This window comes from Protomyctophum bolini (genome assembly GCF_963924005.1).
Source record: "Protomyctophum bolini genome assembly, chromosome: 22".
Lineage (NCBI taxonomy): Eukaryota > Metazoa > Chordata > Actinopteri > Myctophiformes > Myctophidae > Protomyctophum > Protomyctophum bolini.
Window position 1 is genome coordinate 21,076,909 of NC_137883.1, and position 144,179 is coordinate 21,221,087.

A 144,179-nucleotide genomic window follows, 5' to 3' on the forward strand; every position below is an offset into this window, starting at 1 on the left:
TATTATGTTATTATAACAGCTACTCATGTTATGTGCAATAATTTGTGCAGTTATGGAAACAGCTCTTTGTGTTTATGCAAGAAAATGTAACACATTTATTTATTTACATATTGTGTGCATGCACATTGTACTTTGATACATTTTGCGAAAATAAAGCAATTGAAAGAGAGAAGTTATCAAGTATCATTAATGTCGTAATTTTATCTACTGGCCCCTGGCCCCTAGCCATTTTTGTAATGTGGCCCACAGGTAAATCTATTTGAGTATCCCTGCTGTACAGTATATGTCACTCTGGTGTACTAAGGTTATAATGAAAATGTTACTTGCGTAAAACAAGCTACCTCTATGCACTCAACTTAACTTATCTTGGCATAGTTGTCTTATATGCACCACTTCTTACAATAGGTATGTGCACGATTAAATATGTACTCAAGGCAGACTGTTTGGCAATAATAAACATTTGATATTGAGTATCAACAGTTATCGCGGCATCAGTGGAATGCAGTGCATGTCAAATGAAATAGTAAACCAGTAAGACGCACAAACGCGGGAAGCGAACGCAGCTCGTACATATTTGGGTTTTGGACGTATAGCTGCTTTGGGGACTCCTTATATGGTTATGGCTGAGTCATGGTGACGTGATCACTCAGCTCCATATATGGGCACAAAAGCGGGACAGACAGACAGACACACACACAGACAGACATGATCTGCTAGGTCTCATAGTAAGTGCTCACTGCATTCGCAATAATTGCCAAAATCTGCTGCCTTTTATCATTTCAATTTGTTTGTACTGTATGTTACTGTGTGTTGGCTAGATAACACTTTTTCGGTTCCAAAAGACAGCAATGATGATTTTTTCTTTCTTTTCTTTTTCTCCCTTTTTTTTGGTCATATAGGCCTACAGTACAGCTGTCTGTGAGATTCTAGAACAGCAACAGCCTCTAGGCTGTTATACTCCTCTACAGTGTAAGATCTTTAAATATCAAGAGAGCTACCTGCCAGATTGTGTGTATAACTCCTTGCAACTTGTAACATAAAGTGTGGGTATATTCTTGTCTGCTGCCTGGAGAAAGGAACAAAGCTAACAATAACTTCACCTGTTGGTTGCTGCTTATGGGCTTAGCATGTATTTGACTGGAAGATCGACCATTGTATCCCTAACATAGTCATTTTGGTACAGGATTTAGTTTTCATTGTGTTGGCCATTTCTTCGCTTTTCTCTTTTGTCTCTGTATGGCTTCCTGTTGTCTGGGTAGCTCTGGGCTTTGTGAACTTTGAAAGATCCGTCTCTTTTCTGTGCTTCCAAGCGTAAATGTTTGCAGTGCTGGGCTGCGTGGGGAATCATTTCTGCTTGCATGATACGAACAAGTGAGACTGAGTGAAATGGAGGTTGTAAGAAATGGGAATATAAATCTGCTTTTTACATTGGCTCAGGGAATGGCTCCTCATTTTATTTCAAATGTTCTGCCATTGCCCACTTACAGTAAAAAACAGCATTAGTTCATATTTTCAACATCTCTTGAAATGATTAGTTGGTTTACAAGAATACATGTTCTTTGTGAAGCCCCTTTTGGGTACACTATCACACAGAGAAACAATGCACATGGGCCTCTCAGTGATTACCTTTTCCTGAGGTAAACAGGATTTTAAATAGATTATGGTCCGTGTCGAGTAGTTTCACCACTAGAACCCTATAGCATCCCTATTCTGCGGGGAACATTCACCTCAAAATAGCCAATCTGCAAGCTCATGCAAATGCTTGAGCTTGTAGATTGGCAGGGGAGGAGTGGCCCAAAGCAGGTTACACGGTTAAAGACAGCATTTACCTCCTTGAGCAGAGCACTTCCCACTCTCAAAGCATTTTGGCCAAGGCAATTTCCCACTAAAGAGGGTGAAATCCTCCCTATCAATTGCTTCCACCATCTTAGCAATTACCTCATGAAACATTAAACCCAAATGAGTATGATTTATTAGAACGCTGTACCATAATTCTGATAATTAAGGCCCAAAGTTTTATCCCTCACCTGGAGTTTGCCCTACTATTGCTACAATGTATTTGGTGTGGGCTGCATTACATTTACTTGAGTACTGCACAAGTACATTTTGCGAGTATATATCTGCACAAAAATGCACTCCTTGAATTTTTGTATACTTTTGACTTTCACTCATTTGAATATATTATGAATTAACCACTTAAGCCCTTTTTAAAATGTAGTGAGGAGTGGGAGGATTTACAGGGGAGGGTGGAAAGTGTGTTAGAGAAGTGCCCTGTAGCAGGCCAAATTATGTGAGCCAATTTATTTGTTTTCAATTGATGACTTCCTAAATGTATTCTGTAATATGTAGCTCAGAAATGTTGCTGGCTGTCTTTAAAGCTATGTGCTCAGTCAGTACATCCATAGAAATGACTTTCGCTGCATAACATTTATAATTTAACATGACTTATTTTGGCACATGCATTGTTCTGCATTGTAATGTGGCACTCATGTGAATCCTGTATGCCCATGTGTCTTGCAGCATCCTTCAGCACTCTTGTTTTATTTGATTGAGCTGTGAAAATGCTTCATGCGAAAGAAAATACCTTCCTAGTATGAGGTTCTAAAATGTATGGTAACAACCATACATTTTTATTGCAATACTCACTCATTTCCCAATACAAAGGGAAATCAACTTAAAGGGACACTTCACCCTTTTGCAAAAAGAAAAAGAAAAAATATTAATCACGTTTAGAAGATTTAGAACACTTTCCTGGGGTCTTAATATGTGGTTTAAGATATTTTAGAGAATAGCAGTAAGCCCAGTGTCTCTGATGTCATTGTACTGGGCTCACTTCCTTCCTGGATTCCCATAATGCTTTGGTGCACTGCTCCTCCTTGTGGAAAGGGGGAGGACTGTCTTACAGAGACAACATGTAGTCCGGAAAGTAAGTGAGCACAGTGTCCATGACAACAGAGACACTGGGCTCACTGTTAAAATCTAAAATATCTAAAACCACAAATTACACACATAAAGACCCCCAGGAAAGTGTTCTAAATCGTCATTAACATTATATTTTTTTGCAAAGGGTAAAGTTTCCCTTTAAGATGGCTCAGGGTCCATTCAGCAAAATAAAGTCCAATTAAGGGCTGCACGCTTAAAAATGTCAGTATAATTATGAAACGTTTACAAATTTATTTTGTAACAGAAAACACGACTAGTCTAAAAATCAAGGAAACACACAGTAAAAAGCCACATTTCCATCTATAAGGCCAAACCTCAATGAACACAAAACATTGTGATTATGATGAAGTTACAAAATGAGTCTTCATTTACAAAATGGGAAAAGAACATAATGAACAGATTATCACAGGTGTATAAATAAGTAAGTGGTTAATACTCATGGGGCCAGCCATATATCACTTTCTCTTGGAACAAACAATACTAGACCTACAATCTTGTTCAAAACAATGAAAATAACTAATTATATTTTCATTGGTATGACCATGACGGGCCACAGATAAATTAAGCAGGGGCCGCATGCTGCACACAGGCCGCGGGGTGACTGTTATGACTTTAACTTTATAGAGTAGGTGAAGAAATTGTTAAATGTGCCACTATGCGACACCGACATCTTGTGTGAGCTTGTAAATCTTCTGTTTCAGGTGTGTCTTGACTCTTAGTCTTGATATTTTAACTTGCCCATTGGTGTGCCTTAATTGCCATGGACACAAAAGCACTGGCCTAGTGTGAAACAATAAGTCTTGTGTGTCATGTTGTGCTGCAGTTGCTTCCTGTGAGGTAGGCGTTGACTAGCTGGACTTTGTAATCATGTATCATGAATGTATTCGTGTACATGTGTTACAGGATGGGTATTGGTTCGGGATTAAAATGTCAGTGATAAGTGGAGGTCAATAAATGCATGCATGATGCAGCCAAAATGACAACTCACTCAATGGTCATCAAGCAAATTAAAGAGAACACAATGAGTTACCTTATTTGCAGAGCATGAGACAAAAACTGAGCAGTACAATTACGCTTCTGCACTGTTCATGGATTTATAGATGAGACTTTTGTTGTTCAAGCTTCCAATGATATAATTAAGCAAAGTATCTTAAAAGCTTTAACATTCTCTAAAACTATAGTTCCACACCCCACTTTCGTTTTACAAAACCAAAGCATATTAAAATGGCCGCTTTAGATGGCACAACCATTTTCACTAATCACTACTATACAAAGAAGCTCTAGCAACAAGCAGCAATCATCTCCATCAAGAAAATGTATCCTCGAGAAGAACTTTCTTTTCTTTTTTATTTCATTCCACCAGTAATGTATTCTAAAGTTATACACTTACCAGTGCCAGAACCATTTTAGTAAAGATTCAAAGGAAGATCAGGCTAATCTTTGCACAAAGAGAAATAAAATGCAAGAGAGAAACGTTGCAATAAAAATGCCCACATTTTCCACTGTACAACAGTTGAATGCACTGAGTGGTCCCTAAGTAGGACAATTCTTCACCAGAGCATCCTTAAATTTAACATTCAGCCAGAGTTTACAGCAAGTGACTAATCCTTTGCTTAGCATTATGGTCACATGCAGAGCGAGGACAGCTCTGCTTTGATGCAGTGGAACCACAGATTTGGCACTGGAATCGGAGCAAAAGGTGTTTGAGTAAGGAATGGACATTGATATTTCACATGGTTAATCAATCGATGAATGATGGACAGTTGGACACGGTCTGCTTGCCTGGTGCAATGACAAATAAATGAATGTGATTTTGATAAATGCGTCAAGCTTACTAGATTTGCTACCTAAGCACAAGCATTTCAATCAGCCAGCCATGAAATGTCCACAGACAATGTCATGATTATCAGCAAATCTACCCACAGGAGATGGCTTTCTGCTGAACGTGTTGTACAGAAGTGACTCATAATCTTCTGAGCTTAAACAATCAAACCAACAAACAAACTAAAAACAAACAACTAAGCCACCTCCATGTAAGCCAAATCATGATTTCTCTTTCCGTTTTACGGGATTAGGCAACAGGTGGTACTGTACTTCCCCAATCTTCCACCACTGAGACTAGCGTTTCGAATTCAAGCCATACGAAAACAATTGGCCAATGCATTTTCACAGGAGAGAAGGACTGCATGGGACCGTTTGTGTCACTGGACTCACATGCACCAGCAACTCCTACAGACTGGACCAGTGGTGGGTGTAGAACGGTGAGAAGTAAGGTGTTCCTCCACGTGTACTCAACGGCAGGTGAGCCTGTACCCATCAACAGTCACATACAGTGTATGTATGGGAGAAAAAGGGGAAAATAACAACATAAATGGGGCTAGTGTACAGTAGAGGTTGCAAATATTACAATCAAATTGGAATAATTATAAAGCTTTAACAATCATGGCTTCTGGGGCTCCCAAGCCCCAGATGAAGAACCACAGTTTCACTGCCAGTCTTAAAAACATAATAATTGCGTCTAAGTGGAATTGGGATGCATATTGTTCTTATAGATTTGGGAAAGTGGTACAAAGAAACATTGCTCTTCATATTAAATATAGCCTTTTAATGAGAAATAGATTATTATATGAAACATTCATTTGAAATAAGCTGATATAATGATTTCAACAGAACAGCAAAAAAGTACATAGGCAAGGTATTAGGAGCGGTATCTTCAACCAAACGTTTCCATGGGTATACACACAGTATGCGACACTGCAATGATGTGATGTCAGTAGAATAAATGTGTGCTTGTTTTATGTACTTTATGTAGTGGTTCAGATCTAAATCATAATGTACATTATATTTTGATAATCAAAACAGTCAAAAATGTTTGTACTCTTGAGTCATAATCATATCATTCATATGAGAAATGGGTGCCCTGTACTTTGTGCTAACATACTCAAACAATGGGCTATTTCTTTTGTCTTTTCTTTTTTTTCTTCTTTTTTGGCAATAGTAATTTTGTTTTCCTTTTGATTACTATCACTTATGTCTTTTGATGTCCTGACTGTAATAGAACAGTTAATATTTACAAATATAATGCACATAGGGGACAAGAAATATCCACCATCCCAGGCTTCTGTCTCCTGCTGGTGGTTGACTTCCCCACATGCACAAACTGAACCTACGCTCTTCTCTCAGGTTGAGATGAAAGGGCAAATTCCCATACAAATTCAAGGTCTGAAATTCCGACATATACATATATATATATATATATATATATATATATATATATATATATATACATATATATATATATATATATATATATATATAGTTAATTGTTCTGTATAATTCTTTTAAGAGTAAATTTCCTCCACCTCTGAACATGTTAAAGGGATACGTAACAGGCACTTAATAATAATAATAATAATAATAATAATAATACATAGGTAGTGTCATTTAATAATTGTGTATGTTAAAACACTTTGATGGAAGATGGAAGTTCCAGCAGCATGAAAACAGAAAAGGTCAACCTGAATCTCTGGAAAAGAAACTCCAAGATGACATTGTAGTGGAGTAGAGACAATGGGAATTGCGTACGGTAAAGAGGAGCTTTATGGTTTAGCATCGCCAAAATGGTAATCCAAGCTTTAATATATCAATTTATCATCCCATTTTCTTTCTCTCTAGACCATATAAACCCAGCAGCTTCATGACACCAATCATGCTGAATGTAATTTTCCCTGTCCACTGTGCTATCTTCTATTTTAAATCAACTCAGTAGATAAGCTTCAAGGGAAGCAGAAAAATAAATAAAATAACAAAACTTAAACAATAGACCATTTTGATATCTCTGGAAAAAACTGTATTAAATGGGAATGGGAGGTGGGCCTTTATGTATTATGTTTACCTCGGGTAAGGGTATGGCTTTAAGTTGTCCTTTTGCAGATGTGAGTGTGGATGAAGAATGTTTTAAACTTTTGCTCTCGGTGCTGAAAATCTCCACAAGCCAGCAGTCACAAACATGTACATTTTGCAAAGCTGTACAAAATAGCATTTGATTGTTCATCTTCAGACCACGATATTGCACTCACGCACCAGGAGGCACCGCCTTGTGAGAAACACAGCTCGAATTTCAAACACAGGAAGAAGCGCTCCGAATGCAGGGAATCGGCTTAGACTGGAGTCACTTACTCTCAAATGACACATTCAATTAACGAACAGCGATAAGCGTCAAGCGAAGAAAAGATACACACATATATATATATTTATATATATTTATATATAAACAGCTGGCTTTTGTTATTAGACATGACGATCCACTGCTGTCCTGCTGTGTGCCTTCAGGCCTGATTTATATACCTAGCCTTGCGACAGTGTTGCGGGCCGGAAATTGCCGATCTGCAAGCGCGCAATGTCATGCAATGCAGCGTGTTTGTGAGCTTGTAGATCTGCTATGTCCATCGTGGGGAACACTGTCGTACGACGGAATATAAACCAGGCGTTGTGTGTCGGTACAATGACAAAGTGCCTCATATGTCACAAAGAGCAATGCAGATTCATTGTGGATTTGAAATGTAATTAAGAGTCTATAGCTGATGCGAAGAGTACTTGCTCACTAGGCTATTTACCTCTTAAAATGTATAAACATTTTTTTATATTAAACTGTCCATTATTTCTTGAAATATTAGCTGAAATAAAAGGATGATATCTGGTCTGCCCTTATGTCACGTATTATCTTTAAAAATGTTTTTACTCAGTAAAGAATGGCAGTTTCAGATATAACCTTTGTTCCCTCGGAGTAAAATCAAGGCCTCTTTTTCAGAAGATGGATTTAAACTTTTTTTTGTTCTTCTTATTTTTCTTCTCTCTCTCTCTATTAAATTCTTTTAGGGAATGACAGACATGCTGGGACAAATATGGTACAGTCTTCATAGTGGAAACCATGGATCTCCTTTATCTGCCTAACAGGCGTTTCATCTCGGCCTTTCTCCTTTTTCTCTTTAACATTACACTTACAAAGTTGTTAATATTACATCAAAAAAGCAGAACAAAAAATGGTCAAAAAAACAAAAACAAAAAAAGGGAAAACAAAACTAAGATTAATATCCCTCTCAGTTCTCGTTGTGGGGTGTCTCTGTTCACTTTTAACTCAATTTGTTAATGTGACTATCTCAGCAGAGTTTGGTAGTCAGGTGATCTGACTGTTTCAGTATCTCTGTGTTGTACATGTCCAAGGCATGGTTCACCCGAATCATCTCACTGTTGTTGAGCTTGAGCCGGTGCTTCAGCATACAAGAAAACAAGTCCAGCTGGGGCTTTCCGGGTGCGACTGGAGGCGCAAGGCGATTAATCCTATCCCTAATGTCCAGCAGCAGAAGCATGACAGAGGATGACGAGTAGAACTGAGTTCCTTGGGTGTACGACTGGTTGACCTGCTGCACGGCGCTGCGCAGCAGGTCAGCGTTAAAGCGCAGGCTGTAGCCAAACACTTGAATGTCAGAGATCTTGATGTAGATCTGCCGTTTATTCGGGTCTCCAAGGTCCACAGGACCCTGACCAGTGTCGTTACGCAGGCCGGTTGGGATCTTAGCGCGGCTACGCAGGTAGATGTGCACCGTTTCGAAGAAGGTCTTCCACCGGTTGCCTAGAAGCAAAGTCCAGTTGAAGCACTGAGTATTCTGCAGGCGCACCTTTTCCCAGCGTGGATAGCCATGCTCACCAAAGGGCATGCTCCAGCCCTCCGAGTGGCTGCCACTGAAAGGGTTGACATAAACAAAGAACATGGGATCAATGCTGCTGTTACGCATCTGGCAGATTTTCATGGATAGGCCAATTATCATATGGAGGTAGTCCATCCGGTTCTTGTTACTCTTCAGGGTCAGGGACATGCGCTTACGCCACCGTGGGTCAAAAAATGTCTCCAGGCGTATCTCGTTGCTGATGAATGTGGTGTGAATGTAGAGTCGTGAATCCATCTTCTGCAGCAAGTACTTGAGCTCCAGGTCTTGGAAATCTAGGTCCGTTTCAAAACTGATGAACTGTTCGCTGCGTTCCGAATCCACATTCTGGGGCTCGCAGCGCCCACGGTACAACTTATAGCCCTTGTTGCAGGAGCCACATTGTGAGATGTTGGCCAGGCTGCACATGGCACAGCTGTTGTTGCCACCAATGACGCATGGTATGGGGCGTTGGCACAGTGTGACGCCTGTGTGGCACACACATGTCCTCTGGCTCTCCAGGAAAGTTCCCCAGAATCCATTCTCGTTGCAGTAGAGGAAGGACTGAACCCTGTTAAGCCACTGCATCACAGACCTGTGGAATAGACAGAGAAAGAAAGATATGGGGATAGCAAGGGACACAGAAGATAAGAGATAATAAAACAGAGGGAAAATGGGATAAAGCCAAGGGATACAATTTGTAATGATTAGTTAATAGTTGGAAATACTGAAGTCAATTTTTAATTCTGTCACCACTAAAGCCTGGTGCTGTTTGTTATAGCCTAGTCAGTGCACAGGAGGATAATGTATTCCTTTCAAGGGGACTGAGTCCCTTTATTTCCCTCAAGTGGGAAGCATTACTTGCTATGCTAATCTTGTCTCCTCTTTACCCCTCAGGCATCTTTCCCTGTCATCTTGACAGTCCTAGAACTTCCTTCCTTTGTGAATGTAGGAGGTGAATTCTGAATCCCGATTTCTCAGAGAGGGATGGGCTCAAGGTTAGCTTGACATGCTAATGAACCTGAGTGATAACTATGATGGATGACCTTGTTGGCAGGCCAGAAATCCCCCAAGCTATGCTCAAAATGATCTTAGAACAGATCGCTTATAAGGAGAGAGGAAACACTTCTTTTGACCCTATAGCAACTTCCAAAGTGTAAGACCAATTGTTTAATGTTAAAGGTATGCATATGGTGCTGGCATTATTTAAGATTCACATGTGGGACATTTTACAAAATGAAAGTAACAATAACTACTAATTTAATTTGTCAGTTGTGATGTTGATCGCAGTTTTATGTAAACAAAGCTGTGGAAAAAAGTATTGCTTTTCCCGCCATTTTATCCATTTGCACTTTAGTTAATAATAATCTTCCTCTAAAGACATAATAATAATATAATAATATTAATAAGGGTAATAATAATAATAATAATAAACATTGTGTAATTGAAAATAGATATGACATTACATGTAACTCAAATATAGATATGACATCTGTTCCTTTATCTGTTCAATGGCAAACCTTACTCACCAAATATTAAACTATTCCCGTTCATTTTGATTGTCTATTTATTACCGTTTTAGACACAGTCGTAACAATTTACTCGCTTGAATTTATTCGCAATAACTGGTGGGCTGTGCTATGTGAAATTCTGAGGTAAAATATGTACTATCCTATAACTGCCTCCCTCGATAAGCCATTACTAGATGCTGCTAGTTTTATTTTTTGCCTTATTTGCCTCTCTGCAAAGCTTGGCGTGTTGTTTTGCCACAGGGAATAAAATGGAAATGAGGGGGAATGAATGCTGTTTGTTTTCACGAATCAGAGCACAATCTGTGGGTTTGTAATGGGGCATCAGACAGTTCTGGTACACTGGTGACACACATCACAGCCCCCTCTACCGCATGTGATAGAGCAGGGCAAGAAACAGAGGAAGCTACATATAGAACAACCAAGATGGTAGAACGAAATATGTTGTTGTGGCTCAGGAGGCCAGAGCACTCATCTTGGAATCAGAAGGTTCCCGGTTCAATGCCCGGCTCAACCTGGCTGCATGTCGTAAGTGTCCTTGAAAAGACATTGAACCCCCCACTTCTGCTGGTTGGTGCCTTAATTGCACGGTTGCCTCTGCTGTGTGTGTGTGAGTGGGTGCATATACTGAACATTGTGAAGCACTGGGGAAAGGTGCTTTAAAAATGCAACATTTACCATTTTTATTTGCCACGAGGGAGGGAGATGGGGTAGACAAAAAAGTACAGTAGGAAGGAATGTGAGTGGATATCATTGTGTGAGAGAGTAATGTCTGTGAACACTTACTATGAGACCTAGCAGTTCTTTTAAGTTGTGTTCGCGAAATACTTCGCTTATGGGAGGTTTCGATCTGAGAAAGCGAGGTGCAGATATTCATTTATGAACTCACACAGGCATTTTATATGCACTGTGGGTTTAAGGCTCGTGACGCAGGCACCCAGCGCCTTAGGCGTATATAAGGCCTAGCTGCTGCGTCACAGGCCACTCGTTTTCCTTCTGCCACAGAGGTTGCATGATAACGCTAGCCAGTTATACTTTGGGCGATTCAACACTTCATAAACCGGGCGAGAGACAGGACTCAAGCTCCGTGAGGTTCCCTAGTAGTGTACTGGTTAGATTCATATCTATTTTTTAAAAGCAGAGAGAACTCTAAAGCTTTTCCTCGACGTTTAAAACTCAGGAAACTGCTAATTTTACTACAAGCTAATTCGCGCGAGCGAAGCTACCTAGCATAGCTACTCTCACGGGCCTAACACCCGTCCCAGCTAGCTTAAACACACAGCTTTTTTCTCGACGTTAAACTAGTTTTTAATTCAGGAAAACTAGCTAATTCCAACAAGCTATCTTCCCGTTGGGAAGCTAGTTAGCCTTAGCTGCGCGGAATCACGGGCCTATTACCCGCGGCTCCGCTAGCTTATAGCTAACTTGAGAACAAAGGAACGGGTGAACCCGCTCTTTTTAAGATAGCCGTTCACTAACTGTGACGATAGCGAACAGAGGAACGGGTGAACCCGCTCTTTTAAGCTAGCCGTTCACTAAACTGTGACGATAGCGAAAAAGAAAACAAATGTCTAAGTTTGCTTCTACGAGAAGTTCGAGGGCGACAGACCCGACCCAGACCTGCCTCCTCAAAGGGAGAAGCAGGTCTGCGAAGGGCCTCCGCGCTCCATGCCTAGACAGCGGGTCGACTGGCCACCGTTAGCACGTAGCACACCAGTGCCGCGTGCTAGCGCGGCTAACAAAGACAACACTGCATCCTCCCGGGTCCCGATAGCCAGGGCCGAAACCCATGACTACGGGGCCTGGGGAGCGAAGCAGAAAATGACGACCCAGCCAAAGCAGCCAACTGAGCGGGGGAAGTTACACGCTATACGGCATATTACCGTAGAAGAGTTTCCCCCCGCTCCATTGACTAGACCGCGCCAGCTGCTAGTCAAGGCTGCCGTGGAGCCTCCCCCGAAGCGCGCAGCACACACTGTCGTGCCTAGGAGGATGGCTGACCGCAGAAAATATTTTTCTATTGTCCCGGGCTCGCGCATGCTCGCATTGTTCGACCAGGGAAGCCCTGCTATATCCCGTGCGACAACATGGAGACCGTGCCCCGCATCACTGTGTCAACACAGCACCAGCCCGACGGCCGCGCTACGCGAGCCCCAGGCTTTGCGGCCTTCCCTCTTCCCACTACTACATCCAGCAGAGAGTATAGTGGTCTCGAACCACAAACCAAACGTTTCAGTGGGAATGTACACGCAGTTCTGCCCCTGTGCAAACCCCTCAAACATGGTGAATGTGCATGATTATGTCACAAATGTGTATGTTTTTTAATTCAATAAAAAAGTAACACAAACATCTCACTCAACGCCGTTCCCCAGACCCACTGCTTCCCTCAACATTACAAGGTATGTACATTGTGAAGCTAGGTTTGTTTAGCTGTTTAGCTAACATTTAAAAGAGGTCGGGTTTAACAACCTCGTTGGATGGTCGCTGCCATCCTAGCATGCTTAGCATTACTAGTCAGGCTGCTTTCAGGGTGGACGACGGACACAGAGGACGCCCCGGGACCGCTGGCCGCTGCTCTCCTCCGCCCTACAAACGTTTCAGAGGGAATGTACATGCAGTGGCTGCCACTGTACAGAACCCCTCAAATGTTGTTAAATGTGCATAATTATGTCACAATGTGTATGTTTTTTACTTCAAAGAGTAACACAAAAACACAAGAACAACTTGAAACCTGACACAAGGGCATAAGCCCATACGTGGGGATTATAACCCGCTTCTGGGACAGTTTTAAAACTGTCCCAGGCCCGGGAGGTCACGCCCAATTATTTTTTCAATTAATTGAGAAATTAACGGCCTGTCTACTGATGCCATGCCTCTACACGCCTAGGCCACTAGAGTGCACCAGAGCCTCACAGACAGAACCTTCCCCTAGAACGGGGGCTTCTCCTCTCACGGGCACAGGCCCATACGTGGGAAATATACGAGAGCAGGGGTCAGGACGTACCCCTGAATCTCTCCTCCCTTCAGGGGTCCGAGTTAGAGGGTAGTGGTCACGGACCTCACCCTCAAAACCGCAGACTCTAAAGACATTTCAAAGCCGAAAATTGTGCATGCTACTAGCCTCTGTACCATTTTCTGCATTTGTTGTTAATGTGTATTCTCTGTATTTTTTTTATAAAATAAAAATATACATGAAACAAAAACACGAATACGACCTGTAGGCCATAGGCCCATACGTGGGGAATAACCACGCTCTGTGACAGTATTATACTGTCACAGGCCGGGTAAACTACGCCCAATTATTTTCTCACCTCAATGAAAGAATAATGGCGTTTAATGGTAATGCCTCTACGCGCCTAGGCCACTAGAGTGCACCAGAACCTCACAGACAGAACCTTCCCAGGAGGACGGAAGGCTCCCTATCACCCGTTAAAACAGGTGTGCAAGACCCCATTTGCCACACACACCGCGGGTGCGGGACAATACAGAGGGGACGTGCACGCAGAAATGCCTCAGCACAGGCCCCTCAAAAGAGCACGATCATGTGCTTCACATTCAGCATGTGTTAATGAGATAATCGCCACAGACAGTACTGTTTAAAGCAGCTCTCATTCTCTCATCTAAAAAAAGAGAAACATTTGTCCCCATGCGCTCAAATCGCTAGAGGGCACCAAAGCCTCACGGACAGGATCCCCTGAAACAGAAGGGGCTCCCTGTTAGGTCATCAAGCTCAGTGCTGGATACTGGGAACTCCCCATGATCATGCGCACTATAGCAGAGGGCTAAAGGTTAAATAAAACCGCACACTCTCGAAGGAATCATCTTCTCGAGAGCAGACGGAGAGGATAGGGGCACATTCTAAAGGAGGAAATCGATTCCGTCCTGCAGAAAGACGCCATCTCAGAGGTCCCTGTCAACCAGTCTCTTAACGGGTTCCCCGCTATTTTCTGGTGAAAAGACAGGGGGCGGGCTTCGCCCATTCAAACCTCAGAGCCCCGACTCGATTTTGATGACTTTGGCTTCAAAATGCTGACACCGCCAGTCCTACTAAGCTTACTCCGCGAAGGGGACTGGCGCACGTTAAATGGACCTACAGAACACATACTTTCAAGGTCCAAACTACCCCCCCGCACAGGAAAAAATTCTGCGCTTCGGGTTCAAAGGGAGAGTACGAATACAACGTCCTCCCGTTCGGACTGTCCCTGAGTCCGAGAGTCTCTGTGAAGGTTACAGCCACGGCTATAAGCTCCACTATGACAACAGGACATTCGTCTAGCAGCGTGCATAGACGACTGGCTCCTGTCAACAGACTTGCCACAGGAGGCGCTGTTGCACACTCAACGAGTGCTCAACCACCTCCACTCTCTAGGGTTCCGAGTGAACCAGGAGAAGAGCGTGTTAACGCCGACACAGTCTATAGACTTCATCGGTATAACGCTGGACTCGATTTCTTTCACGGCTCGTCCGAGCCAAGAAAGAATAGAGGCGATAATACAGTTTACGGCATCATTCAAAAGGGATCGCTCGATTCCTTTTCATGCATGCCTGCGGATGGCGGGGCTTATGGCCTCGGTGGTTTACATAATACGCCTAGCCAGGCTAAAATATGAGACCTTTTCAACAGTGGATGAATGCGTTACGCATACCCATGCACCGTCGCCGCCAGAGGGTAACAGTGACGTCACAATGCGTGCTAGCACTGAAATGGTGGGCGGACAGACGAGCCCTCTCAGAAGGCGTCCCTATGGGCAGACCTCTGACCAGGAAAGTCGTCACCACAGACGCCAGCATGTCTGGCTGGGGAGCCACATTGGAGGGCACTACAGCCAGAGGACTGTGGACAGGACAACTACTGTGCTTTATAAATAAAGTTGAGTTGAGTCCTGCCACATCAATTATCTGGAGTTGATGGCGGTGTTCCTCGCACTGAGGTGCTTCGAACCGCGCATCCAAGGTTGCCACGTCCTGGTCAGGACAGACAACACGACAACGATGTGCTACATCAACAAGCAAGGGGGACTCAGGTCCCCCCGCTTGCACCAACTGGCTCAGAAACTCACGTTGCGGTGCAACGCTCGTCTCTTGTCCATTACAGCGTGCCACGTCCCGGGTGTTCTAAACACAGGAGCGGACCTGCTGTCCAGGGGAGACCTCCGATACGCAGACTGGTCACTACACCCCGAGGTAGCAAACCAGATCTGGGGCAGGTTCGGAGCGCCCGAGGTAGACTTGTTCGCCTCAGAGCAGGACACGGAATGTCCTCTCTTCTTCGCCATAAGAGGACCATCGACATTGGGACTAGACGCTCTAGCTCACCAATGGCCCAGGTCCCTTCTCTACGCCTTCCCTTCACTGAGTCTCATTCTCCATACTCTGAACAGAGTGAGGACTCAGGGTCTGACGCTACTTCTAGTAGCACCACTGCACCAGCCTGGGGCGTGTGGAGGACGGAGATAGCTCCCCTCCTCTACAGCCGACCATGGAAGCTCCCTCTACGAGCGGATCTCCTCACGCAGGCGAAAGGAGAGATCTTCCACCCTTGCCCCAGGGACCTAGACCTATGGGTCTGGCCCGTGAGAGGGTGATGCTGACAGAAACCGGCCTCCCTCCGAATGTTATTGCAACAATTCAGAGAGCCAGAGCCCAGTCAACAGCAATACGCTGCGAAACAGCCTGGAGCGTGTTCGGGCGGTGGTGCTTCGAACGACCTAACCAGGTTATCCCCTTCCAAGCTTCAATAGTCGACATCCTGACATTCTTGCAGGAGTTCCTGGATAGAGGTCTAGGCCTCTCTTCAGTGAAAACCCACCTGGCAGCCATCTCGGCTTGCCACGTGGGCATTGACAACCAGACGGTATGGAAACATCTGCTGGTAAAACAGTTTGTGAAGGGCGTACGCAGGGACTGTAAGGTCAACAGGCCCCTGGCCCCCTCCTGGGATCTGTCACTAGTACTCAGGGCTCTAACCAATGAGCCCTTCGAGCCACTGCAGACGGCTGACTTAAAGTTTCTTACTCTTAAGACAGCCCTCCTAGTCGCTCTGACGACCGCTAAGAGGGTCAGCGATCTACATGCACTTTCGACCACTCCAGAGTGCATGAGATTTGACGACAGGTCAACCAAGGTCACCATCAAAGCAAACCCAGCCTTCTTACCAAAGAATGCTTTCTCGGTCTGCGTACCGGTGGACCTACAGGCTTTCCACCCTCCCCCCCTTCGCCACGGAAGAGGACAGGAGGCTGAACCGCCTTTGTCCAGTAAGAGCGCTCCGCGCCTACATGGACAGGACAGGCCCCTACAGGATAGGCCATCAATTGTTCGTATCCTGGGGTGAAAGAACCAGGGGAAAACCTGTCACCAAGGTCACTATCTCCAACTGGATAGTGCAGGCCATTCATCTGGCCTATACCACTCAAGGAATAGAGCCTCCGCTTACGCTAAGGGCTCATTCCACAAGAGGCATGGCAGCATCCTGGGCGCTCCACAGGGGCATCTCGATCCAGGACGTCTGCACAGCAGCGAGCTGGTCCTCCTCCTCGACCTTCGCCACATACTATAACCTAGATGTGGCGGTGCCTTCTATAGCGCACGCGGTCTTGGGAGCAGCCGCACCATAGGTGGACTATAATAAAGTCCACCTTACAGAGCCCCGAAGGGAAGGGGACAAAGTCCCCTCCTCCCTCTATAAACCCAGGCTACCTGGGGTAGTCTCCGCCCTACCCCAATTAGCCACTAAGTGGGACCGGGCCACAAACCTGAGGTTTGTCCCCAGCCCTTAAATTATCCCAAAGTCCTAGGACTCACTGGCTAGTTCTGGATACGGGAGTTCATAAGGTCCCATAAGCGAAGTATTTCGCGAACACAACTTAAAAGAACATGAAGGTTACTTTAGTAACCATGGTTCTTTAAGTAAGTGAGCGAAATACTTCGCTGAACACCCTTCTGTCATGCTCTGTGGCAGAAGGAAATTGTTCGAGTGGCCTGTGACGCAGCAGCTAGGCCTTATATACGCCTAAGGCGCTGGGTGCCTGCGTCACGAGCCTTAAACCCACAGTGCATATAAAATGCCTGTGTGAGTTCATAAATGAATATCTGCACCTCGCTTTCTCAGATCGAAACCTCCCATAAGCGAAGTATTTCGCTCACTTACTTAAAGAACCATGGTTACTAAAGTAACCTTCATGATCATGTCTGTCTGTGTGTCTGTGTGTCTGTCCCGCTATCCAAATATGGAGTGTGTTGCATCAGCAATCACTCAGCTCCATATATGGGCACAAAAGGGGCCAGGTCCACTCAGCTCCATATATGGGCACAAAAGGGGCCAGGTCCACATATACAGTAACAGCGGGACAGACACACAGACAGACATGATCTGCAGGGTCTCAGCTGCGTTCGCTTCCCGCGTTTGCGCGTCTTACTGGTAATGACAACATGACAAAAACACCTCGGTCAGGATACTTTTCTAATATGCTTATATAGGAGAGTGCTTTAGCCCACCACCCTGTCAAATCGATTGTAAATGCAGCTAAACATTATTCATTATACATTATTTGGAAAGGTACATTCATATCTGTAAACATGCTCAATTCCAAGCATGAATAATTAAGGCTGATGCATAGCCTAGATGCAAATGGTCTGGGCTGGGAGTGATGCTACTTCATATCTGTCACTATTAATCATTTTATATGAGATGAGTTGTGTGTTCACCATATATGAGGTAACCTATTATATTATTACAGTATACATATACTCACTGTTTATTCATGCTAGTTCAGCAAAGCACTACCCACACAGTTTCTGCATTCACTGTCCACATGGACGTGCAAGTGAAACAGTGTGAGCCACCAGCTGGCAAATGCCAATGATTTACCTTGGATTTCATGTTTTTCTGGTGCCAGATTAGCTGGTTCCATGGCTGGGTTTATCAGACATGGGGCGGTGATGACAAATTATTCTAATTAGGGCTAGCTCTCATTTAGGAATGGAGAGGGTTATTAGGTGCCTTTCTAACTTTATTGAGCTAATGTAATTAATTTTGACTAGTTTGATTGAACGTTACATTTAGATAATTGATGAAGCACTCATGTTGCTGAAATCGGAACTGGACGTAGAAATCATATCATTCATGAGGGAAGTAAGCTTCCTTCACCTGGTAAGGACCAATGTAAGTCCTTGTAGCTCCAAGGTTGTACAGTTGTACTGCTTTCATATGACGTAGCCTACTGAAAACCATGTTGCCAGGAGCCAACTGAAGGAAACCTGTTCAATGTACAGTGAATGCTAATATTGTAGGCTACCCTTTCAATGCTTCCTGTATATGCAACTTTTCTAGGTATGCATGTGTAACCTGCAGAGCACCTAGTTTACAGATGTACCCCCGCGGGTATCTATCTAGTTGGTACTGTACAAGTTGCATGCCTACAGTGTACAGTATATTCTTGTGTGTGTGTGTACTCTATGGGTATTTTGTGTGTGTACTGCACATTAGTTGTGTTTGAGGACCAATGCCGTCAAAGAGCCAATGGCCCTATACTGACTGGCAAGGCCAATAAGCTATTAGACTGGTGTTATATTGCATTACTGTATATTGGAATGGGTTCCAGGAAAAGCACTCTTATTTATGCTTGTCAATTTGGTTATGGGCTTCATTTCAACAGAATTTAGTTCTTTGACCTCATCTATAAATACAGTACATGTTCCTGTGCATTCTCTAAGCTATGTAATTTCATTGTTATGTGAAATCACACACGCGCATGTGTGTCTGTCTGCCTGCCTTTCCACACATACGGACACACTCACACACCACACCCACTCACACTAGTCAATGTTAGTAAGCCCTACTACTAGCGTTGCTTATATATATATTTTTTTTTTTCCCCCTTTTTTTGTACTTTAATATTTCTATGGGTAGTCTGTTGAGTTAGTAGTGTTGGATGACAATGTCTAAGGACTAGTTCTAAGCCTGTTTTAAGCCAAAATGATGCTCCTTCTTAACCCATTTAGGCCTGAGGCCGATTCTAAAAGCGCCTCTAAATCCTGACCTAAGTTTTATGAAAAACTTCAAATATGTATATAGCAGTATCAAAATGTTCACATTTTTTAATACTGTACAGAACCCCAAAATGGGTTCCCGGCCTGAGGGGGTATAAAACACAAAGGGGTTTCCGCCCAGAATGGGTTTGTGTTGTGTTCGGAAAATGGCTGATCTACAAGCTCACACGGCGATACATTGTGACCTTGTGTGACAGAGCTTAAATTAATTATTGATCGTTGCGGAGAAAAACAGTGGTCTGAATATCCTCTAAGGAGTGAGTACGAGGAGTGTATTTAGAAATCATGCAAATTTCTAACAATAAAGTCCACATTTACAGCTTTGTTCCGCTGCTGCCACCTTGACAATTTGACAAATGATCCAATATATTAAGGTCTATAAATAGCTTAAATAGCACCTGTTTTGTTGGCGTCGTTGTCAGCTTCATCAGCAATTATTAATTGCGAAATTGGTGAAGTTGTGATTATTTAGCATGAACAATTATAAGTATATGGTGTAATTCAAACTCATTTGTCACTCATTTGTGACGGGAGAAGGACATTAACCAATTAAGTCCCCACATTTCCACAAATGCTGTGAGCTTGTAGATCTGCTATTTTCAACAAAACATTTTTGAATGTCTACCTATTAGACATGCCCAAAATAGGGACACCAGGGTTAAGGTAAGGTGATTAATCTTGTCCACATGCCATGTGCAGTTTGTGCACACATCTACAGCAGGTTTTGATCAGTAATCAGTGTACTGTATAAACACAACATTAAGTGAGCTAGTGTAGATGTTAAATAGGAAAATCCATAGAATAGACGACATGATAAATTAACTGTGGAAATGCAGCAGTGTGCTCTTGTAATCTAAAATTCACATCAAATGGAGATAATACAAAATATATTTACTGTATGTATGCATTACTGTACATACTACAGCCTAATAACTAGAAGGTATATTAAAAGGTGTGTGCTTGCTGCATTGTTCGTTCTTAGTCAAACATTATGAACATTGAAACACTCTGCTATACTTTCTCTTCAGGGTTGCAAGTAAAATGAGGAAATTAAACAAACCGGAACCGAGCAGGTTCAAGAAAAATACCGTACTAAACCAAAGTCTAAACGAAAGCCACCTATAGGCCATACAGGGACACGTACTAGCTCGCACGCACGCACGCACGCACGCACGCACGCACGCACGCACGCACGCACGCACGCACAGCTTGCTTGCTTTAATAGTGATGGCAATGACTCCCTCCATCTGATGCAAAGCGCAGTCACACACAAGCAAGTAAACAAACACCCTGCCTTTCTCCACTGTGCTGTCAGGGGCTCTTGATGCACGCTCCAGCGAGCACAGAGTGCACTGCAGCTCTTTGATAACGCTTCAGAACAAACCTTTGCCAACTCGCATACGAGTGTGCATGTGCTCTTTTTTACCTTATAGTGACAGTTGACACGGGCTCATTTTCAGACCACTTAAATGAATATTTTACATATTATTTTTCTGTTTCCATTTGTCTGTTGACATCCCTGACACAGTTTGAATTATTTGGGGTGTGGTGTGGATGAGGGGTATTCTATTTAGCATGCAGTATAGGCTACTTAGCATACCATTTCAGAAGTGTTTTCACAATTCTCTTAGAAAGGATGTGGAAATTCCTAGGTATTTCATGTATTTCAGGTAGTGTTGGTGCCAGGGCCGGCCCGAGTCAAGTGGAACAGTTCCTCGCTTAGGGCACCAGGTCGCTAAGGGCGCTGTGTAGCCCTCAAAATAATATAATAAAATAAAATAAATGTAATATGTATGTGTGGGGGCGACCCTGAACCGGCCCTGGTTGGTGCCACTGCACTGTAGCCGAGCACTGCTCTAAGTTGTGACAGATGTGTGCAATGACCTATAGCCAGAAAACTCCCACTGTAAAAGCAAGATTGAGCTGGGATTCTTTGGGCATATGCAAGCCTCAGTACTAAATAGACTTGATGGACGGAAACAACAGCGTTGAAGTTGAAATATATAATGGATATCATTGTTCCAGTGCATGATTCGAGAGGCAGCACTGAAAACAAAACTTCTGCAGCATCTCTTTCTAGTATTAAATCATCTGCGGTATCTCTGCTTCTCTATCCATGCTTACTAACTATAGACGCGCTAATACCAAAAACTTCAACACCAAAATTATCGACCCCGAAAATCAACAACCCTTTGTTTACGTTGCTCAATAAAGTCACATCCGATCTGCTTGGCGCCAGTGGAAATGTGACCGTCGATGCCATATTTCTACCCACCTCTCCCTAGGCATCTGGTGGTTGGGATTGTGGTGACAGCGGATGCTGAGGCCAAAGAGCTTGCGGGCAGTGCGCTGGATCTTGAGCCGCTGCGTCTCCAGGGAGCTCTGGAGGAGCCTGTAGCGAGCCTGCAGGTCCCAGTCACTGCCCCACAGGAGATGCACGCTGCTCACCGGCAGGAAGTGAGTGGAGGGCAGTCTCTTCAGGAAGGACTTGAACTCATCTGGGCGACAGGGAGAGGATGCAGTGACAGTGAGTGATGCGAAGTAAGGACAGAAGGGTGTAGAGAGAGAGAGAGAGAGAGAGAGAGAGAGAGAGAGAGAGAGAGAGAGAGAGAGAGAGAGAGAGAGAAGAGGGCGGGGGTGTGAAAGAGAAAAGGGGGTGACGGTAGGGGCAAAGTGAAAAGTAAAGAATTGAATGTGGACAGGGAAAAAGAAGATGGATGAGAAATACATGTGTGGATTGGTTTGCAGGGTTAAAGCGTGGTATTGAGTGAGAGAGAGAGAAGGGGAGAAATTGGATGGAACATTTGTTGTATGTTATTGTGAAGTTGTGGCTTCTCCCATTTCAGCATGTCCGCCTGAGTAATCAGTAATTGTTTAGTTTTTTTTTACAGTTCTGATAGAAAAAAGCCAAAACTCAATTTACAGTTTTGTACTGTATACAATCTACTTTTGTTTAAAGAATTTCAAGGCAAACAAGCTAAATAAATAATTATAAACAATTAATGACATTCTCTTAGCATACATGGTCAGTGAAAATTAACCATGAGAAGGTCAGAAGCAGAAGCACTTAAATCTTTAGGCAATTTAAAATGTTTCACTGGTTTCTATTATGAATCAAATTGATGATTGAATAGTTTAAGTAAACAAATTAGCCAACTAATTAAATTGCTCACAATTGCAATTTCTTCTGATTTCAATAGCAATTACCTCATTGCTTTGTTCGTGTGTATGATTAGTTATAAGCACCCCAGTATTTTAAGCTCAACCATCTACGGTAAATAAGTAGGCTGTATATGTATGTGTGTATATATATATATATATGTGTGTCTGTGCAATTTAATCATACTATTTTATGCGATAGAGAACACAAAAAAATCAACCTCTGTCGAATAAGCCTATAGTTAATTAGCACTATTAATAGAACATATGGCTTTATAAAACATTCTGTCGTGAAATCCTATAAGCATAATTGAATTGTCAGTATTACTGAGAAGACTGTCGCCTGTAATGTTGTAAAGCAGGACACAGCAGAGGGTTCAAGCCCATCCTCTCCCAAGGTGAGCTCTTTAATGTTCTCTGCAGCCAATCATAGTCTGCCTCTAACAAGCTTTCAATCTTTCTGCAACCCAGAGAGCTTCAGTCGGAAGCGGAGACCATCAGCATATGAAACGGATACACTAAAAGGCGCTACAAACTGGCTATCTTCTTCTGAGTATCTCCCTCCTACACACACACTGAAGAACTCTAGTTCCCTCCAATCCAATTCCCGTCAACATCAATGTCTGTCCTTCCTATAGACCTGCCCCTGACCCTGCCAGAGCCCAGCTCTCTCATGCCCGTCTCAAACAGCAGCCCATTTAACATTTTATCAATGGCTGTGAACTTGTGCCTTTGTGGAAATTGAGACATTTTTAGCTAAGAAATTGAGACTATTAAAGTGACAAATTGAGACACAATGCCAAAAATAACTATCTTAGAGTATGTTAATTAAGAAACAAGACACGAGGGGGAGTGCTATATCGGGGTTACTGTATTGGCACAGCTGTGCCAATAACCATCGCCATGCACAGCTGTGCCAATAAATCATAACCTCAAGTGTTTTATTGCTTTTATACAACAATTACCAACAAAATATAACAATTAAAAATGTATTCATATTGTGGGGCAATTCACTCTCAAAATAAACTTTGTGTCATATTTTCCTTGGAAATACATGGGGTCTGACTGAGACAATAAGAATCAACCTGCCAACTTGAGGAATATATGAGATAAATAGAGCTTGTGATTGTGAAACTGAATACACACCACACATAAAACAGCGAAAATAACTAGTGGCTCCCCCGGAAATGAAAGATTTTTACGTCCGGTTCGCGGAATCAGTTTTTGGGCTCTTCAAAATACTGTATTGTACCGAATATAAGACCACTCTGATTATAAGATGACCCCAATTTTTCAAGACTCATTTGTGGAAAAAGAACTAGGGATGTATTGATGAGACAATTTGGCCGATATAGATATCCGATATAATTGCTATTGCTATTATGGCCGATATAAGTGCTGTCGATATGATCTCATTCATAGGGATGCACCGTTATTGAAATGTTGGCTCATATCCCAACATAAACAGCTAGAATGTAGTAGTTTATTTTTAAATTACTCTTTCGAAGGCTTCCCTAGAAAACACTGATATAATTTGCAGCCTTCATCATCACAAAAGGCTTTTTCAGGCTTTATATATGAAGATCCCTGATGTCCTCAGTATTTGCACATTATATTAAAATGCTGGTCGGTCCCATATATGGACAGACCATATATGGGCGTAGCGGTCGGTCTGTGGCTTTCATGGTAGTGCCTATTGTGGTTTTAGCTAAGACCTGGTAACTGTTAATAGGTTGATCACTCTAACCTTGACCTTAAACTTGGCAAGGAAGGAGTTAATTAATGAGTTGATCCTTGGGCCAGATCACTCTAACCTTTCCAAACGCTACTGATGGTGATTGATTCTTTGCTATTAGTGCCCCTAATGACAAATCCCCTTGGGGTAACCCCCCCCCCCCTTGAGGAGCATAAGCTAACACAAGCCACCCTTTTTTAAATCATACCTGAAAACAACTTAAATGATGACTTTTAATCGTCTCCATCAAATTTTCTAATTAAAGTTATTGTTGCTGTTGAACTAATGGTATTATTAATCAAACACAATGCCTTAAGTACCTAATCCATTATATCAAAGTATTATCCCAATGCCTTCAATTCAGTAGTCGTAGGAACTTATAGGAATTTAAGTTTTGATATTTTGATATCACCTCCAGTGACTCATCCTCACCCTGTCTGTCCTTTGTGAACCATAAATATATTTATATGTTTCTGCCGGGTTTTATTTGCACACTTTTATAACGTATCAATAATATATAAGCATTGTGCCTTGCCAGGTGGATATTGGGCACACTCCTCAGGGAATATCTCTACCTTTTTACTTCTGTATTCTGACTTAATCAGTGGGGTTGAACTTGAGAGCTCTCTTTTTCCCGTGCGGGTGCGCACGTATTTGGGGAGTCTGGGAGACATGTGGGTCATCAACTGGAGTATAGTATGGAGTGTTACTTGAAGACGCCTTAAGATCAGAGGAAATATTGCTATACACATTTCACACGAGCACAGTATTAAAACATAACCTAGTACGCACATTTTTCATGAGAGGCATGTAAAACTGCCTATTGCAGTGTAGTGATTGCACACATTTTCACCTCTAATACAGTGTTCTCTGCCAAACATGGATTAAGAAGTCACTGTTTTGATTAATAGCTCTGGCTTTGTCTCTTCTAAAACAGAAGGTGTCCAAATGGGTCCTTGAATAATGCAATAGACCACTTTATTGCTGATTGGCTGTTAACATGCGAAGCGTTATGCAGTGTGTGTTCTACCAAAGGTGACTTGTTAAATAGTGACACCCCCACACACGCATAAAAAAACAATTGAGGGTGTGAATTAAAGCTTGGTACACTGTAGGCCTGCACGATGTGGACAACATTTACCTCCATATTTAGGCATAATATCTCAATACAATACAATGTGACACTTATTATTCACACTTATTTGTTATTTTAAGTGTAACAGTCCCCAACTTTGTCATATCACATTTACAGCTAAGAGTGTCTCCCTACATTCAGTTAAAAGAAAAGTATAATAGGGAAAATGAGGATAAAAAAAGAAGAGGAAACATAGTGTACAGTAGAAAGTACAGCATAATAATTCTACATTTAATGCAGGGTCTGATATTAATATCTTGCATCTATCTAATGATACTGTTATATTATTCAGCCTTCTTACACTGTTACTGTATATGATTGTTTACACACTTACAATGTCAGCACAGGTACCCATTGACAATGGCTACAATGGGCCATTGTACAATTCGAGAATTAATGTGTTAGTTTACCTCAAGGGCTCTATTGGGTCTACTGTAGGCTATTCATATTATGATAATAAGTAGTGGAAAGAAACCCACTGAGTAACGATGTTATTAGACTGGGAAGCTTTGTTATATAATATTGACTGACTCTAGCTGTATTGGTTTATAAAAACTAGGTAGAAAGTAGGCCACATACAGTATGGGTCTTTGCTGCATCAAAATTTAGACAGACAAGATGTCTAACTAATGAAAATGTCAACTACTATACAGTGCAGTTATGCGTTGACAGATATTCCCAGCAAACTATTGCTATAAAAATGGCTTGCTTACCAGAGTTCTCAAAGTCCTTGTAAGAGGTGGCCCAGGACTCAGCCATCCCTAGCAGGGTGTTCTCCATGATCTGGATGTCAGTGATGGGACAGTTGCATTGTGGGTACTCCTCGGCGCACTGACAGATGCACTGGCTGTTGCGGCATACGTACTCACCCTCACCATTACACATGATATAGCTCAGAGCTGACTGGACAAACTTCTCCTGCAGATATTCTGGGAAGATGACCTGAAGACCTGGAATACATATAAATAAATCAGAGGTTTCAGTACCTTGACAAGTGCTAGATGACAATGTATTCTAAAGGTTTTAAAGGCAACCTAAATCCCATTGTTCTGTTGTGAGGAAATCAATAACTTCCCTTCTTCTCTGCGAAATGCTAGCCGTTTTTTATTGAATTCTGTTGATAATGTGTATATTAACAAAAGTCACACCTGTGTGAAGTGAGGGGCGCTCTTATCATCGTACATCATGAATCATCATCTCATACTGGCCAATCGGAAAGCCTGTTGCCACAAATTTACGTCACATTTGACATAATTTCTCCTTTCATTGTCGATGTCAAATATGAGACGTGTGGGGACAAGTTGACGTACATTTTCCCTTCATTGTCAATGGCATTTAATGTTTGTGTGGTGGATATTTGACCAAATTTCTCCTTTCATTGTCGATGGCAAATATGAGACGTGTGGGGACAAGATTACGTACATTTTCCCTTCATTGTTAATGGCATTTAATGTTTGTGTTGCGGACATTTTGTGGCGACAAAAGCTGTATAGGAGGGGCTAGCGCCCCTCAAAAATAAATAAATAAAGAAATATAGATATAGGGCGCTGGTCCTTTAAGAAACGGTAGGCCTTACACCGTATCATATCATCCATGAACAAATAAATTAGTTCTAGTGTAAGGCCTGCATGTATTGTAGGGTAAATCCGCGAATTCGGTATGGAACGCTCAGCGTGTTTTTTTGTGACAAATGGATACGTTTCTTCATCTTACGGTAAGAAAAACAGCTTGTGCGAAATTCTCTCCTTTAAAAGCCTGGCATCCTATTGGGCATGTCACTATAGGCAAACATGTTTCACAATTTGATTTGTTCTAGCTTATAAAACAGGGTTAGTTCATCTTAATTATCTACTTTATATCAACTATAAATCAGACCCAGAATTATAGTTTCTTTTTGAATAAGACAGTACTTGAGCATACTTTTATGTTCACAATGGCGTGATGCATGCTAACAGTTAAGGGAATATAATAAGGTTTTTCCTCACGCATATAACCCACGGGACAAAAACAATTACTTGGATGAGAAAAGTGGTGTTGTATGGTTGATTCCCTTTCCTGGATTGTTATGACAGATCTTTCATGCATGTTATAATGGTGTGTGCTTAAAAGTTTGTCTGGGGTTGACTTTGAGCTGTCTTCCTGCAGAGGACCATCTCATATGTGACAAAATGCAACAGTGATTGATGCCTGCTGTCTTCCTGTGTCTTGGCTTATTGAAGACTATACGATCATGTGTTCCCTTGTGGCAACGTGTGTGTGTGTGTGTGTGCGTGTGCGTGTGCGTGTGCGTGTGCGTGTGTGTGTGTGTGTGTCGCAAAATTACTTCTGTATCACTAGGCAATCACTACACGCACTACAGGTAAAAGCCACACTATAGTGTTGCAATCTAGATTGCAGTTCAACCATTGCACTTACAAATGACAAGGTATTTAATACTTTTCAGATTTCTAGTCCATCCATATCTCACCCACAGGATCTCATAGAATTGAAGCCCTGACAGCTAAGTGCAAAGCCCTTTTCTCCACAGTCCTGGACAGAAAAAATAAATCCCTGGCACTACAAGCTATATTGGATTGGAAAAGAACTTAATAGATTTAGCCTTCTATTCTGAAACAGCATCGTGTGTGTGTGTGTGTGTGTGTGTGTGTGTGTGTGTGTGTGTGTGTATCCAGAACAGTAATGAAAACATGATTGTATTATTGCATACATGCATTGGTAATGGCACTCAAATATATGAAAATAGGCAGACATTTCAGTTAAATTATCATAATATTGTTGAAATGAAGGAAATAATCCTTATTTTTAGCACAGCGAATAGGGTCCAGTATTTCTGTGATGCTCAACAGTGTGATAAGTGCACTCCTAGGGGTTGGTGTAGGCACTACATGTATGGGGTATGTGAAAGAAAGTGCATATAGAAAATGGAAGAATATATTTTCCCATTACGTTAATGATAAAGCATTTACTCAAAACTGGATATTGAAATAAATTAATCTGCTCAGGTGGCAATAAATGCAACTCTTTTAAAGGAGAATTCCATGCTAGAATGCTTTGTTATCTTTCTTACCTTTCTTTGTAGTTGTTACGTCCCCACCAAAGAGGTCCGGGTGTTTTTTTGTGCAAAAACTCCTTATTGGCTATTTTCCCTACCATAAGCCCTCAATGAATTGCATTGCATTGCATGGGAATTGAATGGGGCTATGGGGTGTTATGCTAATTCGCTTATTTCCATCGAAAGAAGTAGTAAAGTGTGCCACTTGGGATATTATTTACATTATGAAGAGAGGATATATACAAAGAAATTATAATTTTGAGCGATGGAAATAAGCAAATTAGCACAACACCCCATAGCCCCATTCAATTCCCATTCAATTCAATGCAATTCATTTAGGGCTTATGGTAGGGGAAATAGCCAATAAGGAGCTTTTGCACAAAATAACACCTGGACCTCTTTGGTGGGGACGTAACAACTATACAAAGAAAGGTAAGAAAGCCTTTTAGTATGGAATTCTCCTTTAAAGCGTGGGATATTATTAAATCATATAGGCCGACTATAGCGTTCTCCAGAAGCTGAAATACTTCAGAAATCAGGGAAACGCCAAAACATCAGGGGTACTGAACCAAATAGGGAAATAAATAAAAAATAAATTGAGAACGCCTGCTTGATACCACTCTATATGTTGTCAAATGACAAATAGCGGTCATCAATCTACAGTACACGCATCACATAGGGAGCTTGTGCATCTACTATTTATTTTATCTTTATTTATTTTTTGTGCCTAAAATGGGGGAAATGAAAACAGAAAACTGGTTGGGCGATTAAAAAAAAAAAGATATATATGAAAGATGATTCTTTGTGGTTATAATAAATGAAACCTTGTCTCAAAAAGGAGAAAATGGCAGCAGTTCATCGTCCAGATGAAGAGAATAACCCAACATTTTGGGTAGTTCCGCCAGAAAGATCAGCAGCTCACTCACTAAATACCAGTACGTGTATTGAATCTCAGTGTTGCCACGGTGTGGGTTGTTACTACAGAGCAGAGAATGTATCACTGTGGGTTTTTTTCCGCCGCTTCATTGCACTTTAATTATGTTGGTATGCTGACTTTTCTACTGCTTAAGTGTGTAACCTTGCCTTGTATCGCCCTTCCTATAGATATCAGTCTTCTCTTGTCTTGTCCACCTCATCAGAGCCATACTGCCCATCAGCGATAGAGCGGACTGAGGCAAGTGGGAGGGAGTAGAAGGGATGGATGGCTCATATCTGACCACAAAAGAGTTAGGTTGCGTGTGTGGGGCTTTTTCTCCATCAGGCCTGTCTGCGGCCCCCGGAGCCAATATTCATTTAGCTTGATGTATTCCTGGGCCTGAAACTTTAATGTGATTTGTGGGAGAATCCAGATGGCGAGTTCACGGATCGACGCCGCTCACTGACAGTGCCGGTGCCAGCGGCCCGGTGCACAATAACACCGAGTGCCTCCTCGCCGCCACCCCCCCCCCCCTCTCAGCAGACCCACCCTCCCACGCACACACACACACTTATCTGATATTACAGGACTCGTGCCAGGAGACTGCAGGAGGAGCCATTGGATACAGTGACTGACACACTGCTCAGCACTATCAGTCTCTCTCTCTCTCTCTTGATTTCATTCTCTCCCTGCCTTCTCTATCTGCATGTCTCTGCCTCTCTGTGTGCGTGCATGGCTCCCTGATTCTCTCTCTCGTCTCACTTCACCACCCTCAGTCCTGCTCTCGTTCCCTCACTCATCCTCATGGTCCCTCATTCATGCCACTCATCCTTTTTTGCTCTCATTCCCATCTTCAATCACAGTTTTCATCCCTGTTCCTTCATGTCTCCTATTCACCCCAATTACCTGCGGTGTATCCTTACTCAAACATTTCATTGCTGTCGCGGTAGAAACCTTGCATGTCCAGAACTATTGATATTCAGGAAATGGACAAAAAGGGCCTGTGTTCCAATTGACCCAATGCAGTTATTTATAGGGTAAATTGGTTAAATATTAATACAGTACAAGCTCACATGTTGCATTGAGACTCAATGTGAGCTTATAGATCGGCTATATTTGGGTGACATTGTCATATGACAAAGTATGAAATAAGCCATGCCGTAATCAAATATTTGACATTTTATATCATTCCACTCGACTCATGTAACAAGATGAAGTAAAAAACTGCATCCAGACTATCAATAAAATGTTGGTGCATTGATAAAAAGCACTGATATGTGTGAGAGAGCTGGAGTCCTCGGGCTAAAAATGCACTGACAAATTCCGTTTCTGGCTTTGAGCGTTTCAATTTGGTAAAATTGAGAATGATTGGGCCATATGGCTGTGAAACAGAGATATTTTTCCAGTGGAGAAACATTCGATGTTGGAGCATGCAGCAACCTAGCACACTGGGGAGTTACAGTAAACTGAGTATCTCTAAAGAGCCGCTGATGAAATGGAAGGTGAATATTGCAGTTCCTACGCAGCCATTTGATAACCTCCAACTTCATGCTCTGCCAGTGCACATAATTCCCTGCAACCCATCTGCCTGGCTTGCTCTAAATAAATAGCACCTCAAAATGGCAGTTAATCTGATTGCATACATCAGAGGCCGAGATATTTCCTGCACGTCCACTGCATATAGGCCCTCACACACTTCCATGAATGCTAAAAATGTTGGCCCCGCATCTGTGACTTTGTCGTTTCGCTTCGTTTCTTTTCCTGAGAGCGTTCTATTTTTACAGTGTGATAGATGGGGAGTGGAGGCCGCAACCGAGGCTTGTAACTGCCTTGGCAAGCAGTCGCCCTCATTGTGATGTCACACTCCGCCTCATAAGCTACAGTTTCATTAAAGATTAATTGACCATTGTGGTGGTCGCAAATTCACAAAATAATCATTACTTAATCCACTGGTGCAGTAAAGTGCATTACTTCAATGGGGGCATTAAATTACCATCAGAGGTTACTGTTGCAGCCAGGATAAAACACCACAGACCTCTAAAAATGTAAATCTGCCTGTTTCTCCTCAATGCAAAAGTCCATATCCCTTGTTATCAAAGGGGCACATGGTGTTAAGACTTGAAGTGTTGCCTCAGTTCACATGAGGGCACATCGTGCGAATGAACGCTATAGTAAAAGTGCAGCTAATGTAGCTAGTCATTCCCTTTCCATCTCTTCTGGTCCGTGAGGGTGTGTGTTCAAGCCAAAAGCTCTGTCAGAGAAATAACACATTGCACCATATAGCCTTCCTCAGCTCCTAAAATGTGACAAATCTTTTTAATATATAGTTCTGGGTGTGCATTTAAATGGCTCGAGCATTCCTACGTTGTTCTGAGTAGATTATCCTCAGTGTTGTCAGCGTGGCACAAGCCAGCAGCCTTCCTGCGCCGTGAAACAGGACTGCCAAGCTTAGATTATTTTGTTTGATCTACAGCCTCATTTAAGTAGTAATGAACAGGTATAACTGTACGGCATACTGACTTAATATAGCTATTATTCCCTGGCAAATACCCTAAATTAAATCACTGATTTCATTTCGCAAGGGAAGCACAAAATGGAACTCTTTCTCCACTTGTGTGTTGAGCACCCAGTTGGAGCTCATTGGACTTTTATGAATGCGGAAAGATGCTTATGCAACAGAAAAACAACAGTGTCAAATCCCATTTCCTGGAACACACCTACATACTGACTGCATTATACGTGTATGTAATGTACCCTTCTTATCAATCTGTACCTGGGTGACTCTGGTATAGGAGGAACTTGGTGATGAGATTGTGTACAATATCACCGTACAGGCGGTGAGGTTGGAAATAACCCACACTGCATAGCAAAAATAACAAGAAGCAAGGCGGTAATCACTATAAAAGCAGAAAATTACATATATACTGTATATAAATTGCCCTGGCATTCATGGCTTGCTGTGCCTGCCTCCTGAAAAAGGGTATGGCCGAAATTGCATGTTGCAGCAATTGGTGGATTGGGGTAGGCAGGCAGTATGGAGAGCTAGATGAGCTGTCCGTGGTGCTGCGTTAGATGAGCTGTCCGTGGTGCTGAGCTATTGCCAATTGTGCTGAACACTGGACACAGACACACAGGGTGAGTCAGGGCAATACTGAGGCACTGATTACTTTTTGCTCTGCGTCTCTTTCCTGTGCCAGCACAAAGATCACCGCAGGGACAATGGCATTATCGATTAATCAGCGATAAAGCTTTGCCAATATTTCATTTTAAGTATTTCTAATTGCTATTATAGTATTGGCAGTATACAATGAGTATACAGATGTCAGGGGTTCCGAGAGAGAGAGAGAGAGAGAGAGAGAAAACCCCATTTATGATTTCACCCCCCATGGTGTCCCCTGCCACATCCCCTGGGGGCTACGACCCCCATATTGAAAACCTGTCGTGTAAGAATAGCGCTTCATAGTGCAATTGGAGACATGCATGTTGTTGGGTGTTTGTGTGGTTCAGTCGCAATGCTCAAGCTGTTCAGCTATGTGGCATATTGCTGTTGGAGGCGCTCTGCCATGTGTCCCTGCACAGCAGTAGTACCAGGGCATTGGCTGGTGAGATGTTCCGTTTGTATTCGCACGCATGCACGCACGCACGCACGCAAACACACGCACGCAAACACACGCCACACACACACCTGGTTCTGGCAAAATATCACATGTTTCACAAGTAGCAGATAGGGTGACGAGAGGTGTGATGACAGGCTTTGATATTTCCATTTCTGCTACAAACAGATACCAATGCCCTGAAAGTGTCAAGATTCTGAATTTCCACATTTCATGAATAACTGAAAAAGTGAGCTGTTTTATAGCATCAGAATAACATTCAACTCATTCAGTTTCCCTCTTGTATTTTTTCGCCTTTATTTTTTTATTTTTGTATAGAGGGACAGCGACAGTAGGCTGACAGGAAATGGGGAGAGAGGTGGGGGGGGTGACATGCAGTAAAGGCCATCGGGATTGGGAGTCGAACCCGCGGCACACTGCCAGATTAGTAAACTGGATTACCAGCCAAGGTACCTGGACCACTGAGCCACTGCACAGGCCACCCCTCTTGTATTTAATGCTGTACAGCAGTTATGCACTTTACAAAACAACAACAACAAATAATCTGTTGAGAAATAAAGTAATGTCTAAGGCATTTAAGAGCAGGTGAGCACACAAACGGGAGATGTGATTTGAAGCAACCTGCGCAGACATAAATACTTCTGATGCCTAGGACGTCCACGCACATCCACAAACGCGGGGTGCCTGGGACTTGTGGGGACATCTTAAGGTCTTTATCGATATAAATTGCTGAAATAATTACCCATTACTTCCTTGTTTATGTCCCGACAAAACCCCTTATTGTCTCCACCAGGCCGAAGGCATGGCGAGAGAGTATGTTTTGCCTCGGTCCGTGTGTGTCCGTCCGTGTGTGTGTCCGTCCGTCCGTCTGTGTACAGCTAATCTCCGGCACCGTTAAAGACCTTTTAAGTGTCGTACGAAGGCAACTCGAGTCGAGGCAAATCATGACAACAAACAATATTTTGGACCAAACAAATAATTACAAAGAAGAAAAACACTAAAAAAGTGTTGTAACCTGCCGTTTTTTTCTTCTTTCTAATTATTTGTTCGGCCCAAAACATTGTTTATTGTCATGATTTGTCACGACAAGAGTTGACTTTGTCCACGGCGTAAACGTCTTTAAATAAATACTTTTTGAAAAGTCTATGACGAAAATGAACAGGGAATTATTTTCCGGGTCTCTGAGGGGGCGGGACTGCGACGCTCTATAGAGGGTATGCGAGTAATCATCATCATCATACCGGAAGTTATACATGAACACCTACTGAGTGGCAAAAAACTACTTTCTGGCCTTGACAGCCCATACAACAAAAAAGTCCTATCTGACTGCATTAATTTTAAGTGACTTTAAACAACCTTAAATTCACTTTGTCACTCGATCTGCCATTCATTTATGCATGCGCATACCCTCTATTATATCGCCACCGCTATAGGCCACAGCCTGACCTGCCGTGGTGGAGACCTGTGCCCCGAGGGGCACTTTATCTAGTTTTCTCTGAATCTATGCTGCTATCCTATGGGTGACACAACACTTGTAAAAAGGTAGTTCCATTATTCTAATAAGTCTAAACAGAAAAAAAGATGAAGATGAAGAAAACAAGGAGAAGCTTCCAATTAATTGCATCTCTTCCAGAAGGGGACGAGGGGGCATCTTTGGCTGCGTGTGGAAAACTGTGCTTGAAGAGACAGCCTCCTGAAGCTGCTGAGAGGAGGCGGATGAAAAAGTAGATTTATGGTTCTGCTGGCCCAAGTGGAAACTCACTCTTGATTGACCACTTCCAATTGAAAGCTGACCTCTGGGTCAACAGCGAGAGATTTAATCAGGTACCGGGGGCTCAGGATGCTATGGAGAGGTGAAGAAATGTGCTCAGCCATCCATCTTGACAATTTTTTTTAGTATTGTCGGTTATGGGCCTCTGGAAGTATGCTTTCATGAGTGAAAAGGTTGCCATTGTCTAATGCATGGACAAAAGGCAGTGCAATTTCTACAGTATGTCATCCGCCAGTGAGATGGCAGCAGCCTGTCCCAGTGATATTTGGTTGAATGGTACAACCCAGTAAAACCATGAGTGTTCATTTAGATCTGAGAGAGTTATAAATGTTTGTGTGGTGGTGTGTTGGGCTGTCCGGTTTAAAAAAAATGCGACAAGGATATTAGGTCAGCCATTGAATTTCTGTGTACAGAGGAAATTAAATTGACAGAGCAAGAGAGATGAATAAATTGCGAGTGTTTGTAATTGTGCTCATCATCTTTGCTCTTCATGTTTTTCATTAAAGTTTTTCCGAAGGAAAATTATGTAACCAAGGACATGCATGTTTACTGATAGACTTTGGTCAACAAATCCATTTCCATCCAACATGTCTGTCATCAAAAGCAACTTAATTGATTTGAATGTCTGTTTGTTTTCCCTATAATGTTTACAGCATTTTCAGCTGAAAAGAGGGACAGGCATCGAGCAACAGAGCAATGAGTATCTAATTCATCACTCTCCGCACGACTTGCCTACAGGGCCAGTTTAATTTATTTTCACTTCACCACTTTGAAAACTGTTGGCTCAGGCTATTCTAACATATTCATAAATCTTCCCAGATAGGCTCATGGAGAGCTCCAGGAAGGTGGAGAGAGAGAGGAGAGAGAAAGGATGAGGTGGGGGTAGAGGAGAAGAAAAAAAAGCAAATTACTTTGCTTTTGTTTTCGAGCTAATTTATGACAGCCATATAGGAGGTGATTCGGGTCCATGCAGTATAATGGTTTGTCGAGTTGTGCAGGCAAGGCCTAGTCTAGCTCTGTCCTTCCTTTTAGCCCTGGTCGGGTGCTCTTAAAATGCAGCCTCCCTTGCTCTCTGCCTTGGTAATATCAGATCTAACAGAATTGGACAGGTGAAATGTGTGTTGTGTCACCCATCTGAAGAAGGAAAACCAAAATCAATATCAAGGCAGTGGATGGTAGCAAGTAAAGATGCATCATACGAGTGTTGAATGGAGAGCATTGTTTCTCCGGCTCCTGTAAGCAGATGAGAGCTTTCACATGACTAGATGATGAAAGACCTGGCTATTTAACACTCACTCGTTAATTCCCTCCTTCATTTAATTCTCACTCTCCTCAATAGGCTGCTGGTTTTATTTATAGGTCCCAGTGGAGACACAAAGTGAGCATCAGGCCAAACCAATATCCTTGGGTTTCTAAGCTTCGGCTTGGAGAGAAGACAAATAGATAAATAAACAACAAATTAATGAGGGAGAAAAGAAAGTCGCTTAAATACCAATTATAGAAAATCTTTCCTAAAAGCAGTTAGTCAATTGGACTTATTGTTGTTCAACTGTATTTTGGTCAGCCTTAGGAAAATCTAGTTTTGTTGCGCAGATACAGACGTACAGTACAGACAGACAGACAGACAGACACAGTTGAATTGATCCCATGGATAAATGCAGGTGTTATAGGGTGCCAGGTGTTATGTCACAGTATGTTCCTATTCCCAACCCATTGTATATTATTCCGGTAAAGCTTGTACTAAAAATATATATATTATTTTTTTGGCTGGACCGTGTGGCCGTGTGACCGTGTGGCCGTGTGACCGTGTGGCCGTGTGACCGTGTGACCAGCCCTATGAACGTGATGTGACTGGCTGAATAAGTCACTGACTGGCTGTTTCACTGACTGATGGATGTACACCATTGGTCGGCCAACAGAGCAGAGCGTTGGAATTTGTATCATTTGCTACTTGCAATGTATGCTATTAAATTAGGCTGGTGCATTAGACTAAGTGATTTCTGGCAAATGCTAGTTTGAATTTACTGATATATTAATACTGATATTTTAATGGCAGATAGAAATATTTAGGTTATTTTGACCAAGATCACGAAGACAAAGACCACATACAGTATGACCGTAGGATGATAGCCAGTAAGCTACAAGCTGCTGACAACACATCTCCAATATAAACAATTGGAGAGGGGTGGGGCAGAGAAAGGCTATTATTGCACCACGATAAATGGTCTTCCGCAGTAACTAAGCTTTTGTAATCTACCTACAGTACACATTTAAAAACCAATTGTTATGTAATTCTATGTCCTCTGAACATGTAAAATGTTGACGTTGCAAAATGCATTCTGTACACAAGCTATAATAGGATTTAGGTCGAAAATTGCCAACATTTCCCTTTAACAATATAATTTTAAATACCTAGAGAATGCCCAAAGAAGCGAGCCAGGAGGCTGGTTTACTTAATATTTTACCTATCAATTTTGACTGTGGGAGAGAAGAGAAGTGAGTTTAGGAGTAGCTTTGATACGTAGGTAACTCCCTTCATGTCAGATTTTCCGCAGTATTCCACTCAAGTGAAAGGAAGAAAAGGGAATATCTGAGGCCGATTGTTATATTCACACTGTGTTATCTGTGACTCACAGCCACACCAGCTCACAAAAAGCAGACCAGACAGAAAAGAAATCCCTCGACTGCCTAAAATGTTCAAGGAAGGAATGTACCCATAGTCCCATACTATATTCTTTTTTTGTACATCTGCGGCATAGCCGGGGCATCAGACAGCTAATTCAGGTCAGTCAGGGTGGCAGGCAGTCATCCAACATATATTTAACAGTGCTTGTGAATCACACTGTCACACAGTGCCTTGCTGCTCAACCAGGACCATGCTGTTCATATTAATACGCTACACATGCTGGTCATGTTTTATACTGCATAGGCCTACAGGTATACGCATCGTATCCCCACAGTTCGTCCCTGATGCTTAACAACTGTTAAAGATCCCCTCCACTCAAAACCTTGTTATGGATAACTCATCTTGGAAGCATGACTCTCTCTGACTATAGGCCTACTGTACAGACTGCTTTTCGTGCATCCATTTTTTACAATGGACAACTTTTCTACATTGTTCTGCGAGAGAGGGAGAACGTCTCCATACTGTACTCCCTGAATATCTGAGTTGGTGATGTAACCGTAAGAACAGTATTTGTGACAAAGAGTGACCTATTATGGTGGTCTATATGTAAATTACAGTTGAGCAATGTGGTAACTTGAAACTTTTAGCATACGCATGCACAGACGGCTGATTAGTTGCCAACATTCACAGCTAGCTTATGTGTCAACTAAAGAAACTTAGCAAACCATGGCAGATTTTAGGATGGTGTGCAGAGCTAGGAACTTCCTTCCACTATACCTAAGGACTGCATGCTAAATAGTAATGGTTATAATTCCTAATATTGCATTTATATGCCTATAGCAGCATAGAGAATATCCTTGTTTGTAGTGCACATTTATGCCATGATAGCTCAGATGATAAAAAAGAACTATCAAAAAAAGGTCTAAAAGGTTTCTTTTTATCTATACAGTAGCTTTACAATATATGCAAATAATTGGAAATATGCATGTTGCAGCCTGCCATCTCACTATTGTGAATCGTAGCTAAGTTCTGTCTTGGCAATACCCAGCAATGCAAACAATTTATTTACTTCATTGATGCTCAGCCATAGACCAAAAAAGGGTTCAATGTACTGTATGAAGTGGCTCGGAAAAGGCCAGCCATATAGAAGAGGTATTGTCTGTTTCTCTGTCCCCACAAACGTAGCCGATCCATGTCGTGTGAAACATCATATACGACATACAGTGACAGCATGGCTGCTTCAACACCAACCACCACCACACTTTGTAACTCTGCCGCACTACAGTAACACTGAATGAATATTTTCAAATAAAGAAGCTATTAATATTTCACTGACTATGTCAAACTACCCTAGATATTATGTATACAATGGTAGCTTTACTTTCCACTGTCATTCGAAGGAGAGTCTGAATCACAACATCCCATCTTTGATGTGTTGGGGGTGGGGGGCTGGCCCCTTAACCTTTTTAATAGTTGTGCCCCAGACCTTACAGTACATCTGTATTCAGCTTCTACTGTGAGATTATAGTGTGTAGGGGAATCAAGCCACTTAGCCAGATGGCAATCATTCATTTTGCTGCTGTATTGTCTGAAAGCCTTTTCAATTGCACAGGGAAGTCATGCCATTATTAGACTGTGGATTGTTCCATACAGGCAGAACAAAGAGCTAGTCACAAGTTTCATCTCAATTTTGTTTCACTAACATCTTGACTTTCAGGTCAAGTATGCACTGCAGATCTGGCAGTTAATTGACTTCATGATTGCGTGTTTGTGGTCGAGTTAAAACAGTATTTCAGGGAGCAGCTGTATTTTAGGGAGAGGAGTGTGCAACCTTTATTAGTGAACATTTTGAAACCTAGATTTTCAGGCCACTATACAGCCTTCACATCTAGTCCTATTTGCACGGATAAGAGCAATGGTAACTGAGTTATTGTCATTTGAAGTGTTAAACACAGCTCTAACACTGCGGTAGTAGTGACTCATGTGTGCAATTTGGGGTTTTTTGTGTGAGTATTCTGTGTCAAGTTTGGTTCGGATCGGAGCAACGATGCGCCTTGACAACGTGTGGCCCCCCCGAGTACGCCGGGTTACTACAATATGGCCCTTGGTGTGACTATTCTCATGCCAGACCCCTGAACTGTGTGTCAGGAGTCACCGAGGGGCTACATGAGCGTCAGGGGTCCCGAGGGGCTACATGTGTTTGAGAAGCACCATTGCTCCTCGACCACATGTAGCCCCTCGGGACGCTGGTTGTACAATGTGGCCAGCACAATTAATATCACAAAATATGTTCAGTGGTGGAAAATGTACTCAATTGTCTTACTTAAGTAAAAGTATCAATACTCCAATGTAGAACTATTATTATTAAGTTAAAGTCCAGAATTCAAAATGTACTTGAGTAAAAGTACAAAAGGTATTGGTACGAAAAGTAGAAAGTACTCATTATGCAGAATGTCTCATTTTACCAGTTTTCAACTGCATAAAAATCGGCAGAATCGGCAGCAGGAGCAACAGAAATGTATATAGGGCTGAAGTGCCTAATGTATGTTTGGTAATAATAATTAAAATCTACAAGTAACTAGTAACTAAAGTTTTCAAATAATAGTGGAGAAAAAGTACAATATTTTCCTCTGAAATGTGGGGAAGTAGAAGTAAAAGTATTGAAAAGTCAAAATACTCAAAGTAAAAGTACCTCAAAATTGTACTTAAGTACATTTTTCAGTTACTTTCCACCACTGCAAATGTTATTGTTTGTTGCAGAACTATTCATTTGTGCACTCAATCGTTCATTTATTCGTTCATTTACCAATCTTCACCAAATTGCGTACTGTAGGTCCACATGATCTCGGGAGTCATGTAACAATCAGCCGCAAACAGCTTTTTGATATTCCACACTGTTTGCCTGTAATTGGCTTACACATTATGTGGGAGAGGACTATTTTGTGGAAAAACTCCTATTATGAATGCTGCATCCAGTCAACCCAAAATTATAATCGCATGATCACAAATATGAAGGGACTGCATGGATGTCATAGAAACGCTATTGGAAGGTTTGCATTTACTAGATGCATGCTTGAAGGTACCTAGAGCATTGTCACTCAAAGGCGAATAAGGAGGATAATAATAAGTGCAAATAAAAGTTTAATTAAAAGAAAGAAATGGAGTGGGCTCGCTATTACTGCATCCTTGAACTAGCCTGTGTGGTGCTGCATACTAATACAAACAAATCCATTTCCTTATTTAATTCATGAGCAATTAAATGTGTCTGCACTAGATTAAGGTTTTAGAAACTTGGTGTTTCAAAACATTGCGGTGGCCTTCTCTCCAAAACTCACTCAGTGATGCACAAACATGCATTGCTTATTTTTGGTTGGCATGGCCAGCTATTGTTAACAGGTTCCATCCATCCACCAGGTTCCGTCCACCCTAGAGCTCCTATTTTGAAGGAATCCCGGGACTGATTGTGTTAACCATCTCGGCCAGCTATTGTTAATAATAATAACTAGGGCTGTCAAACGATTAAAATATTTAATCAGGTTAATCACAGCTTAAAAATTAATGAATCATGATTAATCACCATTCAAACTATGTCCAAAATATGGCATGTTTTTCCAGTATATTGTTGTGGGAATGGTGAGATAAGTGTCAGAAGGTGGACACACACACACACACACACACACACACACACACACACACACACACGTAACTATGTATGCATATTTTTATTCTATAACAAATCCAGTGTGGTAGGATGGTGTATCTCTGTCTCTCACACCGTTGTCGTGCTATGTGTTTTGAGCCTGTGTAAATTGTGCAGCTTTTTATGGCAATAACCAACTGGTTATGCCATCCAGATAGGGCTAGATAGTGCAGAGTGGATGGGATTATGGGATGTATGGGTGGGTCATCCAAGCATGGATTAATTGCGTAAATTAAAAAAATAAAAATAATAATAATAATCAAATTAATTTCACAAATTAATTCAGCCCTATTCTGGGCATGTTATAATAAACATCCAGAGAAAATAGACAAACATTTGTTGAGCTTGCGATTGGTGTAGAGGGAAAAATGAGGGGATCAAGTATAGACTACTAGCTGGGACCGCGTCAATAAAATATGTAGGGTTTACCTCTACCATGGAAGTTAGATCATGATGTATGACCTGCAAATGTTACATGCCCTCCTGAAATTTCTCAGGAGGGAAGCTAGTACAGTATCTATCTGTCCAATTCTGCTGCGAGGTGGCCAATTCTCTAACGTTATGGTACAGTTGACTGCATCCTGCAGCAACCTATGGTACGGCTCAGTGGAGGGTAGATAAAGAAATGAGAGTGAGAGTATGAAGAGCAAGAAAGAACCACAGAGAAATAGGCCGCAAAGACTAATGGGGTGAGTGAAAGATGGATAAAGGTAGTGGTGAGAGGAGAGTTTCCAGGAGAAAGACTTCAGAAAGAAAGAACTGCGATAGAGGAAAAAAGATAGCGGTGGATAGGAAATGCGAGTACAGAGATCTGAGTGCACTTGGCACAGTCCATCTTCTCCATCCCAACCCCTTCTCAGCGACATGCTGTGTCTGAACAATGATCTATCTCTGGACCCTAACTCATGGTCAGCCCCCCCCCCCCCCCCCCCTCTGTGGCCAGGACAGTGTTTTGCAGGACATTCACCAGAGCTAGCATAACATTGCAACGTGATGACAGGCCCAGCCCCAACCCTGACCCCTGCTTTATAGTGGCAATGATGGCCCCCGTCGCTCTAAGCTGACCTTTGAAATCTCAGGGGTCCCGTCCGCTGTGAGCTTCAACTGAAAGCTGGTGGTTTGGCGTGGCTGGCCCGCAGGGTAGTGTGCTTTATCTCAACTGCAACCCACAGTGACAGCTCGGGGGGATTTAACATTTGGAGCTTTAGCTTGACACGGACAAATAATAACAAACTGTACTGTGCTCAGACGTGCAGTACTGCACATGATCATCCATTTGTGTTGAGGTTTTGAATTGGCACGGTCGGACGGACAGACAATAAGCTATATGATTATTATGGCTGACCGTTTGCACACCGGTGCTTTATGTGGGTGCTGTTTAGAGTAGACCACACATTTAAACTTAATGCACAATGACAGGTTTGAGCTGTCTTTCATTGCTTTCATATCTTCAAATCAACAACAGCAACATCAGAGCAGCCAACTTTTGCCTACAGTCTTCACATTATGTTCACTCGTAATAAAAACACAAGTGCATCCAATGGCCACTGTATCGCAAGATAGTCATATTTCAAATAAAGGAAAGTGTCATGTGCATACTGTACTCATAGATAATGCTGTCAGTGATCCATGGTCTTCCACTTTGTCTCCTCCCCATCGTTTAAATGCCAGCACTTTTGCACTCTTGCTAATTGTCTGGTAAAAGGTCAATGGGCATTTGAAAATGAGACACATGGTGGGTGTTCATTAAATGTGATGAGAGCTGCTTGTGAACAATAGACTGGCCATAGGCCCACTCAACTCCTCTCTCCTCAGGTAATAGTTTTAAAAGTACATTAAAAGCCCTATATATAGTCTTTGTCAAAATGTATGATGAATAGCTAAAAGGAATGGATCGACCTACTGTACAGTGACAATCTCACAATGCATTGCAGTTCTGAGCTTTTAGATTGGCTATTTTCTTCATGTTTGACATTTTCCAGATTTTTATTTTCTGTTTTAGGAGAATGCATGGTACTGTCAGAACATTTTTTAATAGTTTTACTCACAATATAGCAAGCCCAAAATACACCAGGTTTGTGGTTTAATGGTATGTTGTCGCAGGAGAATCATGACTAAATGCTACAGCTGTTGTTGCTATTGTTATTTCAGGCATTGTGTCCGAGAACATTATAAAGATCAATGTGGTCTCTTTGTGGGGCTGAAGGACAACCGTCTTCTTTTACCCCCCCAGAGACAACCGTGCCTATTGTCCAGGCTGCTTTTCATGAACCACCACAAGAAGAGAGAAGAAAAGACTGTCCCAAATGAATGAACCAAGTTGCCAATTGACTGCTAATTACCACAATATGCTCTAATCTAATTTGATACTATACTACAAAAATCTATTTTCCTAAGTGGCCCTGGATGAAGGAAACACATTAGAACGAGTATCCCCATGGCCAAGAGTCTACATCCCGTATGCATTTACTTATAATCATACAAATGTTGCTCTTTGTTTTTGTCTTTCTTCTGTTCTGTATTACTTCAACTCACAAGAGAGAGTGATTGCAATTCAATCTTACTAATGGCAACCACAATTCCCTCAATGTGACCTTTCTTAATTCACTTGTAGATACTGATGACGTTCATTGGCACACGATTAAGGGACAATTGGGGTGGTCACCTTGTGAGTGAAACTATTGCATATCAATTTGTATTTAGTTTGTCATTAATGACAAACTAATGACAAACTAATGACAAACTAACTAACTATATAAACTTTATTACCGGCTCGTGGCCCAGCAGGTAAGGTATCACATATACGAGAATAAAAAATAAATAAAAATACAGTACATTTACCCAGCCCCACAGGTTACTACTCTAGACGAGGCACTCATGCCAGTGTCCTCTGATGGTAGAAGTGTACCTTACAGAACTACAGCCTAGGTCTGTCATCTGTCCAATGAGTCTATTCAGTGAGCGATCCAGCCTGCTCATGAAATTGAATGTCAGGTTCCTCAACAGAGCCATGAATGTAGTGAGACCCAATGAACAGAAAAGCCCACTGGCTCTAGTGCTCCTGGGTTTTTATACTATGTGTATACATGTACAGTATATGAATACAAACACCGAAACACGCAATCTGCAAATGAATAAAACATAAATAAAAAGCAGCAATAACTCAGCACAAGCATATAGCCCTTATTTGCATATCTTTTTTTTCAGGAAATGAAGAAAACATAAAAAAATAATACTGCCACATCAAAGTTGGTTTTATATATTGTCAGATACTTGCATGATGGCGTTAGCAGGCAGTTTGATAGTCCAATGGAGTTAGCTGGTTTTGTCAGAACCACTTTTTAATACTTGGTTCATTGGTTCAATATTGTTTTAACCAACACAAAAGTAAAGGGTGTTCAATAGCATTGATTTAGGTCAGTGAAAAATCACACCCGTGTGAAGTGAGGGGCACGCTTATCAGCATATATCATCGTACATCATCTCACGCTGGCCAATCACAATTTGTGTCCTCAATTTTCCGTCTTCACTTTTCTGTCCTCACTTTTTATCCTCAATGTGTACTTTGCTCAGCCAATCAAATCATTGCTATGTGGTGATTAGCCAATCAAGTCTGATTCACAGTTTTCACACATAGGAGGGGCTAGTCCCTGCCGGACAGGGACAATATGCAGAAGTATAGAGACACACATGTATGCGCTCACACACCCACACAAGCAAGCATTCAGTCTTTCCTGACTGTTGAGGGTTTGTGATTGAATATCGCAGGGGTCAGCTGTTGTGGTTTGATGCTGACTGCAGAGTGTAGTAACAAACTCATCAGTTTGTCAACCACCATGTCACGTGCATGCCATCTTGTACTGTGCTTCTTGATATTAATGGGTAGCTATTTTTCAAAATATAACCCTGGTATTATTCAAAAAATAAGAACTAAGACACACCATCTGGCATACTTGCGTCACTACAAATAATTCCCTGGAGATAGATTGAACTGCATATGGTTAAACGAAAATAAGTGAATTGATCTGAAATGCTACAGCACATCCCACCCATCCAATACACAGTAAAAACACTCAAAGTGATTGAAAAGGTTTGGCCCACAGCTATGTTATAGATACTGAATGTCAAGCTCAACTAATACACATAGTTGCCTTGAGGTGAAAGGGATAATATCTTAATATGCATGTTGTTTTCATGAGAGGATGATGTTGTACTGTGAATCAAGGGAGAGTATCATTATGAGTGTATTGGAGAGGCATAGCCCTAAAAGCACTCTAAGGATGCCGGTGTGAAGTGCCATCTCTTTGAAGAGTGCCATGATTGTCAAATGCATCAGTCTGGTGACAAACACCCCTAATTGAAAGCAAACATTATGGCCGCTTTAAAGAGAATGGATTGTCAACAGCAGAACACTATATAAAGCTACACTTTGGCATAATATGAAAGGAAACACCTTTCAAGTCAAAAGCTGATCTGAAAACCAGTTCCATTCACTCAAGAGTTTGTATCAAGCCAAAAGATAAATGATTCTTCTTGGGCCTGTCATATATCAATTTGATAGCAACACATTAGACTTCAAAGTAACTGAGTTAAATACACTGGATCCATGACAATAAAGCCTTTATAAAACCTATAGACTCCTTTTACTAAGTGGCAGGGGGAACTTGAAAGTATGTCTTTGACAGACCACGTAATTCTCTGAATCCAGAAGAGCAATAACGATGCCTTTGGGGAGGGCTGGGAAGACAGAGTTGAAAATAGTCTGAGCTGCTTAAAGAGTTTTTTTTAATATTGTCGGTAAACTCCAATAAATCAAAGAAATTATCACTGGGGGGGGGGGGGGGGGGGGATTTACAAGGGACTAACCCCCCAATTTACAATTGTGGATTTATGAAAAAACTTCCCCCGCTGCAGGATTCAAGTTTAAATAGTGAAAGGCACTGCATTACATATGTAGCATACATTCTGTATTAATAGTCTCTCCTCCATTTGAACATATACATTATGCATACAGTAAAATCACACCCGTGTGAACTGAGTGGTGCAACTCCCCTCTCTCTCTCTCTAATTAGCAGGCAACAGTGCATCTCTCTCTCTCTCTCTCTCTCTGGCACAACAGCGCCACTTTTGCCCCTACTGGTACTCTAAACATTGGGACATAGTCCCATAGGGACATTGCTGTTCCTTGGTGTGGTTGCACCACTCAAAAACCTACATGATAACTGCTATAGCTTCTGCTCATCACAAGCACTTTGAAGAGTTTGCACAGCTAGTGCACGCTATTGTTCTACTTTATTCAAAGACAGGACTTGTCGAGAGTTACTGTAGAGACCATGTAGTGCTGAAATAAGAGCAGACGTGGCAGGCTGCGAATCTTACCCAAAGCCCCAGAGGAGAATCAGAAGCGAATTTCATCCCAACCATCACACTTAATTCAAAAAACGAATTGATATTCAATTCACGCGGATGGTGAAAACCATACCCAAACTCCCCTTAACAGGATTCCTTGATGTATGAACAGAATGTTCTTTTCATTTTAGGATTGGACTGGGGCTAAAATAAAGTATTGACCCTGATGCTGACCTCCTGCAACCCTCGTTAGATATAGATGGCCCTGTGGTGCAGGGCTGTCGGTGTGCTGCGTTTGTTTACCTTGCAGATGAAGCTTGCTCTCAGGGCTCTGCAGGAGGATGGAACTAACAGAGTCCAGATTGTCATAGCTACTGCATCCCAGCGGCCCCGTCCGTGTTTCTGTCACCTGCAAAAGAATTACCACGCAAATGAGATAAGCAGTTGAAGAGAATGTGTGCGTGTGCATGATATGGGATTATGTGTGCATCAGTTTCTGCATTCCTGTATGCCACTGTGGTTATTGTGGCTATATTGGGAAGTATGTGAAACATGTAAAACATGTTGTTTTCTTCATATCAACAACATTCCACGGGAATCACTCCACTAATCAAGCACGAGAAACATTAGTTCATAATAAGATGGTGAATTATACATGATATAGCGCTGGCTATGCATAATTGGACAGTTATTAGGCTGTCTGCCTGTCTGATCGACTCAAGACTTTCATAATTATGCACTATGCACACAAAAGTTAGCACACACGTTTAGCACCATAGAGAGCCCAAGAGTCATGTGTTAAACTATCAGATTCTTGCAAAAGAACAAAGTCCAATATTCACAGCAACAGAGCACTACGGGGATGACAGCTTTCTGTAGGCCAACCTGGAAGTTACTCACACCATGAGGTCCCACCACAGATTTCCCTATTGATTCTTTGCATTGAGTTTTGGATTTGGAATTTAGAAAATAATAAGCTCTGTGGCAAACTGTCAAACAAAGGCTTATGATATTAACATGTTTGCTTCAACAAGGTAATTATCCCGAATCAACACGCTTTGTTGAACCACAAAGGCATTTCATATAATTAGTTTTAAAAAGCACATAATGCCTTCACCATTCATGGTTGGGATATTGATGAGTTATATATTGCAGAACAAAATATGAAACTCTCATAACGCCTTATTTTCTGCATGAAGCAAAAACCCTATATGGTGAAAATTATATTGAAAAGAAATCCCATTACGAACTCACTTCTGGGCGTTAGGACTACGCTCTATTGCAAATGAGAGGTGAAACTGAGTCAATGATTCACACAGCCTTTCTATATTGGACTTACCAAGTCTCCTCTTATATTTAACCAACAATAGTGTGTCCCGCTTTGGCACTCACTTCTGGAGCTTGGGTTCATTTAAGGGACCTTTATTTTCTTTTTAAAATAAGTGAAACATTAATAGGCACTGTTCTTCAAAGAGCTGTTGGTCCCTATCATAAACAATAAGGGCATGCTATAAAGTTGCTGCAGTGGTCCCCATTTTCCCATGGCATACTCCAGTCAGAAGAGATAATTGGACAATTCAAATGTGGAGAAGCTGCTCTTAAGTTTACCACCTCTCACACTTTAATAAGAGTGTGCTCTTTTGAAAAAGACAAGAAAGGGCTGACATGAACCCTGTTTTTGATACCTTTGCTCATTAAGAGCTACCTGGCAGTGCTCAACAGTACTTCCACATGATTCCAAGAAGCCAGATTAGATGCTACTCAGCAAAGGAGATTAACAGAGCGAAAGGAGAATATTGGCAAGAACCTTAAGCACATTTTACTTCAGGGTGTCTTAGACAGGTATTATCATGATGCCCCAGGGACAAAGTGCCTTTGTATCATCAACATATTTTCCAGTTGAAAATATGTAGTATGTTGTTGCCATGTGTCGAAAGATTGTCACTGAAGCATAAATCAGGCTTTTAAGTCTTCTGAAAAATGGATGTGGATGGATGCTTGCACAGAATAAATATTTTTATTATGTACACAGTATTTGCCATTACTAGCTCTGTAATAAAGCCTCTCTTGGAGGAAAACAAACAGTTGTCGTGGAAGCTTTCCATTCTGTCTACCTATAAGCCTAGCAGTGCAGCATAAAAAACCCCTACCTTAACTTCAAATAGTAAACCAATTAGCTAAATATTCCAGACATACATTTATTTTAGAGGCATAATGATGACGAGTGAAGAGTTGACATTAATATATCTGTTTTTTAGTTCAGACTATACTCAAACTACTGTAATGTGTACAGAAGCGAGAAGTCCTTCTTTGACATTATTACTAATATGCTGCTTTCTGTTATCTCTACAAAAAATATAAAATCTTAGGGTCTGATTCTCAGTCTTCTGAAAATAAGGCTTTGGAGAGATGCAGAACATCCATGATCACACCAGGAGCTACAGCCCAATCACAGTCTGACAAAAATATACAAGTGATGGACAAACAAGATCTGTCAATCTGTCTCCAAGATGCTCACCGCCAGAAACCTTATAGGAGGCTGTGAGCCTGCTAGAGCAGTATCTGTCCATGTGTGTGTGTGTGTGTGTGTGTGTGTGTGTGTGTGAGAGAGAGAGAGAGAGAGGGAGAGAGAGAGAGATTGACAATGTGACACCATTTTCCTGTCTTTAATGTTGATGCCATGCCAGATGGTGTGCTGACAAGCAGGAAATGAGACAGATGCATATCTTACCCTTGGCATCAGGCCGCCGGGATAACATTCAATGGGGAATGGACAGGAACAAACTATAGTCATGAAACGTTTGTGTTCAGTATAATAATAAAATGGTGTCCCCTTGAGTTGCTGGGGCGTTCGCCAAGTACACAGGAATTTGTCCTCTACATTTACCCATCCTAAATATTAGTAGAAGCTTATGCTTATTATGCTTAATTGCTTATTAATACAGCACCCAGGGAGCAGTTACCTGTAGGAGTTGACCACTTGGATGGCAAGGGTGTAAACTTTCATATTTAACATTTTATATTTTTTATCGTTTTCAATGATCTGAGATCTGATCGCCTGTGAGTTGGTATTCTTGCTCAGGGACACTTTGACACATAGACTGGACGACCGAGGTTCGAACCGGCGACCAATCTGACCCCCAGACGACGTCTCTACTTACTCATCTTGTTGAGCAAATCATGTAACGAATTAATCTTAAGAAACATGACGGTACCATGATGTAATATCATAAAATAATGATAAAAGCCACACAAGAATGATATAATCACTTACGACAGCATGATGCAAATATGTGCAACACTTTGTCATCTTAACTTTTTTTCCTTTTTTTTAATGCGAGGACTTTTATGCCACTTGTTCTGTGTCTGAACGTTCCATTTGTGACAGATGCCAGACATCGATGTGGCTTTCAGCCGGCCTTCCCAACCTGTATCTGCAGTGTTGAGCACTGCCAAAACAAGGTCTTTGAAAGGCTCTTCGCGTTCGCAGCCTTGCATAAAGTGCATGTGCAGATTGATTACAGTTCAGGCCTTGCCTATCACACGCTGCCATCTTGATAGCATGCTGACAGCGCTCTTTCTCCTCGTTTTTTTGTTGTGTTTCTAGTTCTTTATTTATTTTTCTCTGAATGAATTACCTCCTTCAAAAAGGTCATGTTGCATGATGCATGGTAAGCCTGGCAAAGTGAATATCTGTCCGTTGTCGCCTCCGGACAACGACCTAGGTGCCAAAACAGAAACATGAGCTCCCCCAAGCCTCAGCCTGATGAGTAGTCAAAGTATTGGGGGTAATTCCTTATGTCAAGCAGTAATGCATTACTATCAGAACGTCAGTTTGTTTTAAAGCTTCTAAACAATTCATGCACACTAATGACAATGCATACATTCAACTTTTTAGACATTTATTGCGAACGCAATAGCACTAACTATGAGACCCTGCAGATCATGTCTGTCTGTGTGTCTGTGTGTCTGTATGTCTGTCCCGCTGTTACACCACCTGCCCGCCACCAGAGGGCGCAGCTCTATCACACACAGAACACACACGCACACACACACACATACACACACACGCACACACACACACGCACGCACGCACGCAGCTGCGTTCGCTTCCCGCGTTTGCGCGTCTTACTTGTTAGTTTATGTGTGTCTGTCTGTCGTACATATATAGTATCATATTGCACATGGCAGTTTTATCACGTTGAAATTCTTATCTAAGAATTATTATCCATAGTGACAAAGAGACACGCTCATCCATAAGGCTTTATAGCGACTGACCCTTGTAATCTGAATGACCTCCCATAAAAAAAGCAGCATCTCTCTCTCTCTCTCTCTCCCTCTCTCGTTGTGTGGTGGATTATGAAAATGCAGTGGAACGTAATAAAAATACAAGGAGCAATCTAAGGACTGAAATGGGCCAAGGGGGATTTACGGGGGATTTGGATTATTAAGCAGAACACAATGCTTGAATCCAATGGGCTCATCCAATATCGTCACCCACAGTCTTAACGGTGGTACTGTAACACATACGCTGCTTGTCACCTGTCATGATGAAAAGTATCTATCCAATCAATCAAGTTTCTGTGCCAAAATGTTGCCTTCTTTGTACAAACTCTCTGTGACGTCATACAGAACTGGTTCTCAACATGAGGTCCGGGGACCCCCAGGGGTCCTTGAGGTCCCCAGAAAAAATAGCCTATATATTTAATATAATCTTATATAATCTAGGCTATTCAAAAATAGCCAATCTATTCGGTTACTTTCTTTATAATTTAGAAAAACATAATAAAATTGTTCTCTTATTGGGGTCCAGGAGTGGCCAAATAGGTCAGATGAGATCAGATCAGATCAGGTCCTTAATATGAAAATATTTGAGAACCAACCACTGACCTACATTATAGCACTGGGTTTTCAATGTGCAGCCTGGGACCCCCCCAAGGGGTACAGTCTTGTATTCGCTGAGGGTGGGCTTTCTGGTGACAGTGGAGTGGATGCAGTTCTATTGTACTAGCAGGCTACCAAGGCAACGTAGTAGGGATTCCTTGCTTCAGTGAAGAGGGGGCTTCAGATGCCTGGGGACATGCTGGGTACCCCAGGGGCTAAAGTGATTGATAGTTTAGAGATCAAGTTGACCCTTGCGGCTCTGTAAATACAGGAGTGTACAAATGGAACCATTTGTACACTCCTGTACAAATGGAACCATTTGTACACTCCTGTACAAATGGAACCATTTGTACACACTGGCAGGCAGATACAAAGCTAAAAGCTACCATTCATGAAGGTTTGGGTTTTAATTTGAACCCTGAGCACAAGCAGTGCACTGTGCACTTGGTCTTGAGTGCAAAAATAGATATTTGATTGTTGTAAGGACACCGGCAGTTTGACTCGGCCATATAGTCGTTCAATTCTGAAGCAATTGTTATAATTCAAAGGTGTCAATAATCTGTGAGGTGTCTATTTTATTGTCTCTTTATCAAACAATATCCAGCGAGAAGCAATTGTCGGAACGCAACTGGAACACAGAGCGCATAAATGACTCACTTCACCAACGTCTCCATATCATGAAGATATTCCAACAAAAACCCACCTCTTCAGACTCCATCTTGGACCATAGCACTTGCTATAGCACTCGCCCTAGCCCAACGACCTTACAGGCGAATGCAAAGGCTCAACTTATGTAACTTAGATAGCATTTTATGTAGACATAGCACTATAGTACAGTATATGTATAGTTTCATTATATAGATATATTCCACTGTTATGTCCATAGCTTACATATGATTCATGATGTATTCATGATGTATCGCCATGTTTTTGTTCTTGCTTAATGTAAATCGCTCTGGATTAAGAGCGTCTGCTAAATGCATAAAATTGTAAATTGTAAATTAGCAAATTCAACATAAACAAGGCGGAACCAGGGCTGAACATGGCAGAAAGAGCCTGCTGCATGGTTGGTTAGTCAGTCAGGGACCAATCAGAAGGCTGACAAATGGTGAATTGAGCTTTGTACATGAAAAGTCAAAGTCGCGATGATGAAGTCAATGATGAATGCCGACAATTGCGGAGATTTCGTGGCACAAATGTATTTTGGTCTACACCACTTTGATAATGAAATGAAATAATGCAGCTTCATTGTAACATATTTTAGTGTAGTGGTGAATGTGGAGCACAGACAGTATGGTAATGATTACACTATTTCTTTACTTTCAAACAGTGTCTCTAAGTGTCTCTAAAGAGCATCTACAGTGCAGCGTCTCCCTCGTAGACACTTAAACCCTATAAACTTCATTCATGGTCTCCCAGGCGTCTGTACATGGCCCGCTCCTCTTCCTATCTACACCATCTCTTTGCAGAAAATGGGCGGTCGACAACCCTGCAACGTGTGTTGTGTTGCGACGAGTTATGAACTCGTAGATCTGCTATTTTCGCAGATTGTTCACCTATTATGACATGCTAGGGTATGGTTAAATAATTATTCTAATAATCAAAATTACTACAGCTCCTAGTCTTTCGAAAACTGATACCAAGACTGTGACGTGCTGCACCATTTTCAGACTGCTGTCACTGAAGCTTGAATAGAAAGAAATATATATGTTAAAGGCTTTTTTCTTCTTTTTTCTTTTCGAGATTAGTACATTTTTTTGGTTCCTTTTTCAAGAGTCTGGGATGGTTTTTTTGCTTTGCAATTTTCCGGACAAATGTATTTCTAAAGTTTGCACTAGAAATGATTGCTCAACCAAAAGCTCAGAACAATTTAAAAGTGAATGTGTTTTTCAGCACAGCAGTCATGCATCCATTTGATGCTCTGGGTATATTTTCCCTCTTTACTCTTGTGGTTTGTATTTGTGGGCAGTTCTATATTATCATAGTGTAACATGAAGATACTGAATGCTTTCCTCCGATATGTTACTTGTGTACATGTCCGAGGGTTTTCTTTGGATTGTGTGAGCAGCTCACATGTGATGTCTTTACCAGTACACATGCTGGGCTGTTTGTTTTGTTTTTCCCCCTCCAAGTACAGTTTCACAGCTTGTGATATGAAATGTGACATGTCTTAATATTTGAAATAATGGGGATGCATACAGTACTTAGTTTAGACTAGTCATTGGTTAGACATGGGTTAAGGTTAGGTTTAGGTGTGCTGCCCTGTGGGAGGTTAGGTTTAGGGTGAGGGTTTGAGATAGGTTGTAGTTGTAGGACTAATGTCTGGTCTAACCAATGACTACCGTAGTCTAAATAAAAAACTGTCTAAACTAAGTACTGCACCCGAAATAATGATGAGGGTATCATTAGCTATGGCAATTGTATAATCCCCCAAAAAAGTTATATTGAAATTGACACACTTATAGGAGAGACAGACAGACAGACAGACAGACAGACAGACAGACAGACAGACAGATTGATTACTATGTACATGTGCCCATTGAAGGAGATTTGGATCCTTAGATGGTCTTGTCTCTCTCCTTATAAACACCAGGCCATTAACCCACAAATCCTGTGTTGGTTTAAAATAACAATTTCTAACCCACCTACCAAAACAAGGCAATCTCCCTTTTTATTGGTCTTATTGCTCTTATCCGATTGACCACCTAAGCCAGAAAATTGGAAGCTGTTAATGTCCAACATTGTGTTTTGACTTCTTTGACACAGACATTTTTGCTTCAATCTCGGGAAATTGGAATACCGGTATATTGTATCCAACTAACACCAAGTCTCCCACACGTCTCCCATCATTGAACTCACTAAAATGTATTCGAAGGTAGCAAACTACAGTATCTTGCAGTATCATTGGATCTAGCCCCTGCAGTTGGCAGTGACCCAACTCTTCTACTATCTTCGTCTGTGACAAGACATGGGTAACCTCCTCTCCTGAAGCAAGGACTCCCTGCTACGTTACCTTAGTAACATGCTATGATTCTACAATCTATTAGAATTGCGTCCACTACCTTCGGCGATAAAGGGACAGTACTACAGAAGTAGAAGTCGAGACCCACAAACGTCTTTGCCACAGGATCTGCACTGCGTTTCCATCTGACACATAACACTGAACCATCATCAACAAACAGCCCTATAACCCACATGGAAACTTGGATTCAACCTGCGAGAAGACACAGCCTATACAGAATTGTCCGTCTGTTCAGCGAGGGCACGTCTAAAGTGAAGAAGATACGGGCTCTGCAGAGATGAGCCTCTTTCTAGTTTTAATCTATGTGAACAGAACTTTGAGCTAGCGCTTGTGAAGTTGTGAACTCAACTCGCACAACACTGCTTACAAGTATGATCAATCTTGCCAAAACAAAACAAGAAAACTTGTTAAAACAAGTCCCAGAGCCATTCTCTTGCTTTGTCCAATAATGTAATTCTTTCATGTTGTACTGTAATTCATCCTGTAATTCTTGGAACATCTTTATGAGGCAACGGTGAATGATTTTTCAATCTCCAGCCAGATGTGCATTACAGTGTGGAGGTTCATAACGTTGTTCCCCGGGAAAAATTACAATGCCCGTGTTCATCGCAGTGATGAATTATGCTGACCAAAGCAACAGTACAGCTCTGGGACTTAACACGCAATAGAGTTGAATTTCATGGCTTACAGATATGAAATAAAAATCTGGAAAACATTCACTGACATTGCCAACTGTTAAATCACTTAAATTAACAGTTAGCAATATAATAATACGTATTATTACATACATTGATACATACATTTGAAATAAGAAAATAAGAAATGTAAGACTATTACAGAAAACCCATAGAGACATTGATATGTCCTGCACTTCAGCTTCAATTCCAACTTGAGAACATGTCAGTGCTGGGTGTAAAACAAGGTCAGATTTCATAGGAAATTCATAACAAAACAGCTACAGTAACACCCCTTTTTAACAGGTCTTCAGTGGACACATGGCCTAAAAGTAAGACAGATTGGGAAGGATCACAGCTATAATTCATAATGTCAAATGTGCATTGACTAACTGCATTTTTGTGTTCTTAAAAAAAATGCTATTAGATGACTGATTTATGTGCATGTAGTAATGACTATAATTTCAATGCCTACCTTTCGACCATCTGTTTTACAACCTGCCAGAGGGCTGTCATTTCTTGTCCTCCTACGCTTGCCCAAAATAAATACAAAAGTAACAAGTTTATGTCAAAAATGGAGATGCTGGACGCCACTGTACCAACATCATACCTGACTGACATCATAAACTGGTACTATGATACTTTTGTTTTGTTCTTTTTTTCTTTTTTTGGGAAAATCTAAAGCTACAAAGTATCTTATAACTAAGATGTTCTAATAATTGTAGTGAGTACAATACTTACAATACATACTCTCAGATGTAGTGGTATAGAAGTATAACGTATTGAAAAATGGACACTCAAGTAAAGTAAAAGTACATCGAAATGATACGTTATATTATATTATAAGTACAGGCTATACTTGTAACGGAGTATTTCTGCATTGTGGTAATGCTACTCTTACTTCAGTAAAAGAAAACTCTGAGTACCTTTTCCAACACTGTTACTATCAATAGCTAAAGACTGGGCAGGGAGGCTGTGTCAGATTTGTGTAATCAATGTTCTGTTTATTTCTCTAGTGGTGCAAACATTTGGCAGGATGTTGGTTTCACGTCTCCTAGCAACAACAGAATGTTGAAACCATCTACGTACAGTATAAGGAGGCTTGTGAGAGAAGGAACTCAAGGGATGGAGAGAATGATGCTTCTTTTATGCTCCGTCATATGACGGTGTCGCGTGCCAGAAAAAGGCGATTCACATGTTTGCGACGTGAAGCTACCGCGGCGTGTCGAGAGCTTGTAGATCGGCTATTTCTGGCATGCGACACCGGCGTATACCGATGTACCAAATTGGGCTTAGGAGGGCAAAGGGCACAGGGAGGAACGCTATAGGATGATGGAGTGTCTTCATCAAGGGACCGGCCTCTGCTAAGCCGGCCTAATCTGCCCATCACCTGCCATTCTCTTAATAACTTGCTATTTCTGGCTACATAGAAATTAAGGGACATGTTCCCAAGTAACTCTCCCATGCCTGGGAATATCTCAGAGGACGTATACTATGCCCTCTTCTCTATTGTTATAGTATTACTACAGTATAAACCATATGACTAACTGAAGTCACAGTCACGGGACAATCCTTTGAAAGCTTGAGGAATTACAATGACATACATGCTTGCTAGCTACAATAGTACAACTTTCCCTGTAAAAGTTTTCCACACATGGATGCCATTTTACAATAATATGTGATATAATGTAACTTAGTAATGCCTTTGAAATGGGGAGGAAAAATTCATTGGCTTTGGGATATCCCTAAATGCAATAGTCAGTGCCTCTGTCAAGTGAACAACTCAATCACTGCTTCTTTGCAAAATAAGGTTTGCTGCTTGTGGTGGATGAAAATGACTTTAATTAGAGGCACTTTGCCCAAGAGTTGGTTAGTGCAGTTTAAATGTGGGTGATATCATATGCCTTCTAACAGCGGTTCTCAAAGTTGGTTCTGGGGAGCCCCAAGTGTCCTTGAGGGGATTCCAGGGGGTCCCCACCAAATTGAGAAACAGTTTTTTTGCATTTGAGAATAGCTACTGTAATACATACAGTAGCTATTTGGAAATATCTACAAGGTCACAGTGCATTGCAGTTTGAGAAGCACTTTGTAATATTATACCAAATACTATTATTAATATGTTATGGCATTATTTCACTCCAAGCCCATACTATTGTAACCTATTGGAAACACGTCGTCTTGATCTATAGCCTGCAGAGGCCGAGGTTAAGGAAGCTGTTACTTATAGGGTGTGGTGTTGAAAGGTGGAATACTGCTCAACCAATTGAACCCAGGCATCCACATTCTGGGGGGAACATTAGCCAACACTAGCAGATCTACAAACTCAGAATGTGCAACAGGATATCTTTAGAAGACATTTTGGTGTAGACAGACAAAAGCGGCCCAACCGTCCAAGTAGAGTTGCAACTCAGGTTCACTCAAGTCTAGGGTTTAAGTGCATAAAAGACTAGTTTGGGGGGCTGGAGAAGGAGGGGATGGAGAAGAAGGCTCTCACCTGTCTCTTTTGAATGTGCCTTGATCGGGGGGTTGGATTTCACAACAAACTTTGTTCGTGCATGTGGCTTCACCTTGAATGGAAATGCAGAACTGCCTCATACTGTAGAATTTCCTCAACTCTCACACCAGGCCTAACAAATGACTTTGCTACTGAAATCTAGGATGAGATAGTGCAGTGCTTCCCAAACGATTTAACCCGTGACCCAAAAGAGAAATGTGATGTCTCCCTGGGACCCTATAGTGAAAATAGCCGATCTAAAAGCTCACAACGCGGCGCGAAGTGACGTGTTGTGAGCTTGCATTTTTGGGGTGAATTTTGCTTGTGAGCTTGCTTTTTTGGGGGGACTGTTTTTTTAAACAGTTTTGAAATAATACTTAAAAACAAATTGTAGGAAACAAAAAATAAGGGACCCGACCCACTGTTTGTGAAGCGGTGAGATAGAGTAGCTGTGACTGTCACACCGACACCGCCGACGCTGCAGCACCGTCAGGGAAATCTGCATACTGAGTCCTGCTGTAAATCAGCCCAGTGACTATGGGGAGGTGACCTTGTGAATGGATGCGGTAAGCACACTCAACAATAGCAGCACGTATACATACGTACATACATTCACATGCATGCTCGCACAAGCAATGTGCACGGCGACACACGCACACGGACGCACAGTGTCTTTACACACACTTTACAGTCAAGAACCACTTAGTCATACATATTATGCATACACTTAACTGTACAGTTATGCTATGCACGCACGCACACACGCAGCTCTTCCCCTCCTCCTTCCCCTTGCATAATCAAACCCTACCTTTGCGACACAATAACATCCACTGGGAAAACAACTTTTTTTCTCCTTTCTCCATTATAATGCTCCACTGGGTATCTTATTTTCATTCTTAAATGACCCCCTCAGCAGGAGCACTCGTGTGTGGCCACCAGCCTCTGTCTCTCTCACACAGACACACATTCTCCTGCTGTTCCATTCTATCAGCAGCATGAGAGGGACCGGTGATTCTCCTTACCATTTCTGTCGGGCAGAAACTTTGAGTCTCCATATTTCTTTAATATACCATAATATTTTCCTACTTGAAAACCACATGGACGAATAATACGTTAAGACACATTATTGGTCAGACCAAATTACTGCATGAGTCCTTGAAGCTACTGCAGTGATGGGGTAATAATTGAACAAGCACCATATGTGTAAAATTCTGTTCAAAAGGCCAGGGCTGACTGAAAGACGAATAAAGATTTTTGCAGTGAAATGAATTACATATACTAATGTATAAATCTCAGTGCGGATTAATGAGAGAATATAATTTGATGGTTTTTCACTGCTTTCTCTGTACACTAAAATACATTACTGTGATGTAGCCAGCTGTACTGCTGGGATCCCCCATACTCTGTGTGTGTGTGTGTGTGTGTGTGTGTGTGTGTGTGTGTGTGTGTGTGTGTGTGTGTGTGCGCGCGCGCGCGCGCTATACTCGCCCTCAGTGTCCTGAAAGTGGGCCTTCTTCTGGCTGTGATGAGGACAAGTGTGTGGGCGTATTGGGTGTGAAAAGCTGGGTGAGAATTCTGTGGAGTCTTCTAGTTTTGCTTTTTTCCCCCTCCTTCATATCTTAGAGAAAAGTTCCCATTCACTCACTCTGGCAAGAATCAGGAGAACGCTGCAAGAGCTGTTTCTAATTCAGTCTCTGAAAAGGCACATACTCAGCAGGAGACATTGAGGAGCACATACTCAGCAGGAGACATTGAGGGTCATGGAGAAGCTACAGATTAGTGCATTAATTTGGGATGGTTAACTTGACACTTTTAAAAATCTATGATTTTATATGATGCCGAGTCATATTATGAGATATGTCAGGTACAGTAATCTAGCAGGTGAGCTGTGTGTGTGTGTGTGTGTGTGTGTGTGTGTGTGTGTGTGTGTGTGTGTGTGTGTGTGTGTGTGCATATGTGTGTGTGTGTGTGTGTATGTGTATGTGTGTGCTACTATAGGTAATAACAGAGCCGCTCTGTTATGTATGTAACCAAAGCATTCCCGGGGATCCCCAGCCAAAAACATTGAGAACCCCTGGCCTAGGTCACACTCTTGAGATAGGCCATTATACTCCTGGTTTGGGTTGAGACCAGCATGATCATTCATGAAGGATATAGGGGATTCAAGTGTCACAAAGAGCTGATTTAAGCAAATATAATATTTAACATTTATTTAATAACTCCTCCAGGTGCTCCTCCGAGTACTAGACCAAAAAAGTTGTGTGCAGCCCTGAATATATAATGCCATTGACGGTAGGGCATGCACACGCATACATGGCACGCACATACGAACACGTACAGACAAAAATACACAAACACAGGCTTGTTTGGGTATTATGGCATGTTCTTATCCTAACACCCCGAGGCTTGATGGCTTATTATTCAAAGCACAATGGGGGGGGGGGGGGGGGGGGGGGGGGGAAGCAACAACAGACAAATTCAAAATGGATAAAGCCCTGTGTGGGATCTTATAAGAGAAATAACGAGGCTAAAATTCAGCTCAGGGCGTCACCGGGGCAGCAGGGATATGTCTTGGTTTGATTAACGTTTGCATGTAGCTTAGCTCTCTTAAGCAGAGCTAAAGCTAGGGGGAGACAGGAGGGGACACAGCACGGATGAAAGCGTTGATAAATGCAGCCCGGCACTGGATGCTCTCAGGCTATCCTTTAACACGTCTCTAACGTCAATCTGATAGACAGGCATGTGCTTACGCCCGACAACACGGTCAGGCACAGAGAAATGTGCACACATATGCACCCGTGTGCACACATGTACGGAGCATCCTTTCAGATAGTCATGTTCCTATAAACACTCTTATTTACAGCCATACAATATCTAGTAAATACATGAGGCATATGTTCACTGCCCTTATGGATAGATATGTGATTTATTAAAACTCTGTACACTCGATATTTTTCAAAATATACCTTTTCAAACAAAATGGCATCTGCAAGCCTGCAATGGAAACATAATTAAAAAAAATGCCAAAGAGAATTATTCGAATTGCTCACTGATGAAGAGAATATTGTATTTTTACTGGGAATCACAAGGTGCACTGGCACAGGCGTTCAATCTAATGCGAATGTTTTGTGTGCAGTGATTCCACTGATAAATCAATCTGGTTGTGGTCGTATTTTCTTGGTATGTTAGTTCTTCTATTCAGCCGAGAACAAGAATGTTGAGAGATTGTGGAATATTCAAATAAATTCACTTAGGCAGAAGATATGCTCGGCAACACAATTTTGAACTTGAAACAATATATTCAGTGTTATTGTTGTGGTAATTTAATCCATAATAGAAAAAAAGATTACTTGATGAATCATTTATTGAGTCCATTTTAATAATTTGACCAAAATGAGAGCCTATATATTTCTTTCAATTGCATAACAGTATGATTAAATAATATGATAAAGACATGATTAAAATGTGTTATAACACATTATATACGTATGAGATACAGTATAAAAACGGTGCAATACTGTAGGAGCTGTAGCAGCAGCATTAATAAATGATACATCTGTATTAATTTCATAGGAGAATAAAAAAACACAAAGGACTATATGGCATAGAGGGTTACGGGACCTCAAGGACAAGTGTTGGGAGTTACTGGTAATTGACAATGTGAAACCAGTTTCCTGTCATAATATCAACGCCTCGTAGGGTAAAATTCCATTCACCTTGGAAAATAATAATCCACTAAAACAAAGTGAATCTTACTTTCAATCTACTTACTTGCAGACAGGAAATGTCTAATATATTTCTGTCCTATCGATGTGTGCGTGTTTTCCACTCCTGAACGCACTTTTGCCCTCCAAAGCAGGTCTCATAGCCACATTGAATCAATATTGGAAGCCTGGTTCTGTGTGTGTGAGTGAGAGAGACTCGGCTGCTTCCACTGCATGTTCTGATCAGTGTCTTCCGACTGACTTCTTGACTGGAGGAGAACTGTAATTTATGCTGCTTTACCTATTTATAGTCAAGAGACAAGAAGAGGCAAGTGTAGCCTTAGATGATTTATGAGTATATTAATATTGTATATTATGCAGTATCATATTATATGAGTATTATTATCTATTCCATAGAAGTATATTTATAATCTATCTAGTGTAGTATAGGCCTATGTGTATCTTTAAGCTGAACGTGTGAGTTTGTTGTTTGCTCCACACTTGGTCTGGTGTGCCACAGTCGTTAGTAATTTCTATACTTATTGACACAATTATACTGTACACTGTATGTACACTGAATTATTCATGGTGAGGCACCTGATTTACCTGTATATTGATTTCCTGCTCTGTGCTATTTATGCTCCGTTTTATATTTTATTGTCTCTTTTCATTGTTTTATATTGCTATGCTCTACTGTCTTGTTTTTACTCTGTTCAGCACTTTGGTCAGCTTTGGCTGTGTGAAGGTGCTATACAAATAAAGTTTGATTTGATTTGAAGTATATTATTTGGTTCAAGAAGGGGTGACTGTTGTTCATTAAGTTGTTTTCCTCAGCAGACATGGAAGCCAGAAATATGCCATATGCAATATTTAATTAAAACAAAAGTTGCGTGTTCTGCTGTTCTTCCCATTATTTCAGTCAGTCAGTCAGTCAGTCAGTCACTCTCACTCACTCACGCAATCCATTCCCAGTTATTTCTCTCAACTCAATCAAACACACACCTCAACATATGCTTCTGGTTCATCAGTTTTCCTTAGTGGACTGACAGTCCACTCAGCCTTCCAGAGAACGTGTATCTGATGCAGAGCGGAGCCACTCGTCCCCACTCCCCCGCCTACCCTCTGACTCAGCAGCCATTGTCAATTCCACTTAATTTTGTCATGCTTGACTTCCAGCTATCCAGAGTCCTGTCTGCCAGGACTTCTTCATCCACCTGTCACTCAAGGCAACAAAAAGTCAGAAAGGTTCTCCTTGGAGAGAGAAAGGGGACGGGTGGACGGGGGGTGGTGCAGGTGTACATGATATTATCTATCTCAACTGCTTTGTGAGGGTGTGAGGGTGCAGGTGTGCATTTTAGCTGATACTGTACATAAATAATACAGAATATCAACAATCAAGTTTTTTAAGAAAGTTAGGACACATAACTTTATTCAGTATATTTTGAGATTGTGTGTGCATAATAATAATTAGTTGTAGTTTAAATGGAAATGTTGTCATTGATGTGAAGTGCCACCTGCTTCAGACTAGTGGAGCGACGGCAACATTGTAATGATCAGTGTTGATGTCGTCAACAAAAACAATGACGAAAACAAAAGAAAAAACGAAATAAAAACTAAGCTATGACTAAATATACTTTAAATTTCATCCACAAATAAAAACTATACTAAAATGTTAGGGAGGAACTGGTGGACAAGAGATCCAGTAGAGCTAAAAGACCAGTGATATTATGTATGGTTCCACGCATTGTGAGCTTGTAAATCAGCTATTTTCAGCATGCAACAAAGTGTAAAATCTGCCATTACGACACCATCAAGGCCCGCCAAAATCCATTTTAGTCGACAATATCGACTGCAGATTTAGTCGACTAAAATCGTATGATATATATTCGACTCAAACTAGACTGACACTAAAACATTTCCGACTAAAACATATGACTAAAACGAAATAACTAAATCAAAATCAACACTGGTAATGATGTAGCCGCAGTCGGTGAATAACCTGCGGTCGCAATATGTAATGTTATCGATTAATAATAGTGAAATCCAATAGGCGATAACATAAAAGCTATCAATCAGCACAGGAGCCAAGGCCACGATTCCTGAGTACTGGGTTCGCCTGTCACTTGCAAAGGAAAAGCTTCTCAGCACCTCATTCAGGTCCAACTCATCAGTCAACCGTTTGTGGATGCACAGGAAAAGAAAGGGGTTGAGGCATGTTATTGTCATTCGGTTGACAGTTAATTAGATTAAGAGGTTGAACACATGGGTGTACATAAACACAAGTGCTTTTAGAATAAATAATACACACATTTTCCATAATACCTGAAAGTAAGGGGACAAGCATTTTGGTTCGCCACCTATTCTGGCACCCATGACTGGGTGGAGACCAGAGTAATGCAGCCCCAACCGGCACTCCCTGCTGAAGAAAGGCCAGTGAGCTCCTCGCCAACATTCCAAGGACAGTATAAAGACCAATCTGAAGAAATTCCACATCACAAGCAATTCATGGGAGCGTGTTGTTGTACTGTACTTGACAGGCACACATAAGAATACACTTTTGAAAGGAGCTGCACGTCATGAAATGCAACTCCGTGCGACAAAGCGACCGCACCGCAGGGAGAGTAAGAGGAAAAGGGAATCAACCACCACTCTCCTCTGCCCACACCCAGTGGTGGAAAGTAACTAAGTACATTTACTCAAGCACTGTGCTTAAGTACAATTTTGAGGTATTTGTAGTTTACTTGAGTATTTCCAATTTCCAGTACTTCTTCTCCACTATACATGTCAGAGGCAAATCTTGTAATTTTACTCCACTACATTTATTTGAAAACTTTACTTACTAGTTACTTACTGTAGATTTGATTATTATTAAAAAACATACATTAACCGCAGCCCTATATACATTTCGGCCATTTGAACATAGCTGATCTACGAGTATTTCTACATTGCAGTATTGCTATTTTACTTAAGTAAAACAATAATGTTGAGTACTCAGTTAGCAGTAAAGAATGGCAATTAGCTAATGATTATTACTTAAATCATTTTCCATTGCAATGTAATTAGAATCTATAAATGTACAATCTAATTTGTAGATGGGCCTATACAATCAGCCATGGGAGTTAATCGGAAGAGCCATATCTGAATGGGTTTTAAATCAAAACATCCGTTATCCATCATTCTTCTCCACGAGGAGAACATTTACTCTGTTTTATACTAAATTGCAGGAGCTAGAAAGCAGTAAAGCACTGTACTTGTTCCACCCTCATATTAATAACTGCAACGCTCAATGCAAAGTAGCATACTGTAGCAACAATGAAATCATAAATATATTGTAACACACACAAGCCAATCACAGCCTACTTGTTACCACTACTACATCCAGTAGTAACAGTATACGTAACAATATCTGCTTTCAATTCATCTGAATACAAGTCCCACATTTCAGAACCTGATACTTTGTGTGCTTCCAAAACAGTGCAGTCGCCATTATGTATCAGCATACTAGCTACCATTAAATAAAACTTTTCCAAATATATTAACACTTAGTTTTTTGCTGAGTCACACCAGCTAACAGAGTGCAAAATAATATTAGACAAAAGGTAGTTTAAGGCGAGTCGGCATCATCGTTCTGTTCAATTCCAAGGGTGACATCCTCTGCAGTCCCATGCTTAATTTATAGTTGGTCACACAACAAAAATAGACAATACGCAACTATAAATCAACTGTGAAAATATGTTTAGGTGAAAGTCAGTTGTGATTCTAATATTGATCGTTCGATGCAAAGTGAAAAGAATGATTTCTTTACTCTTTTTATCCCATGATTTTGTAACCCATTTTTTCACCCAGTGTTAATCAAGTGTAGAATCCTCCCTCTGCCAACATGGGGAGAGCAACGGACTGACCTCATGCTTCCTTCAATGCACAAGGCGTCCAAGCCACAGTCACACCGCCAATTAACCGATTGCAATAGCGTTGCAATAAATGTTTTCTGACAAAAGTATCCAACTGAACAAGTTGACGATTTGCCATTCTAAACACTGTAGGCATTTAAACAGAAAATGTACTTCATCCTGTGAGTCTGAGACCTAAATTATATTGCTTTCACGCAGCTGGTGAGAATCTAGCTTGGCTAAAAATAGCATAGACAGAGATTTTATAATGCACATAATAATATACTGTGCATACAATATCTTTGTAGAGATATATAGATCATCATCATAATTTTTCGACCACGGTCGAGATCATGGATTTCCCAATGCCACGCCAGACTTTAGTTGGTAGCCGTCATCATTGATAGTATCAACTGACATACGAAGAAGATAGATAGATAGATAGATAATGTATTTATTGCAAACCTTTATGGCATTGGTGGAGATCTGGATCTCGTGCAGCTTCCGCATGGTACCATCGCGGTCAATGAAGTAGGACGAGGCCAGTTGATGGAGAGCTTCTACGTTCTGCGTGGCATTGGCCAGTTTCCTGTCCAGCTTGCTCTTCGCCATGTACATGGTCAGCGCTTCCTCTCCTATAAGGAACAGAGAGGGGCGGGGGAGAGTTTAACACCCGTTACTATTCTGTACATATCATAACCACACAGATAGATTGGTTAAAATAACATTTTGATCCTTAAAATAAGGAGCGTTAACTTTAGGCTTTAACTCTGAATTTACTATCTTCCGCCGTAGTCTGAAAACGCACCTCTTCAGAGTCAGACTCTATATCTTGGCCCGTAGCACTATAGCCTCTGTGACCTTACAGGATTATGCAAAGGCTAAACGTATTTAATGTAGTTTTATAATTTAGCATTTTATTAGATTTATAATTTAGCATTTCATGTAGACGTAGCACTCGGTAATGTATACTAACAGCTTCACAGTATATAATCTACTGTTAGACATATGTTAGTTTCTTAGCTTGCTTATAATTCTTGATGACTATTTCTATATATTATTATTTATTACCATTTCCATGTACTATTTCTATGGACTAATAATATCTATGAAGACATGAATTACACAAACAGTGTGTAACAGACTAATAGTATGATCTTCTCAGATTTGTGAGCAGCCTCTGAACACAAGCCATCACTTTGCAGATCAATACGGAGCTGCAGTGCAAGCTACTTCTCTATTGCGTGCTGTATCCTAACATCACAGTCTCGACTTTCCTTGATGAGACCACAAACAATGTCGTGATTCTTTCTTTTCCTCAACACACTAACCACATGAACAACAAAAAATGACAAATATCATCTTATACATCGCTATTTTCTGAATTATTTGGTATACAGGGAAAAATGGAGAGGCCTACTATAGATTAGGATTAGGTCAATAAAGTAATACATGTAATAATAATAATAATAATAATAATAATACTAATAAGAGAGAGCTTTATCTGAGGATCCCAAGGAACATGTTTTGTAGGCAGAAAGAAGAGGAACTCTGAAATTTAGTGCGGTCCTGCACCAGATACGTAGAGCCTTAAAAGTTCTAAACAGAGTAAAGATCCTAAAATTGAGCTGCAGCATTTATGTCGAAGGATATGAGAGCCTTTTGGCGACGCAAAGATGAAAGCGTGAATGACCTTTTCCAGATTGGTGAGTGACATACATGACTTAAGTTTGGAGATGTATTTACATAATTATTTAGTACATAACTGATGAAAATGGGATTGAGGAACATAGCGGGACGTTGCCAGGTAAGACACAGAATCACCTAAAGTGACAGAGAAGTATCTGCCGGTTAGATATGTTGTGGTGAACCATTTCAGGGAAACACCATAAATACCAACATGGTCCTCAAGATGGTTTAGTAGAACAGAATGTTGAGGACCAGGACTGAGCGTGTCCAGAGTCAGCGGCCAACCCGGGAGGGGGTGTGGGGGGGTCCCTGTGCTTTGAAGGGCCTCCAAGGCCACCATACTCTTCACTCTTTGTTCATGTTACATCCTAATACATCCTGATACTGGGGGGTCAAATTATGACAGGCAATTCCTGCTGTCAAAATATGACACTGGGGCTGGGAGGAGCAGTAGGAGGAGTGGGCTGGGAGGAGGAGTAGGACTAAGGCCCTATACGTCCTCTCTGGGGGGGGGGGGGGGTAACTACCTGTGAGTGGGGAGTGTTGGCTGATGAATGAATATCAACATCCTAATACATCCTGATAGGCAATTATGACAGGCAATTCCTGCTGTCAAAATATGACCCCCCCAGTCAAAAAACACTTTGTTTGAAATAGACACTCATGCTTTCCAAGGTGTGATTTGGGCTGGGAGGAGGAGGACTAAGGTCCTATACATCCTATCTGGGGGGGGGGGGGGGGGGGCTGGGGTACTACCTGTGAGTGGGGGGTGTTGGCTGATGAATTAATATCAACATCCTGATACTGGGGGGTCAAATTATGACAATCAAAATATGACCCCCCCAGTCAAAAGACACTCATGCTTTCCAAGAAGGAGGAGGAGTAGGAGGAGTGGGCTGGGAGTGATTTCTCACCTGCCTCTCGTTCAAAATATGAACGTGAGCGATCATCGAGCGATAATATTGAAACGAGGGAAAGGTAAGCAAGTAAAAATATGTCTCTGGTTATTTTCCGGAACGGAGTAAAAGCGGCCATATCTTCCAGGCACCCCAAGCTTCTATTTTGAAGGAATCCCTGCACTAATTGTGTTAAAGGTGACCCAGAGTCAAGTATCCCAAAGTAATCCCCAAAAAGTAATCCAAGTAATCCAAACATTGTAGGCTTGTATCTTCTCTTTTGTTAAATAAAGTAGTTCTCAAAGTTATAAAACAAAAATGCAATGCATTGCTCACTGGAAAAAATAAACGTATATCCTTCTCACCCAACCTTTAAGTCAGGAGTCCTCCGCTGGTTCCTTTGTTGACAAGCTCTGATTTGTTTGTTCAGAGTACCAAGCCTCAGAAATGTCCGACCAAACTTTGCTTCTTCCCACACGCAAAGTTCTTCGGTCAAACTTCATATTGGTTTGAGTTCAGTTCTGATTTAGCTTAGTATTGGCTTGAAAAGAGTGTGTTTGACAAATGAGTAACAACCACACCAAACACTCTTCTAACTGCCCAAAATGGAACCTCTGCTCAGCGCCTCACTTCCTGTCTCTTTATAGCTTCTTGATAGTTCACTTCCTGGAATTGGACAAGTAAGCTTTGAGCAAGAACTATTCCTGGAACTATTGCTCACATTTCCCCACAGCTCCCCCTATGACCAAACTTTGTCATTTTATCAACAGTAAATGTATGACCATGGCTCAACTACACAAAACACAATATATTATATTCTCCGTACACTACATTTCAGTGTTAAATATTCAACCATAGTTTCAACCAATATATTCCCTTGTTATTCCCCAGTATGTTTCATTTTCTTTAAATACACATACAAGGACAGGAAATACATTATTTCACACATTTATGTGGCAGTGTCACATATTGGTTTACATGATATTGATTGCCTTAATTGCCTACATAATATTACAGAACCTATAATACAAAATGGCCTGATGGTGTCACTAGAGGTAATGTCTTGGGGTCACTCAAATGAGAAAAAACTCATCCTCCTGGGAGCATAGATACACTCATCAAGTTTCATGACAATCCCCAGATTAGATTATAAAATATTGCAATTGGACATTTTGGTCTATGGGTGGCACTAGAGGTGCCACAAGGTCACCATTGCTAGGTTTCATCCTCCTGGCAGATTGAAGGCGCAATGACAATTCCATGGCAATCCATAAAGTTGTTTTAGAGATCCTGTTATAAAAAATATAAATTGATGTTGCTAAAGTTAAGTTGACTTTCTTCTCTCTTAGGATATCACCACAGGGAGGAGTGTGAACACTGTAACATCAACAATAGTAAATCATAAAGCAACAACAAACAAGGGCGCTCTGATTTTCTCTTTGCATGCATGTTTGTTGACACAGTATAAAAGGTTGTGCAGCTCATTCTGTGTACACATATGACCTCTCTTTTCTCCCTAACACACTCCTCAGAACCCATAGAAACACACAGTTCTAGATGCTTGACAAGTTAACTAACACACAATGACGATCCCAAGTCATGCCCACAAGCACACACAAGCTTGTCTATTATATTGCTGTTCAAAGGGCAAACTATATCCCCGGAACTCATTCCAGTGTTCAGACGCCTTATGCCGTGAATGGTTATTTGCCCCCAAGTGATGCATTGTGAATGGTCACTTAACTAGTGGCGATCATGACCGGGGGAAGGTGGCAGTCAAGGCCAATGTCTCATGCCTGGTTGGCGTGGAACCACAATGGGGACAAGTCCCCATTCTGTGTCCCTGCCACGCTCCCTTCCCCGGGGCTTAGGAAAGTTACTCACAAATCCTTGACTTACTGTACAAGGATAATGGTAGGACATTAGCCCTTGATCAGTGACTTTGCCCTCATTGCAAGTTACTGTAGCTCAAAGTAGGTCTACTGTACATAAAATATGTTGCACTTGCCACTCCTGGCTCAGAAAAATCATTAGCTCCTGCCCTTCTAACACTGCCCCCCTTTAATTCATTCATGTGTAAGTGTGAGTTCTGTAAGGAATACATTGTCTTACACTTTCACGGGGCACTCTGCCAAAATGTGTTCACATTGTCTGTGTCTTTGGGAAAATGATTTCATTACCCATTTTATGGATATACATTATTGCCATGCTGAAGCACAGTTTTATAGGGTAGAGTAATGAAATAATACAAGCTGATGGATATATAAAAGCAATACGTGAGTTAGGTATTGATTTACCTGTATATCATTAAAACACTCTGCCTGCCAAAAAGCTCTCAGTATGTGTTGGAGCGTGTGAGTGTGTGTTCCTTCCCTTCCCCTTTCCCTGATTCTCTCTAATCGGGGATCTCCATAATAACAACAGAAACCGTCAGTTTGCGCTTACGCCAGGGATCTCCATAATGGGGACTAAAACCGCAGGCAAGGAGCTCCATATATGGACATAATCTGTCCATTTAAGATACACAGACCTCTTCATGAATGGGCAATTTACACTGATGTCAGTATATGACTATACTGTATTTGGGCAAGCTCGTTTCTATGGTTATTGCTGACCTGTTCTGACATTCCATACTGTATGTTGACACTCCCCACCCGTCCTTCCTGTTCTGACATTCCATTATGTTGATATTCTGTACACTCAAGATACACTCCATATATGGCCAGTATGGCCCTTTAGGGTGAGATCTTACTGGTTGTAACTGTCCAAGCTATATAATGTGCATATCTGCATACAGTCAACGTCAGTCTGTCACACTGACCTGTGTCCTTGGTCAGACATAGTCCGACCGTTCGGTCTCAAACTTGGCCTGATTGGCTAACCTGACCCGTCCGCTTAACTGATTGGCAGAGCTTCGCATTTTGTGCCACAATAACAGCATTGTTCCCGACATGCATGGCCCCAAATATATAATGAGGAATCCACATACAGTACAAGCGGTATATCCAAAGAAATCCTATTGTTTAATGGAATATACTGTATATACACATGGTAATGAGGCTTTGAAGTGCAAATTGGAGTTTAGAGGAACAAGATCCCTGAGTGTTCAATTATGGTGCTAAGTGTAGGATTATGGGCCAGCTTATCGAAAACATTACACTTCAATGCTGAACAGAAAGGATCTAACACGATTGCAGTGCCAAAAGCATTTTTCAACAAAAAGTCAACATTCTGCACTGTGCCCATGGCACGAACTAATCTGCACAATTAATCAAAAGTAATTGAAAATCGTCATTGTAGGGTTCCACAATAATTATGTCATCGAGAAACTTGGCAATTAATTCAAACATCTTAATTGGGCAGCTGTTGCACCTTGCCCTCATATCACCATTACTCAAGGATTAATAACCAGAAGATTGTAGAACTAATCTCCCCTTCCATTAGGCTCACCGAGGCACAATAAAATCACAGGGGACATATGGCCAAAGATATAGCACAGATAAACACATTATTATAAATCGCCTTTTTCCACCGAAAATCATGGTCAATAATCTTCATGATTAACCACTCAGCACTATATACTGGATGTGATCATACAGCAAATAGCAGAAACACATACAGTACATAGTATACAACGAGATCGCACCGTGCTGTGAGCTTGTAGATTGGCTATTTTTGAACATTGTTGTATTGTCAAAATAGTGTAAATGGCTGATCTACAAGAATCTAGAATATGGTTGGCAAAAGTAGATTATTTATTTTGATGATTGGTTATTGGTCATATTGAAATTATTTGCCATATATGTTTTGTTTACAAAGTCTAAAATCCAAACAGAAATATAAATGCTAACACAATCATATTGTTAATAAGCAATTGTGGCAATTAATAGCCCCCCTAAGACGTACTAGTGCACTTGGAGTGGGATGGAGGGCTGGCCTGAAGGGCCTGCTTTCAGAACACTGCAATACTCCACAGGTACAGTATATCAGTTCATATCATATTATCGTGCTTTTTAATGGGGGGGGGGGGGGGGGGGTCTAAGATTGAGATGAGGGTATACTGGGCTGTGACTCTCAACAAAGTGCCCTCAAGGTTGAAGATGACGTGTAGAGACGCTGGGGAGGATGGTAGGCAGAGATGAGGAAGCTACATGTACGCATGGATTTTGAGTGAAACAAAACAAGTGTTCCCCCATGACTCGACACCAACCTGCATTGTTTTTATCGCGTTATACGTTTGATGTGGATTGTCTGCGGACACTCTGGATTACCCAGATTCTGGAGGATCAATCATAATACATAATTCAAAATTCATAGAATATGGAATAGTAAATGAGGGCAAAGATAGAGCAAAGAAAGGGGTACTGAAAAGCTTTTTAAGGGACATTTTGGGGACGAGATTTGTTGAACAGATATCTCTTGAGGATTTAATGTGGACAGGAAGTTTAACCACCTTAACCCTGGCATCCCTACTTTGAAACTGTTGAAGATTCTTAATGTTAAAAATGAAAAACAAAGAAAATAAATAATTTAATTTCAAATAACTAAAGATAAATAACAATAGGGTTTACGTTGTTAAAGGGCTAGGAGACTGTAATCATTTCTGTGATACACCATTTTCTAATTTATCATCTACTTTTAATTACCAATAGTGCATCTGTGGCAGCGGTGAATCATTCTCCCTAGGCTTGGCTGCACTTATTTATATTTTACCATCATATAATATTTCACCAGAATATCATATTTCTGATTTCCATAATTAGTGTCTCGGGGTGAATCACCTTGCAGGGCTGTGTATATGATATTGCAACTCTAAACCCCCCACCCATGATTTCCCTCTCTACGACTTAGCTGAATTATTAAAGCCAAGTGTTTGACATTCAAGTGAACTCCCAGATTTAAAAACGGGGGGGAAAAAACCTGCTACAGCAGTTCTTTCCCTGCTAAATGCTTCAAGCTTCAGTTCGTCTGTTTGAGGTATCAGTACCCGAGTAAAGAAAGTATATTTAAAACTGCTCTGTTGTTATTGGACAATGGGACTAACCACAAAGCACCGAGGACCAGTTCCATGGACACAGGCTAAGCCTATTCCAAAAATAAATAAAAGAAAAAGCTCCTTTCAAATGAGATCTCCTTATAAAGGGATGTCTTGGTATAGACCTGGCTTAATCTCTGTGTGTGTGTGTGTGTGTGTGTGTGTGTGTGTGTGTGTGTGTGTGTGTGTGTGTGTGTGTGTGTGTGTGTGTGTGTGTGTGTGTGTGTGTGTGTGTGTGTGTGCGCGCGTGCGTGTGTGTGTGCATGCGTGCGTGTCTTTCAGTGCTTTCCATCTAAAAAAGGGTGATTATAAACCTTAAAGCTATTGTTTAGATTCAGAAGATGTGCACAGCAACGTCTGAGCACTAGACAGTGTTATAGGGTTGAGGACATTTTTATACGTGTGGAAAGAATAGTTAATAGAATAGTTTCATTATTTGATAACAATGACAACTATTTGTAATTCTGTGTATTTGGAATACAATTACATGTGCAACCCTTTTGGTCCAGCTGGGTGTAGCTACAGTAACTGGGCTTCGACTCTCAGGCTTCGTACACACCTACACGGGTAGCTTTTTCTCCACATATATGTATCTGTAAACATTATAGGTTAGAAATAAGCCACATAGTAGCAAACATGCTTTGCTGGGCCGGGCATTAGTCTTCATGAATGGAACCTAATCAGCCTACTGAACCCTACTATCCCTACTGAAAAAAACAAACCACTAAACATTTGTTTGTAACCCTCCAATGGTGTGTAAAAAAAAACAAGAATGACTCATAACTGCCAGGTGCAGAAGTTCTCGTCTATGAACATCTATAATTAGTTTGTGCGTCGCAGCCTTTGCCTCAGCTCACGGCTTCACGTTGCAGCGTTCAGAGTATGGGACTTATGCCAATCATGAAAAAGTGTCTACTACGGTAGACACTACTCGCTAGTAGAGGTAGGTGAACATGTAGTCCAGGCGCTTTTCAAGCACCTGGCAAAAATCGGTACAAGCATGAAAGTGAACAGTGAATCTCTTTTACCTCCCAGGGTGGCTGAGATGAGGATATGGGTTCCATACTTCTTGATGATGGTGTCAATGAACTGTTGAGTGGAGGGTCTGCGGCCCAGCAGTCGGACGCTTCGCTGGAACTCTGGCATCAGCGGCACAGGGTTCCGGATCAGGTCCCTCCTCTCAATCGCTGTGTTCCTCACCTTCCAACGTGCAAACTCCCTGTGGAAATTCACACAGGAAACTATTCATAAACAATGGTTATAGTTATCCACTGTATATCCTATACACTTATATCCTATGCAAAGCCAAATCTCATCTAAAAATAAAACACACAGTGTTGTCAAATAGAGTACTTTGAGTTTTTGGATCTGATATTAAATACTTGATGATCAAGTGAAACAGATTGATAGAAGTAAATTCAAATACACGTATAAAATGTATGTTTCTTCAAAATACAGTTAAGCCTATTTCTTTTCCTGTGTCACTTGCCAAAAATAGCTTATTTTCACGTGGAAAACATGTGAAAAAAGTTTGTTCTATAAAATTATGCTTGCATCTGAGCTCACTGCCACGCACTTCAAGCGATATACTGTAGCTTGATTTATACTTAGTTGTACAATGGTGTCCCACACCTACAATAGCTCACAATGTGTTGTAGGGGTGAGCCGCCATCGTTGTAATACGACATGGTTGTAACATGCACGTTATCTCTTGATTGGTCAACGCCATCATGACGCCATCGTGTCAGTATGTGTACAGCATCCTACTTTACGTGCCACAGCACGATGTTTACCTTCATCCTGGGAATTATTGGCTTACTCCTGGAGTATCTGTGCGCTACAATTTCTTTCTTTGATGTTGGCGAGTAAAAATCCTCATGGATGTCTTCATGCTTATGTTCTTCATTAGTTTGCACCGTGTTTAGACACAATGCACGTTAGTTCTGGTCTGTAAGCAATGCCAAAGAAGGACTTGCAAAGTGGTTCAATTGTAACGCCATACCATTTCATACCATTATACTGTATGTAATATTTACACATTTGACATATTGGCCAATATTATGTTCAGTCAGCTGTCGTTCAATTACAGAGTGTATTCTAAATTAGTTTAGCGTTGTATAACATTGTACAACTCAATCAATCAAACGTTTTATTTTGTTGTGTAATCAATGTATTTTCCCATTGAACTGACTCAAACGCTCCAATGTTAAAGAGTTGCTTCAATGAAATAGAACTGATTTAAGCTGAAAACGATATGTTAAATGGTGTTTTTGCCGTTACAATTAATCCCTTATGTGCAAAAAATGTAACAGTGGAACAGTGTCCACGTTCGGTTTAATAACCTGTTTCATCAATTGAAAAACTTGAAGTGGTTTATGATAGCAGACCTGTGTAGGTCCGTTGCTCTGAGTAAAAGAGTGAAACGTGCAAAGTGTTACAACCATGGTGGCTCTCCTATCGGTATTAGGACGCATTGTGAGCTTGTAGATCTGCTATTTTCAGGCCACCCACATGCAACAATACATCAGGCTTAAGATCCACAGACTGGCACTGCTACCTCACTCAGTTGAAAGTACACGGGGAAGAAAGCGAGAGTGAGGAGAAAAAACACACACAAAACAATCAGTACGTAATCAATTACCACTGCCCTAAGGATAGAATTGACAGCCAGGTTTTTCTGCAGGAACTCCTGAATCCTAAGTCCTAAATGAAGACTCTATATTATCTAATCAGGGTCTAATGCCAAGTATAGCCATGGGCTAACTCCATGGGATGCAATTGTGTTTGCTAACTAGGAAGAGAGATCAGCATCAAACTATCCTATTTTCCAAGGGGCTATATCAGGCAAAGCTAACACAGAACACCACCAGCAATCAGCAATCAAACACAAATGTCAACAAATGTTGACCAAACATTGTCCCCCTCCCCCGCATTAAACAAAAATGTTTGGTCAAACCATGTGACTTCCATTGGAAAAGCATTGAGGCGGCCATGAAACACAGGCAGAGCACAGAACAGTTGTTCTTTATGTGTGTAATGTGTATGGAGCCTCAAAAAACAAAAAATATAATTACCAAACATTTGTTTGATCGGTGTTTGATATGTGTGAATCAGTGGTACTAAAATGAAATGTCACCAAGCATTGAAATCAGTGGCTGATTGGCTGTATGCTGGTATTTTGTTTTTATTAAAAAATATATTCACTGCAAAATCTGCTGGCATGGAGCTGTGCTCACACACCGTGCACTGACTTCAGAGCCAATTTAGGTTTTGACATGCACCTCCTAGTAATACAGGTTTGTAAATCGAATTCAGCATGTTTGGCTTTCTAGGATGTTCAATAAACTGTATCATGTTGTAGGAGACATCACAAGGCACTAATTTAAATTTCGGCCTAGAATTTTGCTATCATCCTGGATATTGTACCTCAAAATTAGACTAGCCTATGTACAGTACAGTATGCACAGTATGCTTGAAAATTGTTCAGCCCATGAAAAAAGAAAAGAAAAAGCATTATATATGCAGGCTTAATGATCACACACCCACTTCACAGGTGTGCATTCACGTGCACAAGAAACAATCACATATGCTGTTTGTCTGTCTGTCTGTCTGTCTGTCTGTCTGTCTGTCTGTTGGCATGCGGCCAAAGGTACTAGAAGGGTAACGGCAAGGATAACTCTAAACTCTAAGGTTAACGACTCATTGCTCTGGTAGATACAGTATATAGATCAAACTTTATCGATCCCGAGGTAAATTGAGGTGGAATGGCAGCAAGGCAGAATGCATGAAAAATGCAGGTCAGAGTACACAAAGAGACAACTAACAATTACAAAAAAAATTAAATGTACAAGACAAGACGTCTGCACTTGGACTGACATGAGTTAGCATAATAGATATAAAATTCTCAACACATTAAGAATAATATTCCTACTGCGTTCTTACTGTGTATGGAGATACAAATTCAATACAAATATAAATTCACGATAGATAGATACTGTAGATAGATAGATAGATAGATAGATAGGAAAAACAGGGACAGTTAAACAACAAAAGCTACTATCAATTCCAATTTGTGCTTATCTTCCTTTGGATCGCATTCCCGGGAAAAAAAAAGCAGTCTCTTTCATTTTTCTCATTGAGCCACATCAATAAAAACCCCAATGTGTTCATGAAGTTCATGAACGTGTTTCATCGTGGGTATATTTCCCTCGATACCATCAAAGACATTTACTGGGGAAAAGACAGACATCATGCCAGCTCTCCAGAAAAGTGTACAGAATACATATCATGTGAATTACAAGGAGCATAAAAACCTCTGGGTATACACTGGACAAAAGCAATGGTATCTTTTAAATGCATGATGTTTGTCATAGAAATCTCAATATGACTCAGAGATGACTTCTATACAAGGATGAGACCAGAATGTGATGAGACAGTCTTTTTTAATAGGAGTGCTCCCATGAGAACCGCACTGGCAGCATCCGGATATAAATTTCTACAGCATTCTGTCCTCCTACACAATATATACACTTCAGTGACATAGAAACAGGGGTATTTATGACCTTAAATGAGGGGAGAGAGCAGGCGAGCCGCTCATTGGAGGATCCTTATCTGAGAGCTGTGACATCCGTGGAACAGGATGAGGCTGGCTGTCACCTGGCTGGGTCATAATGACCATCAACCAAGGAGGTTGAGACCTGGTTTACAGGCCCTATACGTTATAATGAGCACCGTCAGCTGTTTCTATGTTTAAACAAGTCAGTGGACAAAGGACCTCTAGCCTGCGTTAGACAGGATGTTTCAAACAACCTAACCATAATTTATATGGTCAGACAACAATTTATCTCACATTATTTTTGTTGCAGATTTGTTCCCTTACCATAGCATCATTGCTTTACTGCTTATCAAGCTATTGCAAAAGTGGTTTGAAAAGTGCTATTAAAAAACGAACTAACCCCTCGGGGCACAGGTCTCCACCAGGGTTGATATTTGGATAAAATCTGAGGGACTAATATAAAAGAAGTGTTCCTTGGGTTGTAGGGAGTGTGCATACAACGTTGTACGCAGATCGGTGTAGTTATACTGTATGTGAAGACGCGACTTGGCCTGTTCTAGCGCCACCATGAAGCTGATTTGAAAACTGTCAAGTGGCATTTCTTCCCTAGTGGGAATTTCACCGCAATCGGACACTGCGTTGATGAGTTGCGGTATTTTGTACAAAAAGGGGAATAAAACGGGCTACTCCTGAAAACATTGGAAGCCAATCTTAGCCAATCGGGATGGAATATGAGAAATCAAACAAACCCGTCTTGATCACATGACTATGGAGATCATGTGTACCGATTTGCGTGACATTCAGATAAAATCTGAAGGAGTAATATAAGAAAATGTGTTTTACATAATGTCAGCCACCTGCGGCACTATAAAGAGCAGATGTGGAAAAGTTCCAGGCAAAGGTTTTTCCTCCAGGGAGTGTGCATAGAGGGTTTACACAGATAGGTGCAGTTGTAGGTAAAAACACTAATCGGACAGTTATAGCGCCACCATGAGGCTGAGTTGTGGCATTTCTTCCTCTGCCTCTGCCTAGTGGAAATGTGTGTGCAAAATTTCACAGAAATCACACAATGTGTTGATGATTTGCGACATTTTGTCTGAAACGGACCAGACATACTTTCTCCCCATGCCTTCGGCCTGGCTGGTGGAGACAATAATAATAATTTCTCAAAGCCTACACTGCTACACTGAAGAGTACACATCTATTAGCTCTGTCTGTCTGTCTGTGTGTCTGTCTGCCTGTCTGTGGTGGATCTTACTTTGAAAAGTTGACATGTTGAAATCTGTATACAGTGGTGGCTGGTGGCTCAGCCCATTTGTGCATCAATGGTCTATGCACAAATGCTCTATTTGTGCATAGACCATTGAATAGCATATGACATGAAACAATTGAAGTGTTCCATATAGAAAAGTAATATGAAAATATATGTAAATGATATAAATATAATTATGAACATCGACAAAATGAAAAGAAGAATGCATTGCTAAATATTATCGAATATATTATTTAATAATAACAACAGCTACCCAGAGCTTCCGTCTAAACCTTTCCATTCCATCCCCGGGTCTCAAGGACTCTCACAATGATTTAGCCCTGAATAGCTCCTTGGGCCCCATAAATTGACCCATTACTTAGTTCCAATTCTGTGAGAGAAGATCAGCTTGCTTCAATCAGCCTGTGCATGTCTTTTACTGCCCTATTCCCTGCACCGCTAGTCCTCTCCCCCTCTCCCTTTGGACTGTCGATTGAGTCACATTTAACGTAATCTATATCCATAGGAGATGAATATGGATCCCAGTCAGGAAGTATACAGGACTTTAAGTGGTTAAAACAACATGTTTTTGACAGGTTAAAGCACTATATTCTTATAGTAAACATTGCTATAGAGTGTTTGTTCAGTAACATCTCCTGGTCTTTCCAACTCTTTAAGTACAAGTACTTAAGAAAGTGTACTTAGTTACTTTCCACCACTGTGCAGTGCAAGATGCATTCCGAACAGGTCTGGGTTCTGACAGAAATGCATTACTATGCGTTCCCACCGGACAAGAGCAAAACCATTATTGTTTGGTTTAATCCCATAAATCACAGCATATTGTCCCTATCAGATATACAGTAGATTACACTTTTTAGCATCGCTGAAGCCTTTCTTGTGAAAAATCCAAACATCCCAATTTTTCAAAGTCAGAAATATATACGACTGCTTTTCTTGAGGGAGGCTCGCAGCTCTCACATACATACAGTACATGCACGCTACGCACACACTCACACATGCATGCATGCGCAATTGTGCATGCACGCGCACAGGTATATGCTGATTCAGCTAATACCTTTGTTCCAATGCTTTTTTGCAGCAGCACACACACACACACACACACACACACACACACACACAATGTGCAGCAATATTAACAATGCCAAGAGAACTGCAAATGATTATCAGATTTGCTGCAGCAACCACAATCTCTCTCCCCTCACTCTGGTTCCCACTGTATCCCTCTTTGCTGCAACAGTGCATGTCCCTCTCCCTTACATATCAATTCATTTTACGTAAGTACATCCTCTTCATGGCACCGGCTCTGCCGATTAGCACAGCAAACATATGTGGCAGCCATATGTATTGGGGCCCTTCTGCCCCAGATTAGGCAGGCCAGCAGATGGAACCTGCGATATGATTCAGTGGTTTATTTCCCAGCTCCAAGCACAGTTTAATGACCGCTCAAAGCAAGTAAAGAGGAGATAAATGGCATTGTCGCTGCAATTGGATGGGAGAAGAGATGGATGATTATCACCATTATCAGACTTAAGTAATTAGTCAATGAATCTGTGTGTTGGAAATTGGAATACGATTATCCTATTATAAGGAACCTCCGTCCGTCAGTCTGTCCATCAGTCTGTCAGTCAGTCAGTCAGTCAGTCAGTCAGTGGTCCGTAACTCCGCATGGTTCATCTCAGTGGGTTGAGCAATTGATCTCAACTTGCACACGGGCAGTGAGGAAGCCCGTTTTTCACATTCCCAAAATGTAAGCTTAATTTTTTCATCTTCAGTTGTTTTTTGTGTAAACATACCCTTATTTGGAGTTCAGGCTATGGGATCCGTCATGGTTACAACCTCGCAGGCTATATGATCTCTAGCCACTGGCTACTACACACACGTCATGTTACTTGCCAGTTTCTGTAGCTCTATGTTTCTGTATTTAGGGGTTTAGGTCTTATATTTCCCTGAGTTATGTATCTTATTTTTTTTGTAGCAGTGTTCTTGTCCCTGTCAAATAAATAAATAAATAAAAAATATATCCACAGTAGACCTTTGATCATGCCAAAACAGGATTTTCTCTATTAGTTCTTGTAATGGCTTTTTAGCAACAGATTGCTTGATGATGGGGAAGCAGCTATAGCTATATACCCTGCAAATTCCCCAAAGCACTCATTTGGGCAGCCATTTTCTTTCATTCCCTCCCATGTGGTTTTCCCAGCATCCACTGTTCATGTTTACTTGACTAAACAGTGCTGAGACAGACATTAGCGTATAATCACAACACAACCAACACACAGCTGATTTCACTTGGATCTGAATGAGAACATTTCTCACCACCAGAGATCGTTTGTTCTAATGAGTGTACTGGTGGCTTGAGCATGTCTGCTTCTAAAATAGCCCCAGAGTCGGAAGAAAGCCTGCACGAAAGTAATTTTCGGAGCACACAAGTGTAATGAAGTGTAATGTTTTAATTTGCGACATGACCAGTCACATGCAGTCATGCAGTCAGACACTCTCTTAAGTGAGAACGCATAAATATAAACGTGCACTGCAAATCCAGCGAAGACATACAGTACTGAAGCAAACAGAAGAACGCCAAGACAATAGTTGGTATTGTGTAAGCATTGAATCGAGTAGTAGGTAAAGTGAGTTATTTTAAACTCCTTCACTCAGTGAATCGCCCTATGGGGAGTGCCATCTCTGGCATGAACACACAGAATTAAACCATATACTTCACGAACAATTTCATTGGTCGGGACTTCTACCCGCCCATGGCATGATCACCCCTCCCACCGGGGTGATGACGTTCCTCTCATGCCACACGGGTCATTCCGATTGTCTTCTGCTTGCTGAACGCACGTTAAGCCACGCTACCTGTTTGTATTTACCTGTTGAAACCGTATCTCACCAAGACGGGCCATCGGCTTGTACCAAGAGATTCACAGTGTTCTGCAAACCCTCCGGTAGCCCTCTTCACGACGAAACGTCTCTTGCAAAAGACCACGTAAGTGTTTACCGGCCGCTGAGAAGCGTAACAAAGGTCTTGTGCAGTGTAGAGTTGTTAGCCTGCTAGCCAGCTTCCTCCTCCGGTCGTTAGCTCTAGCTAGCGGCCCTCCTCGGCTAGCCTTAGCTCGGTGGTGCAGCGCCGAGAGACGCCACTTAGCCTCGCTAGTACACAACGTTAGCCTCCTCCCGCGCCGTAAGACCGGGCTGTCTGCTAGCTTGCACTCGCATACACAACGAGCCTTAGACGCGGCCCTGCCTTGTTAGCTTGACGCCGAAAGACACTAGCTAACTCGCCGCTACGCTCCGCGCCGCTGGATACACATCGCCGACGCGGCCCGACCTTGTTTACTTGCCGCCGAAAGACGTTAGTTTACTCGCCGCCGAGGCTACTCTCCGCCTCCGACATTTTACACGCTCCCGCGGTAAAGACCGGAGTGCATCTTCCAGGCCATCGCCGAAAGACGAGGCCTCACCACTGGGTTTATTAGTGTAAACAATAACCCACTTGACCCACGTGACGACCCGCGGATAGTGACCACTTTCTAGTAGTCACTGAAGTAACTCTGGTTGTAGTACTTTCCCCGAAAGTTACGAAAGTAACCCGGGTTCTAGTAATTTGAATTTTTTTTTTTGGAAATTTTCAAAAAATTGGTTTTCTCTGCTATCTTGAGTGTTTGTGTAAACTCCACTCTAGTTAACATGGATACTGACAAGAACCTGGCATCCACTAGCACCAAGGCTAGCAGCATAGCAGCTACTCCACAGAGGGTCTGTCTCCACAGGTCATGCTCCAACCTTCTGGCTGTAGATGACCTCCACACAAGCTGTGCCTTCTGCCTGGGCCCCGAACATCTTCGCCAGGCCATCCTTGCTCCGGGCTTCTGTCCATGCTGTCTTCCCCTTTCCTTCCGACGGAAGCAGCGGCGTCTTCAGCGGGTTGAGGCCCGCATCGCCCAGCGCGATGCCAACTTGGACGACCCAGGTTTTGATCTGAGAACACAATTCTCCACTCTGGACCAGCGCCCCAATACGGGGGCTCGTCCTAAGCCTACATCCACCGTCACCAGACCGGCAGCAGCCTGCACCTGGAACCAGGGGGATGGGCACGACTACGCTCCGGCTAAGAAGGTACCTAAGCCCGCTGAAAAACGGGCTCCGGCCTCCTTCGTTAACCCTTTTGGTGCGGCGCCGCAGCCTGCCGTGAGACAGGCCCGGCCCCCACCGACAGCAGGTCAGCGACCCCCCCCGATGCTCCGCCACCCTGCTGCACCTTACACTGCAGCCAGGCCCAGCTACTATCCTGACTATGAGGCTTCCCTGCAACGACGGCACGACGAGTGGGCCGATGACATGGACGACGTGGATCCCCTGGACTTCCCCTTCCAGGGCTCCCCTTCGGATTACAGGGTTCTCGATGAAGCCGTGTACGAGCAGACCGTCTACGAGTACGATGATGACTCCCCGGAGCCGGACTACGAGGGCAACTACCGTGCAGACAACCTGTCTGCCCGCCTTGCGTCCTCCCCCCTCCGTGTGACCTTCACGGACGGAGACCAGGCTGCCCCAGGAGGCATCCAGGGTCGAGCCAGAGCAGTCAATGCTCCTCCCCTGCCGAGGGATGAGTCCTCCCTCCTCACCATCTACAAGGTGGCAAGCATCAGGTGCGACCGCGCCTGGCCGGCAGAGTTTCTGCCCACAGTGGATGAGGACGATGAGTGGCAGGGTGTGGTGGAAGACGGTCCAGAACCTACTCCTCGTACCGTCCTCCCCCTGGCTAAGGGTTTTAAATCCTTCTTTACAGCCCAGTGGGAAGAACCACTGAAACCCGTTCCGATGCCTCGGAGCCGTGAAGGCCTGTCTCTCGAGACAGAGCACATGGCCTCCGTGGCTTTGTCCGGGATGCCGGTCATGGACAGGACCCTGGCCGCGTTCCTGCTCAACCCGAACGCGCCCCGCATCACCCCGCTGACCAAGGCCCCTACTCTACCCCTCAAGATCGACAGGGACGCCTCCCTGCTCAACGAGAAGGCGTTTACCAGCCTTGCCTGTGCCGGCAAGCACCTTAACGCAGGAGCGCTACTGCAGGGGTCCATGACGGCACTGCTTCTGCAGGTGGGAGATACTCCCAACGCAGAGCAGATGGCGGAGATCCGCCGCCTGCACAATGAGTCTGTACTCCTCAACCGTACTGTCACACAGCAGGTGGGGAGGGCCATGACGTCCTCCATCTTACAGGAGCGCGAGAGATGGCTCAACGCTTCACCTGACCTGCAGGACGAAGTAAGGGGCAAGCTCCAGAAGCTGGCCATCCTACCGGGAGGCCTCTTCGAGGGCTACATGGAGGTCTTGACTCTCCTGGCGGACAGTCAGAAGAAGGTTGACGCTTTCAGGGACATCCAACAGCCGCCTAAACGTCAGCCTCCGCCACGCCAACCTCCACGCCAGCCTCAGCGTCCGCCCGGGAAACCGGGCGACCGCGCCAGCTTCAAGCCCCGTCAGGTCAAGGACGCCTCACAGGGCTCTTCCAAGCCCCCCCCAGGCCGCAACAAATCACGCCCCCACAAGCGTGAGGACCGCGATCACAGCCGTGACGGCCCTCCAGCCGCCACCAAGCGCGGACGGGGCCGCGGCTCTGGGTCGCGCAAGTGACCGACGCCTGGCCTCGGAGGGACGCGACCAGACGTCTCTCCAGCCCCCCTCACGCTCCGGGCTCCCGCCAAGATGTAGTGGTCTCGGACCTCACACTCGGGCCGCCCCTGAAGCGGATGAGGCTCTCCACGGAGACCGCAGATATTGTTCACATGAATGCACCTTGTTTTTCAAATGCACTTTGTCATGTTTCTGTAATAAAGGCTTTGCCCAAAAAACACAAACAACAACAATATCGGGGGGGCATGAGCTCGCTGTGGAGGGAAACCCCTGGGTTTCCCGACACAATGAGACGGGACCTATTTCCGGTGCCGAGTGCACCCGTTTCGACGGGCACACTCGTCACGAGCCGGACGGGTCATGCCCAATTTTTCTCTCGTCCAGGGAGCTCCACTGCCACAGTGGAGGCTCCCATGGCAACAGAGAACCCTCTGGCTCGATGCCGACCGCAGTGGGAACTGTGCGGAGCATCCCCCTGGGTCCTACGCACCATAGCGAAGGGCTACAGGCTCCAGTTTGCTATGAGACCACCCGCTTTCGCAGAAGTCCTCTTCTCCGAAGCTCGTGGACAAGCGGCAGAAGTGCTCCAGACAGAGATTCAGTCCCTGCTAGAGAAGAAGGCCGTCAGAGAGGTACCATTGACTCAGAGTCGCAGCGGTTTTTACTCCCGCTACTTCCTGGTCAAGAAAAAAAGGGGGGGGCTACGTCCGATACTGGACCTACGGGCTCTCAATCGGTACCTCAAGACCTTCAACTTCAAAATGCTGACGGCCAAGTCCCTCGTACGTTCCATACGTCCGAACGACTGGTTCACGTCGATAGACCTGAAAGACGCCTATTTTCATATTCCCATTTACCCACCTCACAGGAAATTCCTGAGGTTCGGTTTCAAGGGGAGAGTGTACGAGTACACTGTCCTCCCCTTTGGGATGTCCCTGAGCCCCAGGGTCTTTGTGAAATGCACCGAGGCAGCGATTGCCCCGCTGCGGCGTCTGGGTCTCCGCGTAGCGAGCTACATCGACGATTGGCTACTAAGCGCAGACTCTGCACGAGGGGCGATGCGGAACACCACTCAAGTGGTGCTCCACATGACCTCCCTGGGGTTCACCATCAATCACGAGAAGAGTGTTCTGGTCCCCACAAGGTCGATAGACTTCATAGGCATAGCACTGGATTCAGTCTCCTACACGGCTCGACTGAGCCAAGCGAGGATGGACGCTTTCCTACAGTGCGTGACGCTGTTCAGGACGGGACAGAGGGTCCCCTTCCGAACCTGCCTAAGGATGGCCGGGCTCATGGCGTCGGCCATCTCCCTAGTACGGCTGGGCAGGCTATACATGAGACCTTTCCAGAGATGGATAAGGTCCCTAGGTGTGCCCACCAGGTGCCTGTCACGGCGAGTGACGGTATCTGCAGGCTGTGTACTCGCCTTGAAGTGGTGGTCGAACAGAGGTGTCCTGGTGGAGGGTGTTCCCCTGGGACAGACCCTTACCAGGAAGATCGTCACCACGGACGCCAGCATGTCGGGGTGGGGGGCCACCCACGACGGCAGGACGGCCAGAGGAGTGTGGCACGGAGCCATGAGGCGTGCACACATCAACTATCTGGAGCTCCTGGCGGTCTTCCTTGCCCTGCGGCACTTCAAACCGCTTATCCAGGGGTGTCACGTTCTGGTTCGAACCGACAACACCACGACAATGTGCTATATCAACAAGCAGGGAGGGCTCAAATCCCTGCGCCTGCACACGTTGGCACACAGGCTACTGACATGGTGCCACGAGCATCTGCTGTCGATCACGGCCTGCCATGTCCCAGGACTCCTGAACACAGGAGCCGACCTGTTGTCCAGAGGCCCACTCCGCTACCACGAGTGGTCGCTGCACAAGGAAGTAGCAGCTCAGATATGGGCCAGATACGGCACGCCGGTGGCGGACCTGTTCGCGTCGGAAGAGAACACGAAGTGTCAGTACTTCTTCTCCCTGACAGGGTCCCCGTCTCTGGGCATGGATGCGTTGGCGCACCCTTGGCCGAGGGGCCTGCTTTACGCATTCCCTCCTCTGCCCCTGATCCCCCCCGCCCTGGCCAGGGTGAGGACTCAGGGCCTATGCATGCTACTGGTGGCCCCGGCTTGGGGGTCTTGGAGGTCGGACATAGTCCCACTCCTGTACGACCAGCCCTGGCAGCTCCCGCTGCGGAGGGACCTGCTCACCCAAGCGGGGCAGGAGATCTTCCATCCACGTCCACAGGACCTGGACCTCTGGGTCTGGCCCGTGAGGGGCTGAACCTGGATGCCGAAGGCCTGCCCCCGAACGTCATCACGACGATTCTAGGGGCGAGAGCCCCGTCTACTAGACAACGATACAACACGGCCTGGACCGTGTTCGAACGTTGGTGTGCGGCCAGACCTGTACGGGTTATCCCGTTTCAGGCTTCGGTGAGGCACATTCTGACCTTCTTGCAGGAATTCCTGGACAGAGGTCTAGGCCAATCCTCTGTGAAGGTCAACCTGGCGGCCATTTCGGCGTACCACGTGGGGGTAGACGGCAAGACAGTAGGTGAGAACCTGCTAGTCCGTCGTTTCATGGCGGGCGTTAGGCGAGCCTGTCCAGTTTCCAGATCTCTGGTCCCGTCATGGGACCTGACTCTGGTACTGGACGCCCTTTCACAGGGCCCCTTCGAGCCACTGGGGACAGTGGACTTGAAGTTCCTCACACTAAAGACTGCTCTGCTGGTCGCTTTGGCGACTGCGAAGCGAGCCAGCGACATACATGCGCTTTCGGTCAACCCGAGCTGCATGAGATTCAGCGGGAACGACTCTAGAGTCTCTATTAGGCCGAGCCTCGCGTTCTTGCCTAAGAATTTCCCCTCTGGCTGCGCCCCGGTCGATCTGATGGCATTTCACCCGCCACCTTTCACCTCTGTGGAGGAGAGGAGGTTGAATTGCCTATGCCCGGTCAGAGCGCTGAGACACTATGTGGACAGAACTGCTCCTTTCAGGAATGGGGATCAATTGTTCGTGTCATGGGGTTCCCAAAGTAAGGGAAAACCGATAACGAAGGTAAGACTTTCACAGTGGATTGTGGAAGCCATTCGTTTGGCATATGCCGAGAGAGGAGTGGAGCCCCCAGGGGGCTTGAGGGCTCACTCTACTAGGGGTATGTCTGCATCCTGGGCGCTCGCTAAGGGTGTCCCCATTCAGGATGTTTGTACGGCGGCGAGCTGGTCGTCCCCTTCGACTTTCGCCACGTACTATAACTTGGATGTGGTGCCGTCTGCAATGGCTCATGCCGTTTTAGACGTCGCTTCCAGGTAAGAGGTGGGTTGGGTTGGCCGTCACAGGTAAAAAGCCTGTGACGTTGGTTGGGACTTGTTCAACTGGTAGGTAGCTATACGGGAGTTTATATTTCCCCATAGGGCGATTCACTGAGTGAAGGAGTTTAAAATAACTATAGGTTACTTTAGTAACCCCAGTTATTTAAACGACTGAGCGAGGTGAATCGCCCGAAAGACTACCCTTCTGACTTAACTAAGCAGAAGCCAATCTGGTTAACATGGAATGACCCGTGTGGCATGAGAGGAACGTCATCACCCCGGTGGGAGGGGTGATCATGCCATGGGCGGGTAGAAGTCCCGACCAATGAAATTGTTCGTGAAGTATATGGTTTAATTCTGTGTGTTCATGCCAGAGATGGCACTCCCCATAGGGCGATTCACCTCGCTCAGTCGTTTAAATAACTGGGGTTACTAAAGTAACCTATAGTTTAACGCCGTTTAACTTTTTTTTTAATGCAATCGAAATTTCTGTTTGTAATTTGTATGTATGGGCTGTCAATCAGACAGGACTTTTCCGTTTGGATAAATGGGCTGTCAAAGCCAGAAAGTAGTTTTTGCCACTTAGTTGGCGTTCCCGCATAACGTATGTTGATGTCCCGCGCATACCCTCTATTCTCTGCTGAACTGATTGATATGGAGGACGTGATGCTTTGATGAACCGAACATATGAGTGGATATTTTCATTTGCAGTTCGCTGCTTACTTTAAAATGGATTCATTCTAATCCACAGTTGAAACAAAAATCTGATAACAGCACTTGTAAATACCTGCCAACCTTCTGGATAAATCTGCATGCAAAACCCTCTTATCGGGATAGCAATGTGAAAGCTGCATGACAATAATCTTAAACACAACCTCCCATAGGATTAACATGCATTACATTTCTATATATATTATAATTTTGTGAATTCTCCACTATACATATCTGATTTTCTGTCATAGTTTCTCATGAGTTCCTGTTTGCAAGAGAGGATGCATGCAAGAGTGTGTATGCTCTGGTGATGACATTTCTTCCCTATTCCTTCAGTGTAATTGGCAACAGGTGTATAGGTTGGTGCCATGTCATTTTTCCGACAGCGCATTAGTCCGACGTTGCGTTGGACCCCCTTACTAACCCTATATCCCTACAAGCGATCCACAAGCTCTTAGTTTGTAGATCTGCTATTTTAGAAAAACCTTGAAAATGTGGCGCAAATCTTTGAATATATATTTTTTCAGAGCGAATGTTTTTAACTCAAATCTTTGCTCCTGGGAGTCCCTGGAACAACATATTTTCAGATGGGGGTCAGCGGCCAGCCAATTCCATATATTTTTGGGTCTCGACGTGACATGAAAATGTTTGAGAACCACTGACATAGAAACATGGGTTTTTCAGAAAACTGTCAGGATCTAGAAGACATTTGTAGAATCGTCCTCAGGTCTAAATGGGTAAAAAATAAATAAATCAGTCTACAGTAACGGTGACCACAAATGATTTGACTCAACATACAAATTGTATGAAAAATGATCACTGCAGATAAAGCTTATTATGGCACCGCCTCACATGAAGACATTCATGTATATACGGTACAGTAAATCACTTTGAGCTGATAACAAAAATCTATCAGGCTGCTCTAGCCTTTTCCGACATAGATTGTAGCAGAGCTGTAGAAGAAGAGAGTGGCGGCATAACCAGGGTGTCCAAGCCTGGTATGAGATTTATCCCGCGGGGACATGTAATATCAGTCCACTATAAATGTTTCAATCTGTTCATCAGTTATTTTCTTATTTGAATGATTATAGCTCTAATAGCAAAATGGCCATTGGGTAAATATGGCTAATAGAAAGATGTGCTTAAAGGAGTAGTTGTTAAAAACATGCAGGTCTCTATACTGCCTCCCCATGGTCAGCCGGGGCACTTGATGGAAGGAAAATGAACTGTAAGGCTATTCAACGTTGAAGACACTACCTACTGGCGAAATGAGGAATTGCAGCACTTTAATGGAGTTGGACGGACATTCATGACATCACGTCACGTGAATATTGGGGGGGGGGGGGGGGGGGGTTTGGTCTCTATCCTTTATAGCTCTATGGGTTGTTCCTTCCACGCGCTACATCCTACCGGGGAAACTCAGGTGAAAATAAGCGGCCTGCTCACTCCTCATGCATTAAAGGAAGCATAAGCTCAGTTTGGTGCTCTCCCCAGGTCGGCAGAGCAGGCAGAGTAGCGACCAGGATTACAGCTTTGGCAAGTGGCACCGGGTGACAAAATGAGCTACAAAATTGTGGGATAAAAATGAAGAGAAAACAAAACAAACAAACATTTCTCAATGAAAAAACAACAGATACAGTATATGCTCAATAATCACTGGCGGACAACCTGCTACCTTACTTACAAAGGCACACTAAATATTCCCGTGGCATGATCAACTGAATCCCTGCCATCGTGTTGTATGCAAAACCATGCTAATTTGGCTCTGATAGTTGCACACCATGAAGGCCTCAATAAACAGAAATGGCATGCTATTGGGCCTAAGGGAGACTGTGATCCAATAAGCACACAAGCATCCCTCAAGAGTCACTTTGGACAGTATAGTGATTTTGTCTTTCCCCATGGATGGTATTGACTTATTTTCTTTCTTATTTGGCCTGAGATCAGATTCTAAAAATGTCTGTTTGAAAATGACAGTTTTCTGAAAAAGCTATGTTTCTATGTCAGTCTTTCTTCGATATTTCAAAAATAGCAGACCTACAAGCTCGTAACGCGCCACTCGGTGGCACACTATGAGCTTGTAGATCTGCTATTTTTCAATAGCTAAAGCATAACATAATGCTAACTCCAAAAGAGGTTCCCGCCCAAAATGAATTATGTGCATGTAGAGTTCCCACTTAAATACAAAGAGGCAATGTGGTGTAATTTGAGCTTCTGTGACTTTATTGGTGTATATGTCCGTATTTAGACTGGAATGAACTACTGTGCTATATGTAAGTAGGTTGGGAGAGGCTTATTGTCGGTATCGGCTGATAACGTGGGAGTCCGCTACAACGTGCTAGACCCCTGGGAGATGGATTGGGAGTCCGCTACAATGTGCTAGACCCCTGGGAGATGGAGTGGGAGTCCGCTACAATGTGCTAGACCCCTGGGAGATGGAGTGGGAGTCCGCTACAATGTGCTAGACCCCTGGGAGATGGAGTGGGAGTCCGCTACAATGTGCTAGACCCCTGGGAGATGGAGTGGGAGTCCGCTACAATGTGCTAGACCCCTGGGAGATGGATTGCTGAGGTGGAGAGCTGGACCTACCCTCAGCTCACTCCCAGCACTTACTGCACGACTTTCCGCACCCGAACCGTGCTACTCATATGCTAGCCTGGCCCAGCCAGCGTGCTCTCTCGTATAGAGGGGCGGGTAGCGCATGGAGAAAGCGCTGTATCTGAGCGTCCCTGCCCCCCTCCGCCCCTCCCCTCCCTAGTAGAGCAGCCTTGTCATGGGTTCGATGAGCTTCCCGGACACAAAAAGATAAATAACCAACACTGACGACAATTTCACGGAATTATTACCTATGCCAGGATGGCAGGGACTATTGCTTTTGCTGCAGCTGGTGTGTGTGTGTGTGTGTGTGTGTGTGTGTGTGTGTGTGTAGGAACACAATTGAATTGTTGCTCTGGCTCAGCAATGACATCATCAAACCTATTATCTAAAAGCTAACAACATACAGTATCGCAACGTGATGCATTGCTAGCTTGCAGATCTGCAACCTCTTGTGTTGGTCTTAAAGCTACAGGAGACATTAACCAAAGCCAGTGTGAGGATAAGATATGCTTACTTATTGAAATATAAACAAACCAATTAAAATATTTAGCACATTTTACATTTTAAATTTAAAATTTTCACTTTCCTTCTGTCGGATGAATATTGAAGAATGTTAGTAATGCGTTGCGTTAAATGTTTGTGGAATAGTTTTGTTATAATTGGCGAACTTGCTTAATGTCCGGTATTGTGGAAAGCATGCAAAGCTCATTACTTTTCCCAAGTGTAAAGACAGAACAGCTGAAACAGCTTTTCAGGGCGATATGTGCATGTCGATGTGAAACAGATTTGTGCCAAGCCATGCTGCTATGCTGGGCACGGCGTAATCACAAATGAGATCTTCGCTTTTGACATGCCCAGACGTTTGCTGAAGCATCAGTTTAGTCTGTGCTGACCCCAGCGGAGCCTGGTCCGTGTATGCTACGTCTGGACTATGAATTGACCTTTAGGCTATCACAGTGTTACACTATGTGTGTCTTAGTGTTGACAACATGCCACTGCTGACTCCACTTGTCGAAGTGTTCACTGCCCAAATGTCTCCATACAGCCCGTCACTGTGGTTACCGTAATGATGTAATGACAGTTCTTTATTACAGTGGTTCCCAAAGTGGGGTCCGGGGACCCCTAGGGGTCCTTGAGGGAGTTCCAGGGGGTCCCCAGCTAAATGAAAGTTTGGAACTAAATGGCCCCATATGGGTCTGTAACTCTGAGAGTGTATAAATCCGTTTGTACACTCTCAGAGTTAAATTAGCATTGATTTTACAATTTACAATTTCTCAGAGATAGAAATGCCATTAAATGGGGGTCCGTAGTCTGGGGGTCCTTGAAATCTCCTCTTATGGGGGTCCTTGGCATATATTTTCAAATGGGGGGTCCATGGGCCAAGTTGTCATTTTGGGGGTCCTTGACATGAAAAAGTTGAGGAACCACTGCTTTATTATATCTCGCCCCCCATTGCCCTGCGCCTGTTCATACACACTGTGGAGTGTCAATCTGGGCCCCACCAAACAAGCTAGCCCACCCACCGCTTCAAAAGTTATCAACCAATAATCACCATTAGGTAACGGACATCTCTGCATTCCCTAATTGTAGCCAGTAGACTCCCAGTACACATGCAGCAGGTCGATAAGATCGTGGTGATGAGTGATGAGTAACTGGTTATCGGTTGATTTTCATTCGAATCCAGTGGCCCACAAGCGGGAGCCGAGGCCCGGTGAGAGACTTCAGCACCACGGACAGAGAACACAGCGCAGCCCTCGGTCAGCTGATCGATGGAGGGTACCAGTATGTGCCAGTGTTCACAATGCTAAATCAATGGGAAATATTTACACCTGGGAAGGCCTTTAGACAGACTATTTCCTGTGGTGGAAAGTAAGTAAGTAAGTAAGTAAGTAAGCACTACTCAATAGTCGAGGTAGTTTTTACTTTACTTGAGTATCCATTTTTCAATAATGTAAGTATACTTCCACTTCACTACATCTCAGAGGCAAACTTACTTTTTACTCCACTAGGCTGATACCGACAATAAGCATATCTGACCATACTTACTTATACTACTTACTTACTAATATTTAATTACAAGTGACTCATATTAGGTTAATTTTACAAAACCAACCGATAAAAACCCTACATATGTTGTACTGTATTGTTAGTTTGTGTTTGAAAATAGCCAATGTAGAAGCTCACAACGACACATGCAGCTGGGTTGTGATCTGTAGTTTTTGAGGGTTTTTTTTGTACTTTAAGTATCCAATCCAATCCACTTTATTTATATTATTCCACAACTCAGGGTTTACAAAGTGCTCTGCAAAAAGCAGTGGTGTAAAAAGTACTCAAATGTTTTGCTTAAGTAAAAGTATAAATCCTGCAATGTAAATGTATTCCGTTACAAGTAGAAGTCACGGATTCAAAATGTACTCAAGTACAAGTAATTGTAAAAGTACAAATTTTGGCTCAATGGAGTAGAACGAAAGTATTGTAAATTGTTACTCAAATTACAAATACCTCAAAACAGTACTTGAGTAAATGTACTTACAGTAGCTACTGACAAAAGGTTTAAAGCTAAATACACTGTAACGCTAAAACATGTAGAGCAAGACCACGCAGTAAAAAAAACAAAACACGTAAGAACAAAGCCAAACAAAAAGCACAGACATTCTCAAACGGAATTAAAAGCCAAGGTGTAAATTGGTGTGTGAGATTAAAAGGTCTTGATATTCTGATGCCAATCATTGTGTGACTGCCAGGCATTGGGCGACACGCCGCAGCTAAATAACCAATTAAGACTATAGTTATGATGAACTTTGCAGAGAGAGCCTCGGGCTGCCTCTCCAGGGGTGCTATAGAGCCATTTGTGCACCTGTATGACATGTGCATGATTAAGCTGTGGCTCATTGCGGGGGTTATGTAAGCAGCGTTCATACCGTGGAAAATCTACATACATTAGTCGACTGTAACAAAACTGTTAGACTGACTTTATCAGCACATCAGCACCATCCAGGTCTCCATGTTTCCAGACAAAGTTACACTTCATGGTGGGGAAACTGTATACTGTACATCACATCAAAGCACCCTGTTTGACTTTGTTATGCAATGTGTAAGAGAGAGAGAGAGAGAGAGAGAGAGAGAGAGAGAGAGAGAGAGATAGAGAGATGCATATTAGCAGTACAGGATTTGTGCCCACTGTCACAGGTCATTTTAGACATCCTGTGGTCTCTCCAACCGTTCATCTGAATTCAGTATATTTTATTTATTTCAGGGATAGTAGTGGTCTTGTTTAGTGCTGGGATCGGGCAACCACGGGAGGGTCTTCACAAAGGGTGAATTGTGCAGAGGCAGTATGTACAGTATGTATATTATAGCCTACTGTATATTGCCCTGATTCAGTCAATACACAATCATGGAACCTTTCTTGGCTTTAACTAACACACACACACATCTCTCATTTTATCAAACACAAGTCAGGATTGTTCTGAAAAACACCACGCACACACACACACACACACACACACACACACACACACACACACACACACACGTCAGGATTGTTCTGCCAGCAGTGGAATCCTTCAACTGAAGCAGTGAGTCACAGAAAAACACCACACACGCACGCATGCGCGTACACACACACACACACACACACACACGCGCAGGCACGCATGCATGTACACACACACACACACACACACACACACACACACACACACACACACACACACGTGCTATGTGAGCGAGGTATCCACCCATATTAGATTGGAGTGCTAAGGTCTCTTGGAGGGCAGTGCATCTTGGGAGTTATTTCTACCTGTTTCCATTGCAGAGAGGCCCCAGCACCTTTATCTGGAACCTTAAAACCTCTATTCCCATGGCGCCGCAGTAATATGTAGCAGCCCAAGGGAAAAAAACACACAATCTAGGGCCTTTCATAATCATAGCTCAGCTAAAGCAGAGCTATAAATCAAACAGCGACAGATACAATTGAATTCCTGGACGATTTTGAACTACCAAGACCCTTTAAACACATTAGAGAATTAATCTTAATCCATATGCCCTCTTTTAGTTTTGTATTTTTATTTTTTTCTGTGAAGCACAAATATGTGCAATGATATTTTGGGTTGCCCTGAGCTGCTGGTGTTTTATTTAATTTGTCCAGATACTGGTGTGCGCTGCAAACACAGTCAGTAAACAGAACCGGAAGGTTGTTAATAACCCAGTGTATACTTACGGTACATATCCAATAACGTTTCCAAGTTAGTGGGCGTACAGTATATACATATAGGCAAATGGAAATTATGAATCACATGACTCAGTGGTATACATGCCAATATGCCATACTAGACATTCTCTCTCTTTCATACATTGTTTTTATGAATAACATAACAGCTTTGATGATGTATATTATCGCCTTCGGCTCATGCCTGCGGCCACAGCTGTGAAGTTATTAACTATTTACACACATTCCCTGATGTGTTGTATTGCTTACGGTAACCACCCAAATATGAAATGCCCTGTTTTGAGCATAAATCTGCTATTTTCGCTATGAAAATGTGTATACAATTCTGAATATTTGAAACATTTAGCCTATTATGACATTCCCAAAGTAAGGATGCCATGGTTAACTAAAGTAGAGAGGTACGTTTGTTTTCTAGAACAGCTATAGCATTTGTTTTTGTCCCGGTCCTTTACGTTAAACATCTTCATGATGTGATATCTTGGAACATACATCTGTACAGAATGGTGGCATCATTCTGGCAATGACCCTACTGTTGACAATGACAAGAGAGAGAGATGTTGAGAAGCAAGGGTTATGCCAAGGTTATGCTGAGACAAGATCAGGAGAAAGAGAAAGATAAAAAGATTAGTGTAACTGAAATAGAACGGACTGGCTTTTATCTAAACAACTGGGGTCTTAGTTTGGGAGGATTGTTTTTTTCTTCTGCCAAATACCGTTTGAGCTTTTCACAACTCAATTTCTCTGCTTCTGTTCTTAAAAAGTTATGTTCTTTTCTAAAGTTGGGTTTAACGATCCAAACAGATGGAGACAGAAAAGGAGATAAAAGGACAAGTTTGATTGTGTCCGTCCCATACTATTACATGTATTGGATTATGGACAGTATGAAATCTCAGTCAGTGAAGTCAGTTGTTAGGGATAGCTTCTGACAAAAATGTGTGTGATATACCGAATCGTTTTGAAAGGTATCACTAGTATCACTTGGGACGGCTGTGGCTGAGGAGGTACAGTAAAGCAGTGTCCTTGGACAAGACACTGAACCCCACATTTCCTCCAATGAGTCGGCCGGTGCTACCTTGCCACCATTGGTGTGTGAATGTGAGAAGTGAGGGCACTGGCGTCGACTGTTCACCAATATTCACCTCCCAATGTATGAATTAATGGATCAGAGTGAGTGCATTTTCAGGCACCGGCGGCAGCAGTCCGACACCCTACCCTAACCTCACAGGGAAGCCATGGCTGATTTTTAACCGGCAACACATGTTGCAGCTGTTATCGGCTGTTGCGCCGTCGGCCGTCGAACGTACCGACACGGAGCGGCAGTGCCATAATCCCTCCACCTTCCCTAGCAGGTGCCACCCCTCCCCCCCAGCAGCGTTGCATCTTATTGCCGGTGCCAGAGAATGCACTCGCCCCTTCTGCATTGTAAGCGCTTTGCTATGCATAGAAAAGTGCAATAAAAATGCATACTGCTTGTCTATATGTAGCCTAGTGTATTAGCGTATATGTTTCCCCCCACATTCTCCACCCCTGTCCTCTTGCCCACCTGCTGCCCCCACTTTTGCCTTGTGACCCGTTGTGCTAGGTCATCAATTCTATGAATTGTGATCATGTGGAAGTAAAGCTATGCCACTTTAATAACCCACCAAGTGATAACTGTAACATATTTTGTTTATGTATGATAAATTCCCCAAAGAACATTATTAAATTACTTCGCTACAGACATTACCTCAGCAATAAAATTACTTAAGTGTGCACAAACTTACGTAAATTATCTATCTAATTTTACATCTGCATAAAAAAGTTGGCAGCAATATAAAAGATCAAACAATATCTGGAATGTTTCAGTAAACGGGATGTGATTGCCTAAATGGAATGTGAGTGCTGGCATAATAGCTTAGCTGGTGTGCTCTGCAATTGTGATGAGCCAATAAAATGGATCTAATCAAAAACAATCTTTTAATTCACTTTAATCTTGAGGATTTGATGGAAGAAAGTGCGCGGGTGAATGATCTGAGCATGTATTTGGATCTAATTAGCTGTGTAACGTGAGAAGTTTTGCTGATGAGCCAGACTGAGCACGGGGGAGAGGGTTGCATGTAAACTCATTTCAATATACACAACATAGCAGTTGGGTTAGAGTTACACCCACCCACCCACAACACTTTATCTTTAGGGCTGGGACTAACTGATTCATTTTGATTACTTAATTACAAAAAAACGCAATTAAATAAATAAATAAATATATATATATATATATATATATATATATATATATATATATATATATATATATATATATATTCAACCAACAGACAACCAACCCCAGTGCACACAATGGGAGAAGAAGCCATCAGACCGATTTGTGTGGCCCAGTGGTTTTGACATTAAAAAAAAAACTTGCTCATTGATTCACTAAAATCTATTTTAATTTAAATAAAAAAACTTCCTCAGGTCAAATATTGATATGCGATTAATTTTGATTAATTAATTACAAAGCCTCTAATTAGATACGTTTTTTAATCAAGTCCCAGCCCTACCTGAAGTATGTAATGATCTACATGTCCAGATGTAGGCAGAGTATGCTGTTGTACTTGCCCATGGTAAAAGCTATGCAGATGTGTCAATAATTCTAACCTCAGCCCTGACAAGCATTCAAGACTGGCTTATAGATTAATGTCTGCTCTTGAATGCCAAAAAGACAGTCTGCATGGCCTTCTCCAAAAGACCAGTTGTGTTGGAGTCCTCAGGTGTGTTTCTGGGTGGAGAGGAACTTGACCTTGTCCCAGAGTTCAAGTAGCCTACCTCGGAGTCATATTAGACTCAACCCTAACCATTAAAAAACATGTGAAGAAAGTCACTAATACGATTAAATTCAACCTTCAAATTTTTAAACAAATTAGACCATTGCTGACAGTTGGAGCGGCCAGATCGTATCTTCACTGCATGATCTTATATCACACATTGAATACTGTTTCACAAACTGGTCTAGCACAGGTGTGACTACTCTCAAACCCATAGAACAGCTCTACAAGAGTGCGCTCAAAGTGTTTGACAGGAAGCCCCGCTCATATCATCATCGTAACATACTAAAAAGACCCTACATGGTCTGTGCCCGCTCCCCCTAAGTGAATTCATTAAACGAAAGCCCGATAGGGGAATCAGTACCAGAGCCACCACTCGAGGAGACTGCGAAGTGCCGCACCGGCAAACAACATTCGGCCAAAATGTCCTCTCAGTACAGGGTTGTGTAGCATGGAATGGCCTTCCTCTGCGTATAAGGGATTGTGCTACATTTCCCTCTTTTAAATACAATCTGAAAAAATGGTTGCTTGAAAACCAAAGCTGCAACCATTCATGCTTATTTTAGGTGTATTTATTTTGTTATGATGTGTTCCCTATGTAATGTTATGTAAATGTATTCCACTGTTTGACTGTTTGTTTTTCCGTTTTGTGTTTCTTGTGAGGACTGCGGATGAAAAATTGTGCCGTGCTATATCTGGTGTATTTATGTCCGACGTCAATTAATATGCATTGCCCTGTCCAAATAAACAAATAAAGTAAAGTAAAGTAATATATTTTTCCAATGTCTGATAACTGGTTGAAATTATCACCAAAAGTACGTTCTTTATATTTACAAAACTCAAGTTGGCTTGACATACAGTAGGTTTCCTATAGTTTAAATGTTCTCCTCCCTTTTTCCAAGTCATTTAATTCATACCCACCATTGCTTTCCCCCATTTGCATAGAAGAGCTACGAAGGTCAACGCAGACATGCAGTAAAATGAAACAAATGCTACTGTCAATGCCCCAGATGCTGCTGATTGTATCCCATCTATTTGCTGCTGAACTGAATTTGCTATGCAATAACTCTCAGTCATCTGCTAAATACAATGATGAGGGGATTCCACCCATGTGCTGTGACTGCATTAGTTCATAGCTAACTAATATGACGCCATTACCATTACACTGTCTTCTCCCTAAGAATAGAGAAAGGTTTTATTGGAATGGCATAAATATTGACCTGGCTACACTGTTACACAGCACATGGTGAACTGCAGAGGCTGAAAATATGGAATGACGAGAAATGAGACTCCAGCTCCATGGAGAGTTACATGTGAATGACTTGAACTGAGACTTCAGAACCTAGACATATATATACACACACACACACACACACACACACACACACACACACACACACACACACACACACACACACACACACACACACACACACACACACACACACACACACACACACACACACACACACACACACACACACACACACACACACACACACACACACACACACACACACACACACTATACACTGTGAATGACTTGATCAGAGACTTCAGCACCATAGACAGTTACATCTGTACTGTGATGACTTGAACTGAGACTGAACTGCAGCACCACGGACAGTTACATCTAGTGAATGACTTGAACTGAGACTCCAGCGTAATGGACAGTTACAACATCCAGACAAAAGGTGGTAATCAATCACAGCTGGTTCAGGTGTGGAGAGAAAACCATGCAACCCGTCTAAGTCTTTGTCTGTCAACCTGCCGTCCCTATTTCAGGCATGTCCTTATAGCCACAATCTTTCAAAGATGGGAAAAAGGAGGGAGATAATAAGAAGGAAAAGGTAGCAAATCTGCTTTCCCCCCATTTGTTATACAACAAAAGTATATAGTGGTTAAGTGACTAACCCATATGAGTGACAGTAATTCATCATCTTCAGTAACTTTCTGGCAGTTTAGATGGTGTTAATCTGATTGCAAGAACAATGTTTGATTGCTAGTATCAACCTTGAAATGTTCTTAGCTTGAAATGTTCTTAGCTTGAAATGTTCTTAGCTCATCACTGTTATGTTCTTAGCTTATACACGATTCATGATAACTACTTTTTATATATGTGATGTATGACATGCTTTGTTTTTGCTTAAATGTAAGTCGCTCTGGATCAAGAGCGTCTGCTAAATGCCTAAATTGTAAATTGTAAAATTGAAATGGGAATCGGTTAACCATTTGATGTAGCCTACAAGGAAGGCTGGTACATTATGACAATGAATGCAATACAAATCAACTATATATGGGATAATGAACAGTGAGGCTGCCATTATTGGAAAATAAACCCTGACCCTGGTGAAGCAGAACTGACCCAAGCATTATCACACCTTTTAAATGGTTACTGTACTCACAAAGTCAATCAATAACTTGAAACAAAATATTGCTTTACAGCATCCACTTCAATGCTAATGTAACTTGAGACAAGGCACTGGTCTGTTATTGAGAAAAGCTACTATCTGTTTACTATCAAGAGACTCAAGAATACCTTCAAAGTTTCTTTATTCAAAATTTAAAATCAAGTGTTAATTAAAGATGGACATAATATAGGCAAAACATTTCAAACATATTGAAACATTGTCTAACTAAAAACGTAAAATGTGATATGTTGAACGCTGGCAGGGCTTGCATTTTTTGCCGTTTCCAATATTTTCAATATTTTCATGTGACATGCACCGTTGTACGACAAAGTACAAAATAAAGTGGTTACGAGAACTGAAAGATAACGGTTCAGGAAGAGCATGTGCATTTAGTGGTCTTAATGGACTGGTATCATCTTACATACAGTATCCTGACATGGATATATATTTTTGAATTTAGTTGTCTGATTAAGCCAGTTGGAACGGCAAGTCATACTCTCATGATGTGATGATTTGAATCAAATAAAAAATCACTGAACTACGTCCAAACTATTGCACTTAGCATATAGCTACCACATATGGTGCAAATGGTATGAGATAATGATGTCAACACACATACTCTGAAATGAACATACAAGTATCTTCTCCACATCAGAGCTTGTTGCCTCTGTGGAGACGCATCGTGAGTCTCGAGGGAGAGTGGCGCAGACGTCCCACACAGTGAATTAGTCAGTACTTAACCCTGACACTTCCTCCTAGCCTCCCGTTTTCTCCTCTAATTACCATCTCTTCCCTGCCAGTAATTAAGTCGTCCCACAGCGGGGGCTGATTATCGTTAGGTTGGAAAGGGGAAGTGGCACTGAGTCCCTCCCCAGATCAGCCCCTGTTGATTCCCCCAAAATTGCAGCTGAGCAAAGGAGATCAACGCCCAGTCTCTGTTTCAGCCCTGTGATTGCGCGGAGCCCCAGGAAATGTGTGTGTGTGTGTGTGTGTGTGTGTGTGTGTGTGTGTGTGTGTGTGTGTGTGTGTGTGTGCATTGTTTTGAACACAAAAGCTGTTGACAATCATTTGGCCTAATCGCTGGTACGAATGATTAAAATGAACCCTTTGATGTAGTGTTCAACTGTTTTGTAAAGCACATTTTAAGTTACTGGGCCTACATCTTATTTGAACTCAACCGGACTAAGCACTTTAGGGATGTTTAAGAAAAAAAGAAAAACACTACTGTAGATGATGGGGGAAAAGAATATGATCATTAATTTTGTTATTATGATTAGGTCTATAGTTTTATTATGCTAAAATATTTTTTCACAATCCCAATTTCATCCTTGAATAAACTGTTCAATCAGTCAGCTAACTACTGCACCACAAATGGCTATAGCACCTGCCACTTCTGCGGCTTGTGGTCCTCTGACACTCAGGGGAACAGACACTGTAGTACGCTTCAAGCGCATTTAGTATAGGGCGTGGCAAGGGGTTACAAGCCAGATCAGATGGAATTGCTGTCATGACAGGGGCTCTCTCTTGAATGTCTGGGGATAACAGATTTATTCTGTGTGTATCGAGCAGATCGATGCACAACAGGTGTGCAGCCACACCCAGCTCAGAATCCAATTCATTTGCTTTTCTGAAAAATGTTCTTCCACTGTACAAATAAGGAAAGCCTTCCGATATGTCTATGTATATCGTGTAACCTGTAATGTATTGTATACTTAATTCCGATTGTATACTTTTATGAATCTGTGCTCCAAACCATGTGATCATGGTCGTGAGGTAAATAAATGATGATGATGATTTGGAATCTGGATAGATTTGCTTGATTGGCATGGCTTCATATTCATATTCCACCCCATATTCATAAGAAAATGGGGTGGAAAAAATGCTTTCCTTGGCTGAACTTGCCTGACCCAAGTTCACCCTCAGGCCCAAACAAAGGCGCAGAGATAATCTGTAAGTATGATGACATATTGCTCAACACAGCAATCTGTATTCTGACCGCGAGTTGGGGGATCCAATCAAGACTAGCCCTGAAGAAATGGAAGATTTCCTGGCAATACTACTATTCGTGGGTGTTTTCAGCTTCCCAGCCACAGAGGACTACTGGCACCACGAATCATGTTTCAACGTGATAGCTGATATCATGCCCAGGAAAAGATTCAGGCTGTTATGCCGGTGCATTCAATTTAGTGATAATCAGCAATGCAATGACAGCCCAGACCAGTTCAACAAAATTAACCCACTTTTTGAAACGCTTCATAGCCAGTGTGTCCTGATCCCATCCACCTACAAGCACAGTCTGGATGAGGTCATGGTGGCATTCAGTATAAAGTCTAAAAGCTAAATGTACAAGCTTGCAAAGCATTGCAAGGCCCTGTGAGCTGAGCTAGTAGATCGACTGTTTCCCGCGAAGAGATTGGGTGTAAGCTTGTGCTACCTCTAGGGGCCAAAGTACTGTTGACAACGTTAGCGTTATGCAAAACCACAACACCGGGGGCTTCCAGTCTTCTTCTGCGACAACGTGATTCACCAGTTTCAACTTGCAGTCAAGTGCATCGACACTGTCTGATCAAAGCGCATTGGCGGAGCTCCCCTGATAGCAGACAAAGAGGTGATTGCTGAAAGGATGTGGAGCCTTTGATTACAGGTCTGCTGAAGGGGAGATCGCAGTGAAATGGCTTGACAACAAACATGTCAACCCGCTGAGCAATGCCTAAGGGACTGGGACTGTCAAACGATGGAGCAAAGAGGCCGACGCACCGATTTCCGTCACATGCCCATCACTCATTCCTGCCTACAAGCAGCACATGGGAGGCATTGATTTTTTTTTGACATGCCGGTACAATTGCACAAGACCCCACACACCGAGTCAAGGTACAGTGGTATGTTTGCTTGGAATTGGATACATCCTTGACTTCAACAAGAGGTACGGGCATTCACCCACAGTTTGAAGCAAGTCAGCGTCCAAAGTTCCCCAGTCCATCCTACTCCTCTCTACCACACGTCATATAAGAAGAGACATTACACCTCAAGATCCTCATAACCACAACCACATGTGTGTTTTGACAACTGCGGACATTTGCTACTGCAGTGTGACAAGCGGGGGAAGATCAACCACTGTCCAAATTAAGAGTGTGTTCAGATGCTAGGGATTTGACTAATTCTACGTGTTTTGGTAAGTGTAGTGCATGCAGAATCTATGTAGATACTTGAACATAGACTTTTACTATGAGCCTATATTGAAATATTATTGCCTCAAGGGGGAAACAAATATTAAGGCTCCAATGTAGATCTGGGGCCAGTCTGTGATATCAGTCCTCCATGATATCCGTCTACAGTATGTATCAATGACATACAGTATACTGTAGTATGACCCCAGATTTGGGCCCAATCCGAGAGAGCTATAGGCTACTGCCTTCCATTACAAAAATCTATAAATGTGCAGAATCTCTGCATATCTTTCCTTTGTCAGTGCAGGGGTTTGCGAGAGGACAGGCACACACATCTTATAGGTGGCAAGCCTCCTGCAGAGCCATGCCATAAAATATAAATGCTGGAATTACACAGCCCCAATGGTTGTAAGTCACGAGTCTAATGTGACAGATCCGAAAATTGGCTAATGAAAGTCATTTTCTGGATATAGAGAGACATGCAGTAATGTTAAAGAGAGAAGGCGTAGGGGGCAGTAGGGGAGTATGTTGTTGTGAGGGAGCCCCTGATTAGTTCTCACCTTCACACTGACCTCGCTGTCAGGCTACCTGCCTGCCCTCTCTCCCCCATTTTGACACACACACACACACACACACACACACACACACACACACACACACACACACACACACACACACACACACACACACACACACACACACACACACACACACACACACACACACACACACACACACACACACACACACACACACACACACACACACACACACACACACACACACACACACACACCCTTCTCTCTGTCTCTGTCAATCATATCTTCTCTCATGCACTTTTGGCCTCTCCATTGCTGTCTTGCTGCTTAATGGTGACTCAACTCCTTCAATATTTCTGTCTTCTCACTATACATCATGTCCCATCTCTCTTGACTTTCTGATCTCTCTCTCTCTCTCTCTCTCTCTCTCCTCCCACTCTCTCTCCCTCTCCCTCTCCCTCTCTCTGCGTGTGTGGCTGCTGCCCGCTGAATTAAACATTCCCCTCAGCCTGTCTCAGCAAATCTGCAGACTGCATCTAAATGACCGGCCCCGTTGCTCTCTCCAATTACGGATGGCTCATCTTCCAAACTCATTCAGCAGAGGCCGCGAGTAGGACAAGAGATATGTATTGTCTCCGTTAAAAATAAACGTGGCCTAGATCAGTGCCCTCTGACAGGCATTATATTCACACAGAACACATGAAGGAGTTCACAGAAAGCTCATTATACTGTACAATGCTGAACGGTGCATTAAAGTAACACAGGGTCCTAAACCCTGCAGGGTCTCCCAGGGGTCTATCTGTACTTGGTCCACTCCTTTTTCGCCGGAAATAGCTATTCTCGCTAAATGTTCACCCCCCCCCCCCCCCGAATAGGTTGCTTAAGGCTGCAGGACTAAAATGCTGCATCCGTCTCATCAAAGCGGAGGTTAACTAGATGTTTGCATATGCAAATATGTCCTGTATATCATTCACTAATGTCTAGTTCTACTTCTGATCAGGTGACTGTCTGTGAACTGATTAGAGGAGAGACTAATTAAGCTGATGAAGAAAATGTTCAATTAGAGAGGTGCATAATCCCCTTACATTGAACAAATTGTGCTAGACCAGGGTTGCAAATTAATGAGGATGTCTTGTCTCTCAAACACCACAGCTGGATTTATGCAGCATAAACTAAACATGGGGTTCGTTTAATTTCATGTCATGAACATGGACTTGTGAAGATCATAAATCTCCAAGCTTACAATATTGTGTTAAATTATTTGTTTCACTACTAAAATCACTAATCTTAATTATAAGACCATTAAACAGACTAAAAGAAAAATATTTTTTACGCATATAATAATGCAATATAACTATTTACATAATTCATTGTGATTTAAATCTCAAACAAACACTTGCCTGGTCGGGGCAACCTGAAAGCAAACTCCACCTGCCCGAAGGTTTTATTTACATGCCAGGGGCAGGTGGCGGACGACCCTTAGTGTCGATGCCTGAAAGGCATCAAATGTTAAAAGCCTAGCAACCACATGCTGAACAATTTGTAACATATTGAGCTTGTTTGTTTATTTCTACACCATTGCAATAGTAGAGGATGCAATAAATAAAAACATGTATCATGATTTTGGTGTCTTTCTAAAACTATTCTGAGATGATGAAAGGACCAAGTTTGACCAAGTGACCAAGTGAAGACTGAATTTGAGACTGTAAGTGTCCAAGTGATATACATATACATAAGTGTGAATACATAATTTGACGCAAATAAAGTATATTCATGAGGTTGGTTGAGGTTTCTGCATATGGCTATGCAAAAGATAATGTAGAGTTTCTCACTTTGGATGAAATGTGATGCTATAATTAAGATTGCACTAAGAGTGTTTAACAGCATGTGTCAAAATAGATGTGTTATGCCCTGCTTACATTCACAATATGTATTAGTTTCTTATTTATTATTTCTTTAAACTTTTTATTGAGCCAATTTTTTTTCGTATTGTGTATGTTACATAACTTCTGCAATACTGATTTGAGCTTTGTGCTAAATCTGAAGCTGAGCGCACACTAGGAGAATTGGGGAGATTTGGGGTTGGAAACAAGCCTCTACACAATCGGCTTTCCCGTGCTTCAAGGCTGATCGGAAACGATTATCTGCCCAGATTATCCTGTCTTGTGAGGGGTTCAAAGATCCAATCTAAAATTTGGATGATTACATCGCTAGTAGCTACTGTCCGAGTGGGATGGGAGTGAATACTAGACCAACTGGAAAACAAACAGTGCTTAAAATTATTGATAGCCAGGTATTAAAATAATTCATCCGCCACCTCCAATGTATTTCAGTGCTTTTATCTTATTCTGTCGACCCACTGGACCCGGGGTGTAAACCGGATACACCACCGGTAATCACCTACTTCCGGGAACACGGCATTTCAAGCATTTCAGGCATGGACCTTAGATATGTGTGTTGTGATCCAGAAGGCTGAAGCGGATCCGTGCGTCCCCCAACTTTTTTTATTGCCATGCCGTAACAAAACCAATCACTTCTTACTGTACATCTGTACGATAGTCTGTGCAACTGGAGGAAACCGCAAAACAATCCAGTCCAAACATAGTATGCCGTTTTTGTCGTTCATTTGGACATCTGACTCTGAGTGATGCCTAAGTGTTGTTTTTCCACAGATCATTGTAAGAATTGATTTAAAACCCAGGACATATTCTCAGTGTTTGATCAGTGGCTGAGGTTAGCCTCCCCATTCACTCACCACAGCATCCCCTCTCAACCCCTGATCAATGAGGGCCGTGCTATTTTCAGAAACATTTTCATTCTAAATAACAACCTCCATCTCGCTCCTTTGATTACAGTGAAATGTTGATTTGCAGCCTTTAAAATGCATTAATGGTTATACCAGATTTGCATTTATATTGGATTTTCCCTCAGCCACACAAGAACTTGAGATAGAGGCCCACAAACAAAGACCAAACAGTGAACTCGCATCATCTGAAACACATTCGACCTCATAATAGAGTACAAGCTACAGAGATGCTAGCCTGAGCAAAACAGGCCATTGAGTTTCAGCACTCACTCAAGCAGAGATTGATATGCACAGTCAATAACGATTCAATCTGAGGCAAGTAGTGCAACACACAGCAAGCATCGAGAGTGGCTGTCTTGTGTATGATGAATGCTATACAGGAAATGCACACTCATGCATAGCATCTGCATAACATTTTGAGAAAACGGTTGTTCAGCTTTGCGATTGCAATTGACAGCGACACGTCAGTGACAATTACTTACGCAAAGCTTTCTAATCATTTCTTTAAGGGACATTCATAAATCTAGGTGTAGAGGGTAATTGTTGGCCTGTGGGGTCTTTTCCCTTCAAATGATGGTGACCTTTTCAGATTACCCAGCAAGTGGCTGGCACATCCAAATCTGTGTGTTTGGCCTTCGGAATGAGGCACAGTGCCCGGGTTATTAAAGATGAGGGAGATTTGTTTGTTGCTGATCAGGTTGGCATTGTCCCGGCAGTACGCCTCCAGGGTAATCTCTCTTGATAAGAGAGTCGGAGAGGAATGGATGCTTTGTCTCTCCACAAATCTGATTCAGCCACTTTCCACCACTAAAACGCCAAGACAGAGGGAGCCCCTGGGGAAATTTACAAAGCGATTCAGTCCTCATTGCCGGTTAGAGTAGAGCATTTATTACTTTTTGACGTACTTGTTGGAAGCCAGAAAGAAGTAGAACAACTAAAATACAAAAAACTGCAAATGGTCGCTTTGTTACTTCTTAAGGTATAATTGAATTGAATTGAATAAAGAACTCCATGGCCTTTGAGATTGTCCTAAAAATGTTGTGCTTGATAAACACAGTAGTAGTTATATTCGACAAGTTACAGAGGAATTCAAAATCGAAAATTATATTCTGGGGTCTGTATGATTATTTACAGTGATACACTGAATGTTGCAGTATTTATGTATATTCTCATTAGTTGGCAACAGTGGTTTGTGTGGTAGAGTGGCTTTCCGGTTGAAGTAAAGCAGATTGTAGCAGATCTACAAGCTCACAATGCATCGCGACACATTGTGAGCTTTTAAATGGCCGAAATGTATGGGGCTGAATTGGGTAATGTATGTTTTGTAATAATAATCAAAATGTAGAAATTAACTAGTAACTAAAGTTTTCAAATAATAGTGGAGTAAAAGTACAATATTTGGATCTGAGCTGAGGTAAAAGTAAAAGTATTGGAAATACCTCACAATTGTATTTAAATAATTGTACTTATACAGTAGTTACTTTACACAAACTGACCATTTAGAAAATACTTACTGGAATGATCAGAGGATTGCAAAAGGGGAGTATTATAGGTTTTTATGATTTTGTCCTTGCATGCCACTTGATAGACGTCTCAGAGAACTTTGTCTCAGCCCTGCACATGTCTGACAGATGTGACTGCAGATATTACATTTTTAATGGTAAGTGCACTCTATTCTTCGCAGCATCCATGCAGTATTTAATTGTCCTGTGATGAGCAAGGCGACACCTTGTATTTATGGCTCAATTTGATGCCTCTATAATGGTTTAAAAAAAGAGAGGGGAAGAAAGAGCAAAAACAAGAGAGAAAGTGGGGAGATACAATAGGGGGCTGCTTTGTGCCCATCAAACCCCCTCCTCACCCTCCACACACTGACGGCTGCATGATGTCTTTGGGATTTAGGACACACAGCTTCTGAGATTCCTGTCTGTGTGCAACGTCCCAGTCAAGCTCCATATTATGCAAATGAGCTGTTTACTGTTCATGTGACAATATTAAGGCTGTCAAGGCAGCAGGGAGTTGGGCTGCAGTATAAGCTATATCAACAGACACCCATTGCCAAATGAAGGTGTAAAACCATTCTTTCACATTCTCTCTCTCTCTCTCTCTCTCTCTGAGACCTTACGCTACACAGTACAAGGAAATCAAAGTACATGACTGTGACAAGGATGCTCCTAGATTTCAATTTGCAATACCTCACCAGTCAGCTGTAAGAAGATTTGCAATGCAAAGGCAAAGCAAACAGAGGCGGAAAAAGATACATATTTTGAATGTCATGACAGCAGTGTGTCAAAACACACTGCTTGGCGCCAAGAATACATGAAAGTGTTGTAGCCTACTACAACAATGCATCAAGTCGTTTTAAAGCAGCTACAGTATAAACAATAATATGTCAAAATTGTAATGACTTTTTTTATTATTATTATTATTCAGACAGCCAGCAATGGGTAGAACGCTCCTAAAAAGATTTAGTCTCTGTGACACATCTGCATTCAAAGATTTTCCTAGAAGCTTTGTCATTGGTCGATCTGCGACCAGGTCTTTTTCGTCCAATGACAAAGCTTCTAAGAACATCTTTGAATGCAGATTGAGGCCACTAGATGTGTCACAGAGACAAAACATTTTTTGGAGTGTTCTACCCATTGCTGGCTGTCTGAATGCCAATTTCTTTTTTTACATATAATTAATTTTTTTGTATTGTATGCCATTATTTGCTACTCTCATGAGCAAATGAGAGTAAATGACAATAACTCCATTGTTACTAATAACTAATTTTGGTAAACATTTTAGTTTTGACATTTTCAAGGTTGCAAAGCTCTTCTGCTGCACATTGCAGTGTTCTGCACTGCGTCTGACATGACTGATCAATCATGATGTTCTAATTGAAATAATCCCTAGGACTGTCTTGAAGGGTTTATATTTCTTTGTGCCTCAAACCTCAATTCTCAGGGCAATATCTTTGTTACTTTGAACTAAACTAAATTAAACAGAAATGTAATGCTTGAGATTGACACAGTTCCGACACAGCTCTCCTGAATATTATTTAAAAAAAACATCTATCATCATCGAGACCATTTTACAATTTTAGCCACACCATGTCAATGTAGTTGTTTTAATTTGTCGGATCAAAATTGATCCGACCCGTACGGGTTTCGGATCCTGTCGGGTATTTTCGGCGAATAAATAATGGGCCTTGAAATGAAAAGCGTTGAAAACCACTGACCTAGACCACAACTCGCTGCCAGGTGTCATGTCCTAATAATACTTCAATATGTCAAAGTACAGTAACATAAAACTCTCTCTCTCTCTCTCTCTCTCCCTCTCGCACGCACACACGCATCTCTCTCTCTCTCTCACACACACACACACACACACACACACACACACACACACACACACACACACACACACACACACACACACACAGCTAAGAACATGTTCACCTGGTGGAGATAAAGATATCATTGGGATTTAGGGAAGGTCTAGGGTTAAGGCAACTTAATCTCATGGGGATTTGTATCATTGTATGATACCCTAAGCAGAACTTTTCATATAATATCCTATGAAAAGTGATGACTCTCTCTACTCCTCTACACAGCTTAGAAATACTGCCACACTAGACATGCAATTAAGCTCACTGCTAAATCATCTTCACAAAATGTTCTGCTTGAAGCATGCTAATTTTTTTTTAATGTTATCCAATACAGTACAGGGCAAAGCTTACAGGAACCAAATTTAGTATAGCAGGTGTTTATAAATGGGTGAAGCAGACAAACAAGTCGAGACAATTATGCTGTTATGTATCCTAAATGCTAAATAAAATGTGCCATACAATTGCCTGACAATCAGGCTCTCTATATTCAGGTTCTATATATTTTTAGCATGATGTATGTAGAACACTACACGGACATACTATTTAACAAGTTGAATGCAGATCTAAAGACACATCCCTGTGGCATAGTTAGTAGCAAATGGTTGAGATGTTTGTCAATGTTTGTCAATCATTCACACTGCAGCTGAGATTGCATGAGCAATGAGTATTACTTACACATTTAAAAACCACACACATGTATTTCTGCATAGCCAAATAATCTCAGACCATTAATAACATGATGGCAGATTCTCAAACTATTGTTTTACACAAAGATTTAGTCCCACAAAGAAAAGGTCCCATTTTGAATTGTGCCAGTCAGCTGCAATCAATTTAAACCACCGTACAGAAATGATCAATAGTATATACAGCAAAGCATTTTCATAAATACATGGTAATAAGAATAAAATCAGGTATTCATGAAAGTGCCTGAATGTAATGTAACTGTGTGTTTAACTTTTTCCAGCTGAACAAGTATTATGTTAAAGCCCACAACTCAGTGGTGTGGTTATTCATCATTTGCCTCTTTAGTCTTTGCACACCTAACAAAGGCGATTTGCGCAGGTGCGGTAGCAATTTGATTTGTGTTGGCACTATGGCAAATCGTCCATGGGTGTACTGAATGCATTTACCATTGAAATACCACAGCTTGCTGGCTGGCGCCGTGGGAATAAAGAAAATGCATTAAGAAGACAGCATCGTAAAACCTTGCATGGCATCATCAGCACGAAATGCTTGACTGAATGTAGACTCACCTATAAATTTTATATCTGGTTGTAAATCCTTGGCGGAATCTTTCCACGAAGGAGAGGTAACTCCGAGAGTGGTGGAAAGGTCCGCGGTCAGAGATGAGCCAGTCATATTGCTTGGTAACATGCTGCTCAGTGGCTGACGGATCCTGGCGGGAAGACTGAACTGTTATATGGTCCCATATAAACAGGAAGCAGATGACCTCAATAAACCTCCAGTTCATGCTTTTTTTTAAGCCGCTCTCTGTTCATTCTCGCTCCATTCTGTGGAGACCTTAAGAGAAACAAAGGGAAGGAGGGGGAAAGAAAGACAAATATTAACATTGATTGACAAATTCTATGTAACCACATGAACCCTTAGTTGACCCGTGTCACCCAGGCCTCTAAAAATCGGTCAGCTCCTTTTTCCCCCTCTATACCAAATCTCTAGTCGATCCACAAGCTCACAACGTGGCGGGCTGCGACACGTGAGCTTGTAGATTAGCTTTCTTCACTGTTATGTTCGCCCCAGAATATAGGGATGCCAGGGTTCATGTGCTAATTGTAAAGTTTGGCCGGAGGGCCAAGGCTCCAAGAATCAGACCACTGTCCAGAGCACAAAACACAAAATCACATTGAACACAGGCAAATTAAGGCCAAAAGAACAGCAACCTAGGTAATTACATTTACGGGCTAAACCCTTCCATGGCATGAAGGGCTCCATAAAAGCTCTCCCTCTGGCTGCTCTCTAGCTTGCCCAAACCAAACTGAAACCAAACTGATATACAATTACATCATTACCATTTCATATTTCAGGTGCCACTTTACTACAATTAGAAAAGCTCTGCAATATAAAACACCCCTCCCCTTAACAGTACTAATGGCACCACCCAGGCACCAGGAGAATTGCCAGCACTGCAGAAGAGAGGTGACCGACGAACAATCAATTCAGCATGTTAAAAATGTCCATGTTCAGTGTCCAATTAATTCAGATCGATACTTTTTGAGGAACACACACCACTGACACTTCCAAGCAGGCCAGCTTTGATTAATTGGAAGCAACAGTGTGAACTGATGAGTGTGTGTGTCTTCTTCATGTTAGTCTCTATAGGGCACGGGGTATTATTAACAATATAGTATTATATATATTGTAATGGGAAAATATTGTTGACAGAGTATGCTACGTTTATTGCTGTCATGCATTATCTTTTGCAGTGACATAACTTCTTCATATTTATTTATTTTGTTCCCTTCTCTCTTTTCTTTTTTATCAGAACCATCATCCTTCATAGTACACCCCATGCACACATATTGTGCCTCTTCATACTAACGAGGAATGTTGCCCTTTTGCAATACGAGTATGAATTACATCCCTGGTTGTGTGGCCTTCTCTTCCTGACGACTAATTGGTGCCATGATAAGTTCAGACAGGGTTAAGAGGCTGCTTTATGATATGTTATGACATCCAGCTGCTAATGTGGGAGAATTCTGTCTCCATTTCCCCCAGGGTATAAATTACTGAAACAAACTTTCGTCTATTGACTCACGATTTCATGGATTGTTGGAAATCATTTGGGCCTAAACAGAGCTTTTATAAAGCACTAAATGAGCTCTCACTTTGGTGCATCAATTAAAAGATGATTCTTTGGGAGGTTAATATACTGGAATGAGTGCACTCGGTGTCTGTTACACTTCAGGGGACACCGTTTTTTATATTCATAGCTATATTTCAGACACATGTATTCAGACAATATAGTAAAGCCATTGGACCGTTTTACAATACCAGGAAGCATGAGAACCAGGTCCTTTAAAACAAGTCAAAATAATATTAACAAAGATTTACGATGTGTTTGCTGGAACACTCAAGATGGACACGAGGATCAGACTCTCCTCCAAATGTCTATTGAGTATTGACATAAGTCATGGAAGGTGTGGTTCTCTTCACTTTAATTCCCGCTGACATTATTTTGTCTACCCTCACAAATAAAGATTACTGACCATAACCTACATGCTGCATCACTTGACCCTGCAAAGCTACACTTCCATTTCAGACCATTACGACTTTGAGAGCGGCAAAGACAATATTGTATCCTCTAGTATTAAGAAAGACAAGTGGTTCTTGTAACATTACGATCGACTTGCCAGTAGAATCGTTTATTTTAGTTACTGTTAAGGAAACCCTTTTCATCTGTAATTGCATGTAAGGATTTTGGCCCCTGGTCGTAGAGCACCCAACAGTGCGCTATCAAATTAACGCTACTGTACGCCAAAATTCTCATTTTTTCATGCTTTATTAGACAATAACAAGTTATAAAAGAACAGGGGAAATGTAATTAACTTTTCCTGTAAAATAGAGGGTGAATCATTTGATTACAAAAGCTAAAGTAATTGCAGTAATACCCTACTGGGCCAACATACTGGAGGCTAATGATGCTGGCACAAATATGAATTACTTTTTCTGCCAAGTTATTGTTTACTAAAGTGAGTCATTTTTAATTCTTGTTACTGTGTCTTTAATGAATGTGGTATATCAGCATCTGCGAGATGCTGTCTTACTGTAGCCTACTTACTGTATATTAGGTACTGCCAGGATGCCCTGAGGTAGTTTAGATATGTTTAGAACATGCCAGGTACTTTGCACTTTGTTCATTCAAAATTCTAATAAATTAATGAAACAAAATACATACAGTATCTAAAATGCAATGGTATTTAGATTTAGTAAACATCAAACCAGGTTTGGGAGAAGGGAAATAGGGCAACTTTCTTTCTTACTCCCCCCCTCCCCCATATTAACCTGAGATACTGTAGCAATGACAAAACATGACGGCATAATTTAATGGCCTGCTTTAAGATGGCCATCTAATTATCTTAGCTTAATTTGATGTTGGCCGTCAAAATGTAACAATGCATTGTCTAATTGAGAGGGGTGACTGGAAGGAGGGGATTCATAAATGATATTGCTGTGCTGAGAGGGAGTAAACACAAAGTTCCAATTAATGAGCTCACTGTATGCATGTGTGTGTGTGTGTGTGTGTGTGTGTGTGTGTGTGTGTGTTTGTGTGCACGCTCGTGCGTGTGTGCATGCGCGACTGTGCGTGTATATATATATATATATATATATATATATATATATATATATATATATGTGTGTGTGTGTGTGTGTGTGTGTGTGTGTGTGTGTGTGTGTGTGTGTGTGTGCATGTGCATGCATGCATGCGTGAAGGCAAATCACTTGGTTTTATGCCTATATGCCATAGTTATATTAATGGGCACTTAACAAATTAATCCTGTGTCATTAAGACAGGTTATTTAATTGGGAAAAGAGATCAAAAGGGCACTCATAAGAGCTGGCTCCAGTAGGAAGCAATACTTCAGACAGAACAGGACAAACAGTAAGACAGCACAAACAATTCAAGCTGCAGTTTTCCAAGCACATGCAGTTTCCATGTGCAACTCATGGATACATCGTTCTCCAACATAACTGCCATGCCTTCTCTATGAATTTTCCAAAAACAAAAACTTCATTACTGAACAACCAATTTAACACAAAACACTCAGACATCCAAAACAGATCTGGGTTCTTATCCTGATTTTTTTCAAATAAAACGTTTCTTAAATCATGGTATAGTGGACAATAGAAAACAAAATGAAACTCATCCTCTACAACTCCCAGGTCACAAAGAGCACACAGTCGCTGCTCCTCAGGAACGCCAGTATATCTGCCAACCTCAACTGCCAGAGGTAAAGCACCAGATCTTAACTGGGCACAGAGGGACCTCTGTCCTCTTTTTAAATTAAATACAACATTACAAGGGCAGATCATCATGTTATCTATCTGCTAAGCTAACCGTCATAAATGCAAGAGCAGAATAAGGCATGTGTTTGCTACACCTCTGCCAGTGCTCCATTCAAAGGAGGAAACATACTGTAAATGATACACAATGCAGTGCCACTGTACGTAGTCAAAATAAATAAAGACGTAACATAACCTGCCAATCTGTTATATTCTAAAAAATAACAAAACAAACAACTGAGTTTGTGCTTTTGTTTGATGTTATAATTCTGTAACAGCAGTGAGTTTGTGCTTAGCCTTTTGTTTGATGCTATAATTCTTTATCAGCATTGAGCTTGTACATAGCCTTTGTTGATGTTACCATTCTGTAACAGCAGTCAGTTTGTGCTTAGCCTTTTTGTTTGATGCCATAATTCTGTAAAAAGGTGAGAGTCAGCAGGGGAACAGCAGTGGAAAATGGGCTTTGGCCAAAGCCCCAATGCATGTCAGTTCTATCACCTTTGTTTGTTTCTGCCTGCTGAGATCAAAGACACCGCAGACACCCTGGCACGACATCTACACAGCTGCATGGGCACACAAACTGGCAAGCCACCATGGCACACAATGACACACGCACGCACAAGACCTGGTCACACCCATACTGCCCTAGAAACCCAAGTGCAGTAAGGTTTAATTTGAAGTGCTTCGTTTGGCCAGTGATGTAGCACTAATTGTTTATCTGCCCTGATCATGAAGGCAAATAAATAAGTCAGTGCATGGGTTCAAAAATTTAGTTAGGGACTTAGGGACACACACTGTTACTGTAGCATTAACATAAATAGGGGACAGCATCCCCTGCCATGCGAAGTTTGTGGTGTTGCAGCGGGATGTTTTGACTGTACCACGACAGGTCTTGCACAAAACTCTCTTTGGGATTGAATTGTGCGGACTCTGCCTCGGCATTCTTGCCGCTGCTGTTACTAGCAGCCACCAACGCGAATAGACGTAAAGGGTTACTTTGTATTGGGCAACTGGGCACGTACGTGTGCGGCACTGCAGTAACATGCAACTGCACATGCAACTTTGTTTGTGTCTTTCACCTTTATTTTATATTTTTTATGGAGGGAGTCGAACCCGTGGCACACTGCCAAACTGGATTACCAGCCAAGGTGCCTGGACCGCTGAGCCACGGCCCAGACTGCAGGGACACTTCTGATTGGTTAGAATAGAGAGCACTGCAGCACAGAAGTGTCGTAAACACTGGATCAGACTCACTCCGGTTGAAAATTATGATTAATTCAATAAATAAAAATCACAGCCTTTGCGATTTGCTAATCGCGTGGTTTGCAATTTCGGTTTGAAAATAATTTCTACCATTATCAATTCTATCCGATCGGCTAGGCTACTGCCTATTATGTGAATAATCATTTAAATTCATATCACAGGCATGAAATGTAATGGAAAAAGAAAAGCAACACCTCCAGACCTAAGACACATACTCACATAGTCTCCCTCAAAACCTGTCTTTCCTTTTTTAGACACACACACACACACACACACACACACACACACACACACACACACACACACACACACACACACACACACACACACACACACACACACACACACACACACACACACACACACACACACACACACACACACACACACACACACACAGATAATAGAGCTCATTTTCTGTGCAGATACATTTCTCCAAGCTAGAATGGTCTGCTTTTATCCGCCTCTTGCATCCCTTTCTTTACAAGACTTATGCAGGTACAGTGTATACCCCTGAGGTATTGAGATAGTATTCAGACCAGCACCACTCTAGACTGCACTACGGGCACTTTCACCATTCACTGCATCAGCATGGAATCCAAACATGCACTTTTTAATAGAACTTCAGGGTAATGCGTTACCGTCCACATTTCTGTGCGCCTGTGTGTGTGTGTGTGTGAGAGAGAGAGAGAGAGCAAGCATGCATGCTCACATACACATGTGCGTGCCTGGCCTGTGGGTATATGTGCGCGTGTGTGTACATTGGTGGTGTGATTGATTCCTTGCAATGAAAATGAAATGGATGAAGAAAAGAAATCTGTGTTGTTAATGGACCTGGGAGCTTAGTCGTTTAGTTTACACCACCTGAGGTATCATTGCTGGCTGAATTTCTGCAATCCCCCCACCACCCCCCACCCCACCCCACACACACCCACATCCCACAGTGAGCATCTCTGCTAGAGTTGGGAATTGGTTCAAATGTCGAGATGAGTACCAACCACATCAAAGCACATTTTGAGATAACGGTTCCCACTAATGATTCCCAGGTTTTTCATTGCTCTTTAAAAGTCTGTATTATTTTTCCTCCTGTTGTGTGTGCAAGTGACTGCATGAGGCTGTGACATTACCAGCTATAATAGACACTCTTAGAGGTTTCGTCTCCCAAATGTGTAATGGCAACAATGTCACAACAGATGTTCCAACTAAACCGATCCTTTTTTTTATTTTATTTTATGCGTGCGTGCGTGACTATGTGTGTGTGTGTGTGTGTGTGTGTGTGTGTGTGTGTGTGTGTGTGTGTGTGAGAGAGAGAGAATCAATAAAGTGGTCGTTAAGGAATCAGATTGTTAAGAAATCGGTATCATTAAAATCCCAAAGGTTTCTCTCTACTCAATCCCCTCTTCATTCATAAAGCTGCAATATGATTATTAAAGCAGATGTGTACCTTCTATAGTAGTCAGACTGTTATTGTCAGGTGTTCTCTATAATAGATTATGAGTTCAGAATGAAGAGTTGAGGGTAAGTAAGTCATCAACCTTGAGACAACATAGCAACTCTCACTCCGGTTCTCTTGTCGTGCCCATTTTGCATCAATCTAAAAAAAAAACATCACAAATCTTGTGCGTTTTCTTTTTTCGGACAAACGCCTGGGGGTAACTGCAGTGTATTCTGAATATTGATGTGTTTACTGAAGCTGAGTGAATGACTGAGACAAGGACAGGGGAGCGAGAGCTGGGGACACGCGGAGAGACTCGATCACGTGTGTTCCTGAATAATCTGGGTAAATAGAAGAGGATGTCTGCCTCAGCAAAGAACAAGAGAGAACAAGGGAGGCTTTTTTACCTCCGTTCCTCTTTTGAACAGCCTTATTCATGGCGCGGCTCCTCCTCCGCTCTGGCTCATTCAGGGGGATTCAATCGCCATGCTGGTCCCGTCGCTATAGCTTTTGCCAATCGATGCCCTCTCCCCAGCATGGGGGCCTAAGTATACCTCTTTGTTCTATCAAATTCACAACAATGAGGAGGTTTGTTCTACTTATTTGTATTCTGAGTCCCAGAGAAGCAGAAGATCAGAGGAGAATCAAGCCTTCTGCAAGGAGACAGACAGGTAGGCTCTAGGGACTGTGTATGTATAGATATATTTGCACTATATACCAGCTTATCCAGCGGTTGTGTATGTTGGCTTGGGTACAATATACAGCATGTGCTGTCTTCTAGCATTTTCCAGGTGGAGTCCTTGTCACACTGTAATTAGACTAAATACATTCAAATAATAAATAATAATAGACATTAATCATAAAGTATACTGCAAACCCTTTCACATTGGGCTAGAGTGCTCTTGAACATCTATGACTTCTCTGGGATATTTTACCTTAGCTCATGTGCTAAAGCCTTATTTCAAAAATAGCAAAGAATTGCTGATCTACAAGCTCACAACACATCACGTTCCGAACTTGTAGGTATGATATTTTCAAAACAATTAAACATTATTTGAAAGAATTTCACCTATAATGACATAGGCCTACCCGAGATATAGTGTCACCAGGTTGAAAGTGTTTAATATAAACGGATGTCACTGAAGGGTTATTTGGGAGAAAATGACTGCAAGGGAATGACAGAAATGGGGGAGGGAGTGGACAGGGGGCATCTAAAAATGCCACTCCAGTCTCAGCAGAATTATGAGAATTATTATAACCCAGCTCTCGGCCACGTCTGGACAGGCGTGGTAATGGCCTGCCACTTGCAATTGCTGGAAAGTAACAGAGGAATGGGAGGGTCAGCCGTGGCTAACTTCATTTGTACTGGATTCTTTCTCCCTCCCATCTTTTTGCTTCACTCCTTTTGTTGCTTTATTTAGGACTGCAGTGGCACCCTGACCTTCAGAAGACATGGCTCAGCAAGCAATGCTCTGTTCGATAATTAAATGCCCTGGTCGGTCGACAACCAATCAGCTCAGCTTGGGGATCAATGGCTGATTTTAAAGAACAAACTAATTCACTAATGGTCTGAGTTATTGTTCCAATTTACCTGGCTGCTGAATTATTGTGTTCAAATCTATTCTGGACGGGGGGGTGAGATCAATGCAAGACGAGGGCGAGATGATGAGGACGAGGAGAAATGCTGGGGATGTCATGCGAGGAAGAGGCTCCTCCGATATGCAGACCATGAGTAACAGCAATGCTGGGTCATGTTACACAGTTCCTCTAAAGAGGGACGATCTCTGTCTAAAAGCCAAGTAATTAGTAAGATTTCAGATAGAGCGTGAGACCAACAGCTTGGCTGCTAAAGGTGTAGCAGTGTATGATCCAGATAAATTAGGCGCATCGGCTATCCTAACAGACAATTTAATTGAGCATGAGATACAGTATGCTGGTGAATTGATGTGTAAACGTGTATCCTATGATAAAATTAAGGGAGGTTGTTTCCTTCAAACGGAAATGAATTAATCAAGACATAAAAGATAATTCACGGTTGCCCATCCACGTGAATGGAAGTGTAGTGAATGTCTGACTTTCTTTATTTCCAGAATGATTTTTCATTAGTTCCTATTAAAGCAATCAATCCACGCAGCTCACATTTTAATTTGCATCATGCTCGAGAGCACTGAGCAAATGATTCCACAGTATTTGTGAACTGTCACTCCTAGATCCATTTATTTTGATTTATTTGTGTATTACCTGTGTTTTCCAATGAGGTCAAATTAACACATATCTCTGAAAGTGAGATCTAAAAGAAAAGTGAATGCTCAAAGAGATGAAGTGAGAGTTGAACCTACTGATCCCAGAAGGAAAATGTAGGCGCCATAACTGCCATAGCAGCAGAGGTAAATCCACATTTAATAATGAGCTTGCTAGCCTTAGAAGGCACATCTATCATTATATCTACTGCCACTGCTGCCAGTCAATAATATGGCAAATAATACTGTAATAATGTACTAGCAGTCTAGCAGAGTGCACAGATGGATCTATGCATGCAGGAGTAAATGTAATAGTGCAGGATTATAGTTTGTACGTCTCTAATAGACAAAGCTTGAAAACATATTCCTAGAAAATGTAGACTAGTGAACACTAGTGAGCCCTTAATTGTCACCAAGTGTGAGAGGCTAGCTATGTACATGTGCAGTAGCACTTGCAGGCTAAGTTATACGTCACCCTACCTCCCACCGCTGCTGTGTGCATTACAGATGAAGATTGATCATTTGTCAGATAGCAAATTGGCTTTCAAGTGCTTTCTCTAATTACTTTGTGAATTTATTGATGAGAAACCACACTCTGCTTTCCCTCAAATCAACTCAGGGAACCATTTGTATTTTTGATGTTTGTTGTCCATTGCTTTTCCTTCCGAAGCCAGGAGATGGAAAATCAAAGTAGGGCAAAGAGGTCCAAACCTAATAGGTTTTATATGCTGCTGTTCCTGGTTGTAATGCCCCATTGAAACAATGTAAGATGAAAGGCAAAAGTGCCAGAGCCACATTATTCCCCGAGCTGGTCACACTCAAAGTGCACCCAGAGGACTTTGTGACATGAATCAGAGCCTGAACAGGAGAGGATGTAAATGACACTGTTCACACTGCGGTTCCTCCTTGCTCATGCATGTAAATGTCAAGTGATGTTATCACGAGGGTGCCTTCTGCCGCTTAGATACTGTACAAAAGGTCTACCGTATGTTCTCAACAGTCTATTGTTGCTAGGACACACTATGTGAGATTCCGGGTCCATATATGGGCAGTTGCAGAGTTTCTTAATCACTACACGCCTACTGTATACTTCTTTGATATAGTGAAATGTTTTCACCAGGCACCAGGGTTAATGTGGTAAACATTCATTTAAAAAATAATTAAATAGTTCAATTGTAAATATTATCAAACAAAGGCTATCAAACAAATCAGACTACATTTCCCAAAAGGAAATGAAAGAATTTAATTTAGTCTTACCAGAAGCAAGGATAAAACACATCCTCTTCGGTGATAAAAAAACGAATGACCAGAAGGACTAGATAGTGTTCTCATCCCCCTCAGCAAATCAAATCCTACAAGCTCAGAGCTTGTAGATGGGCTATTTATTTTCCGGCTATAGAAAAAAGAAAGAAAGAAAAGGGACAAATATATATATCTAAATAATATCGCTTAAGATTAAGAGCTGAATCCACCTCAGCATAAACCGGAACTTGTAGATCGGCTATTTTAACTATTTAAAAAAAACTATTTCAGCCTAGGCGTTCAAAAGTCTGATGGAGGTGGGCACAAAGCTACTAGCCCCTTTTAGTGAGTTTTGACGCCCTGTATCGCCGGCCTGAGGGTATTAGTTCGTAGTGGGTATGTAGGGTGTGTGTGTTGTCCTCAACTATATAGAGGCCTTATTGTCCGTTTTTTATGGATGCTGCTGAGTGACTCCTGGTTCCTCCCGATGATCTTGCCACTGATCCTAAATTCCTAATCACCCTGTCGAGAGGGTTCCGGTTGATGGCACGCATCACACCAAACCATGATGTGATGTTGAAGGTCATTATATTCAGAGGGGGGTGATCAGCTATCACGCGGACCCTGACACATCTCTCCGTTTCTGCTGTCAGACTCTGGGCTACCCCCTCATTCACTGATTGGTCTAGAAGTTGGGTGGGTGGTCCACTTGATTTTGCAGGCATGGGGGTTTCGCATCTGAAGCAGAGGGAGGCGGGGTCAATGCTTAAGGACATCACCGCGAGTATGATGCATGGCCTCGACTCATTATGAAGGTGACGGATAAGTTAAGGTGATAACTTATCACCTAAAACTGGAGTATATAATGAGACTTTAGAGTTTAGACAGCCTATAGTACATCTCCCAAAAGGAAATGAATATAATTCAGTCTTACCAGAAGCAGGAATAAAACATATTCCTACTGGCGATAAAAACAAATGATCAGAAAGGGGGCATGAAAAGCAGAGGAATGGAATCCCATCCGTCCCCATTATAGCAAATCAAATCCTGCATGGTTGGTCAGCTGTTTACATATAGGAAAGGGTAGGCTCAAAGCTCCTCCGTGGACACTTTTGCCCAAATGTGCTGACATCATCACATTTGTGATGATGCCATTGTGCTATGGCCGTTTTAGCCAAAGGAGTGTTTTTTGTGCAAAACTAATGCTTGGAATGGATTCAGCATCATGAAAACCCCCTAGATTGACATGTCACATGCTACATAAAGACATTTTGACTTTTTTGCCTTCTATAGGTTGTTAATGGCATGGTCACATATTATGCCAATTATGAAAATTGCTCAACATGTGCAAGTTAGCATCCGGCAGTTTCTCCATGCTGGGGACCCATACTAAACATTTCTCACATAAAACCTTGGTGTACTCAACATGTCCCGGTTCACATTCTGGCTACTAGACTATATATAAACAAATCTTTTAAATAATAATAATAGATTAACAAGACAACATCTACAGTGTGGCTTTCCTGTACAATCTGTAGCTATCGAAAACAAGTTAGGCTACTACATTAGGGGCTCCATCTCGTGCCAGGAGCCCTATCTCTTTCATTTTGGGATTTAGTATTGTGTAATAGGGAGCCCTATCTCTTTCATTTGGGGATTTAGTATTGTGTAATAGGCGTTCCCCCGTAAAAAAAATGCTATCTTGTGCCACCACCTAAATCCTTAAAACACCTCCGCTACCCATTACATTATGCATAGGTGTGGTTTGGGCGTTACGCAACTTAAACCAATCAGTGTGCCAGGTGCCATTCCCTTTAAGAGATATATTATCCATAATCCATTATGCCCTGGATCTTGACTTATGGAAGAGCAACGCGTGCTGCCTGGAATACATTTATTTTAGATACAGGGGGTTGTTTTGCGTCGTATTTTGTGTCCAGTATCTGACTATTCTGCCATCCACTCCACAACCAACACAGCAAAGTTGTGTTACAATACATGTCCATGCAGGTTCGTTCTGAAATACTCTCTGAGGGAGCACACTCCAGGTGCTCTCTGCTCATTCAGATATTCAGGCTGGTATTTCCGAACCCACCCGTTGTCAAAGGTGCTGCGCTGGCGTTTATGCTGAGGTGCAGCTACCACTTTGTATTGCACGTGACGTAACAGAGTGGCTGGCTCCTTCACTCAGATCAAAAGATGCACTGAGAGGAATGCACTGGGCTCTCACATTGAATAAAAATGACAAATAAGCTGCCTTTCCCTTCCCATTTAAATTAGCATGTTTTTGAGGATATTATTACTATTACTATTACTATTACTAGAGAAAAAATAAACATAGATACATCTAACTATAAATGCCTCTGTATGGACATGTGTACGTGCACGTATGTGCACGTACCTCAAGAACCGTTCGCCCCACTGACTTCAAATTCGACAGACGTGTTCCACACCCCTGCAGGGAGTGCAGTGTCCAGTATCGAGTCGGTCGGACCCACGGTTGTCCAGAACCGCCACAAAGCCTCTGCCCTTGGTCTGGACAGGGCCCCTGCCCTGCAGGCTCCATATATGGAGCTGGCCTGTTCTGACATAACACTCCAGATTTGGGCATGCCTGACACAGAACTCCATATAAGGGACACAGGCAAATGGGTGGACGGAACGGGTACTCTGACACGGGTACAAAGGGTATGGCATAGCTGGGTGGGGCATGGATCTCCAACTTCCATCATGGCCGACTTGGTGCTCTACAGCCGGGCACCGGTCTAGTTAAATGCTTAAAATTTAACCTTTAGTATACAGTAACTTTTGAGTATCTCTAAGTCTTAGATACTCAAAAGTTACTTAAAGTTACATATACACTCGTCCCAGTCCTCTTATCTGGGATACAGAATGTGGTCGCCCTATAGCGTAGCAGCATCAGCTGATACAATAGTTCTTGAACAATGCCTGCGCAACACCAATATGTGCTAAGATGCTAATGTGTGCTTTAGCCTACAGTACATCTTCAAAAGTCAATTGAAAACAATTATTCAGTCTTACTTGCTGAATTGGTTTCCCTCATCCCATTGGCTGAAGCTTTCGTGAGCATTTTGTGGTAATGTTGCTGAGCTGTATAAGTCTAGTAACTAAGTGGTTGCTCCGATAGTGCCGGTATTTCCTGAATGTTCACAAAGTTGGACTGTACAGGGCAGCAGTTTTTTTTTTCATGTCCACAAGGTATACTGTAAGGCTAATATTAATGCATACAAGGCCCTGTCCGTTGCACTTTGCATGTTTGGAAGATGTATGTAGGCCACACATCTGTGCATCTGTTAGTTTATTTTTATCTATTTTCAGGTGTGCGCACTGTGCATTTAATACAACATCCTACGCACAACGGTATATTATGCCTTAAGCCTTTAATGAACCTGCAGTGAAAGTCATCCCAAGCACAGCTGATAATTACTGCAATTACCTGCGGAATTAAACCCCCCTCCCCCCTTTACTAGGACAGATCATAATTGCTTGTGGCTTCGAAACTAGCATTTGTATCTCACCATCAATACCGTATAGAAGGTTGGAAGGGGTGAAGAAAATGTTGTTGCGAGGCAACGGTGATTCTTCGGTTGAACTGCATCGCTACGTTTTATTTCACGTGAATTATGTGAAGGTGTTTATCCCCTGGGAGAGATGGAGGATCTAACCACTTTCAACATGCTTATATTGTGCATGTTATTATAGGCTTTTGTTTTTGTTTCAATGTTTTGCTATTCTCCCTGTTGTATATCTCTGCTGTCGGGAAGAAACCACCTAACTCCAAAATGTTCATTTTTCAAGAAATGAAAAAAATTATAAAAAAAAAAAAAATTATAATTATTATTAATCTTCTTATTATTTATTTATTTATTTTCGGAAAATATTTTTTTAAACAATGCAATACTGCCTCATCAACGTTGGTATTGTGACTTTATATACTGTCAATTACTTGCATGAGATGGGGAGAGGTCGTGGAGTTAGTTGCTTTAAGCAGACAGTTTGAAGGTCCAATGGAGTTAAGAGTGTTGTGAATACTGTTTATTGGTTCAATATATTTTTGAGGGTTGCCTCCGCTCCATTACGCAGCTATGTGTGTCCGTATGTATGTGTGATCCTGTACATGTCCCTGTGTCCGAGCACGGAAAGCTGCAACGCGGTAACTCTGGTAAACCTGGGCGTGTTCCTGATGTTCCGTGGACCCCCCAGGGACCGGTAAGATAACATCTGAGGTACCAGAATAAAATACATAATTTTATTCTTATGTAACTGCTACACAAGATGTAACAATAAAGAAACCTTTAATCATTAACCTACTTGAATGTGTATAGGGCTTAAGTGGCTCAGATACAGGAGAGAGGGGTGCAGTGACTCTTCTCGTCCTGGATAATTGATCACCAGATCCTTGAGGCAATAAATATCATTCTTCGGCCATTCAAAAAGAGACAAAACGGTTCTTAAACGGTTAGTCCCAATAATACTTGATTCTGATTGGCTGGTTTCTGATTAGACCACGTAGTAAATCTCACGATAATCCACACCTTCAATCACTTTATATCATTCCCAGCTGAGTTACATTGATTGTATTACATATGTTTGTAACCGTTTTAGAAAAGCAATAAGCCACCTGTTGTGGCTTATTGCTTTAATCTACAACCTCACAATATCTTTGAAACATTTTGACTAATCTTGAGAATAGCATGAACATGTGTGAAGGCCAAATACAGTATAGTTGTCGATGTTGAGGGGTTTTAGTATGCTTGGTGGTATGCTACAAGTTCACAACTCATCACGATGCAACGCATTTGCCTAGTGGGCCGACCAATGAATGGGCTCCGATCATTACGGTAATTATCAGAACATGGAGGGATGTTTTTCAGTAAAAGTTGTGTTATTAGGGTTTGTTTGTATGTGTGCCTCGACAGAGCGGGGCGGCAAAGCATCTACAATCTGCGTGCCGGTTATGGTGGGCCGGTCTGGGCCAAATGTCAGGGCCGAATTGGACCCAGTCCAGCCCTGGATGGGGCGGGGGTCCGTGGCCAAATACATATGAACATATTATCCTTGACATGAAAATGTCTGAGAATCAATGCTGTCTTAATAAACCCCATCACCAGCGGCAATTATATTTGGACGCGTCCTAAATAACAGATTTCCATACTGTAGCCTATATTACAGACTAAGCCGACAAAAAGAGGCAGATTAAGAAACTGTTTCGCCAGCACATTCACACGTTTTCATGCAGTCTCATGCACTAACCTTTACCGGAACTTTAATATTTTTTTTGCAGTCAGCACTTGTTTTCCCGGTACTCCATGACAGAAATACAGAACAGCTGCTTCCCTCTCCAGGGACCGGACCACTGGCATTATGCGGAGTAAGGTTCTGTCCCACTGCAGTGGGTTATTTTCGTTTCCCCACCACCACCACCCCCATCCTGACTCGCTCCTCACACCCTGATGCAATCCCATCCGTGAATTTACTGACCTAATTTTCTCCTCAGTTGAATGTTTATTTTCCATTTCCTTCCTTGACACAAGCTCTGCTTCTCAGGCTTCCCTGACTTCCCTGGTAAGACTCTGAGTGGGGTGGTAAACCATACACTCAAGTTCTCAACCCATGATTTGATACGATCCACGATGCTGCAGGGTTCAACATTATAATTTTAATAATTTCTCAGACAAAAACTAGACAAATTCATTATTTTAGTGTCATGCATCAGACATAGCAGATATAAAAGGTCCCAACTACTTAAGCCCTATATACTGACTTGTACAAATAGCCAACCTACAAGCTCACAACGTGTCATGATGTGATGTGCTGCAAGATCCATTTCTTATAGATCTGCAGCAAGCACTTTGTAAATCTGTGCTTCTCAGGGTCCCTGCCTGGGCTGCTATATCTGAGGAGGTGTGAGGTGTTAAGGCGACGGTCAATGCTCCCATTGTTCTTATAATTCTGTGTCATACATTTGTGAAATGGAGGCACAGAGCAGAGTCGGAGGGTCCCATAAATCAGAGAAATCTGCTGAGACGACACAGAGCAGATGGTGAAAAAAACCCGACTCGTGCTACCATCTCAATTCCTTGCACGTGAAGTGTTGCGAAGCTAAACAGCACAGTACGAGCTAGGAGCTTGCATCGCCTCACAGAATTATGGTATTAGGATATCACTATTACAGAGTTGTTTTGCTTTAGTTCCAAAGGCTGATTCTCTATTTCACAATCAATAATACATATTCATCATAATCATTTTGCTGGCTATTACCCACTTGACCCTATTCTGGGGAGAAGATTCAGCAAAAATATTTGGTGTAGAGGGGGGGAAAGCATGGAGCGTAGTAATTATGAATGTTATATAGAGCAGACTCAGCAGAGGTTCCCAAACCCTGGTCTGGGCCACGCATCAGTTATTTGATCTGCTAGTATTTTCCTCTAGACCAAATCTAGTTGCGATATATAGCTGATCTACAAGCTCGCAACGCGACACATTGTGAGCCTGTAGATCAGCTATGCATTTGCCAAATGTTGGCCCCAGAATAAATGGTTAACAATAGAAACGATGAACAACTAGTAATCACACAACTCGTTCACGGCTGCAGGTAGAAATTTCACATAGCTATTATTATTAGGACATGCCTCCTAGTGGAGATTTGGTTTGATTTTCCTCTAGCCTCCAGATGAACTGGACCCAGGCTCTTCTGATAGCATGGATGCATTCGAGTGTCATGATTAGCCTGGTGCCAAAGGCTCCCTTGACAACGATAATTATACCTGACTCAAATTGGGCTGAAAATAATTATAATTTGAACGAGAACTATGTTGATGGTTTGGTACATTCTAGCAGCAGACCTAGCAAGGCCAATGTATATGAGGAGGGGGGGAGGGACTATATGAATCATGTAATGATGAAGTCAAGCCCTCTATTGATGTTAGCCATGAATGCCCATATGGCCTGAATACAATTGCTAAAAAATAGATTTTCATAATTGTTAGGTAGGCTACAGACGCTATGATAGCACTGCGGTTTGAAATTGGCTTTGTGCAATCGTTATTAAATTGCCAGCTAGGATCTAATCATGACCGCCAAATAATGTTTAGGGATGTTCAATGATTCACAATGTTTGAAGACAGGGTGCATATCACGCCATGTCAGCACCACATTTCTGGATCTGTGTGGCTGTAGCTTAGTGGAGAGAAACTGAGAAGCGGGTGCTGCTTTGATACTCTAATAGTCTACACATACACACAGAGGCATAAGCATTCATGCACACACACAAATACAACAATACATACAGACACATGTACGGCAAGCACACGCACACACACACACACACACACACACACACACACACACACACACACACACACACACACACACACACACACACACACACACACACACACACACACACACACACACACACACACACACACACACACACACACACACACACACACACACACACACACACACACACACACACACACACACACACACACACACACACACACACACACACACACACACACACACACACACACACACACACACACACACACACACACACACACACACACAGAGCAGACATTTTCAGGCCTGATATGACTAAAAGGATTGTGCATTTCTGCTGAGGGAAGCTTTTTATTTTCTTTGGTACATTCCTTCTCCACTTCTTGGGGGGTTATCGTTGGTAAAAATGTGCCCTTGATACAGGTTATAACAGCCGACTCGTGCCCTTTTACTGTTAAGCTTGAAAATAGAGTGCACATGACCTTCTGCCTTTGAAATCCCACCTCTGCCACTCATCTTTCTCCCGTGAGAAGCCTTTCTTTATCACAAGGCTAACGGGTTGATTTAGCATGTCCAACTACTGTGTTTCTTTCTTCCAATACAAGAAAGTAATAAACAAAGATTATGCTATGTTCATACTTCTGCACACCAGGGCTCAGTTCAAGTACTGTATGGACATGAACACTGAGCAATTCCTTGTCTAATGTCAGCCTGAAAGGAGATGTCTTCAGTTCTTCAATAATTCACAGTTCATATTTCACAAACTTTCTCTTAAGCCACAGCAGAACAGAAATTATGTAATGTTGTCTACAAAAAATATACAAAAAATGCTGATTTCCCCACAAATTGTGCCAGCACCAAACCTAGACAGGACTATTGTACGCCAGTAAAGCAAGACAATTCAAGTTCAGCGTTTTGTGAAACTAATTGCCCGTCGTGACCACATCTAAGAACAAATGTAACTTGAAAGTACCTAACCTGCTTTTACCGAGCCAAGACACACGTACAGCACAATATGACTTCTATTGCACTTTTTCTGCTCACCACTGTGACTTGTACACACCATGGCCTCTGCTTTGCCCTACATTGTAGATGTGCTGAATTTGCAAAAAGCCTGCGAGGGTGTACGGCTCAGGCTGGTTCACCTACACTGGCCTCTCGATCATTAAAACTAACAGCACCACCTCCATCAGCGAGACAGCACAGGTCTTTGGGGAGAGAGAGAGAGTGTGTGTGTGTGTGTGTGAGAGAGAGAGTTACACACACACACACACGCGCGCATCATGTCTACTTGTTGTGTCTCAGCATGCTTTTCTTTGTCCCCAGGTGCCCTTGTCTCCGAGGATTGAATCAACGCTGCCTTGTCATACAGCACGCAGTCAGGCGCGCGCACACACACACACACACACACACACACACACACACACACACACACACACACACACACACACACACACACACACACACACACACACACACACACACACACACACACACACACACACACACACACACACACACACACACACACACACACACACACACACACACACACACACACACACAATGTGGTATGGGTGAGTGAGCAGCTCTACAGGATCAATGGACAGAGACTTGTGTGCAGCCTCATGGACTGCATATCACAACATACCAGCAACCAACCCTATGGAATGAACGGACATAAATCTAAATCACATGGTGCTGGAAACATTTTTTTTTTTTTAAACGTTTGCAGTTCATTATTTCAATCTTTGATAATGTTAAATGATAAATAACTAAATAACATTGATAATAATTTCAGTTAAAAAGGTTGACAAAGTCATGTTCTGAAATGGGTCTGTATGTGGGGCATATAGTGGCATAGACATGTCCACCCCAGAGTTTAAAATGAAATATAGAATATATAATAATCTGTCACTCAGATCAGTATTATTCAGTATTCCAAGCACAGCCTTCATTCAGTTACTGGGAATTATACTGAACAAAATGTGCCGTAAGAAACAGATCACAGTAAACAGAATCCCATTAAATCATATATGAGATGTGTCTGTGTTTGCAGTGCACCCCCTGTGTCTTCTCCCAGTCAGAGCATTGCCAACTGTCTGACGCAAATGAAACATGAGCCTTTTCCCTGTCTGGCTCAGGCACGTCTGGTTTCTGCAGGATTTGCGTGTGAAAAGGGTATTTCAGCGTAACAAATAGGCCCACCGTGGATGCATGTGTGCATCTTTATTCATATTGCAAAAATAGCGGATTCCCCCCCCCCCCCCCCCCCTTTTTTTTGCAGAGAAGCATCACAAATTAATGATGGAAGGGATTTGTCTGCTGTGTGTAAAATAAGCATACATATAAGCCAATCTGGGAAACAACAGATAACACCGATTTGAATAATGTATGCACACATCATGGCTTGGTGATTTTACGAGACTCCCAAATTATAGGGACACTTAACTGGAGAGTGTTGATGGAGTGGGTTGCCAGGTTAGGCGTAACTCAATCAGTTGCATTTGCTGGGGTAAACAAAATATGCTCGTCAGGGCGAACTCAATCAATGTGTGTTTCCAATTCCTCCATAGCATCAACTAAAGGCGGAACTACAGTAGTGTGTCATCCAATGATGGCTGAGTAGTAGACATTTGGATTTTATTTAGTTTATAGCCAATGCCATGCAGGAAAAAACTATATGCAGCTTCCAATTATCTTACTTTGACAAAATAATGTATCACTTTGACAAGCAGATCATTGGCCCAACATGTACTGACATTTATACTGACATTTATAAGGGAATGACTTTACAGAATTCTGTAAAGTCTGTTTTAACTCATAGCAGATGAGCGTGAATATGAATCTGGTTAAAATCAGCCTCATGGTACATCACCAGGGTCTGCCCCTGTGCATCCTCCTTTTACAATTTCAGTGGACGAACCTGGCAAACATACTCAAACTCATTCTAATCTTCTCTTAAATGTAAATTCATGTCTTTAATCAAATTCATTGCGCTTCCAGTCTTGTTAGCAATGGATTTATTTGAATGTACATTGCACGGCATGCTATTGGTCTCAAGCCTCAAAATGAAGCCATACTGTACTTATTTTGTAGAAATGTTTACAAAATGGATACAACTATGCAACTCACTATAGTCCAGCCCCTCAAAACACAACACAAAGTAAGTCACACGTGAGCTCCATCTCTGGGTGTGATGTAGTATTTCCCTGCATGCGTGTACAGTAGATTACAGATTCTTTGCACGTAACACTGACACCGTCATACTCTGGGGGGGCAGGGGCTCAAACTCCAGAAAAGGGCACATGTGTCTGCGCAATTTTTGGGGGTGGTCTTTTTGTGGAGTCCTTATTGGCCCCCACACAAGCCCTTTTTGGCCCCCACAGAAGCCCTTATTGCCCCCCCACACAAGCCCTTATTGGCCCCCCACACGTGTCCTTATGTGGCAAAAAATTATTTTGCCCTTTCCCTCAACAAAAAAAAGGAAAAAATATATATATATTTTTTTAGATAAAGGGCACTTTCTGCAAAAGGGCAGGTGCTCAAGCCCCCTAGCCCCCCCTCTGCATGTGCCTGCTATAGAGTATAATTTAAGCTGTATTAGGTATCAAAAAAGTCAATTTTCAGTACTAGATGGTATCGAATAAAGAAGAATTTTAGTACCCATCCATAATGAAGTCTGACACTATAGTTTCATGAGTCAATAGATGAGCTAGGTTTTTATCTAACCAGCATAGGACCCTGCCGGCACTGACACTTCTACATATGCCGATAAGATCAAAGGAGACATCCTAGACTCTGGATGCAGTCCAAGGTCGTGTCAGCCAGGTTAACATATCCGTGAACTCAGCCTGTGTGCAGCTTCATCAGATATTTGATATCTGATAAACAATCAAGCCATGATATACAGAGTAATTTCTACAATATGCAGTATACAGCACTGTTCAGTCTTATCCTATAGGTCCTAAGTCAATTGTCATACAAATGCAGTTATCTCACTGACTTTCCTAGAAAAAGAAACCACTTTTGCATTTCTCCCCAGGCGGGTCTTTCCCTTCCTTTTTTATGTGAGCTAAGGAAGCCTACTGGTGTATTTTCAGGTGAACATATTTTTAAAGCCGCCGCTTTATGAATCCTCTCAAGACTTTTGAAAAGCGGTTCCATAATTCTCTTCAGTGCCCGTCTGCCTCCGCCATCTCTCATCTTTCCTCCCTGTCTCCTCACTCAACCTCCCCCATGCTTCCACTCTCTGTCACCCCAACTCCACCAAAAGAGGATCAGGGGAGAGGCCCCCTGCAATTTCCCTCCATCTCTAATAGGCACTTTGTCGCGTTACACGATCACCAGGTGTCAAGATTAAAGAATGGCTACTGCTTCCCAAGGTAGACAGAGATGGGAGACAGAGGAAATAGCAGTCTATAATTACTGTTAAATCGAGCACACTGCCTCTTCTCCCTCCATGTCCTCCCCATACACCTGGCCCAATGTCAATGTGAGGGGCCGAGCAAGCAAAGTCGGGAGAAAAGTTGACTACACTGGCCACTTTTTTTCTACTGCTGATATTGCAGTTAAGTTTAAGGGATTCTGGACCAACTGACGGACTTGGAGCTTTTTTTCCCCCCCAACCCCCAATTTGAAGTCCGGCTATTGGTGCAACACAGGCCACTAAAGGCCGGGCCCCAATGGTACCAGATCAAGCGATATCCAAAACTATGACAGCTGGGAGGTTCCAGCTAAAGAACACCCTGCATTAAAATGTGTGATAAGAAAATTCTAAAGAAGGCACTGTGATGAAAGTGGTAACTTGCTATGCAGTGTTCGTCACAAGGTGTGACTGGGCGAGTGATAGGGAACGTGGTGATAAGTGGAGATGTGGCAGAGTGGTAGAAGAGGATCAGGATTAGAGTGAGAAAAGATGGGAGGATTTTCTGGGTGAGCAGGAAAAGTCAGGACAGTATAGATTGTGGGGAATGCCACAACGTTGTATGCTTTCCCTATATTGTTTACATATGCAGCTGCTGTAACTTTAAATTTGATTCTGGTAATAAATGTACCCTTTTTGAGCGGTGCCTTCGCTCCATTACGCAGCTATGTGAGTCCCTATACATACGTGTATGTGTGTTTGTGTGTCATTTCTCGACCGTTTCGGACGCGGGAATGCTCGCCGGAAATGGGCCAGCCCCCTGAGCGCGTTCCTGGGGGTCTGGATATTCCGGGGACCACCACATGGTAACTCTGTCATTTCTCTACCATTTCGGACGCGGGAAGGCTTGCCGGAACCGGGCCGCCCTGGGGGTCTGGATGTTCCATGGTACACGATAACTGTCATTTCTCGAAGATCTTTTGCAAACACAAGCACAGTGCACTACAATACAGTACAGAGCACAGTAGTACAGTAACTAACAATACATGTATAGTTGAACCGGGCTCAGTTCACACAGGTGTGATTTTTCTTTAGTTAACTTTCCTTTTTAAAAAGTTTGCCAAAAGTGATCTCCACAGTAGTTTGGTAAAGTTTGAATATAGTCACGGATTTAAAATTCTGTGACCTAAAGCTCATGAGCGAAACACAATTCCTCTTTCTGAAATACAACCAACTTTTCATCAAAGTGAGGCACGAGACATGGCCAAAGCATTTCCGGGGGTCCCCAGCCAAAAACGTTGAGAACCCCTAGCCTAATGGTCCAGGCGCATATAGGCCCTGGCCTGACAGCACGTTGCGTGTTCGAGTCCCGTTCATGACGACATTTCCTGCATGCCTCTCCCCTTATCTCTACCTCTTTCCTGTCAGTCTTCACTTGAAACTATATCAATAAAGGCAGAATAGCCAAAAAACTAATCTTAAAAAACAAAAAAAACAAAAACAAAACGGTAACTGTAATAATTGACCTGCCATAGGGTGAATACAGCAAATATTTTTAACACCCCCTCCCCCACCTCCACCATAACGCGTTAATGTGTTTTTCTAAATTCCTATCGTGTCAACATTTATCAATTTGGCAGTTTTGCACATCCCTAGCTGAAAGCAGGACAATATATTATTAAACATTTGCTTATATAATTAGCATTTAAGCAAGAATTTCATATGACATAGTCTGCAGAATATGAAAATTTAATAAAACATTCTACTTCCAGATCTGCTCATTTGAATGAAAAATAAAGGCATGTGTTTTCCCCTGGTGAGCTAAAAAAAAACCACAAACACACCATGGGGGAGGGGGATAAACCGCAGAATAATAATAAAAAAAAGAAAACAGAAATGGGACTGACTCCAAGCAAGGCAGAGGCACAGATGAAATATCTTAGCTGTCTATTCATTTTTCAGAGGCTGGCAGACCACCTCTCCAGCAACTCCTATTCTTCAGCTTCACTCCCCTCCATACACTACACATGTGGCGTACAAGGGGGGGAAAGGCTTGCCACCAGCAGTGAAGAGCAGCCAGCTGGCAGGGTCTCCTCCCCCTGCCAGGATGCCATTGTTTATTAATAATCCCAGCAGCCTTGGTGGGGAGCCGCAGTAGAGAGCAGTGATGGAGCCCTGAAGCAGCCACGTTGTTTCTCTCCAGTCCTGTCATGGGCCTGAACTCGGGTGTTTAGTCAAGCCAACATTCAAGCAACCCATGGGGGGGTACTGAGATTCTGTTGAAGCCTTGGGGGTCTGTATCATCACACATATATACCATATACAGTAGAATAATATGAAATATTCTGCTAAATTTGGTCCAACTGGCAGAAGCATCAGAGGTTTTCTTATTTAGGGAGACAAAGGACAATATTGCCGCTGTCAGGCAGAAACCTTGTATCTCAATCATTCTTACCGGTATGTTTTTTTCATAAATTGTATTTTATATTATGTTGTATGACAATGGCATGCATGGAATTTAGTGAGAGTAGCCGATGTGCAATCTCACAATGTAAGCTTGTAGATCAGCTATTTTCACTATTTTTGAAGGTTTTACCTATACTGACATGCCCAAATTATAGGGACTAGAATTCACTCTAGCGCCGAGCCACGCCATCCAGGTAACCAGTGTTCTATACTGTACTGTACTGTACTACTGTAGCAGACTGTACTGTACTGTACTGTAGCAGACTGTACTGTGCTGTACTGTGGCATACTGTATTGTTCCGTACTGTACTGTACTGTACTGTATTGTTCCGTTCTGTACTGTACTGTCTGTGCTGTACTGTATTGTTCCATACTGTACTGTACTGTAGCAGACTGCACTGTTCTGTAGCAGACTGTACTGTACCGTTTTGTTTTGTACTGTACTGTACTGTACTGTACTGTACTGTACAGTACTGTACTGTACAATGTAGTACATTGGATCGAGTGAAACAGTTTTTCCCCTTTCCTGAAAAATAACAGTTTGACATACAAGCTTTCTACCTGACAGCAATGATACTGTGAGTAGAAGTGAAAATACCACACAGGCATAGATAATTTGCTTGGTTTCAAAAGATACTGTATCAAGTGTGACATTCAGAATGTCAGCGCTATTTCACTCGGTACAATATGTATGCTAAGATTAATTAGCTGGTATGAAAGATCGCTTAGGAACATCAAAAATGTTCGAACCTTAAATGCCAAGCATAATAAATGTGGCAAAACTAAACCGGTGTGAAGGGAAACTTAGCCTATTTTGAAGCTAAAACGAGGAGCGACGAACACATCATTTCAAGTCCAAGCAGGTTTATGGAATGACGCAAAATATTTGAAATAAACAACATACTGTATAGGGTATTTTCAACCACACTTTATACTCTCCTCACATCAAAACATACTGTATTTGGCCTTAGGTTCAAAATTGGCAAAGATTCTCATTAAAGGTATTGGTGTTGTAACCTTGCAGGATTAAAATATTAAGCTGCCAAACTTAATTTAGACTCTGTGCCTTGCTATTGATTTGATGCCATGATGTGAAGCTTTATGGTATAGTTCTAATGTACGGTATGTCATCAGATTGGTCAATATCTATATGCACATACTCTATTACAAAAAACATCATGAAGACTTGAGAGCTTCAGCAGCTTCAACATGAAGGGTTGAATGAAGAGGCGCACGTAATTACCGGTAATGTATTTAATTATCATTCAAGGTCACATTTCAACTGCATGACGACAACATATTAGCAACGCATTATGTCTCTATTGGGGCATGATGGCTGTAATGCCCTGCTGACCTGTGCACTGATGCACGCACAAATTAGACGCACCAACGGACCGACATGCAGAAACAGCGGTCGGACATGCGGTCGGACATGCGGTCGGACATGCTGGTGCTCATTGTCACATAGGTGAACGTCACATAATTATGTAGGTGAACACATAGGTGAACACGGACACACGGACATTGCTGTTGCAATAATTGAATTGCATGAACACTGAACATAGATGATTGTAAGACAAAATAATTATGTAGTCTATCTCCTTAAATGTCCTTGTGGTTTCTGATACATTCAGGGGTGAAAGTGGGCCGGGACAGTCCGGAGCTCCGACCTGGAGCCTGACCCCTGACCCCGGAGCCTGACACCTGACCCCCCGGAGCACACCAAAGCTATCAAAATGCATACATCACTATATTAAATAACCTGCCACTGTGCCCACAAACGCATGTCCAAGAGGAAAACAATCAATACATGAATAATAATAATAATAATAATATCTCAAACTTATATAGCGCGAGTATCCAAAGACGCTTTACATGGGGGGGCTTTACAGAGGTAACAACATACTAACAATTTAAGCAAAATGGCAATGCAACGAACAATAGCTCAACTGTTTAAGATAAAAGATAGAGTTGAACAAGCTGATAATGTGGTTAAAAAAGTTAGAAAAACAACGCCAGGGGATGAAGATGCAGAGCAAATTGAAACAATAGAGTGGCTTGAGACTGACAGTGAGACAGATGGGGAGGAGGCAGAGACCTAGCCTGGATAATAAGCCAGCAGAGACCCTGCAAGTACTGACAGCATGCAGGAGCAGATCCATAGCAAGCACAGGTAATAATAATAATAATAATAATACTAATAACTAGAAATATTGTTCCTGAAGAAACAATGTGGGGTTAGAATCCAAAACATTGTAGGCCTACTATAAATAGTACTTTGTAGTCAAGGTCCCCCCAAAAATGTACTACAGTATGTTCTGTATGTTCTGTATGTTCTCAACATCTTTTGGTTTCCAAAAACAGTAATTTATTGTAAGTAAACACAAACAGTAAAAAGCTGTTTAATGTGTGCTTATTTTAATTTAATTTGCTTTGATGGGGAAAATAGTTATCAGATATCTTCAGAAGAAGACGTTGCACATTGCAAGAGAAAATTGGACTAATGCTTTGTAAGACCTGTTTGTATTGTGTTATATGTTAGGTATACTGTGCCAAAATGCTGTTTTCTATGCATTTAAGGGGTATTGGGGGGTTTGACCCCCCACATTTTTTTCGGTCAGGGAGGCGTCACAGACACTAATTTCTGGGGAGCTCCTGCAAGAAGTGAAAGCCACTTTCACCCCTGGATACATTACAGTAGGAAACACTAAGAGGGAACTAAGAACCAGAATCACAGAACATAAAAGCAATATCAGAACTAGAAATGTGTGGTTGCCACAATCGCATACATAGGCCCGTCCACTAATTGGGAGATTGGAATCTTTGGGAGATTCGGACGAAATCAGAATAAAAAAGTGGAGCAAAAAGTGTTTTGAAGAGAATTTTAATTTGGTGTTAATTCTTTTGTGACGGAAATGGGTGTCTCCTTATATGGGGAGATGCGTCATGACCCAAGGAATCCATGGAAAAGGACATTTTGATTTTTACGACTTACAGTTAAAAACATAAAGTGGGCTGTTATAGTGCCACCATGAGGCTGACTGATCCTTTTCAATTAATTTTCATAATTATTATGAACCTCTCCCCCTAGTCTTGTAAATATGGCGCTTATACGGTATCCGAGGGAAAAAATACTTAAATTAGTCTTCGATCTTCCCATAGGCTGGTCCTTTAAGAAAAGCTATAGGAGGGGTCTAACGCCAGCACACTAGGAAGAGTGCAGCAACAACACTTCATGGAATAACCTGTCACATCATCTAGATCAGAATCAGAAAACAAAAAACTAAAACCAATTGCGCGATTGAATAGGAGTTCTAGCGTTTGACCCACATGGACGGTAAATCCGCCAATTCCATACGCTCGGCATGTTTTTTTTCAATGACGAATGGATATGCGTCTTCATATACGGTAAGAACACAGCTTGTGCGAAACTCCCCTTTAAGCATTTATTTCATATTTACATCTCTGACACGTATTTCAGACATGCTCTAGTATGTGAAGAGTCTGCCTGTGCTATTAACTCATAAAAAATATAAAATAAAGTTTTTCTCCTCTGGTGAAAAGCTGGAGTTTGCGCCATGGCAGGCTCTCAGTCAAATCTGGTCACATATATTCTTTCAGAGCGAACGTTTTTTTTATTTCGACGTCAGGCCTAAATGGGTTCATCAGAAACTATATATAAATATGTAATTTCCATTTGTATGTAAATACTAACACTGACGAAGGCCTGCGTGCCAAAACACGTCTGTTTATTATTAAACAAGACTCCTAATAGTACTACAGAGAGTGTGGATTGTATATTCCTTTGAACATAAAAGATGGCCACCTAGAAGGAAACTTGCATAAGGCAGCAGCAAAGTTAGAGGTTACCATAGTAACAAGTGTAAAGGCAACATTAAAATGATCAGACAGACTTGCATGAATCTTTAACCAATCATTGCCCCTCGGGCTATAATGTGATAGGATGTTATGCAGTAAACCCCTCAACTCCCACTGCCATACTCGGGATGCAGATTGGTCCATGTTGTCCATTGGCAGAGACAGGATTAGCATTTGTAAACAAGCAGAATCTAATTTTCGAACCAATTTACCTGTCTAAAATGCAAGGCAAACTGTCAAAAGTATTTGGCCTTCTGCGGCCCCTGGACGGTGCTGCCAGTGAGTGCACTAGTACTGACCAACTGTGCCTTGTGAATCACAAGAACCTAAAGCTTGATTTATACTCAGGATGAGACATGTTGTGTGATTTCATAGTACGGTCTGCTGTTTTGGGCTGGAAGAAGAAGAAGAAGAAGAAGAAAATGTAATAATAATAATACAGTTTAAACATTCTATGTTGGGTAGCACAATCAGCAGAACGATATGAGCCCAACTGTATGCAACCTGGAGATAATTACAAATAGACTTCGAGAGAATACATTATTATTCCAAATTAACGTTGGTGTCTGCGTGCTATAACGTCAAAATGGCACATTTAAAACCACCTATAACCAGTAGAGAATGGGTAGTACATTGTGGTTGGTGTTCAGTCAGATATAATGAACTGCTTGAAATAATAAGCCTTCAATATCCAGACTTTTAATTGGAATGTATAAAAAGAATTATGTCTATCTTTAGCAGCTTTTAACCACTTATTTCTATTCTCATGTCATCAGTTATTCTCTAAACCTGCCATATAAGCTCATTACATTGCATATAGTGCTCATTTAATAATTCTTCAAGATAAAATAGCATTGGTATTGGTATTCCAAATAATTCAAATTCACCAATGGTCTTTAACAACGCCTCAGGGCCTCTTGGGTTCCGGAGTGCATATATATTTGGCTGATAAATAATAGATTGCGGTTTCTTTATGAATTTTGCACACATGTCATAATTTATTCCTTGATTGATTAAGAAAGAGGGGCCTGGAACTTCTCATATGAGTTGAGAGAACCCCTACTGGGAAAAGAGAGAGAGAGAGAGAGAGAGAGAGAGAGAGAGAGAGAGAGAGAGAGAGAGAGAGAGAGAGAGAGGTGTACATGAGCAATGTTCATGCCCACCCACTGGCACTAAATAACCGGCTCAATCTTGCTCTTGAAGGCTAACGAATTATAGAGAAGCAAGTTTTTCGTTCTCTCACTATTATTATTAGCCTATATTAACAAATTGACAGGGCAAAAAGAAAAAAAAAAGTATAATGGACTTGTCTAATACTCTAATTAACCACTTAACCCCACATATTACACTTACTTGGACAATGGTGGCATACAAGGATAGCTAAAATAGCCGATCTACAAACTCTCCAAGTTTTCACTGGGTCTTTCTATAGTTCTACTACAGTACATGTCTTCACTTGGTCTAAAATTATCCAAATGACTAGTGTGCAACCACTTCCAAGAATGCAATGAAAAGTCATGGGCCAACTGACCGATCTCAGTATGAACATCATACGGATTAGTACGGACATTGTCCCATGTTGTCTTGTGGATATGGGACTGATAGTATAGCATCACAGTGGGTCAGACAGTCAAGTGGAGGTCAAACGATTCAGCTGCCATTCCAAATAAAGTTCATACAGTATGTCTTTGTGTGAGAGCTTTTGTCACATGTCATTATGTGACACTGTTGTTTTTCTCCAATACATAATTTTGTTTTCTACCTCCTGGGAGACAGCCTTCCGGCCACTACAGCTGCAGCCCACACCGACTTACTAACTATGCCAATAAGGGAGGTGGGGAGGGGGGGGGGATTTTGCCACTGAGAGAGCAGTTTTGTTCTCGGTCTGGCACAAATCGATGTCGTAGTTTATATTCTTGTCCATACACAACGAGCCAACCCCCTATGCATGTACATTATGTATGTATGCAAAAGGGTGAGTGTATACGTTCTATGATTCATTACTTCTCATTATTTGTTTGTGTGCTACTCACCTTTGAGACTAACAGCAACATGGGAGTTACAATCAATCCATCATGGAATTCCATTGCCTATAGGTCTCTGAAAATGCACTGTGGCTGCATGCTCCCATGGTCTTTGAAAGCTTCATCAACAATGGGTCACCCAAGCCGTGACACACATGTGGCCTTGGGCCACTGCTGACATTTTCATTTTGGCATATGTGATGGGGAATGTTTTGCTTTAAAAAAAAAAAAAAGGAAAAGGAAAAGAACAGAACACAATTACATGTTGCCAGCATGTTACCACTGAAAAGGCCACCAGATTGAACAAGCTATTTCGAAGCATTGTTTCTTTGGCAGTTTTGTGCAAGAGAAGAACAACATCAAATTATTTATTGGCATGTTGTCAATGGGTGTTAATGTCATGCTTGGTAAATGTTTTTGACATGGGCAATGTTAATGGTTCAAATGTGAGTGATATTGACTGACAACTTTTCAACTTGCCCTTAATTGTCTCATGTTAAGCCAAAGTGTGATGTAAATGTACATGATGGGAGGTCTTTGTTGTTGCTCTCTCTGGCTGAGTGGCTGGTGTGTACTATTAATTAATTAAATCCAACCGACATTTTTATAATGAGAAGAAATAGAGGGTTTAAGTGGCCACATGTGCTGGCAACATGTAACATTGTCCAACTTTGAAGTGAAATAACTGTCATATCTGACCAAAATATGGACACCAGGTTGAAAGTTGGTAATTACACAATTCATCATTTCATGGAAATTTTTATTGGGGGTGGGGCGGGGGTCGCGAGACATGGCCAAAGCATTACCGGGGGTCCCCAGCCAAAAACGTTGAGAACCCCTGAATTATATAATGTAATCCTGGGTACTACCCTGACCTCATGCTTCTCTCTATGCATGAGGAGTCCAAGCTGCTTCCTTTCACCTGACAGGGGGGAGTTTCCCCGGCCGGACGTAGCGTGTGGAAGGAACACGTTATGTCGACCAGTTCCTGTCCCCTCCCATCAGGCGCCCCGGCTGGCCAGGGCCCAGGGGGAGGGAGACCAGGATTACTGCATGTTTTTTGTAAAAAAAAAACCCTAGGTGACACGGGGAGAACATGCAAACTCCACACAGAAGCCAAAGAAGATTCACGTATCCTGGTACTGGGGGTGACGAAGGTGTTGCCTGGCAACCGGGTCAGTGTTGATTTCCAGCTAAACAGTTTCATATCGATAAAGTACATTAATTGACGGATAATTCAGTTGGATTTTAAATGACGGAATATTCCGCTAAAGGCAGTTTGGTTACGTTTGTTTTCAGGAGCTTTAGAGCTACAATAGGCAACATTCAGCCACTAGATGTTGCATTCGCAACACATTTTGCAAACCACGTCCCTATCGCACACAAGTAAACCACTAGGCTAGCAAGAACCCACAGTGAGCAGCCAATAGCCTCACGCATGCATGCATGCACACGCAGTCACGCACAAGACATTTAAAGCAGTTTCTAAAACCAAAACAAAACAATTTACTGATATGTAGCCTCATGTCAATAATGGAATATAAAAATAAGCACATTAATCATCTTCTGTTGAATCATTGGATGCATTGCAGATTGGACACTAAAGCAATAGCCTATAGGTTTTCAGCAAGAAGAAGAAGAAGACAATAAAACTTAAGTAGGACTACTACCCAAAAAAGTAGCTGCATCTCTAATTTAATGTATAGCCTACTTTATATCAGCACCGCACAATACTTAATTATGCTGCCTTTAGCAAAGGGATGACACCCATTGTAAAAGACCATGAGCTCCCCCCACAGTTGGTCGGCGGAAGAACATCGAAATCAACTTCAGATGATTGGAGAGGGAGCGGCAACTTTGCATCACTGGTGGTGAGTGGTGACACACGCACGCACGCGCGCGCAAAACAAAACCACGCACGGGTTCATGCAGGCACACAGATCGCGCGCACGCGCGCGCACACACACACACACACACACACACACACACACACACACACACGTCTTACATTCAAACAACAATCATCAGAGGAAAGATGATTTCAACTAATTTTAGGTCAAGACATGTCCTATCTGAGAGATGGAACTTAACAGGACAATCAATTGATATTGGTTAACAGATGATAGGCTAAGGTAGGCTATATTAAATAAATGTTGATTGCATAGCCTATAGCCAATTAGGTTTTAGAAATCACTCATTCGTTGCCCTGCATGGACTCACTGACTGATAACGACATGCTTTGAAGTGAAGGTAGGCTATAGCCTATAAGTTTGAACGGATATTGTGCTGACAACTGAGCCTTCTATCACTCCATGTAATGCTCCTTTAATTCCGCACTTCTGCAGCGAGCCTTTGGATATGCTGCCTGTATCCTAATAACATGTGCGAAGAGAATGCAGCTGACTGCATATGAGAACAACTCGTTTGCACGTTATGCTTAATTGCTGATGATAAGCCACGTATTATATAGACACAAGACCGTGGCCTTATGTTTTATGTATACCCAAAAGCCAAGGAATGCTCTGATAGCTCTTCAGACGGAGCTTGAAATTACTTTATATGCACGGGCTAACACATGACGCCGTGATTTAAAAAGGTATAACTTCGCAATGAGAATGGGAAAATCGCCTCCATTCTGAAAAAGGACACCTAGCTGTCCACCGCAATAACATGCTGACCACGCAACATCGCCATAATTGTACAAACCACAATTTAACCCAACCTCTCATCCACTAAAACTCGTGGTCAGTATCGTACAGAATAGGATATAAAGCATTGCCTGTATAGGGAAATAATGCTATAAGAAGATGAGCAATATGCTGCACTGCTGCTTACCTAAAACTGACTCTCTCCTCTGTATCTGCGGTCCTCCAAGATCTGTTAGTTTTCTAGTCGACAAGTTCTGTTGGAGCATATGTATCCACTGCTCATGCTGGTGGCTCAGTCGGTGA

The 144,179-nt window shown here is 42.2% G+C and overlaps 1 protein-coding gene across 1 annotated transcript; it reads right to left on the reverse strand.

Moving 5' to 3' along the window:
* Positions 1 to 8,102: 8,102 nt before the first annotated feature.
* brinp1 (bone morphogenetic protein/retinoic acid inducible neural-specific 1) lies at positions 8,103 to 111,458 on the reverse strand (the record flags this gene model as incomplete). The annotated part of the gene is made up of 7 exons (XM_080755795.1): positions 8,103 to 9,243; positions 21,504 to 21,726; positions 25,971 to 26,207; positions 46,589 to 46,694; positions 65,419 to 65,588; positions 73,602 to 73,792; positions 111,241 to 111,458. 7 exons carry the CDS (start codon positions 111,456 to 111,458, stop codon positions 8,103 to 8,105), a joined length of 2,286 nt encoding a protein of 761 aa, XP_080611921.1.
* Positions 111,459 to 144,179: the final 32,721 nt, after the last annotated feature.